Source organism: Aotus nancymaae, unplaced genomic scaffold, assembly GCF_030222135.1.
Source record: "Aotus nancymaae isolate 86718 unplaced genomic scaffold, 86718_ANA_hifiasm-v0.15.2.pri h1tg000058l, whole genome shotgun sequence".
Classification (NCBI taxonomy): Eukaryota; Metazoa; Chordata; class Mammalia; order Primates; family Aotidae; genus Aotus; species Aotus nancymaae.
Genome location: NW_026988472.1, coordinates 43877752 through 44021930, shown reverse-complemented (window position 1 = coordinate 44021930; position 144179 = coordinate 43877752). Strand labels below are relative to the sequence as shown.

Sequence of the window (144179 nt, the reverse complement as noted above, 5' to 3'; positions counted from 1 at the left end):
CAGCATATGCTGACTAGATCCGGCAGCAACTTTGGGTATAGTCCCCTTTTCTCTTGGGAGGCCAGCATTTCCCTGGCAGGCGTATGTTGTGATGGGACCCTAGTTTATCTTCTCGTTGGCTGCAGGAGATAAAAGCTTCCCATCACAGTTCTAACAATCGCAGGACTACGGTACGCCCGCTGCTATCTGACCTTTACCTCCCCCAAGTCATGGGGTGATTTCTGGCAAGCTGGCAGGTGAGCCCACTTTAGAGCGTGCTTTCTCAGACCACTGCTGGTACCAAACTTCTTAGCTACAGGAGCGCTCTTGGGAATGCCTAGAAAAGTCTGAGTAAACAGCAGAGCACAGAGAGAAGTTAACTGCAATGTCTTCACGACAATGGCCTCAGCTGAGCCCAGGTGGAGCACTCTGGAGCTGAGACGTTTCTTTCAAATGTCCTGCCTTGAAGCAAGGGGGCTGGGCTTTTATACTCCTACAGCAACTAGTCAAAGGCTGTGGCGTTCTCTGGGGAAGTCAGGTGTCATGCATCAGGCAGGTAGCTCTCTTCAGCCAAGGGTAATTTCCAAAGAGGAACTCTGCTGAGAGCTGTCAGCCAGCAGCACGCAGCAGGTGGGGGAGGGGAGGGAAGCTAGGTGCTTCAGTCCTAAATGAAAACCTGGATAATTCACAGCTGTATCTATTATAAGGGCAACGGTAAAAAGTTGAAAAAAGCCTTGCCCCAACACTTTGAATATGCTGAAAGGATTCTTTCTGACCCCCAGATGAGGGCTGTGGCATAGTGGACCCATTATCTAAAAGTGGTGGGGGTCTGACACTGCTCTTTATCATTGGTTGCCAAGAATGGAACCTGACAAATGAATGGACCTCCCCAGAAGGAAATGAAACATTTTTAGCCCCCTATTTGTGCTAATGCCTATCCTTTCAATGTCTCTTTGGCCTTCATGATAAGGGAAGGAAGCTGAGGAAAAGTGCACTTAAAAGAAAATTTTCCATGTCACCAATAAGAAAGTGAGGAGAAAAAGCCTCATAATTAGTAGGCAAGAAGCAGACTTGGGTAAGATTGTCCAAGAGGTAGCAGAATCATCTTTATTAGGCCTCCATTGATGTTGAGAAGTTCACTGCCACCTGAGAACACCATGGTATCAGCCTTGCCCTGGCTGCCACCTCCCTAGTGCCAATGTCTCCAGCTTTATGACATAACACCAGAAGAATCTGTCTAGAATCCAATAACAACATCTTTCATAGACCATGGATTTAGAGCTCAGTAAATCAAATGATGTGAAATGTCAGAATGCAAAAGCGTTCCAGTGAAGAAAATGGGTCAAAGGTAAAATGAAGACCATGACTCTGAGAAAAGTTAACTTTGTATGGCCTTAGTCACTACATGGTGAATTTATTTAGAGAAGAAGCCTCACTTAGGGTGGGAGGTCGCTTAGGGGGAGCCAGAGAAATAGACATAAAGAAGTGAGAGGGAGGAAAATCTCCATTTTCTGCATTGATTTAAGTCTTTCAACAATATCCCTGGGGATTCATTCAATTCTTGCCATCCTTATGAAAAGTCATTTAAAACATATATGAAACAAAACAACTAAAAAGAAGCACATATAAGTGAAATAAGCCAGACACAGAAAGACAACTACCCCATGATCTTGCATACATATGGAATCTTAAGTCGAACTCATATAGAGTAGAATGGTGATCGCCAGGGGATGAGGGTGCAGGTGTGGAAAAAGGAGAAACATGAGGGTGAGGGTGTTGAAAAGGGTCAAAGGGTTCAAATTTTCAGTTAGAAGGAATAAGATTTAGTGATCTAGTGCACAATATGACCAGAGTTAATGTATTGTATATTTCAAAATTACTAGCAAAGAAGACTTTAAATGTTTTCACCACAAAAAAGTAGGTAAAGTGTTGGAAATGTTAATTAGCTTGATTTAATCTTTCTCTAATGTATAAATAGATCAAAACATCACATTGTACCCCCTAAATATATAGAATTATTAGTTGTCCATTTAAATAAATAAATAAATAAATAAATAAATAGAAAAAGGCAAACCTAAATCTATAAATTAAAAATTTTTTAAGTTAATTTGTTAGCTTTTTATGAACCCAGTATAAATAACAGAAAGGAACAATGAAACAGATGTGACTTAAACAAGGGAACGGAGATTAAGGAGAAAACCAAAAGACAAGACAAAAATAGTAATAATTAACAACCCCAATTTTTAAAAATAGAAAATTAATATAAGATTATTAAACTGAGATCCAGTAAGAAAAGTAATAGAAATAGACTTGTTAAGAGAGGTATGATTAAATAAAACTTCAACCTTTTTAGGTAAAACCTGCAGTTAAAAATTAGCAAAAAGTAAAGGAGAAATCTGGCTAGACTGTGTCAGAGGAAAGTGCTAGGGCAAGTCCTGGGGCTGGAGCTGCATTCTACTCAGGCAGCTGTGGAAATGTGCCCCAGAGGGACCGAGATTCCAGGAAGCCTGTATTGGGTCCAGGCAGGAATGCAGACACCATATGAGGTATTTTAATGGAAAGGACTTAATGCAGAGAATTAATTGAACTGTTTGTTGCCAGAGAACTGAAAAGAAAAACAGAAGAAACTGAAGCAGTTACCCACTACTACATAAGAAGTTAGGGTTATTGGAACCTAAAAGTTTACAGAAGCCCTGTGGAATATGGACTCAGACCTCCAAGGAACGGGCACTGCCCAGATGGTCCTGGTACCTCTGAGGGATACAATGACGCTAGTTCTGGGAATGTGGCAATACCGGAACCAACTGCCACTATTAGGGTGAAGAACCATTGTTGTCCTGATACTGACTGACTACAGAGTGGACAGAAAGGAGCAGGTCCTTTCTCTTCCTTCCAACCTTGACATCTCTCTCTAGTGCCCCCTATAGGCAGAGCCTAACAGGGCATCAGCTGGCAAAGGTTTGCAAAGTCCCAGCCTCAGCAAGATAAAGCACACTGCTGTCCATTCTGGTTGCTACTGGCCACAGGTGGCTATTTGACTTTCAATTTATACATATGGAAATTAAATAAAATAAAAAATTTAGTTCCTCAGTTGCATTAGCCACATTTGAAGGGCTCAAGAGCCAAATGTGGCCAGTGGCTACCCTATTAGAGAGCACAGCTGTAGGGAATAGAGTGGCCCTAAATCACGTAAGAAGGAACTCAGATCAGCTTGGAAATTTTCACCTTCTACGTTGTGTCTGCAGACCCAGGGAAACCATCCCTACCCCAGCAAAGGTGATCTTTCTTCAAACAAATAACATTATGTCATTAAAAATAACTTTTCTTCAATATGATGATGGTGGTGGCAATGTTTGTTTCACTATGTACATTTAGAGTCAGGTCCTATCCTATATAAAACACTTTGATTTCATTATTTTATTTAATACCACAACACTATAAGCACAGTAGTTTTTCTTATCCCATCTTACCAATGTAAAACCTGAAACTTAGAGTGGGTAAGGAACTTGTCAAAGCCAATCAGTGGACTCTAGTGCCCTTGACTTAACTGCTGGGGTATATTGTCTCAGGCTATCAAAGGGAGCCCACACTTTTACAAGAAAGAGATTTTATTTGCTTGCCATTATTCAATAGAATGTTATTTTCTCAGAAAGAATAAATTGGAGACAGAAAGCCAACAATTAGTCCCATACAGTGGCTCACACCTGTAATCCTAGCACTTTTAGAGAGGCCAAGGCAGGAGGATTGCTTAAGACCAGGAGTTTAAGACCAGCCTGGCAACATAGCAAGACCCTATCTCTACAAAAATAATAACAATAAATTAAGGAAATAAAGCCAACAATTAATAATGACACTTAATAACATAAGAATTATAACAATGAAAGTAATTTCAGTTTAATAAAATTCACTCCCAACAGACAACCCAGCAGGGAGGAATAAGGGTTGTCTTTCTAGTTTCACGATGGGCTGTCATGCTCTCTCACACTCAGTGTTTGGAAATGGCTTGGATTGAGTTCTTCACCTTTCAGTTTATGACGTTTGCAAGATGATTGCTTATTATATGAGTGATGATTAGAGTTCCTTGTGCCCTCATTTTCTATGGCATTGACACTGCAGTTATTTATGTTATGCTAATCAGAGGCAACATAGTGAAGACATGGTAGGGTCAATCATCAGTCTTGTGATACTGGAATAGTTACTAAGTTCCTTTAGGCCTCAGTTTCCTTACATTGTAGGGATATCATGATGATTAGATTAGATCATGGCTATTTGTAAGCAATAAAACATTGTTTGACAGGTAGAATTGCGCTAGTGTTAATGCATTTTAAGTGACCATTTAACGGACGGAATAAGAGACAGAAACAATTATTTCTTATAAGAATGCATGCATTCCTCTATTCACTCAACAAATGCTTACTGAATGTTTGCTATGTGCCAGGTACTATTCTAGGTTCTTGGGATATACCAGCGAATACACCAGACAAAAATCCCTGCCATTATGGAGCTAACATTGTATGTATTTAGGACTCATACTATGAAAGACATAACACCATATGTCACAAATATAAACGGGAATCTTTCCTGTCCTTAAGAAATGTATATTCTATTACCTTAAAAGCTTGGAAAACCCCCTCTGAAAGGAACAACAAATATTTCATTGTTAACAAATGAAATATTCCTGGAAACAGAAAAGAAGTGTGTACTGGGAAAAATGCTAATTTAGATAACAGAGAATCTAGGTTCTAGCCACATCTCTGTGTTGAACTTCTTGTAATATCAATTTATACTCTCTGAGCTTCAGTTTTCTCACCTGCCAAAATGGGAGTAGAATCTCAAAGGCATTTTCAGCGATATAGTTTTCATATGTCTACTATAATCATACTAGCGAGACAGGTTAAATTTATGGAGACTAAAAAAGTTACTTTCTCATATTTTATATGATAACCTCAGGCATTACTATCATGTTGAAATGCAGCCTTATGGGGGATCGCATAGATTTCCTACTGAATTGAGGTGCAACCTTATGGAGGGAGGATCACTTAGTTTTCCTACTGAAAAACAAAGGCAGTCTGTTTGGAGTGTTGCAAAAGCTGAGTCTGAAACAAGGAAATAATTCCATAAGAATGTTGGTCAATTGTTTGAGTAGGGATCCCAAGAAGTTGTACTAAGAGAAAAGGACCAGTGAGATGGAAGAGAAAGCCAAATTTGGTATGGTTAGTGGGGTGGTTGTTGTAGCAATTAGGATTCAGTCACACCAGGACTTCTGAGAAAAGACAGAATACCTCCCAGAATTGCCCAACCAAAGGAGAGGAGGCTAGTACATTCTCTACTGGGTCCCATCCCTGATTAATTGAGGTTTACCCCCCAAAATGCAAACAACTTCACCTTCTAAGGCCAACTGGCCCCCACAACTTTAGCTTTGAGAAGACCATGAGAAAAAAAGCAAGGTGTGAATTTAAGGTATGACACAGTTATGTGTTGAAGTGTGTCTCCTCAAACTTCATATGTTGAAATCCTAATTCTGAGTATCTCAGAATGTGACCATATTTGAAAATAGGGTCTTTACAGAAGTAATATAAAATGAGGTCATTATGGTGGGTCCTAATCCAGTATGACTGGTGTCCTTATATAAGAGGAAAATTTGGATGTACTCATGCACACAAGGAGAACGTCATGTGAAGATTGGAGTTATGCTGCCACAAACCAAGAAACCAGAAATTGGGAGACAAGACTAGAACAGACCCTTCCCTAGCACCTCTGGAGGGAGTGCAGGCTGCTGACACCTTGATCTTGGACTTCCAGCTTCCGGACTGGTGATAATAAACTGCTGTTGAGTAAGTCACTCGATTTGTGGTACTTTGTTACAATAGCTCTAGCAAACTAATACAGACACTGCTGTGTAGAATCTGAGCATGGAGGAAAAGAGCAACACAGCTATGGCTGATATTACAAGCAGGTAAGGGAGGTGACACTGACACAAGCACCAAAGACATCTGCTACAGAGCTCACAGACCATGGACATACTGAGGTGACAGATTAGCCTGTTGTTTCTCAGTTCTCCCTAAAGAAAGGGAATGCAAATGGAATACAAAGTGCAATGGCTAGAACTGTAACCTACACTGTCATAGGGTTTGTTCTATATGTTCATTATATTTGAAGCAATGATAAACCCTCCTATTCTCCTCTCAATTGCTAACATACCTTTCCTTCCTAAGGCAGCCATTAAGATTCCATGTCCCTAATGCTGAAATGAGTAAAGACTTGGGGGTTAAAAAAAAAAAAAAGAAAAAAAGATTCCATGTCCCTTCTTTACATGAAGCAATTGCATTTGTTAACACATTTGAAAGGGGTACATTTTAACAGCTTGATCTCCAGAGCAGCCTCCATTCCTTTTAGGGTGAGAATGACAAAAACAAAAAGAGGGATGACAACTGTGTCACACCTTAAAATCTTACATTTATATTCATAATCTTTTATATTGGAAAAGCTTTAAAAAGTATAATGAATTCACTAAAAATGTATGATAGAACTGCCAAGAACATCCGGGAGCATTCGTTTTTGCCTGAAATTTGAGATTCTTTAACTGGGTCAGGAATATCTTGCTAAAAGCACTCTTCTCAGATACTGTCATTTTGTACTTTCCTTCCAAAAGCATCAGTCTCAAAAGAGATATGTGCACAAATTAATGAGAGGATTTTTTTTCAAGATGCTGAATAAGTTTGATCTGAAGAAGGAGCAAGGCCCTCCATTGACACCTTTCTCATGCCCTACTTTGGTTAGAACCTGACTCTCTCTCCCCACCTGGCTGAGCTGTCCCTCCTTGAAGTGAAGCAATTTTCTGGAATGAATATGATATTAAAGCCTGCTGGCCAGTTGGAACTAGAGGCTGTATTTCAAAATCAATGCACCATTAAAAAAATTCAATATATTCAATTCAAAAATTCAATATATTATCTTATTTTAAAAGGAGTCAAGAATGAAAAATACAAAAGGTAAGTTGGAAGTAACCTAGATGTTTTGTCTTAAATAATATTTTCATTTATAATACTATAAACTTAAAAAGAAAATGTTCCATATTTATATTGTAGAAGAAATATAAAGAGTTGTTTTTCTAACACACTTTCTCATTACTAAATACATTCTAAAATACATTGTAAGACCATTTTTTTCTTCCTTTTCACAAAATTTCCAAAATAGAAAGCAAACAAAGGCATTAGTTGTATTTCATGGTAGAGAAGTTAACATCACTCTTTAGAGGAGATTTTATTATGATATCTGACTTATTTCTTTATATTTTCTCCTTATCATGTTTTCAATTTATAGTTTTTTACTATCCCAAGTCAAATATAACCTAAAATAAAATAAAATTAGAGGAGTTTGTAGCTAATTCCACATTTCCAAATGAATTATTCAATTACAATTACAAGTTTCATTGGTGTTTTAGTGGGTTATGACTTAATTCATCTTCCATATTTACCAACTGGAATTTATCTTTATTTCAACAAGCCAAGCAAATGCATTTTTTAAAGGCAATAAATCAATGTATGTTTCTTAACTGGTAAAATTTCTCACTGATATGTAAAATATTTAAAAGTCTCTAAAAGTTAGATTAAAACCCCATAATATACTGAGCCATAAAAAGGGATAAAGTATTGACACATGCTATAACATGAATGAACATTGAAAACATTATGCAAAGTGAAAGAAGCCAATTAAAAAAGACCAGATATTGTACGGTTCCATTAATATGAAATGTCCAGAGTTGGCAAATGTATAGCAGATAGGCAGTTGCATAGCAGGATAAGCTAAAGGGTATAGGGCTTCTTCAGGGGCAATGAAAATGTTCTAAAAATGTTCTAAATTGTAGTAATGGCAGCACAACTCTGTGAATATACTTAAAACCATTGAAATGTATACTCTAAGTGGGTGAATTGTATGGTATGTGAATTATATCTCAATAAAGCTGTTATGGAAAAAGGATCAAATTTTCAAAATCCAATAGCAATATTAAACTTCTAAAAACTCAAACATAGCGTTTGACAGCTTAGAAAACAGGATGATTAATAAAACTATACTGTAGTTGAAACTATAGAGTTAATAAAACTCTAGAAAAAAGGACAAAAGGATACTTAAAATGTTAAATGTGGTGTGGAAGAAGGGATGAATAGGTGTAGCACAGAAGATTTTCAGGGTAGCAAAAATACTCTGTATGGTACTATAATGATAAATACACGTCATTACACATTTGTCCAACACCAAGAATGAACCCTAATGTAAACTGTGGACTTTAAGTGATTATGATATGTCAATGTAGGTTCACAGATTATAATAAATGTACCACTCTGGTGAGAGAATTTGACTGTGAGAGAGACTGGGCATATGAAGGGGCAGGGAGTGAAATCTCTGTGCTTTCTGAAATTCAATTTTGCCATGAATCAAACACTGCTTTAAAAAATAAAGTCTGTTTAAAAAAAAAAGGCAATATTTTCTGTTTCAGTGAGAAAGAAATTCAGTTAGTCTCTAACTCTGTAATGTTTGAAGCTGTTCATTCACTAGGCAGAAATCACTGAGTTAACACATGTAGGGAGAGAACAAAGATGAAACTCCCATCTTGAGTTGAACACAGAAGCCAGGCAAAGTGGAGTGTAATTTTTCTTTTTTAAAGTAGTGCTATAGAAAATATGCTTTGTAATTATGGAGGAAGACGTGGTAACTTGTATTTGAGGGAGTCAGGAGTCAGAAGAGGTTTCAGGGAGGAAGCAATATTTGAGGTGAAGAAGGAGATGGAGTGGGAAGTGCACAAGGGCAGGAGATGAGAAGAGAGCAGTTATTTATGGGTAATGAGGTTGCAAAGCTAGGTTAGGCCAGAACATAGAAGATTCATATGCTGTGCTATGTTTTTTTTCTTCGTTCGTTTGGTTGGTTGGTTGGTTGGTTTTTTTTTTGTAGGCTCTAGGACACTGTTACAAATGTGTCTTGTGTGTAAGCAGATACTTACATACTGTTTACATATAGCCAGGCAATGGTCCAGGCTGAAGAGTCAAGGAGAGCCCCAGCCAAGGCAGATGTGGGGAGGAGGAGGAGGAGAGCTTTGATTTTTAAAATATCTTAGAGGCAGAATCAACAGTTTGTTGACTGACAGATCCTAGGGATGAAGACTGAAGGAAAGAATGGCGAAAGATGGAAGATGATTTAAAAGGTTTTACACTGGGTGGCTGTGATGTTGCTATTAAACTAAAGAACACCAGAAGGAAAAGGATGAAAGGTAAAATAATGCGTTGAATCACTATGTTGAAAATGAGATGCCTCTGAGATATGCAGTTGGAGTCATGACTTTGGATCTAAAGAGAAAAGTGGAGCTATATATATTTTGGAAGTCATCATGAACATGAAAGACAATTAAACTGCCAACATAAAAAATGTTTTTCAAAATTATTTCATTTAATGCCCATGGCAACTCTGAGCTGTACATTATTTTTACTGATGAAGACCCTGAGATTCTGGGAGATCAAGTAATTTTCCAGAAGCCACATAGCTACTAAGCTGCAGAGCCAGGACTCAACTAACTCTCACTAAATGTGAAACTCATGCTTTTCCCTCCATGTCTTGCTGACCTTCTCTAAGTCACACAGTCATCGCAGTAGAAATATATATATATATATTTGAAGCTAGGAAGGCAATTCCAAGTGCATATATATATACACACAAACACACACACACACATATATAGAGAGAGAGAGAGACACACACACACATACACACAGAGAGAGAGAGATTTATTATAAGGAACTGGCTCACTCACATGATTATCGAAGCTGAGAAGTCCCAAGATTTGCAGTCAGCAAGCTGGAGATCCAGGAGACCCAATGATGTACTTCCAGTCCAAGTCTGAAGACCTGAGAACCAGGAGCGATAGTGGTGTCGATTCCAGTCCAAAAGCTGGCACCTGGAGTTCTAAGGCAGGAAAAGACCAATGTTTCACTTCAAGTAGTCAGGCAGGAGTAGTTTTGTCTTACTCAGCCTTTTTGTGTTTAAGTCTTCAGTTGATCAGATGAGGCCCACCCACATTAGGAGGGCAATCTGCTTTACTCAGTCTACTGATTCAAACGTTAATCTCATCTGAAAACACCTTCACAGATAATAATGTATGACCACACAGAGAATAATGTATGACCAAATATCTGGCCTAGTCAAGCTGATACATAAAATTAACCATCACAAAGACCTCGGCTCCTTGCTGACTGTTAGCAGGAGGCCTTAGATCTTTGCAAGGCATGATTCTCCCTAGGGTTGCTTGAGTGTCCTCATGGCATGTTGGCTGGCTTCCCCCAAAACATGTGATCTAAAAAAGAAAACCAAATAGAAGTCTCAATATGGTTTGCAACCAAGTTTTGGAAATCGCACAGTCACTATCATCATATTCTCCTGTTAGAAACAAGTCACTAGGCTGGGTGTCGTGGCTCATGTATGTAATCCCAACACTTTGGTTTGGGAGGCCGAGGTGGGTGGATCACCTGAGGTCAGGAGTTCAAGATAAGCATGACCAACATGGTGAAACCCTGTCTCTACTGAAAATACAAAAATTATCCAGGCATGGTGGTGTCCACCTGTGGTCCCAGCTACTCAGGAGGCTGAGGCAGGAGAATCTCTTGAGCCTGGGGGGCAGAGGTTGCAGTGAGTCAAGACCTCGCCACTGTACTACAGCTTGGGCAACAGAGTGAGACTCTGTCTCAAAAAAAGAAAAAGAAACAAGTCACTAAGTCCAACCCACTCTCAAGGAGGGGGGAGTTAAGTTTTGCTTCTTGAAGAAAAGCATATCAAAGAATTTGTGGATAAAGTTTAAAACCACAACATCTCGGGAGCTTTAAAAACATGCGTCTACTGGCTACCACCACTATCCTTTTTGACTTGGTATGCGATTAGTAAAAGCTCCCTAGGTAATTCTAATGGGTACCCAAGTGTTCCCTCTATCATATGCATCCACTCTTTTGTCTTTTACTAATCTAAGACCTTAGCAAGCAAGTGCACAGGCCTGTGATGGGCAATTTGTCAGCCCTAATGTTATACCATATCCTGCAAGTGGGTGTGAAAACTTCCTATGATAAAAAACGCAGTATCATTAAAGAAATTTTTTAAAATTCAGAATGCTTTTTCTATCTTAATACAAAAAAGCAGTATGTTTTCCATAGTGGTATGATACCCAAGAGTATTTAATACCCTGCATTTTCAGAATCGTATGTAGCCTAAAGCAAGGATACAAAACAAATACAAGAGACTTCTGGCTAAGTATGAAGCTGAAAACTTATAAATAAAAGCATAAATAAGGAATAGTTTGAGCCTATAAAGCATCAGATGCTTGATAATTCATGACAGAACGTGATCAAGTCTGACTTTGGGGGTGTGATGGTTAGGGTTTTTTTTTTTATCAACTTGGCTAGGCTATAGTAACCAGTTATTTAATCGAACGCCAATTTAGATACTGATGTGAAGGTATTTTATAGATGTGATTAAAAGAATAGAAAATTCCAGGCAGCAGTTTCACATGACAAAAAGGAAACTGGTAAAACAGCTGTGTAAGCTAAGGGACAATAAGATCCTACAAAATAGGATGTGGACCAAGCTGACTGGACCGACTGGACCGAATATGGCACTAGATTTGACCTAGGTTTCACCTAGAACCTCATTATGTGCTCATTAACATACTAAACCACATACCTGCCACCACCATGACTGTTCCAGGAACACTCATATTTGGTGTAAAAATGGGTGGCACCACAGTTCTGAGAAATCTTAACGTTTTTCCAGAAATCTTCATGAATATTCCACCCCTTGGTTAAAGAAACCGATAAAGATAGAAACTCCAAATACTGTTGGTGTAACTCACTCTCTCGAGTACTCTCACACTCCCCTTTCTTGAATGTGTACTTTAGCCTTGCAAAAAATCTCTGTACTTTCACTATTTTCTGACTTGTCCTTAAATTCTTTCTTACAAAGTTGTCAAGGGCCTGGACATTGGCCAGGGTTGAGGTCCCACCAGTGTTTGGGGACCTCGTCTAGCCCACTGGTATCATGAAGACATACAGATATATAGGTACAGATATAGATCTGTATGTATCCTATTAGTTCTGTTTCACTGGCAAACCATGACTGATACAGATCTTGGTACTGGGAAGTGAAGTGCTGCTGTAACAAATATCTAAAAATGTGGAAGTGGCTTTGGAATTGGGTAATGAGTAGAAGCTGAAAGAATTTTGAAGACCCTGATAGAAAAAGCCTAGATTGCCTCATTGAAGAGATGGTTGATAGTAATATAGATGTTAAAGGTGACAGGGTTCAGAGGGAAGTGAGGAGCACAGTAGAAAGAGCTTCTGTCAAATCAGAATACATATATCATCCTGAATAGAATACTAGCAGAAATATAAATGTTAAAGGTACTTCTGATAAGGTCTTGGACAGAAATGAGGAAAATGTTGTTGGACACTTGAGGAAAAGTGATCCTTATCATAAAGTGGCAGAGAACTTGGCTGAATTGTGTTCTAGTGTTTTGTGGGAAATAGAATTTGTAAGTAATGAACTTGGATATCTAACTGAGGAGATTTCCAGGCAAAGTGTCAGAAGTGTTGTCTAGTTTCTCCTTGCTGCTTATAGAAAGACTCTAGAAGAAAGAGATAAATTGAGAATTGTTATGCAAAAAGAAACCAGCACTTGATCTGGAAGATTCTCAGTCTACTCAGATAACTGCAAAACGTGAGAAAATGTGCTCTGGAAAGAACACCAAGGGTGTGACTAAACAACCATGTGGTAGAGATTATGGATCCAATCAACCATCTCAGCAGCAGCCAAGAATATTGACAGGGGTATACAGGAAGGATCTATGAAGAACACTCATATCTAATGGCTCAAAACCCTGTGAGATTCATAGAAGACTGAAAAACTGTTGAAAATTTTAGACCAGCAGAAACACTGTTAGACTAAACTGAGAGGGACAGAGAAGACAATGCCATGTGAAGACAGCAACACATAGAGAGAATGTCATGCAAAGACAGAGGCAGAGATCGAGTGATGCATCTACAAGCCAAGGGAAGCCAAAGATTGCCAACAACCACCACAGGTTAGGAAGAGACAAAGAAAAATCCTCTAGCGCTTTCAGAGAGGGAAAGAGAGAGAGAGAGTGCGCATGGCCTTACCAGTACCATGACTTTAGACTTCTAGCTTCCAGAAATGCGTGAGACTAAATTTCTATTGTTTTAAACCACCCAGTTTGTGGGACTTCATTACAGCAACCCTAGGAAACTAATATAGAAGCTATCAAAAACACATATTGACTAGCTGAAGTTTCCTCTTGTATGGAACCTACATGTATTCTGTACCTGCTTGGGGAACAGCAGATAAACATTTTAATAAACTATTGTTATTTATTTAATTAGACTACATTAATTAAATAATTTAATTGCATGATTTCATTTCAAAGTTGGTTTGAGATATTTTGAAAATTATAGTTCTTGTCATTTTGGTCTGTTTGCATCTTCCTTGATCTCTAATTTCCTTACTTCCCCTCTAGCATGATTGCAAAAATACAATTTTTTTTGTATGTGAAATCCAATGGAATAAACAACAGTATTCTTTTGACAAACATCACTGCTCATTAGTAAGTAATTTAAATTCTACTTGGGCTTTGTTTACATGCTGAGCTGATAATTGTCAGTCATTTTGATATGCACAGTGAATGACCACAGCAGTAGAAATTACCGAAGCAGAAGCACCACATTGATTAGATTGACCCTGGTTGTGGCTGCTGGAAGCATTCTCCCATGGTGATGCCATGGCATTGGCTTCCAAATCCCTGTGACCTAAGTAGCTGGGACCAAATGGTCATCAATGCTTCCAGTCTCTGAGTTCATGTTCTATTAATCAGACAACTTTTTTCAACTCTTGGAAGAGCCAGGATTTAGCTACCTTGCACTCTTCTTTCAGATCTTTAAAATGGAAGGATTCTATTCATCAGCTGATACTGATCCCAACAATCATTAATCACTCCCTCCCACAAACAGTTGTTTCTTGCTAGGGCCTCTGGGGATGTGACCCATCTTCAGCCACATGCACCTGAGTGAAAAGAAGGCTGCTTAGACAACAGGATTCCTCAAACTACAGGTCATTACTGATTGGTGAGTTGTGAAATCATCTGATGAGTTGTAAACAGATTTTTCTTAAAAAACAGAATAGGACAGATTAAACGAAATAAAAAATGTCAGAATGTGTGCCATGTAGTAAAGTATTTCATAAACTTTTTTCTATTTTTCTATTTTATCACATGTGTATCTACTGGGTCATGACAAAATCATATATCCTTCTGGGGATCATGTTTTTAAAAGTTTGAAAAATGTAGATCATGAAAAACATAATCATTATCTCAAAATTCCCTTCAGTTTAAAAATGACCCCTGCCCCCTTACACAGTTCATGTACCCACTCTTTTACTTCTTTTTATTAACACCATGCCTTCACGCCATGAGGACTGATGACTGCTAGAAACAATGAATTTCAAAGACTCCAGTTCCCAGAAAACATAAAGAAATGGGCAAAATGGACAATAAGAAGAGCTCTGCGACTTAGTCTCCTTTAAGACCTTTATGATTATCTTGAAACCTTGGTACTGTGGTCACATAATTTATCTTCCTTCTTTTGCTGTGGCAAGTTTTGATGCTAAAGATAAATGAATCATGGCTCCTTCTTGTGCTCCCAGATGGATTGTGAAGAAAGACATTACAGATAATATCTTTCAAGGCAATGCTTTATGTGGTGGTGAGGGTGGGGTTAAGGAAAACAAGGTAGGCTGCTATCAAGGATAAGATATTCTTAAAAGATAACTAGGAGTTTGCCAGTCAGACAAAGGGGAGGAAGGGCACTTCAGTAGACAAAATATATATATGTGCAGGGTACATGAAATGAATGGCAAGTCCATAAAACGTGGTAAATTATAGGATGGCATGGCATCATATGATGCAGCTGAAATGTTGGGAAACAGCAGAATTGTGGACCACAGGTAAAGAGGGAAGGCAGAGACCAAAAGAGGGATAGCCTTGGAAGTTATATTAAAGAATTCAGACATTATCCTGTAGTTGTGGGAAACCATAGAGGGGTATAAACTTGTAATAAAGTAATCAGATTTGTAATATAGAAAGGTCATTTTCTAAGGAGAGCTGACTCACTTACTGGGAGCAGGGGTGGTAAGCTGTCTGGAGGCAGGAAAATTCAATGGGTCACTATTAGTACCACAGATCGGATGAGACATGGTGAGGACCTAAGGAAAGTGCTGGGAAAGCAGAGGAAGAAATGAAAATAAGAGATTTTGAGAGAGAAAATTTTTTAAAAGTGAAAATTGGTGAAGAAGCCAAAGTCTTGGATAACCCCCTATGCTTCTTGATTGAATGGCTGTATTGGTGGTGGACAGGGTGGCAAGAGAAATAACATGAGGAGAGATGAGTTCAGTTTGGCTCAGACTGAATTAATGTAGGACGTCCAAGTGAATTAGGAGGTTAGACACTTGGATCTGGCATCCCCTTTTGTTTTGTAAGCTGAAGTACAATCAAACAATCCAAGAAATGCACAGGCCTTCAGTCAATAAATCCTTTCCTTTAAAGTCATCAGGCTGTGATTTCTACCATGTTCCTTTGAAATGAATTTCAGACAGAAAAGTGTCAATATGCATGGAATACAAGAAATTCTGAAAAAATTAGAGCACAAATGCTGGTATCTTCAGATCTTAGGTAGTGCTGAGACTTGAATAAATTCTTGTCATTCCAGTATATGACAATCAAGTTTCATCATGAGAGCCCACATGTTTGCATGGGTGGAGAAGAGTTACCCAGGTCGCACTGTGGTCCTGATCTCACAAAATTGTCTCTAACTCCAAGAAACCGACCAGTTTGTATACATAAAAAGAACTTGGTTATGAACGATCCAAGCTCAAGCTCTCCCAAAGGGAATGATTTTTATTCCCAGGGACAAGGTGTACAGATCACCCAGGGATTTCAAGACCTGTATGTTGATTAGCCACAGGCATGTACTGTGCTGGGACAAAGCAGAAATGCTACTTGGATTTCATCCATAAACTTGGTGTCAACAAATGCTATTGCAGAACAAGGCTTCAGTTTAATCTGTTATCTTAAAAAACCTCAGGAATTCTTTTGCCACCCAATATTTTTAAACGATCACCATGTGTTTCCTCACCAATGAAGAAATTACATTTCGAAATGCCTTTTGAAGGGAAATTACCTAATAACAACTCCTTGGGTGTGTATGTCTGTGTGTGGAAGGGGAGGGGTATTAAGGAGGAGAAGAAACACCTGCCAACTTTTTTCTTCCTTCTCTTTTCTTGGTTGGGGGAGGAGCATCATGTAGACATCAGAAAAGTTAAAATGAGGAAAATTAAAGTGACAGAAGTGAAAACTTAGTACCTCTTCTGTCTTTAAATGCAATTCTTGTTTTCTACCCACAGTAGACAGATAATAATAAAGATATAATTCTGTTGATATGGATTAGATTTCATACTCTTCCAAATTCATTACATGAATTCCTTCTTAGATTGTTAAAGACCTAATCTGCCTCTGCCAATTTTCACAGACTGTCTTGTACAAAGTAGAGCAAATTCGAAAAGTTAAGGCTTGCTTATCAGCTCCACACCACTTAACAGAACTAAGAAATCAAAGGCTGCAGTTTGGCAAAATGAGCTAATCTTATGTTTCCCTAATCTACACCTCCAGTCCTGATACCACCCAAGCTCCAGTCCCGATTTTTCAGTGGCTTTTGGATATATCCCCTGTATGTCATTCCATCCTCTCAAACTCTACATGCTTCAATTGTATTTATCATCTCCTCCTTCTCACCCTACTAGACACCGCCACTTCTCCCTGAGTCCATTATTCCTGACTTCTCCTTATTTCCAAAAATGTGGTGCATGAGTCTCACTCATAGACTACATGATCACTCCTAAACACCAATATTTTATCTCTTCATTCATGTTTGTGCTTTAATGACATCATGAACTTCAAGAACATTCAAAGCCAAGTGTGTTAAAGCGGTGGGTGCCAGTGTCTGAGGATCTACAGCTTGCTACTCAATATATTTAAGATGGTGTCACACTGGCACCTCAAACTAACCAAAGGAATAACTGAATCCATGGGCCTCTACATCTCCACCCCAAACTGTTCTTGCTTCCTTGCTCCCTTGTCTCAGAGAACCCACCATCATCCCCACTAAACGGCTCAAGCCAGCTTCATTCTCTTGCTGACTTAATGGTCCATCCAGCTGCCAACCCCCATCAATCCCACCTTCTTAATAACTCTCAGACCCATTAAGGATGACCCTGGTCTGCCTCAGCACAGGCATTTTGTATTTTCTTCTGGACTGAAAGTCTTATAACTATTCTCCCAGACTCCACTCTGCCCTTCTGACTGTGGTCAGCATGATCTTTCTAGAATGTAGTTTTGAGTACCATGTTCTGCATCTTTCATCTTTCTATTAACTTCCTTCTGCCCACAAGATAATTCCCAAGATCCTCCATTACATGGCCTATTCTGACCACTCTAATCCCATTCACTATAGCTCAACAATATTCCTGTTCTCACAAGCTACTCCTGCCCACAAGGATGTCTAGTCATTCTTATCCTTTTCAAATGCCTTGATACTTTATATTACTTCCTCTTTGTTCTAAAAATTGGTGAGTAGGAGTCCCATGTCTAACAATGTCATTGTGTTACAGAAAATGTTAATCTGAAAACACATGTTTCTAAAGGGTATATACCCAGAGTAGATTGAGTTAAAGACTGGGTTAGGCAAATTGTAGTACATACAAGTAAGAGTAAGGGGAATTACGAGTTTCAAAGGAGGGAAGTGAGAAGAGTTTGATAGAGAGGGAGTGGGGGCCCTGAGAAAGGAGGGAAGAGGATAAGTGAGACAAGTGTGAAAATGAAAGAGAGCTCAGTACTGTGATGAGATGCTGTGGCCTGAGAAGAGAGACATGCATTGAGAATTTCCCAGGGATAAGGATGGCCAAAAGATTGCAGAGAACTAGAGTGCCTTTGATTCCATTTTACATGGCTTATCTTCACTGTTCTGAGGTGTGAGCCTCTCTATTACTCTTAAATCTTCCATAAAATTCTGTTACAATGGCACTTTGTGTTGGTGCAGAACAGTGTTCAAGTCAGAGGTGATGCAGGTGTAATGAGAGCAGAGCTGATGTGGGAAGAAGGCAGTAGCCACCATCATCTAAGGGGTGACAGGGAAGCAGGCCACAGTGTAGACTGACCACAAGAAAGTGAGATGCATACAGCTAAACAGACATGTTAGCCAGGGTGTTAGATTTTCTACATCCTGAGGGATTGTGTCTCAGGGAAGTTTATTTAACAACAGAGGTAAAGGAAACTCAATTCCTGTAAGGCTGAAAAAATTAGGGATTTCCAGACAGCTAACTCTTTGGTTATAGTTACAGTCCATACAAGAAAGTCACGCAATTGCCATGAAGTAAATAAATACTCCTGAAAAAGTGAATATACAATGATAAATACATAAAATATAAGTTAAAATGGATATACTTATTGAAGGGTACTGGTAAATCATGTCAGACTTGAGAAGAGAATTAACTTCACAAGATGACTGATGATTATTTAAAAATTGGCATTTATTTTCCAGATCCTTAATTTACAAAAAAGGTATACTGTTTCCAATGGCTCAGATAAATAATGACATGGTTTGAATCAAACTAGAAGAAAGAGAGAGAGGGAAGTATGTGGAAGAAAGGGGAGAGGTTTATTATCATTATCCTAGAATTTTCACAAATTCTAAACTAGAAATTCAGAAACTAAATCAAATTTCCATTATATCTTACATAATAGAATTTATATAAAAGGCAGGTAAAAGTCATCAAGCTTGAGATGTCACAATTCAGGACATACTTTAATGCCGACAGAAATCACTTCAGAGAGGTGAAGGAATGTGTATGAGAAATAAGACATCAAGATTCCTAAAGCAGAAGCTACATCTCTGAAATTTGGTAGTTCAAGGATTCCAGAAGACTTGCTAATTAATTTTGATGTATTAGTCAGGATAAGTTAGGATATGCTGCAGTTATAACCTTAAAATTCTCAGTGGTGCAGTATAGCAAGATTATTTATTACTCATAAAATGTCTTCAGTGGATTTTTTTTTTATATGGCACCACAAAAGACCCAGAATAGCCAAAGCTATCCTGAATAAACAGAACAAAGCTGGAGGAATCACATTACCTGCCTTAAAATTATATACTACAGAGCTATAGTAACCAAAACATCATGGTACTCACATAAAAACAGATACATAGACTAACGAACAGAATAGAGAACACAGAAACAAATCCACACACCTACAGTGAACTCATTTTTGACATGATGCCATGAATATGCAATGGGGAAAAGGCAGTCTCTTCAATAAATGGTTCTGGGAAAACTGAATATCCATATGCAGAAGATGAAACTAGACTCTTAACTTTCATTATATACAACAATAAAATAAAAATGGATTAAAAACTTAAATGTAACACCTCAAACTCTGAAACTACTACAAGGAAACATTGGAGAAAGACATTGGTCTGGGCAAAAATTTCTTGAGCAATACCCTGCAAGCACAGGCAACCAAAGCAAAAATGTATAAATGGGATCACAACAAGTTAAAAAGCTTCTACACAGCAAAGGAAACAATCAACAAAGTGAAGAGACAACCCAGAGATTGGGTGAAAATATTTGCAAACTACACATCTGACAAGAGATTGATAATCAGAATATATAAAGAATTCTAACAACTCTATAGGGAAAAAAAATCTAATAATCCCATCAAGAAATAGACAAAATATCTGAATAGACATTTCTCAAAAGAAGGCATACAAAGATAAACAGGCATATGAAAACGTGCTCAACATCACTGATCATCAGAGAAATGCAAATCAAAACTACAATGAGAAATCATCTCACCCCAGTTAAAATGGCTTATATCCAAAGGACAGGCAATAATAAATGCTGGCAAGGATGTATGGAGAAAAGGGAACCCTTTTTCATGAGAATGTAAATTAGTATTACCACTATGTAGAATAGTTTGAAGATTCCTCAAAAAAAACTAAAACGAGAGCCACCATATGATCCAATCATCCCACTGCTGGATATGTACCCAAAAGAAAGGAAATCAGTATATCAAAGTAATAGCTGCACTCCCATGTTTGTTGCAGTACTATTCACAATAGCTAAGATTCGGAAGAGACTTAAGTGTCCATCAACAGATGAATGGATAAAGAAAATGTGTTACACATACACACAATGGAACACTATTCAGCCATAAAAAAGAATGAGACTCGATCATTTGCACCAACATGAATCGAACTGGAGCTCATTATGTTAAGTGAAATAAGCCAGGCACAGAAAGACAAACATCACATGTTCTCACTTATTTGTGGGATCTAAAAATCAAAACAATTGAACTCATGGAGATAGAGAGTAGAAGGATTATTACTGGATGCCGGGAAGGATATTAGAGGGCTTGGGAGTAACTGGGGATGGTTAAAGGGTACAAAAAAATAGAAAGAATGAATAAGACCTACAATTTGATAGTGCAACAGGATGACTATAGTCAATAATAATTGTATATTTTTAAATAACTGAAAGAGTATAATTGGATTGTTTATAAGGCAACATTCTCCATGATATGATTATTTGGTATTATATGCTTGTATCAAAACATCTCACATACTCCATAAATATATATACCTACAATGAGCCCACAAAAATTAAAAATTTAAAAAATTTTTTAAACTTTAAAAAGCATGTACACTCAAAGAAAAATTCATTTTTTTCTTTCACCTTTTTTTTGTCTTCTTTTTTTGACACAGGATCTTACTATGTTGCCCAGGCTTGTCTCAAACTCCTGGGCTCAAGTGATTCTCCCTCCTCGACCTCCAAAAGTGCTGGGATTACAGGTGTGAGCCACCATGCCTGGCTTAAGAAAAATTCATTTAGAGTTGATTTTTTTATATGGTGTGAGATATGGGTCTAATTTCATTCTTTTACTTGTGGATATCTCATTTTCCCAATACCATTTATTGAAGATTGTCCTTTCACCATTATGTGTTCTTGGCAAAGTTAAGTTATGCATTGTATATTTCAAAATAGCTAAAAGAGTACATTTTAAATGTTTTCACCATAAAAAATATGTGAATAGAGATTTAATTGGCCTAATGTAATCATTCTACATTGTAATTATATATATCAAAATATCACACTGTACCCCATAAATACATAGTTATTATTTTTCAATTAAAAATAAAATTTCACAGCCATAAAAAAAATCATATCCTTTGCAGCAACATGGATGCAGCTGGAAGCCATTATCCTAAGCAAATTAACACAGGAACAGAAAACCAAATATCGCGTGTTCTCCTTTATAAATGGGAGCTAAACATTGAGTACTCACAGACATAAAGACAGTGACAATAGAAACTGGCAACTATTAGAGTGGAGAGGGAGGGAGAGTGGCAAGGGTTCAAAAACTACCTACTGGGTACTATTCTCAGTATCTGGGTGATGAGATCATTTCATACCTCAAACCTCAGCATTACACAACATACCCTTGGAACAAACCTGCACATGTACCTTCTGAATCTAAAATAAAAACTGAAAAAAAATGTGTTTAAGATAATTGAATAAAATGTACAAACAAAACAAAATAATTTGATGAACACAGATGTAAAAATTTTCAACAAAATACTAGCAAACCAAATCCAGCAGCACATCAAAAAGATAATATACCATGATCACGTGGCTTTTATTCCAAGGATGCAAGGATAGCTCAACATGTGCAAATCAATGAATGTGATTCACCACATAAACAGAAAAACAAAAACCATATGATCATCTCAATGGATGCAGAAAAAGCACTTGATAAAATTCAGCAACGCTTCATGAAAACCCTCAACAAACTAGGCACAGAAGGAACATACATCAAAATAATAAAAGCCACATACAATAAACCCACAGCCAACATGACACTGAATGGGAAAAAGTTAAAAGCATTCCCCCTAAAAACTTGAAGAAGACAAGAATGCCCACTTTCACCACGTCTACTCAACATAGAACTAGAAGTCCTAGCCAAAGCAATCAGGCAAAAGAAAGAAAGAATAGGTATCCAATTGGAAAAGAGGAAGTCAAATTATGTTTACTTATAATATGATCTTATACCTAGAAAACCCTAAAAACTCTGCCAAAAGACTACTGGATTTGATACATTCAGTAAAGTGTCGGGATACAAAATCAACATACAAAAATCAGTAGCATTTCCTTTTTTTTTTTTTTTTTTTTGAGATGTGATCTCAGCTCACTACAAACTCCGCCTCCTGGGTTCAAACAATTCTCCTGCCTCAGCCTCCTGAGTAGCTGGGACTACAGGCACACACCACCATGCCCAGCTATTGTTTGTATTTTTAGTAGAGACGAGGTTTCACGATGTTGACCAGGATGGTTTTGATCTCTTGACCTCATGATCTGCCCGCCTCGGCCTCCCGAAGTGCTGGGATTACAGGCACGTGGCACCATGCCTGGCCAGTAGCATTGCTTATATATAGGTATGTATGTATTTTATTGCACTTTAGGTTCTGGGGTACATGTGCAAAACGTGCAGGATTATTGCACAGGCACATACATGGCAATGTGGTTTGCTGTCTCCATCCCTCCATCACCTATATCTGGCATTTCTCCCCATGTTATCCCTCCTCAACCTCCCTACCACCCTCTGTCCCTCCCCTATTCCCCCCCAACAGACCCCACTGTGTGATGCTCCCCTCCCTTTGTCCATGTGTTCTCATTGTTGAACACTGGCCTATGAGTGAGAACATGCGGTGTTTGGTTTTCTGTTCTTCTGTCAGGTTGCTAAGAATGATGGTTTCCAGGTTCATCCATGTCCTTACAAAGGACATGTACTCCTCGTTTTTTATGGCTGCATAGTATTCCATGGTGTATATGTGCCACATTTTTCATGTCCAGTCTATCATTGATGGGCATTCGGGTTGGTTCCAGGACTTTGCTATTATAAACAGTGCTGCAGTGAACATACATGGGCATGTGCCTTTATAATAGAACAATTTATAATCCTTTGGATATATACCCAGTAATGGGATTGCTGTGTCAAATGGAATTTCTGTTTCTGGTCCTTGAGGAATTGCCACACTGTCTTCCACAATGGTTGAACTAATTAACACTCCCATCAACTGTGTAAGAGTGTTCCTATTTCTCCACATCCTCTCCAGCATCTGTTGTCTCCATGTTTTTTGATAATTGCCATTCAACTAGTGTGAAATGGTAACTCAATGTGGTTTTGATTTGCATTTCTCTAATGACGAGTGATGATGAGCATTTTTTCATATATTTGTTGGCCTCATAAATGTCTTCTTTTGAAAAGTGTGTGTTCATGTCCTTCATCCACTTTTGAATGGGTTTGTTTGTTTTTTTCTCATAAATCTGTTTCAGTTCTTTGTAGATTCTGGATATTAGCCCTTTGTCAGATGGGTAGATTGCAAAAATTTTTTCCCTTTCTGTTGGTTGCTGGTTCACTCTAATGATTGGTTCTTTTGCTGTACAGAAGCTCTGTAGTTTAATTAGATCCCCATTTGTCTATCTTGGCTTTTGTTGCCAGAGCTTTTGGTGTTTTAGTCATGAAGTCCTTGCCTATGCCTATGTCCTGAATGGTTTTGCCTAGGTTTTCTTCTAGGGTTTTTAAGGTGTTAGGACTTATGTTTAAGTTTTTAATCCATCTGGAGTTAATTTTACTGTAGGTGTCAGAAAGGGGTCAAGTTTCTGCTTTCTGCACATCACTAGCCAGTTTTCCCAACACCATTTATTAAACAGGGAACCCTTTCCCCATTGCTTGTTTTTATCAGGTTTGTCAAGGATCAGATGGTTGTAGATGTGTGGCGTTGCTTCCAAGGACTCTGTTCTGTTCCATTGATCTATATCTCTGTTTTGGTACCAGTACCATGCTGTTTTGATTACTGTAGCCTTGTTGTATAGTTTGAAGTCAGGTAGCGTGATGACTCCAGTTTTGTTCTTTTTGCTTAGGATTGTCTTGGCTATGTGGGCTCTCTTTTGGTTCCATGTGAATTTTAAGGTGGTTTTTCTAGTTTTGTGAAGAGGGTCATAGGTAGCTTGATGTGGATAGCAATGAATGTATAAATTACTTTGGGTGGTATGGCCATTTTCACAATACTGATTCTTCTTAACCATGAGCATGGAATGTTATTCCATCTGTTTGTGTCCTTTCTTATTTCCTTTAGCAGTGGTTTGTAGTTCTCCTTAAAGAGGTCCTTTACATCCTTTGTTAGTTGTATTCCTAGGTATTTTATTCTCTTTGTAGCAATTGTGAATGGCAATTTGTTCTTGATTTGGCTCTCTTTAAGTCTGTTATTGGTGTATAGGAATGCTTGTGATTTTTGCACATTGATTTTGTATCCTGAGACTTTGCTGAAGTTGCTTATCAGTTTCAGGAGATTTTGGGCTGAGACGATGGGGTCTTCTAGATATACAATCATGTCATTTGCAAACAGAGATAATTTGACTTCCTCCTTTCCTAACTGAATACCCTTTATTTCTTTTTCTTGCCTGACTGCTCTGGCTAGAACTTCCAGTACTATATTGAATAGGAGTGGTGAGAGAGGGCATCCTTGTCTAGTGCCAGATTTCAAAGGGAATCCTTCCAGTTTTGGCCATTCAGTATGATATTGGCTGTGGGTTTATCGTATATAGCTTTTATTATTTTGAGACACGTTCTGTAAATACCTAGTGTATTGAGAGTTTTTAGCATAAAGCGCTGTTGAATTTTGTCAAAGGCCTTCTCTGCATCTATTGATATAATCATGTGGTTTTTGTCTTTGGTTCTGTTTCTGTGGTGAATTACGTTTACAGACTTGCGTATGTTGAACCAGTCTTGCATCCCCGGAATGAAGTCTACTGGATTGTGATGGATAAGCCTTTTGATGTGCTGTTGCAATCGGTTTGCCAGCATTTTATTGAAGATTTTTGCATCTATGTTCATCATGGGTATTGGCCTGAAGTTTTCTTTTTTTGTTGAGTATCTGCCAGGTTTTGGTATCAGGATGATGTTGGTCTCATAAAATGATTTAGGAAGGATTCCCTCTTTTTGGATTGTTTGCAATAGTTTCAGAAGGAGTGGCACCAACTACTCTTTGTATATCTGTCAGAATTTAGCTGTAAACCCATTTGTACCTGGGCTTTTTTTAGTTGGTAGGCTATTAATTGCTGCCTCAACTTCAGCCCTTGTTATTAGTCTATTCATGGTTTCAACTTCTTCCTGGTTTAGGCTTGGGAGGATGCAAGTGTCCAGGAATTTATCCATTCCTCCTAGGTTTACTGATTTGTGTGCATAGTGTTGTTTGTAATAATCTCTGATGGTAGTTTATATTTCTGCGGAATCAGTGGTGACATCCCCTTTATCGTTTTTTATTGCATCTATTTGATTCTTCTCTCTTTTCTTTTTTATTAATCTAGCTAGCAGTCTGTCTGTTTTGTTGATCTTTTCAAAAAACCAGCTCCTGGATTTATTGGTTTTTTGAAGGGTTTTTTGTGTCTCTATCTCCTTCAGTTCTGCTCTGATCTTAGTTATTTCTTGTCTTCTGCTAGCTTTTCAGTTTTTTTAATCTTGCTCCTCTATCTCTTTCAATTTTGATGATAGGGTGTCGATTTTAGATCTTTCCTTCCCATGTGGGCATTTATTGCTGTAAATTTTCCTCTAGACACTGCTTTAAATGTGTCCCAGAGATTCTGGTACATTTTGTCTTTGTTCTCGCTGGTTTCCAAGAACATCTTTATTTCTGCCTTCATTTCTTTGTTTATCCCATCAACATTCAAGAGCCAGTTGTTCAGTTTCCATGAAGTTGTGTGGTTCTGAGTTAGTTTCTTAATCCTGAGCTCTAATTTGATTGCACTGTGATCTGAGAGATTGTTAAGATTTCCATTCTTTTGCATTTGCTGAGGAGTCATTTACTTCCATTTACGTGGTCAATTTTAGAGTAGGTGCGATGTGGTGCTGAGAATAATGTATAATCTGTGGATTTGGGGTGGAGAGTTCTATAGATGTCTATTAGGTTTGCTTGGTCCAGATCTGAGTTCAAGTCCTGGATACCCTTGTTAATTTTCTGTCCCGTTGATCTGTCTAGTATTGACAATGGAGTGTTAGTCAAGTCCCCCACTATTATTGTGTGGGAGTCTACACCTCTTTGTAGGTCGTTAAGAACATGTTTTATGTATCTGGGTGCTCCTGTATTGAGTGCATATATATTTAGGATCCTTAGCTCTTCTTGTTGCATTGGTCCTTTTACCATTATGTAATGCCCTTCTTTGTCTCTTTTGAGCTTTGTTTGTTTAAAGTCTATTTTATTAGAGACTAGGATGGCAACTCCTGCTTTGTTTTGCTCTCCATTTGCTTGGTATATCTTCCTCCATCCCTTTATTTTGAGCCTATGTGTGTCCTTGCACATGAGATGGGTTTCCTGGATACAGCACACTGATGGGTTTTGACATTTTATCCAATTTGCCAGTCTGTGTCTTTTGGTTGGGGCATTTAGCCCATTTACATTTAAGGTTAATATTCTTATGTGTGAATTTGATCCTGCCATTTTGATGCTAGCTGGTTGTTTTGCCCGTTAGTTGACACAGTTTCTTCATTGTGTCGATGCTCTTTACCATTTGTTATGTTTTTGGAGTGGCTGGTACTGGTTGTTCCTTTCTATGTTTAGTGCTTCTTTCAGGAGCTCTTGTAAGGCAGGCCTGGTGCTGACGAAATCTCTCAGCAATTGCTTGTCCATAAAGGATTTTATTTCTCCTTCACTTATGAAGCTGTTTGGCTTCATATGAAACTCCAGGTTGAAAGTTCTTTTCTTTAAGGATGTTGAATATTGGCCCCCACTCTCTTCTGGCTTGTAGGGTTTCTGCCGCGAGATCCGCTGTGAGTCTGATGGACTTCCTTTGTGGGTAACCCGACCTTTCTCTCTGGCTGCCCTTAGCATTTTCTCCTTCATTTCAACCCTGAATCTGACGATTATGTGAATCTGATGATTATGTGCCTTGGGGTTGCTCTTCTTGAGGAATATCTCTCTGTATTTCCTGGACTTGAATATTGGCCTGCCTTGCTAGGTTGGGGAAGTTCTTCTGGATACTATCCTGAAGACTGTTTTCCAGGTTGGACTCATTCTCCCTATAACATTCAGGTACACCTATCCAACGTAGATTAGGTCTTTTCACATAATCCCATATTTCTTGGAGGCTTTGTTCATTTCTTTTCACTCTTTTCTCTCTAATCTTGCCTTCTTGTGTTATTTCATTGAGTTGATCTTCAATCCCTGATATCCTTTCTTTTGCTTGGTCAATTCAGCTATTGAAATGTGTGTATGCTTCATGAAGTTCTTGTATTGTGTTTTTCAGCTCCATGAAGTCATTTATATTCTTCTCTAAGCTGTTTATTATCGTTACCATTTCGTCTAACCTTTTTTCAAGGTTCTTAGTTTCTTTTCATTGAGTTAGAACATGTTCTCTTAGCTCAGAGAAGTTTGTTATTACCCACCTTCTGAAGCCTGTTTCTCTCAATTCATCAGACTCATTCTCCATCCAGCTTTGTTCCCTTGCTGGTGAGGAGTTGTGATCCCTTGGAGGAGGAGAGACATTCTGGTTTTGTGTGTTTTCATCCTTTTTGCACTGGTTTCTTCCCATCTTTGTGGATTTATCTACCTGTGGTCTTTGTAGTTGGTGACTTTTGGATGGAGTCTCTGAGTTGATGTCCTTTTTGTTGATGTTGAAGTTATTTCTTTCTGTTTTTTAATTTTCCTTCTAACAGGCCCCTCTCTTACAGGACTGCTGGAGGTCCACTGCAGACCCTGCTTGCCTGGGGATCACCTGCGGTGGCTGCAGAACAGTAAAGGTTGTTGCCAGTTTCTTTTCTGTTATCTTCGTCCCAGAAGGATACCTGCCAGATGTCAGCCTGAGCTCTCCTTTATGAGGTGTGTCTTTGGATATATGAGGGTCAGAGAGTTGCTTGAGGAGACAGTCTGTTCCTTCTAAGAGCTGAAGTGCTGAGTTGGGAGCTTGTTGTTCCATTCTGAGCTGCTGGGCAGGTACATTTAAGTCTGCTGCAGCAGAACTTATAACTGCCTTTTTTCCCAGGTGCTCTGTCCTGGAAGGTGGGGCTTTATGTATAAGTTCCTGATGTGCTGCTGCCTTTTTTCAGAGATGCCCTGCCCAGCGAGGAGGTAGCCTAGTCACAGTCTGCCATCAGAGGCATTGCTGAGCTGCTGTGGGCTCTGCCCAGCTGCTGTGTGAACTTCTTTGCTGTTTTGTTTACAGAGGTATAGTTAGAACTACCTCGGTAATGGCAGTCTGCCTCAGTAATGGTGGACTGCCTCAGTAATGGCGGACGCCCTTCCCCCCACAGAGCTGGACCATCCCGGGTCCAGCTGCAGTTGCTGCAAAACTCTCAATCCAGAGCGTTTCAGATTGCTGGTCTTTGTGGGGTTGGGACCCACCAAGCCAGATCACCTGGCTCCCTGTTTCATCCCCCTTTTCTTCAGTTGAATGGGCGGCTCTGTCTCCCAGGTGTTCCAGATGCCAGTGGAAACAGCCACCCAGATTTGTGTCGGTTTTTGTGCAGATACCCACTGTGCTGGCTGAAACAGCTGTGCTGGAAACTCATGGCACTTTTCAGCCCGGGAATCTCCTGGTCTGTGGGCCATAACAACTCGTTTGGAAATGCGGTGATCACTCACCCTCTGCATTATTCTCGCTGGGAACTGCACTCCACACTCCAGAGCTGTTCCTATTCGGCCATCTTGGATGGGACTCCAGGCCACATCTTTTACCTGGACTATTGCCGTAGCTTCCTAACCCTGCCTGTTTGGTATTGCTCCACTCAAACCCATTCCCCAAATGGTAGCCAGAGTACTCTCTCCAAACACAAATCAGACCATTTCATTTCCTTGTTTAAAACCAGGCTTCCCATTGTCCCTCAGGTAAACCCGTTAACATGGTTTTGCAAGACCTTCATGATGTGGACTTTCCTTTCTTCTCCAGCCTTACATTTCACCCTCCTCTGTCTTTCTCACCACTCTAACATACCCATCCCTCTTCCCTAGTCCTATCTTGCTGTTTGGTATTCGCTTCCTGAAAAACACTAATCTAACTCTCTTTCTCTTCTCCATCTCCCTGTCTCTATGTCTCTCTTCTTCCTCCTTCCCCTTCTCTCTCCCTGTAACTCTTACTTCCCAACCTTTCTCCTTCTTGTTGCCCTGACTGAAATAATCTATTCTTCTTTACTGGCATGCTTGCTACTTCCTTATGCTACAGTTGAAACCCATGTCATTGCTTTGGTGATCCCCCAAGACTGGGTTACAGTCATGTCTTATATACTCCTACAACTACTGAACTTTACTGTATTGTAATATCCATTGGGTTGGTATTATAATTGTCCATGTTATTTGTTCTTTTTTGTTTTACAACTAGAAGATAAGCTCATTAAGGATAAGGACTTTGTAAGAGTTTAGCTGATAGGAGATACAGAATAAAAATGGGTTACATAGGCCAGGCGAAGTGGCTCATGCCAGTAATCCCAGTATTTTGGGAGGTTGAGGCAGGTGAATCAGGAGGTCAGGAGTTCGAGACCAGGCTGGTCATTATGGTGAAACCCTGTCTCTACTAAAAATACAAAAATTAGCTGGGCATGGTGGTGCGCACCTATAATCCCAGCTACACAGGAGGCTGAGGCAGGAGAATTGCTTGAACCTGGGAGGCAGAGGTTGCAGTGAGCCGAAGATCATGCCATTGCACTCCAGCCTGGGTGACAGAGCAAGACTCCGACTTAAAAAAAAAAAAAAAAAAGAACAGGTTACATAAATAAATAAATGTAATACAATTTAATATCAAAAGTAACTCTGACTTACTAAATGCAGAGTAATGGCAATAAATAATTTTGTTAGGGCATCAACCCAATTAGACCTAAATTTTACTTTCTTAAAATTTAAATCTAAAAATGATAACTGAGAAAGATAGATAGCAATTATCTCAGTTGTCCAGATCTTTACACAAAAATGTTATTTTCATTATTAAAATGCATTTTACTATAGTTATAGATGTATTGCAATAACCATTACTTTATTGTCTTGTAATAACCAATGTAAGGAGAAACTAGGGGAACAGTATACAGGAACTCTATACTATTTTTGTAACTTGTTGAAAGCAAATCTAAAATGATCCCAAATTTAAAAGCTTTTTTAAAAATGATTTTGGATGCAGTCTCTCCTTCTTAGGTATGTAATCCCCTTCAAAAAAGGAATTTCACAAAAATGTGAGGGCAAAACATGAAAATCTGAATGTTTTCCAAAACAAATATTGATAATGGATCTCAGATACATATTCAGAATGCCTAAAATATTCTCTTCATTGCATTACTAAACATGTCATGATGAGTCTGGTCTATACAACTTAATTTTCTTGCTATAAAGATAAAAGTAAATATAGAAAATTAAGATTTTTTTTGCCATAAACTGCTTTGGTTCCCAAAAAATGTTTTGATTCTCAAAATTCCATAAGGCCTACAATGGTTAAAATACTATTCTTAGTTAAGAAACTGCCATATCAATTTATTTGAAACACACTATAATTGTATCGCAGTTCAGTAATAGGTAATGTGTCTCAATTACAGAAAAAACCCTTAAGAGAGAGAAAAATCATATGAAAAGTGAAGCCCCATGCTGAGGGTATAATATTCATAAAAGTCAGTTAGGCAGGGAATAGAGTCTATCTAATTTCATGTTTTAATTATATTTTAAAATATTTGTTCAGAAAATGCCATCCTCTAACAAATTAACCCTCATATAGCTGACAAATAATTATGACATATGACATGACATAGACCCTAACAGAGTAAGGCAAAACATTTAACGTAACTTATGACATATATAACCTAGTTATTTAAACAGATGATTATTCTGGTTCTCTTTTAGTATGGTACAAATTCACATGAGGCTTTTCTTATCATCTGGGGAGTCCTGTTAAGCCCCCGGAACTGAAGACAATGGGTGTCAAGTGTATATTCATTCCATAGGCAGGTGCTAACTTAGTGAGAGGTTGCCAGACTGGTTCAATAACCACCACCTACCTCCAATTTATTTAGGAGAGACCCAGAGAAACAGAAATACAAGGAGAGATGATTTCTCAAAGTGAGAAGAAATGAGAGCATCTTGGCATTTTGTTTTCTTCCTCATAGGGACATTCTCTCCTCCCTCAAGCCAGGTCAAGGGGACAGCAAGAAAATCCTTTGACAAGATGGGAGAAATGCTTGTCAGAAGGTAAGAAGAGCATCTCACTCTGCAGTTGGTGCTAGCTGAAATGCACATATTCACAGGTTTGCCCTGTCCCACCAGACTAGAGTGCAAGGGGGTTCTTAGGAAAACCTGATAGCAATCATAGACCTTTAAAGAAGCACCAAGACTGCACCAGACTGTCCCTTGGAGAGGTCTGAGAGCTGTCCCGACAGCTGGAAGAGAAGGAAGCAGTGCAAGCAACTGTACTTCCAAGATTTGGGGGCACAAGGGTGACAGGTTTCTCTGTATGCCAAATAGATGCTGTGGGAGGTAGCCAACTCTGCTTGATTGCCTGATCCTCAACTGATGCTGTAGGGGAAAATGGAACAGGGTTCGGGGAGCCTTCACATGTATTATCACTGTAAGGGATTAAACACTTTGAATGCTAATTTCATTTTGGCTTGTGGTCTTAATCAGCTGCTCTGACTAGCAGCTCAGCTCTTTCTAGCTTGGCTGAGCTCCTGACAGAAACTGAGACCAATGGAGGTTAAGTAACCAGCCCAATATTCCTAACTAGTAAGTCGTGGAGCCCAGATTTGAACCCTGGCCATTTTCTAAAAAGTAGTTTTTACTTTATGAGAATAATACACATGATTAGCTGAGAGTAATTAAACCCACAAGATGAGCCCTTTCAAGTAGAGGTCACAAAATGGTCAACTTTAGCAGATTTGTTACTCATTGCAAATAATACAAAAAGATTCTGGTATTAATTTTCAGTCTGGCCTCTCCTGAAGCCAGGTATGTGGCTGAGAGAAAGAACTTTCTTCTGGTTCTGCAAACCCTAGAAATTCCTATTAACTTTATTTCTAGATATGCTTCCCTCTAATGGTTCTGAAAAATGTTCTTTGTCTTTTTACCTGAAAAGAATTCTCTCACTAACCTGAACCACAGTAGTTTGTTTTTTTTTATTTGTTTTTGTGAACAGGGGGATCACATATTTGGTGTTAACTTTATATCTGGGTATATTTAGTAGTTTCAGATATGTACCCTGAAAAATGATTCTACTCTGCAGATTAATATCAATATGCTAGCTTGCTTTGGGTTAATATTTGCATGGTATATTTTTGCCTACCCTTTTATTTTTTACCCTTCTGTATCTTACTATTTAAAATGTGTCTCTTGAATGCAGCACAGACACATGAAGAAATGCACAAATAAAACCAACAAATTGTTTATTTTACCTGGAATGTTCAGTTCCTTTTCATTTAATGTAGTTACTGATATAGTTGAACTAATATGGACTATTTGTTTTCTATTTGGCCTATCTAGTTCCCTGTTTCCTCTTTACTTGCCTTCTTTTTGACTAATAATATTTTTTCTATTTTTCCTTACATTGATGTTTTGTTAATAATTATTTGTTAAGGTAAATTTACTGAAACAAAATGCACAGATTTTTAAGATATAGTTTGATAATTTTTGACAAATGTACATATTTGGGTAACTACGACCCCAATCAAGATATAGAACATTTCTATCATTCCAGAAAGTTTCCATGACCCTTTCTAGTTAACACCTCCTTAGTCACATATTAATTTTGTTTATTCTAAAACTTCATATAAATGGATGTCGTGTTGGACCCCTACAGACTCCAATAAGGATAGCACCAGGTTTGAGAGGCCAAAGAAGAAATCCAGAGCTAGCAAATGAGCCATAGAGTCTATTGAGGGAAACTTACATACAGAGTGGTTCAGTGGCAGCAGACTGTTTAGGAGAACTGCCACTGCCTGCAGAAAGCATGCAGTTTACTCATTTTCACTTATCACCCTTCCCCTAACAACCTTTGCCTGACAACCTTCATTTAATCCAAAACAAAGGGTTTCAATCCCTTGTGCACCCACGTTCCACAGGACAGGGGCTGGAGGCTCAGATGTTCCTCATAGATAAGAAATGAATCTTTGGGTTGGCCACACTGGGACCTCCAAACACACATCTAGGTTTATCTGCCATACAGAGCCGTTCTTGGGGTATGCTTAAGTTATTGCTGTCAGGCGCATCTATCATACACAGATACGTCTACCATACAATGGAATCATAAAGTATTTACTCTTTTACGGTTTTTTTACACATTATATTTATGAGATTAATCCATGTCATTGTTCTGTTTTATTTCTAACTAGTATTCCAAGGTAGGAATATAATACCACAACTTATCTATTCTGCTATTAAAGGACATTTAGGTTTTTCCTTTCAGAGGCTATTATAAATAAAACTATCACAAACATTAGTGTACGAGTGTTTCTGTGGACATACATTTTCATTTATTTTAGGTAACTACTTAGGAGTGCTAAGTCACAGAGGCTTCTGTTAACTTTTGGTGTTTGACTTAAAGATCACAAAACACATTTCTGGCTTATTACATTATAATACAAATTATTTTTTCATTTTCCTGATACTTCTAGAACTTAGTAACTTAAAATCTATTTGCTATCCTAAATTCCTTGAGTGCTGTTATGCATTTTAGTTCCACAAATAAAGTCAAGACATGGCAATTATTAGTTTGTACAAAAATTATTTATATTCACATACACATATTTTCATGTGTTGTTCATTGCCTGCTACATTTCCATGTTCTGTCCAGTAATATTTTGTTCCTACCTGAAGAAACCCTTTTAATATAGAGGAGGACTACTGGAAAGGAATTCCCTTGGTCTTTGTCTGAAAATGTCTTTATCTTTTCCTTATTTTTGAAGCATATTTTTGCTAGACATAGAATTCTAGGCTATTTTTTATAAGTAGTTTTAAAGATATTAATTCCACTGCTTTTGGGGTTTGTTTTTGACAAAACATCAGCTGTCAGTTACACTGTCACACTTTTTAAGGCAATCTTTCTTCTCTAACCACTTTAAGATCTTCTCAATGACTTCACCTTTGTTTATTAGCTGATTTTCCATGGTGTGCATTAAGTGTGGCTTCTTTCTTTTCTTACTTGTGGTTTTGTGAACCTGAGTCTCTAGGTTGGTGTCGTTCATCAGTTTTCAACAAATTATCAGTTATTACCTTTTCAAATAATGCTTTAGCCTTATTCTCTTTCTCCTTTTCCTCTGGCACTTCAATAGTGTGTATGTCTCACATGTTTGTTACATGCTAATTTTGTTCCCACTTTGTTTTCTCTCTCTATGTTTCTGTTTAAGTATTTTATATTGATCTACATCTCAGTTTACTAATTCTGGATTCTGCTATGCACCCTCTCCAGCTAAACTTATTCATTGTTTTTAATTTCAGATAATACATTTTTCAGTTCTAAACTTTGATTATTGTTTAAACATTACAAGTTTTCAATTTTCCATCCTTTCATCTTTTGTCCTTTTCCTCTATTTTGAACATATCGTTTAACATATTATACTAAAATTATCCATTAACATTAATATCTGTCATATCTGTGGATCTGCATTTTTCTCTTATCATTGCTTTCCTCTTTACATATATAGATATTATTATATTGTGTGCCAGACACTGTATATAGAAGAACCACAGATGCTCCAGATTTTATCTTCCACCATAGAGGATTTCCCTTTTACTCCATTAGGCAATGAAAGCGAGTGGTTGATAACTCAATCCAATCAGAATTCGTGCTTAATCAGAAACATCATATTGCAAGTTCAGTAAGATTCAAGCTACCTCTGGTATGTTCATCTTCCTAAATCCTGAAGGGTATACATCGCCTTAACCCTGGTAGTCAATGGAGACAGTTTTGTCCTTCAAAAGTTTTCAGCCTCCGACTTCATTCAGCCCTCCTATTTCATTCAGCTTCAAAATTTGGCAAATGTATTGAAAGGGAAGCCAGCCATGTGTTTTAAGTAGAGCTCCTCCCTGGCAGCACTGTACAATTTAAAGAAATTTCAATCTGCCTTTTAGAAGTTTTGGGGCTAGCTCTCCCATTTCTTAACCACAGAACTATGAAAATATTCCAAGGTGAAAATTGTTTGTGCATTTAAGGCGCTTCAATATACTAATTTGTCACGACAACACCATACAGCTGCTAAAAGGTTGCTGACTTCTGTCCCCAAGCAGAAGCCCTTTCCTTGGACTAAGCCTGATTCACAGCCTGTCCCTAGAGGAACAAAGAGTGTACAGTTATCAAGTTACTTTGGAATAATTCTCCCTTTTCTGTAATTTTAGCTCATCTAGACCTTATTTCTACAGCTCTCCGTTGCCTTTAAGATGATTTTTGCAATGTATCCAGTTTTGTCTAGTAGGAAAGTACACCTGTAGCAACCTATTTTATTTCACTCTTAAGTGAAAGTCATGTTTTTAATGTAATTTTAATTTCCATTTCACTTGAGTGAACTTGCACATGTTAAGAGTTCACTTGCATTTCTTTTTTTGTTAACTATTGTTAAGTTTCCTGGACCCTCTTTCTAATAACTCTTTTCCTTTATCATTTTCAAGACATTTTCTTTGTATTATGGAGATTCGTTCTCTGAGATATGAGTCACAAATAATGTTTTTCCGGTGTGTATCTTGTCTTTCGACTTATGTTGTTGTTGTTTTTTAACTGAAGATGTTTTGACTTTTTGTATGTGACTGAACTTCATGGCTTCTGAATTTTGTAACATAGATTGATGTCTTCCCTACTCCAAGTTAATAAGAAAATTATCCCTTGCTTTCATCCATTTGAAATTTTATACTATTTCAAATCGATCATGCTGATAGGCACATTCTTTCCATTCTCCCCCAGATGGCTACTTGGATTTCCTAAGATCACCTTTTCCTCACTAAAGTAGAATGTCATCATTATCATATATTAAATTCTCATGTGTATTTGATCCCATTTCTGAACTTTCTATTCTACTGTAGTAGGTGTCTATTTGCACACTAGAAACAAACTTTTACTGATATTTTATTATATATTTTAATATCCAGCACAGTGGATCTCTATTCCCCACATGCTTTTCTTTTTCAGAGTTTTCACAGCTTTTCCGGCTTGCAAATTTTTCCACAGAATTTTAAAATCAGCTTGATTTGTGCCTTAGAAGGCTTATTGGTATTTTTATCAGGAGTGGGTTAAATCTATAAACTAACATAGTGAGAACTGACAGGGACGTTTAGTTTTCCTATCCAAGAATATGGTATATAGTACTATTTTTAAAGCCATTTTTTGAAATCTTTTAGTATTATTTAAATGTTTTTTTTTCATTCAGATCTTACATATTTCTTGTGATGGCTATGTTTTAGTTGTTAATGTAATTATATTTGCTTTCTCTTATATAGTCTCATTTTGAAGACAATAGACTGGAATGAACTTTTAAATACCTTAAAATGTGATTGCTCTTTAGTACCTAAAAGTACCAAAGAAGCCATAGTGATTAACCAGAATTACTATTTGAGGGTAAAGAAAGAAGACTGCTCTCATTGAGGTCAGCCCATTTAATAAAAATTGTTTTCACAAGGTGGGATACATTTATTGAAGGAGTTCAAACTATTCTTCCAAAATCCTCTATATAATTAATCCAAAATAAAAACCTAGGAGTACTCCTTGACTACTCCTGCTCCTTCCACTGACCATCTCATGGTTTTTAATTAATGATGAGCATCAAAATAACATTTGTAGCTTTAAAAATATATTTAGCCAGGCCTTACCCTTGATGATTCTGGTTCAGATATAAAGCAAGTCTAGGAATATATAGGAATACCTCAAAGACATTTTGGGTTCAGTTCCAAACCACCATAAAAAAGCAAATATTTTAATAAAGTGAGCCACACTTTTTTGTTTCCCAGTACATATGAAAGTTACATTTAAATTATACTTTAATCTACTAAGTGTGTAATATCATTATGTCTAAAAACCATAATGAAAAAAAAACCATAATGTATATACATTAATTTAAAAATACTTTATTCCTAAAAAAGGCTAACCATCCCCTGGGCCTTCAGTGAGTTGTAATTTTTTTGCTAGTCTAGGATCTTGCCTTGATGTTGATGGCTGTTGACTGATCAGGGTGGTGGTTGCTGAATACTGAAGTGGCTGTGGTAATTTCTTAAAATAAGACAACAATGAAGTTTGCCATGTTGATTGACTCTACCTTTCATGGAAGATTTCTCTGTAGCATATAATGTCATTTCATTGCATTTTACCCACAGTAGAACTTCTTTCAAAATTGGAGTCAATCCTCTCAACCGCTGCTGCTGCTTTATCAACTAAGTTTCTGTACTAAGTCCTTTGTTGTCATTTCCATAATGTTTACAGCACCTTCACCAAGAGTAGATTCCATCTCAGGAAACTACTTTCTTTGCTTATCCATAAAAACCCCTCATCCATTCAAGGTTGATCATGACATTGTAGCAATTCAGTCACATCTTCAGGATTCACTTCTAGTGCTAGTTCTCTTGCTATTTCTACCACATCTGCAGTTACTTTTTCCACTCAAATCTGGAACCCCTTAAAGTCATCCATGAGGGAGGGAGTCAACTTTTCCCAGAGTCCTGTTAAAGTTGATTTTTTTTTTTTTTTGAGATGGTCTCTGTCACCCAGGCTGGAGTGCGATGGAGCAATCACAGCTCACTGCAACCTTGTCCTCCCAGTCTGAAGAGATCCTCCCACCTCAGCCTCCCAAGAAGCTGGCCACAGGTGTGCACCATCATACCTGCCTGATTTATTTTTATATTTTGTAGATATGGGGTCTCCCTATGTTGCCCAGGCTAGTCTCAAACTCCTGGACTGAAGGTATTCCTCCTGCCCTGGTATCCCAAACTGTTAGGATTACAGGTGTGAGCCACCATACCCAGCTGAATTTTGATATTTTGACTTCATCTCATGAATCACAAATGTTCTTAATGGCATCCAGAATGCTGAATTCTTTCCAGAAGATTTTCAATTTACTTTACCCAGATCCATCAGAGGAATCACTACCTATGGCAGCTAGAGCCTTACAAAATGTATTTGGGTATCCAGGAACATTGTCAATGAGCAGTAATATTTTGTCAGAAATCTTTTTGCTCTGAGCAGTAGGTCTCAATAGTGTGCTTACAATATTCAGTAAACCATGTGGTAAGGAGATGTGCTGTCATCCAGGCTTTGTGGTTTCATTTACAGAGCACAGGAAGAATAGATTTAGCATAATTCTTAAGGTCCTAGGATTTTCAGAATGGTAAATAAGCATTGTCTTTAAGTCATCAGCTGCAGTAGCCCCTACCAAGAGAGTCAGGCTGTCCTTTGAAGTTTTAAGGCCAGGCATTGACTTCTTTCCAGCTATGAAAGTCCTAGATAACATCTAGGGGGGACATAATTCAACCCATAAACAAATGCCTATATAAAAAACTGCAGTAGTAGTAGACAGTAAAATGTGAAGTCTCCCTCTCTATCCTTAAGCCTAAGCCAATTAATACAGGGTATTCAACTGGCCACAAATATTAGTTCAGGATTGAATGTGTGAATGAATGTGGGGCAGTAAGACATGAGGGAAGATTTTCCTTTGGAGAAGAAGGTTCCTCACTTTTCTATAACGCTGTCTTCCAGATGGAGTGGTGTGCAGACGTGTATCCTGGAAGTGTTGCAGCCCTTCCATACATGGGGGGGCAACTTTAGGAGGAAGCTGACAATCTCCTTAATGTCCTGCTAAGCTGCTGAATCAAACTGACTCAAGCTTGAATGCTTTCCACTGGTTACAACAAAGCTTATATGTCTCTCATGTGTAAATTTGCTTTGAGTTGGGTTTTCTTTCAGTGTAATTCATAATGAATAAAGGATATTAGGCATTGTACAATCATCTTCCCATTGCTTCAGTGTTCAGAGTAATTTCACATTTTAGGAATTAAAGAAAACGTATCCTTCCACAATGATTATTTACATAAGGCATGCACAATAACCTAAACGGTAAAATGTAAAAGATTAAGTTCATGTATCTTTTCATTTTCCGTTCATCACCAATGATGCTGGAACACAGAAAATGCAGGGAAATACTTTTGTACAAAATTTCTATCAATGAAAGCACAATACAAGTAAAGATGGATTACCTTGTGTTTATCCATTCAGAGAACACATCGGATGGTGAAGACGTTTTGGAATGACAACAAAACTCGATTTAAATACTTCAATTTCCCCCCAAAAACAAAAGCCTTGACTTTGATGAGGGTTACTTATTACCTTGAGTCTCAAAGTGTGGCCCATGAACCAGCAGAATCAGCATCAAAGTGTGGCCCATGAACCAGCAGAATCAGCATCAACTGTGAGCTTGTTAGAAATGCAGTCTCGGGCCGGGCGCAGTGGCTCACGCCTGTAATCCCAGCACTTTGGGAGGCCAAGACGGGTGGATCACGAGGTCAAGAGATCGAGACCATCCTGGTCAACATGGTGAAACCCCGTCTCTACTAAAAATACAAAAATTAGCTGGGCATGGTGGCGCATCCCTGTAATCCCAGCTACTCGGGAGGCTGAGGCAGGAGAATTGCCTGAACCCAGGAGGCAGAGGTTGCAGTGAGCCGAGATCGCGCCATTGCACTCCAGCCTGGGTAACAAGAGCGAAACTCCGTCTCAAAAAAAAAAAAAGAAATGCAGTCTCAGGCCACACCCTAGACTATACTGAATCACAAAGTAGATTTCAACAAGATCTCCAGGTGATAATATGTATGTTAAAGTCTGAGAAGCACTATTACATTGTTAAGACAATGATGCTACTAAAAAAGAAAAATCCATGAAGCCCTGCACCCTGAAATGGTCAAGCTGATTGTACAGCAGTGGCTTTTAACCCTGGCTGTACAATCACCAGGGGAGGATGGGTGTGTGGTTCATGCCTGTATTCCCAGCTAAAATCCCAACACTTTGGGAGGCGGAAGTGGGCAGATCGCTTCAGCCCAGGAGTTCCAGACCAGCCTGGGCAGCATGGTGAAACACCATCTCTACAAAACAAAACAAAACTATATATATATATATATATATATACACACATACATACATACACACATACACACACACACAAATTAGCAGGGCATGGTGGTGTGTACCCGTGGTCCCAGCTACTCGAGGGTGCTGAAGTGGGAGGATTGCTTGAACTTGGGAGGTGGAGGCTGCAGTGAGCCGAGATTGTGCCACTGCACTGCAGCCTGGGAAACAGTGAGACCCTGTCTCAAAAAAACAACAACAAAAAAAACCTAGGGAGTTTTTAAACTGATGCCAAGGCTCAAGGCAAAACCCCCCTAAACCATATGGATCAAAATCTTTCTTTGAGGTGGGGCTTAAGATCAGAAAAACATTTTAAGAAGCCCTTGGGTGATTCTTATATACAACCGTGGCTAAGAATCATTAGTGTGGAGCATCAGTTCTCAAACTTGAGTGTGTATCAGAATAACCTAGAGGGCTTGTTAAGATAGATTACCACGCCCAACTCTGTTTCTGATTTAACAGGTTTGGGATAGGGCCCAACAATTAGCATTTCTAATAAATTCTCAGATGTCACTGACACTATTCCTTCCAGGACCACATTTTGAGAACCACTGATGTAGAGAAAGAAAAGTGACTGAACTGGAAACTCAAAAGGCTACCCAGTATCTCTCAAAGGCAAAATAATTCATTACCTCACAACCATTAGGATGGCCAGTATCAAAACAACAGAAAATAGTAAGTGTTGGGAAGGACACAGAAATTGGAATCCTTGTACACTGTTGGTGGGAATGTAAAATAGTGTAGTCATTTTAAGGTTTCTCAAAAAATTAATAAAATTACCATATGATTTAGCAATCTCACTTCTGTGTATATATCCAAAAAAACTGAAAATAGAATCTCAAAAAGTTATTTGCACACCCATGTTTATTGCAGTATTATTCATAATAGCCAAGAAGCGGAAGCAACCTAAATGTCTATCAACAGATGAATAGATAAACAAAATGTGATATATATACACACAATGGAATACTATGCAGCTTTAAACAGAAAGAAATACTGTCACGAGCTATGATACGAATAAACCTGAAGGACACTGTGCTAAGTGAAATAAGCCAGGTCCAAAAATATAAATCCTCTATGATTCCACTCATATGAAGTATCTAAAGTAGTTAAAATCATAGAAAGTAGAAAGGTGGTTGCCAAGAGCTGGTGGAAAAGAGAGAGGGAATTAATGCTCTATGGGTATAGAGTTTCGGATTTGCAAGATCAAAAAGTTCTAGAGATCTGCTATACAATAACATGAGCATATTTAACACTACTGAACTACGTGCTTAAAAATTGTTAGGACAGTAAATGTAATGTTTTTCAACCATACTAAATAAATAAATATGGCAAAATAATTCAGGTAATCAATTCTTAAAAGTTATCTGCTTTAATGTACATGCTTATGTTATTTAAATTTTTACAACAAATTTTATTTCTAAAAAGCTTTAAATATAATCATTTTACGGTTCCCCAATATAATAAACCAATTTTTCAATCAAGAAATACTTCAAAATCATGATTTAAATATTTCAGACCCCTTTCTGCTACTCAAAGTGCTTTGATTTGAACTTTCTTTGTGTACATATTTCTGAGATTCTCTCTGAATCATGAGGTAAAACACCATTATATTAAAATACCACTTCAATCTCACAACCGCCCCCAACATGAATATCCTTAGCTTTTGTCAGAACCCCAAAGAGTCCTCTTACCAAAATTAAGGACTTCTGCTCTCAGATGGTATCCCTACTGGGTATAGTGCCCTCTAAGGGTGCTCCCATGGAACTTCAGTAAAACTTTGTATTAATTACCTCAGTGCCACCTACAACTCTGTACCATTGTCTCTTCCATTAAGACTGCAAGCTTTTTGAAAACCAAGAAGAGTCTTAAATTTACCTATCTCTGGCACCTAGATGTGCATGAGAATGTATTCAATGAAACCTCTATAGACACATGATTGAATGAAAGAAAGATCTCTATATTCCCTTCTACTTTATACACTATTGATAATTTTAAGAGGTGAAATTTCACCTCTGTTGCCAGGCGCCAGAGGTGAAATGTTTTCTATAGGCATATCACTTGAAATGATTAGAGTAGGCAAAGGGTACAAATAGAAAACAGAATTCTACTTCCTTTTCTTCTCAAGTGCTGTAGTACTCATAGAGAATAAAAACGTAAGTTTTCCTGGCTAGACACCCTGCATCTTTCCCTGGAATCCCAAGCTCTCAACTGCAGTGATCACTAGCCACTGACAAACACTTCAGCTCAGGACCTAGATGTGTCTCAAAGAGAAACTACAAAAAGGGCTATTTAGAGAACTGACACTTTCATTTAAAAAACCCCCAAAACATGAACCAGCAATGGTAATGCAGTAATTCTGGAGACTGGTGGTTCTAACAAAGAAAACTGAGAGGAAATAGGGAACAGACATACAGGTATTTAGACATAATTGGAGGGAAGTAGTCAAGAGATAACACTCAGCTGGAGCCATCAACCAATTCTAATAACTTGCTCATTACAGGATTTTGGATGACGTGGCCCACATTTTCCCTAACAATTCAATTATATTAACAGCTTTATACTTTTATAGAATTGTGCATTACGTGCAACTTTCCCTTTTTAACAATAAATAGATTTTGGTAATATAAAACTGTCAAGACATGGCAGTGTTTTATTACAAACTGACAAAGAATAGCGTGGTGGTGAAAGAGCAAAGGTTCTGTAGCTAGACTGGATGATTAGAATCCTGGCTCTGTTCCTTAGCAGCTACATGACTTTGGATATATTACTTAACCTATCTCGGTCTCAGTCTCTTTATCGATAAATAGAGATAGTTAATAGTATACATCTTATAACAGCATTGCCTAACATAACTTTCTGTGATTCTGGAAATGTTCTACTCTGCACTGACCCAATGGTAGCCACTAGCCTCATGTGGCTACTGAGCAGCTTAAATGTGACTAGGATCAACTAAGGAACTAAATGTATAACCTTATTGTATTTTAATTGATTTAAATATAAATAGTCCTATGTGACTCATAGCTACTATCCTGGGAAGCAGTTTTATAAGATTGTAAGGATCATATGGGCTATGCATTCGGATCAATATCTGGCACACAATGATCAATAAATATTCACTATTGACATTACCCAGCATGCCACGGAAAATTGGTAAGAAAGTATGGGTTATAATTTTCTTTAACACTTTCCCTAAATCTTGTGGATAATTCTTTTTCCTATTATTTATATTTACTGGCTAATTCCCCTTCTAGCTGGCACCGGCTTCAAGAAACACCTGACTAGCCTGCACACCAAGCCCTACCCACCCTTCCTGGGCCTAACACATGTGCGGCATGTTCAGTTTTTCTTAAGATTTTGCAGACTATTAAGAACACATTTGGTCCTGGTCTCCTTCAGATTCTACCACCATCACCCCCTACCCCCATCCCACCCCCAATGTACTTACTACTTTTACCAGAATCTTTCCAGTATTAAAGCATATTGATTTCCTATTGGAATGATTTGTAAGATGGTATTATTATTGCACTTGACATAACCAAATTACTTAATCATTCTAAATCTTACCCATCTCATCAGGCTCACAAAAAAACCTACTAAAATTATCATCACGTTTTTTAATGGAGGTTAGAATGAAGTTAGAAAGGGTTATCTTTCATTCCCTAGTATATACTAAAAGGCAGCCACTCATGTTTAACACATGTATGTTATCATTGAAAAGGTTATGCCAGGTGTAGTGTCTCACGCCTGTAATCCCAGCACTTTGGGAGGCTGAGGTGGGCGGATCACCTGAGATCAGGAGTTTAAGAGCAGCCTGGCCAACAAGGTGAAACCCCATCTCTACTAAAAATACAACAATTAGCCAGGCGTGGTGGTGGGCACCTGTAATGCCAGCTATTTGGGAAGCTGAGGCAGGAGAATAGATTGAACTCTCTTAAGTTCAATAAAATACGCTTGTAGATGCAAAGAGACAACTGAATCATGAAAGTGGCGACAATGCCATTTCTTCAACTTTGACTTTTCTAGTTTGTAGTAAGTTAAAAAAAATACTGGAGTACAAAATTCACTTGTAAGTTATTTGACATATCTGTATCTTTTGGTTGCACTGATAATTAAAAAATAAGCAATATGCTAATTTTTAGTATCTTAACTTCCCTACACATAAACTATTACAATTAAATCCTGTTTAGTTTGTTTTTTTCTAAGCAACCCTACTAACATGACTGTTTAGTTTTTTCATCACCTCTACTTTACAATTTACTTCCTATATTTTATATTTGGTTGTTCTTTCAGAACACATCATGGGCAGTTTCAACAGAAAGCACATGACACATTATTCTTTCCAGATTTCCACAATTAATCCTGAACTTATTCTTCCATTTCCATTTGCAGAAAGTCTGAAATATTTTCCATTGACATTTCATAGGGATAGAGCTGTAGAGTTCTATCTCAATTTGCAATGGATTACTAGAAATCCATTGGAGGTCCCCTATTACATGGACAATCATAAAAACCAAGACAAGAAACTAATAGCCTCTATTCTCTAAAACCATGTGCCTCACAAGATCATTAGGTATAAGCATTTCTAAGGCATGAGAGAATTAGCACTTCACAGCTACAAGCACAAGATGTCACTTTCTATAATCATCTTTATTTCTTTCAACTAAGATGGAAACCTGCATCTCACTTAAGGATTATAGAGCAAAAAGGATCAGGAACATTTATTTTGGCCCATATCCTTTTGTGTCTTTTTCTTTCTCCTGACGCTCTCTTATTAATCCAGAATTCTTATTTTTCAAAGAAAAGACTAGCTTGAATTTTTATCCCTTTGAAATGTATCTCACTGGACCCCTTATAAATCATTTCTTAACTGAAGTGAATTTTCATTTATTTTTAAATTTCTCAGTCCCTAAGGAGTACCATATTCTTTACGTTACTTTAATCAGAATTTTATATTTTAACTTTGCCTAGAGTTGGAATTTCAGATAGCTTAAAAGCATTTTCATTTTTTAATGTAAACAGTAGCCTGTGAGGTATACTTAGCTTTTTGAAAGAGATATGCTTTTCAGAAAAATGCCTTACAATTTTCACATTCTTATAGAAAGCTGCCCGGAAACAATTTCCAGGCAGCTTTCTATTAACATTCAAATTGACAAGGGTTTTAAAAGACTTTAATTTTAATGGTCTCACCCAATCTGCAATTTAAATTTCTGTAGGAGAAATACTGATATTTACAGAAAATTGTGGATCCTGACCACATTGTTTAATTCATCTATCTGAAGTATATTTTTACAGGCTAGGTTTTACTAAGCAGAAAACAAGAAAGAAATGAAGTTTTTAAAAGATTTAGACCAAAATACTATGAGGCCATTTCGGTCTTCCCTTAAGTAATTCTAAGACAGGATTTCTCAACCTCTGCATTACTGACATTTTGGGCTGGATAATTCGTTGTTGTGGGGGGCTGTCTTGTGCATAGTAGGATGTTTAGTAGCATCTCTGGTTTCCTCTATCTACTAGATGCCCATAGCACCCCTGCCTCACCCCTTCCTGACCCCACAACTTCTGACAACCAAAAAAAAAAAATATCTCCAAACATAGCCAAATGCCCCTTAGGGGAGGAGAGAGACCTAAAATGGCCCTAATTGAGAACCGCCTACGTTTATTTTATGCATCATCAAAACTAAAGATTCTACTACAGTAAGCCTTAGTGTTTATTTTTACAAAGGAGGCATGTAGCAAGTAGAACCAACATCTTATGTGATGCTGAAAACATATTTTAAACTATGATCAAATTGAGATTATAATTATAAATTACTCAGTTTCTGTGCAGCAAAGTCTGATTTCAATTGAACATCAGCTACTTTCAAAGTTATTTCTCTGTAAAGGGAACCACTCACTTTTAGGTTCGTTTGCAACATTTTCTTCTTTTCTCTCTGAAGTTTTTTTCTGTAGGGATGGATTTCCTCCCTTCCGTCTGATAAAGTAGCCGCGACGACACTACTCTTTCCTTTGCTCACTTCACACCTCTGTACAAAATTGCTTTCATGTTTAGCTATGGCAGAAGAAAGAGAACTAAGGGTGACTAGTTCCTTCTCCAAAGTAAATGCCATATCATTAATTAGGAAATTCTCACTTCCTGATTTTAGATTTTTGAGGGAATAGTTTATAGGAAGAATTCTGATGAGATTATGAAGGCACTGGAACATAACTGTTTGATTCCTAAAATAAAAAAAACAAACAAACATAGTATTACAAAAGTTAGGACAGCACAAAGCAGTCATTACAATATACTGCAGTAATCAATATTCATTTATAAACACCATAATGATAAACAGAACCAATTATGCACGTGAGCATTGATAAAATTCAGACTACAGCAATCAGATATATATATCCCATATCAAGTCAATCAAATTGTTTCCAATTAAAATATTTTTTTGCTGAGTAATAAGGTCAATATATTATTTTTTTAAATTTTACTGTGGAGAAGAGGTAATGGAAAATCCAAAAATAATTACTAGGTACTAAAAAAAGCCAAAAACAAACATAAAATTAAAACAGAGATCTTCAGTTTCTAAATGAAGCCAATGTGTCCATTCATGCTAGGCCATGGCTCTGACATGTTTCTCAATAATACTGAACCCCACGTGTGGATCACTGTTGAATCATACATTGATCACATGCATACGTACTAACTTCTCTGTACTGATTACAATTTAATGTGCATTACCTGGAACAGACTATTAAAATCCCTTCAAATGGTGTTCTTTGTTTCCAGGTGAAGAGTGTCCCATAGAAACTTCCTGGCCTTTTACAAAAGTACACTTCTGGAAATTCTTTGATTACTTCACATTTCATATGTTTTAAGAGCCACACTTTCACTGAATTCAGGGCATAGCCAGGTGATGTGATTTGAAAACAAGATTTGTGGAATGCTGCGAGAAGTGCAAAAAGATCTTCCATGTGCTCTACAAAAGGAGTCACAAGCTCTATAATTAAACTCTGTCCATTATCAGATAAACAGAATTCTTAAAATTTTCTAATTCAATTAAATATATAATTTTAAAATGCCAACAAAATTACCTATAGATTTCTTCTTTGGAAATGTCATTAGGTACTTCACAGTTGAAAGATCTTCTAGACTTAAAACAACTCTGCCACACACAACATAATGATTTTTAGGGCAGTTAGCACTTTCTTTCTCCATAATTTGTAGCAGTACAGTGCAAGAAAATTTGCTAAATGCTAAAAGTGGTGAAAGAGATGTTATAGCAGTAATTATCTGTACACACTCTTTCTTAGATGGGTGTTCACAAACAAAGCTTTCCTCTTTCTTGCTATCAGGGGTCAATTTGACCCTTTTTGCTTCCAATCCTATTTCACATGGCATCAAGTATGGTGCTGGGAAAGGTCTTGTACGCAACTTAATCAGTCTATTTTGACACTTAAGAAGCCGAAATCCAGAGCCATGGGCTTGATCCATTAACAGTGATAAAGTCGCATCATTCAGGGACCTGTAAAAAACCCAGATTTTGGTTTAATCTAAAAGCTCATTCTTTAAAATCAAATTGATAATTAAATGTCATATAAATAACAGTAAAAAAAAATGTTTATTCTTTCCTTTCCTAGAAAACATTATTTCAAATGTAAACTATATCAGAAAGTTAAGATTAAAAGTCAAACACATTTTTAAAGGTCCTGTGATAACACTTCTCTTTAAAAAGGCAAGCAAAAACATTGTAAATATGCTAGGTTTTAGGAAACTAAAATTTTTAAGATAGAGGAATGGCATTAGGAATGATAGTAAGAGAAATTAAAGTAAGAAAAAAACTTTTTTTAAGATAAAGGAATGGCAAAATAATGCCAGGATTTCATTTTTGAGGTAGGTCTTTTTTTTCTCCTCTTTCTAAACAAGAAAAAACCTACTCGCTATTTTTTAACAGTTTATTTAGGTAATACCTTAGAATGCAAATAGCTCTAAACTACAAATTGTATTTTATGTTCCTCTAAACGACTTGAATAAAATCTGCTTTTTCATTCAGAATATTGTTTATTCCTCAGGAATTCTTTCCATATCTAAATTTATAATAATTTACAAATGTATGCAGGCTTATCATAGTACATTCCAGCACAGTCAAAGTTTGTCAAGTAAAATGAGGTAAGAATGGTGACATGACCAAAGAAAGAACTTTAATGTAGGAATTTAATACAGAAAACTCCTTTAATACAGGAATTTGACCGTATGTCTAATGGGTTATACTAAAGATTTCAAAAGAACTCAAAAATCTTAATTTGCACTAACTGAACTATTGTTTTGTTGGTAGTGCTGTTTTACGAACACTACGTATATACTGTAGAGTAATTATGTAGTAAGTGCAACAGAGAATTGGGATTTTCTGTTTTTTTTCTTTTTGAGAATTGGGATTTTCAACAGGGGAGAAAGAAGATACATCATGATGATAAGTAAAAACCTTGAAGTTTTTACATCATGATGATAAGTAAAAACTTAAAGTCCTTAATCTGAATTGGAAGTATCGGCATGGACTTACACTATATTTTATCTCTAAATAAACCAAACCACAACAAACCAAACTAACAAAAAACCTATTTTCTACCTCTGCTTACTAAAAAGGCCTAGAAGCAACAACCCACTCAAGATAAATAAGCACCTCTTGCACTCAAATTCTGATTTCTAAATTACAAACTACATTTGAGGGTCTAACTAAATAATTGACGTGAAGTTCTTCTTCATAGAAGTATTGTAACTAATAAATAAAGAAGCAATAATAGAATTAGAATACCACCATGTTGTAAAATCTAATGAAACAATGGAACTAAGCAATGAGCATCAACAGCTGCTAACATCACAAAATAAAAATGATCACACTTTATATAACTCCCAATGGAAGAAAGCAATACTATTAAGTACTCTGTTAACAAAAATTCAGGCATTATTCTGACCCAGTCTCTAGATCTAACCATCAATTTAGAGGAAATACAGGAGACAGAGAAACACGTTAAGCAATACCACAGGATGTAATCAGAAAAATCCAGTTTATAGAACTTCACTGGGCAAACTGTCTGGCTTCTATAAAATACAGTTTGCAAGAAAAAAGAAAAGACAGAAAAAGGATACCTACAGATAACAAGGGACTTAGAGATAACAGTCAAGTCCAATTTATAGTCCTTATCTGGCTCATGATTTGAAAAAATATTTTAAAATTCAGACAAATGGGATATTTGACCATTTACTGGGGGAATAAATTTTTTAGGGTGTAATTATATATATTTTTTAAGTTCTTACATTTTAGATACATACACTGGAATAGTTACAGATGAAATAATATAATGCCTCTGAGTGCTTCAAAATAATCTGGGGGCTGGAAGGTGAGGAGTGCATGGAGGTATAAATGAAACAAGATTAGCAATTAGTCGATAATTATTGGAGCAGGGTTATGGGCAGAAGTGTTCACCACACTATTCTCTTTGTACGTTTGAAATTTTCTATATATAAAAGTATTTTTAATTCTGCTTAGTATATGAAAAAAAGACAAGATGAAAAATATAAGAATAACAATTACCAGGCAGCTCTAAAAAAGAAAGAAAAAATCTTATGACAATACAAATAATAATAAAACTTAGAAACTCAATGACTGGATTAAATAGCTGAATAGAAAGAACTGAAGATAAAATTAGTGAAAAGAATACATATAGCTCTGCTCCAAGATGGCTGAACAGAACAACTCCAGCACACAACACCCATTGAGAGAGATGCAGAAATACAGAGATCTCCTAGCTCCAACCGAGGTACCAGGTGCATTTCAACGGGTCTGGTCCAACAGTGAGCAAAGCCCAGGCAGGGCAGACCAAGTGGGGGAGGGGTGCTGCTTCACCCAGAAAGTGCATCTTGACCTGTGAGACAGAGGCTCCCACTCTGGTACTCCAGTCCAGATACAGCGCTTCTCCTAAAGCCTCAGCAATACACAGAACAGGGGATCTTTGCCAGTCAAGTGTCAGGAATTACAAGTGCAGAGTTGACTAATAATCCAGGATGGTGTCCCGGATTGACACGCAGACTAAAAAGACGCATAAGCCTAAAAGCCAGCCTGGAGAGCCTGTGGATCGAGCTATCGCCCCCTCCCCCCACCCGGAGAGAGAGGGAGCTGTAAGCAGGAGGATGGATGGATGAAGCAGCTGGGCGGGCCCCTAGAGAGGAAGCTAAAAGGGGGAGACAGCTGAGTGTGGATGGGTGGGTCCCTACCCTCCTACACAAACCCCAGAGGGCTGAAGCTCTGACTCTAGCGGGTTGCACAGCCAGTGCAACAGTCTTGAGATGAACCCTGAATGACCCAGCCCAGTGGAGGAAGGGCACAACCCACCATTAGAGGGGTGGGACTGGGCCACATGTTTTAACAAAAAACACAGGAAGCCTACTTAGCAACGAGACTGCGTTCTTGACAACCCAGCAGCTCTGCCAGGTCAGTGGAAGAGGCGGGCCTAAACCCCCAGTGGAAACAAAAAAGAACAAGAAGCTTCCCTAGTAACCTGAAGGAGTCCCTAGAAACCCAGTAGTGCCTAGACAGGCAGACAATCCACCTCATCAAGCAGGTCCCTGAGACCACAGCCAAGTAAAGCCACAAAAATGGGAAAAAAAACAGCGCAAAAAAGATGAAACCATCAAAGAGCAGAACACCTCTTCTCCTTCAAGGGATCACGACTCCTCAACAACATGGGAACACAACATGACTGAGAAAGAGTGCAACAAATTGACAGAAACAGGCTTCAGAAGGTGGATAATAAACTTTTCCGAGCTAAAGGAACACGTCCTAACTCAATACAAAGAAACCAAAAACCTTGAAAAAAGGTTAGACGAAATGCTAACTAGAATAACCAGCTTAGAGAAGAACATAAGTGACTTGATGGAGTTGAAAAACACAACACAAGAACCACGTGAAGCAAACACAAGTTTTAATAGCCAGATCGATCAAGCAGAAGAAAGGATATCAGAGATTGAAGATCAACTCAATGAAATAAAAAGAGAAGGCAAGACGAGCAAAAAGAGTGAAAAGAAATGAACAAAGCCTCCAAGAATTATGGGATTATGTGAAAAGACCTAATCTACGCTTGATCGGTGTACCTGAATATGATGGGGAGAATGAATCCAAGCTGGAAAACATGCTCCAGGATATTATCCAAGAGAACTTCCCAAGCCTAGCAAGGCAGTCCAAATTTCAAATTCAAGAAATACAGAGATCTCCACAGAGATATTCCTCAAGAAGAGCAACCCCAAGGCACGTAATCGCCAGATTCACCAGGGTTGAAATGAAGGAAAAAATGCTAAGGGTAGCCAGAGAGAAAGGTCAGGTCACCCACAGAGGGAAGCCAATCAGACTCACAGCAGATCTCTCCACAGAAACTCTACAAGCCAGAAGAGAGGTGGGGCCAATATTCAACATCCTTAAAGAAAAGAACTTTGAACCCAGAATCTCATATCCAGACAAACTAAGCTTCGTAAGTGAAGGAGAAATAAAATCCTTTACGGACAAGCAATTACTAAGAGATTTCATCACCACCAGACCTGCCCTACAAGAGCTCCTGAAAGAAACACTAAGCATGGAAAGGAACAAGTACCAGTCACTGCAAAAGCAAACCAGTTGGCAAAGACCAAAAATGCAATGAAGAAAATGAGTCAACTAACAGGAAAGAAAACCAGCCAGTAACAAAATGGCAGGATCAAATACCCATGTAACAATATTAACCTTGAATGTAAACAGCCTAAATGCCCCAATCAAAAGACACAGACTGGTAAACTCGATAAAAAGTCAAGCCCATCAGTGTGCTGTATTCGGGAAACCCATCTCACATACAAAGACACACACAGACCCAAAATAAAGGGATGGAGGAAGATTTACCAAGCAAATGGAGAACAAAAAAAAAGCAAGGGTTGCAATCCTAGTCTCTGATAAAATGGACTTCAAACCAACAAAGATCAAAAGAGACAAAGAAGGACACTACATAATGGTAAAAGGATCAATCCAACAAGAAGAGCTAACTATCCTAAATATATACACCCCCAAGACAGGAGCACCCAGATACATAAAGCAAGTTCTTAACAACCTAAAACGAGATTTAGACTCCCACACAATAATAGTGGGAGACTTCAACACTCCACTGTCAATATTAGACAGATCAATGAGACAGAAAATTAATAAGGATATCCAGGACTTGAACTCAGATCAGGAACAAGCAAACCTAATAGACATTTACAGAACTCTCCAGCCCAAATCCACAGAATATACATTTTTCTCAGCACCACATTGCACTTACTCTAAAATTGACCATGTCATTGGAAGCAAATCACTCCTCAGCAAATGCAAAAGAACAGAAATCATAACAAACAGTCTATCAGACCACAGTGCAATCAGACTAGAACTCAGGATTAAGAAACACACTCAAACCCGCACAACCACTTGGAAACTGAACAACTTGCTTCTGAGTGTCGACTGGATAAACAATGAAATGAAGGCAGAAATAAAGATGTTCTTTGAAAACAATCAGATTGAAGACACAACTTACCAGAATCTCTGGCACACCTTTAAAGCAGTGTCAAGGGGAAAATTTGTAGCAATAAATGCCCACATGAGTAGCAAGAAAAGATCTAAAAACGAAACCCTATCATCAAAATTGAAAGAGCTAGAGGAGGAAGATCAAAAAAACTCAAAAGCTAGCACAACACAATAAATAACTAAGATCAGAGCAGAACTGAAGGAGATAGAGACACAAAAAAACCCTTAAAAAATCAATAAATCCAGGAGCTGGTTTTTTGAAAAGATCAACAAAAGAGACCACTAGCCAGATTAATAAAAAAGAAAAGGGAGAAGAATCAAATAGATGCAATAAAAAACGATAAAGGGGATATCACCACTGATATCACAGAAATACAAACTACCATCACAGATTACTACAAACAGCTCTACTCACATAAACCAGTAAACCAGAAAGAAATGGATAAATTCCCAGACACTTGTACTCTACCAAGACTAAACCAGGAGTAAGTTGAAACCCTGAATAGACCAATAACAAGGGCTGAAGTTGAGGCGGCAATCAATAGTCTACCAGCCAAAAAAAGTCCAGGTCCAGATGGGTTCACAGCCGAATTCTACCAGATGTACAAAGAGGAGCTGGTTCCATTCCTTCTGAAACTGTATCAAACAATACAAGAGGAGGGAATCCTCCCTAACTCATTTTATGAGACCAATATCATCCTGATACCAAAACCAGGTAGAGACTCAACTAAAAAGGAAACCTTCAGGCCAATATCCATGATGAACATAGATGCAAAAATCTTCAATAAAATCTGTCAAACAGATTGCAACAGCACATCAAGAAGCTTATCCATCACGACCAAGTAGGCTTCATCCTGGGGATGCAGGGCTGGTTCAACATACACAAATCCATAAATGTAATCCATCGCATAAACAAAACCAAAGACAAAAACCACATGATTATCTCAATAGATGCAGAGAAGGCCTTCGACAAAATTCAACGGCCCTTCATGCTAAAAACTCTTAATAAATTAGGTATTGATGGAACATATCATAAAATGATAAAAGCTATATATGACAAACCTACAGCCAATATCATACTGAACAGGCAAAAGCTGGAAGAATCGCCTTTGAAATCAGGCACTAGACAAGGATGCCCTCTCTCACCACTCCTAATCGATATAGTATTGGAAGTTCTAGCCAGAGCAATCAGGCAAGAAAAAGAAATAAAGGGTATTCAATTAGGAAAGGAGGAAGTTGAATTGTTTCTATTTGCAGATGACATGATTGTATATCTAGAAGACCCCATCGTCTCAGCCCAAAATTTTCTCAAACTGATAAGGAACTTCAGCAAAGTCTCAGGATACAAAATCAATGTGCAAAAATCACAAGCATTCCTATATACCAATAACAGACAAACAGTCAAATCAAGAGTGAACTTCCATTCACAATTGCTACAAAGAGAATAAAATACCTAGGAATATAACTGACAAAGGATGTCAAAGACCTCTTCAAGGAGAATTACAAACCACTGCTCAACGAAATAAGAGAGGACACAAACAGATGGAGAAACACTCCATGTTCATGGTTAGGAAGAATCAATATTGTGAAAATGGCCATACTGCCCAAAGTAATTTACAGATTCAATGCTATCCCCATCAAGCTACCAATGACCTTCTTCACAGAACTGGAAAAAACCACCTTAAACTTCAAATGGAACCAAAAGAGAGCCCGCATAGCCAAGTCAATTTTAAGCAAAAAGAACAAAGCAGGAGGCATCACACTACCGGACATCAAACTACACTACAAGGCTACAGTAATCAAAACAGCATGGTACTGGTACCAAAACAGAGATATAGACCAATGGAACAGAACAGAGGCCTCGGAGGCAACACAACATATCTACAACCCTCCGATCTTTGACAAACCTGACAAAAACAAGCATGGGGAAAGGATTCCCTGTTTAATAAGTGGTGTTGGGAAAACTGGCTAGCCATATGCAGAAAGCAGAAACTGGACCCCTTTCTGACACCTTACACTAAAATTAACTCCAGATGGATCAAAGATTTAAACATCAACACCATAAAAACACTAGAAGAAAACACAGGCAAAACCATCCAGGAAATAGGCATAGCAAGGACTTCATGACTAAAACACCAAAAGCAATGGCAATAAAAGCCAGGATAGACAAATGAGATCTAATTAAACTCCAGAGCTTCTGTACAGCAAAATAAACCATCATTAGAGTGAATCAGCAACCAACAGAATGAGAAAAAATTTTTGCTATCTACCGATCTGACAAAGGGCTAATATCCAGAATCTACAAAGAACTAAAACAGATATACAAGAAAAAAGCAAACAACCCCATTCAAAAGTGGGCAAAGGATATGAACAGACACTTGTCAAAAGAGGATATATATGAGGCCAACAAACATATGAAAAAATGCTCATCATTCACTGGTCATCAGAGAAATGGAAATCCAAACCACACTGAGATATCATCTCATGCCCCTTAGAATGGCGATCATTAAAACATCTGGAGACAACAGATGCTGGAGAGGATGTGCAGAAATAGGAACACTCTTACACAGTTGGTGGGAGTGTAAATTAGTTCAACCATTGTGGAAGACAGTGTGGCAATTTCTCAAGGATCTAGAAATAGAAATTCCATTTGACCCAGCAATCCCACTAACTGGGTATATACCCAAAGAACTATAAATCATTCTACTATAAAGACACATGTACAAGTATGTTCATTGCAGCCCTATGTACAATAGCAAAGACCTGGAATCAACCCAAATGCCCATCAATGATAGACTGGACAAAGAAAATGTGGTACATATACACCATGGAATACTACACAGCCATAAAAAATGATGAGTTCGTGTCCTTTGTAGGGACATGGATGAACCTGGAAACCATCATTCTCAGCAAACTGACACAAGAATAGAAAATCAAACACCACATGTTCTCACTCATAGGTGGGTGTTGAACAATGAAAACACATGGACACAGGGAGGGGAGCATCACACACTGCGGTCTGTAGGGGGGAAATAGGGGAGGGACAGTGGGGGGTGGGGAGTTGGGGAGAGATAGCATGGGAGAAATGCCAAATAGAGGTGATGGGGAGGAAGGCAGCACATCACACTGTCATGTGTGTACCTATGCAACAGTCTTGTACATTCTTCACATGTACCCCAAAACCTAAAATGCAAAAAAAAAAAAAAAAAAAAAAAAAGTCACCTTACAAAGAAAATGCCAGATTTCTACTGCATTCCAGGAGACCAAAACCAAATATCAAAGAGCAGATAATTCCAAATTTATGCAAACTGTTCCAAAGAACAGGAAAAAAGGAAATACTCTTCAATTCATTGATAAACTAGTATAGCCTTCACATTAAAACCAGGCAAGTATCATTCAAGAAAATTTCAAGCCAATTTCACTCATGAATGTAGATGCAAATATTCTTGACCAAAGGAGAGCAAACCAAATCCAGTGACAAACTGCTTATCACAAGAATGCAAGACTGGTTTTATAATATAAAATTGATTAATATAGAGTACCACATTAAAGAAAGGAGAAGAAAAACCCAGATGATCAACCAGCCCAAAACAGCTTAGAAATTCACTGAAACAAAAGAATAAATCCGTATCTCAAATTCACTAAGTAAGTAGTCTAGCTCCCTTACTGTGTTAAGCTGCTCAAATTCACTGCCATCATCCATTACAAGGCACTACCTGGTTTCTCTCTGTTTGTATATCTGTGGCTCAAATTCAATGTAGTTACTGTAATGCCTGTATTTAGCCTGTTTTGACTAAAAAGCTGTTTGTTAGACTGCAAATACAGATGGCATGCACATTACTTCTCTATCCATAATTTTAGCAGCCCAAAAGAGAAAACTGTTTATTATCAGAGGAAGATACTTTGTTATTTAACTAAATTTTTACCTATTCACTTTGGTCAATAGTCTCTAAGTATCCCTAATACTTTTAAATGTTTTGATTAGAAAGTTCTGTATGCTATTTGATTATCTCCACCCTGAGACTGCAGCATCTTAATTTCATAAACCTCATCCTCTTCATATTACTAACTCAGTGCATTTGTGTAAAAGAGATACTTCCAGAGCTGTGCTAGCCAAGAGAGTAGCTATTAGATACATGTGGCTATTAAGCACTTAGAAATGTGGCTAGTCGGAATTGTGATGTGTTATACATATAAAATACACACCAAATTTTAAAAACTTAGTATGAAATATAAATGCAAAATATCTCATTAATAATTTTTATACTAATTACACATTAAAATGACAATCTTTTGGACTTACTGGGTTAAATAAAACATACGGGGCTAGGCGTGGTGGCTCATGCCTGTAGTCCCAGCATTTTGAGAGGCCAAGGTGGGTGGAACACTTGAGGTCAGGAGTTTGATGGCGAGACCCCATCTCTACTAAAAATGCAAAAACTAGCTGGGCATGATGGTGCGTGCCTGTAATCCCAGCTACTGGGGAGGCTGTGGCATGAGAATTGCTTGATCCCAGGAGGTGGAGGTTGCCAGTGAGCCAAGATCACGCTACTGCACTCCATCCTGGGCAACAGAGTAAGATTCTGTTTCAACAACAACAAAATAAATTAATTTCTCTTGCTTCTATTTACATTTTTAAATATGGCCTCTAGGACATTTAAAATTGCATATGTGGATTACATTAATTTCTATTGGACAGTACTGTTCTGGAGCATCAAGATAGTGTTTCCATGTTGGAATTTACTTACAGCTTCAAAGATGATGTAGTTTTCACTCCAACAACCAAGGTATCACCCATTACACGATACCATATCTTCTCTACTAGCTGTTCTGAATCTTGAAAACTGTCTGATAACTTTTCATCTAAGATATGGACAGAATTTTCTTCTTCACCACAAAAAGGAACAAGACATTCCTTATTAAAAAAAAAAAAAAGTTTAAATAACTGATTAAAAAATATGTACCACGTGTAGCAAAACTTAAATAAAAAAGTAAGTGTGCTTTTGGCCAGGCCTTACAGTCTAAACATTTAAAAATAAATCAAAACATATTATAGATTACACACAATTTACTAAAATGAAATGTATAAAATATATATAATTTCCTATCTATTTATATCAAGAAGCATGGCATGACTGGGGTATGGCAAGATAGGATATCCAACATAGAGCCAAAACGGAGGTAAACCTGGAGTCCATTTTGAAAAAAAAGTCTGATAATATGTACCCCATTTATACTGAAAATAGTCCAGTCTGTATTTTGTCAATGGCTTGCACTAAGCCTATTACTATAAACTTTTGTGTAGATAAAACTAATTAAACTAACTTTAGACTACTTAAAGCTTATTGCTAAAATTTTACTCTTAAAGTCCAAGTCATACTCATTTCCACACACATATGGATGTATAACATTAGAAACAGTAGTAATAAGAATAATAGTAATCATAACAATAATATGTATAACATCTATTGAGTGTTTACTTTATACCAGGCACTGTTCTAAATGCCATTCATGTTATCAATTCATTTAACGTACACAATAACCCTAGTACCCTAGGTCTGTATTGTTATCATCTACATTTTACAGATTAGAACAATTAGACACAGGGAAGTTAAGTAAATTGCCTAGGGTCACACAGTCAGCAAGTAGCAGAGCTGGGATTTGAACCGAAGCAGACTGGTTCCACAGCCCATGCTCTTCCTTAACTATTACCCTATACTGACTCTCTATGTGGTAATTACTGAAAAGAGATAGGGGCATTCACACAATAGGAGACTAAGTGTGTTCCTAGGAATGTGACACTTCTGCCAGTAGCTGTGAGTTCTGAAGCAGGCTATTCATCTGAAACCTGGGCTTTTTACTACCTGCCAGGTTTGCTTTTAAAACTAACAATGTAAAAGGCCAAAAATGGGGCCTTGCACATGGTGGTTTAAATATATTAATTTCTAAACACTCCTTCCCCTTTCTAAAATTGGCAAAATCATTGAGGTGAGGAAAGGAAATGGGGAAACAATCTTAACAATGACTTTCATGAGGTTTCCCAGGAAATTAGAACAGTAATATAGAAATGCAACACAATGTGTTTCTGTTATGCTTTATTACATTAACAAGATCATGTTTTGGACCCAAACCCTCATATGGCTAAGATTGAAATACAAATACAAAGCATAGGCCATGACAAGAATGCGCAATCCAGAAGGAAGTCACAGCTAGGCACTACAGTGACTGGAGGGAATAAAATGCAACATTAGTCCAGCTCTTATTGATTTACTTATAGTGCTGCTATGCTGTGTCTTTCTCTGTATGAAATTAATGTGCATAAGTCTTATTTTTATGAAGTTTCAGCAGTTTTTGCTAACTTCCTACATTAATGTACTGGTGTAAGTTACCACATAAGGGACCAGAGGAGGTTCTTATGATCGTCAGCCACAATGAAGAAGAGATTAAAATTATGAAAAGCAGATAGAAGAACTAAAAAAACCCACAGCACTGTAGGAACATTTACTCGAGGAAAAAATATCCTTAGAAAGAAACAATGCAACAGACTAAAAGAACAATCATTATATTAATAATAAAATGATGTCATCACCAATACAAAATTAAATAATACTCAGTATATTGTATTTAAGAAGTCAGGAAACCGGACACAATGGCTCACGACTGTACTCCCAGCACTTTGGGAGGCCAAGGTGGGCAGATCACAAGGTCAGGAGTTCTAGACCAGCCTGACCAACACGGTGAAACCCTGTCTCTACCAAAAATGCAAAAAAAAATTAGCCAGGAGTGGTGGTGTGCTCCTGTAACCCCAGCTACTCAGGAGGCTGAGGCAGGGGACTTGCTTGAACCAGGGAGGTGGAGGTTGCAATGAGCCGAGATCACACCACTGCACTCCAGCCTGAGCAACAAAGCGAGACTCCATCTCAAAAATAAATAAATAAAAATAAAAATAAGTCAGGAAATACATAATTCATCTATGAGTAATTTCTATCCAAACAATACAAGTAAAAAAGTTTAACAGTTAAATCTACTGTAAACAAAAGGACTTGTTCCCTAAGGTTCCTGATAACTGAAATTTTAATATGCTACAGAATTACATATAAACCAATAAAATATTGGCTCCTCAATCAAATTTTTTCAATGTTATAGAAGTCCACCATTATAACCTCTGCTACTTTTTTTCTTGATCCACTGAGCAGCATTTTCTAATGTATTCTAATATTTCAATTTAAATAACTCTTCAATAGCTTACAGATTTTCAATTCGTAAAATTATAAAAATGGTCATATGATTACTTTTACCTCCTTTGCACTTGATGTATTATCATCTTTTCCTTGAACCAGGTTTATTAAAGCTTTGTAAGATTTTGAAATAATTTTTTCCTTAAGCAAGAGATGCTGCCGTAATTCCCATAAAGAAGAAAAACCAACCTGTAAAGTAGAAAGAAAAACAGTTGCAAGAAACATGATTTCAAATGAAACCAGACATACCATTAATTCAGGAAGCACTTTCTCCAAATGTGCTTATCAATTCATTTTTCTATAGAAAGTAGAATGCTTCTCAGAGCAAAATTGTTGTGTTTATAGATTTTAAGTCTCTAAGCTCAAAAAATGTACCTTCTTTCAAAGGAAAATATGGAAAATAACTGCAACATAGAGTTTATATATCAAATTGAGAGAGTGGCAATATAATAGCATGTTTCACGAGTGAGTTATTAAGTAACTTTGAATCAATGTGAATAAAACTCAAGGCCTACCAATACACCCACCTAATATAAAATAACTGTTTTCCTTGTTGAAATAATTTCTGCTTCAAAAACAAGGCATCCACATAAGCAAAGACATCATAATGAATAGAAATTATCACTTTTAATCTGATACTATTTGAAATTTTCTGTTCATGTAACCTTTATAGCAAAATTGTAAAATAAATAAAATTAATAGCCCCCAAATTGTCATGTATATTTTTGTGTTAACAAACTCAGTGCTAGAGTCAATTCTACTGAAAACTACTGAAAAAAATAAATTTGGCTCTGAACTGGGCATACAGCAATCCATTCCTTTTATGATACCAGATAAATAGATTTCAGCACTAAGGATGAAACGTTCACAGAATATATTTTGCTACTGAAAATTTAAAGAGTCATGTCAATGAACTGATAGAAGTTGTCTCATTTCAGGTGGATATCTGAGACTGTTTAAGTATTAATCTGGCTTTTAATAAAACATATTTTTCTACATTTAAAAAACAAAATGCGTCACTTTTGGGGATTCTTTTCTTTTAAATTACATTTCAAGACAGGTAAATTCTTTTTCTTTTAATCAATGAATAGAAATTGGAGAGTAAAGATTGAATTGTTCTTATGTCTTACCTTACTGCACAAAGTATGTAAAGTGTCTAGCTCATATTTTAAAACTTTTTATGTTGACCTAGTTCTGTGGGCTGCACATAATTCTCACTCCATCACTCATTCGCTCAGTAATTTGTTATTTGCGGGGAGGCAGATGTACCCATCAAAGGTACGTAGCCACAACTGAGCTACCGGAGGGGTGAGGAGAAGAAAAAACTGTATGTCAGCAGGTTGAACTGCACTCTCAAAAATTATCAGTGTTCACTCTTCCTTCCTCCTTAACATGTCCCTTACTCCAGGACAATATAGTGATTTAGTAGAGTAGTTAAATAATCTTGGTTGTGAAGTTTTGCTATAAAGCTACAAAAATAAATAGACACGTGGTAAGAAATTTAAACAATGTGAATGTACACCTCACCTTCTCTTCCTAGATGCTCAATGCCATTTGCACAACCAATAGATTGTGTACCCTCTGAGAACTTTTCCATGTGCATCTTAAGGAATGCTATTTCCTCTGCACAAACAAAAATCCACCCAAAACCAAATACAGGAGCATATTATATTATACTGCATGACACTGAACCTTGCTTTTTTCTTCTTTATTGTGATCTCTATCATACATGCAGAAGAATGTACAGTACAAAATAACATTTTACAGACTAATAACGAGGCCGACAGCCACGTTAACTCCACCCAAATCAAAAAGTAGCACTCCAGGAGCTGCCCAGGGACCTTCCACAATCACAATTGCCCTTTCTCCCCTGGAGTCAATACTATCTTGGCCTTTTAAGATAATTCCTTGCCTGTCTTCATAATTTTACCACCTTTGCATGAATTCTTAAGGAGTACTGTAAGTTTTTTGTGTGTTTTGCTTCTGAAACTTTTATAAATGGAATTGTTCTGCACGTATCAGGTTTTAGAGTTGCCCATGTTGCCACTAGTAGCTGTAGTTCATTCCTTCCATTGCTCTACAGTATTCCACCATACAACTACCACTATTTACTTATCCATTCTCCAGTTGATGGGTATTTGGGTCATGCTCAGTTGTGCAGTGTTACAAAAAATGCTGCTATGAACATCTGTGTACATGCATACAAGTTTCTCTAAGGTCCTGGTCTCCTCATTTCCCCTTCCTGTAACGGACTGGAACACAAATTTCAGGGGAGAAAGAACAGTGAAATGGACTCTAGGTCTAGCTCTGCAAGTCACTTAACCTTTCTGGCTATTTGTTACATCATGTGCAAAATGGTGGGAAGGTAGACTTGTTCATCTCTACAAGGCCTTCCAGTGTTTAGAACTTTATTATATACATTGAAAGTTACTGTTAACATGTGGATACTTGAAACAAAATGGATATTCAACTATCTCTTATCTACCACCTCCATTTCTCCTTTCCTTCCCTTAATGTTGTTTAAAGCCTTGCATATTTTCTTTGTGCTACATTCTGGATTTTTCTCATATATTCTGGTTCACTAATTTGCTCTGTATCGCTTGCATCTTGAGTTAACTGTTAAAGTCACCTATTGGTTTTTTTTATTTCAGTGTGTTTTTGCTTGAAAGAGATGCTGTTTGGTTATTTTATGTGAATAATTACTCATGATGTCTTGTTTATTTATGTGCTTATTCTGTGGACAGCTCATTTTCTTTGAAAAATTACTTATGAGATTTATGAGGGCTAGAATGAATGTAAGTTTCCAGAGAGGATTTTCTGTTTGTTTTTGTCAGATGCCTGGGGCACCACCGATTTAAGTTTAATACACATGCTCCCAGGGCAAAAGTAACATCAGTGTTCTGCTTATCTCTCTGGGTTCCAGCTTTGAAAGTTTGATTTGATAATTTATTCTTATAGTGTCAGCTTTTTTGAAGCTTCTACGAAGGTCTTTAAAGGACACTTCATCTATCATTTTCAGTTTTAACCAGGAGAGTTGATCCTGCTTCATAAATTAAACCTTTCATAACATCATGCTTTCATAAAGTACTTTGGCATCATTTCTAAATCAGTATAAAAATACACATTATTCTTTTTGACAGCTACATAGTATTCCATGGTTCAGACATATCAGAATTTTCTTATCATACTCCTAATGATATATATTTAGATTTGTACCAATACTGTAGTTTATAAATACTACATAAACATTCTTGAACAATCATCTCCATCCTTAGAAGAGATTTCTAGAAGTGAAACTGCAAGAGTAAAAAGACGTAAGTAATTTATATTTAAATAACTATAATAACTTTTCCTCTGAGAAGGTTGGGCCACTATACATTCACAACAATGCTATATAAGAATGCACATTTATATTAAGAAAATTAATATTTTGTCATGTATTACAATTTCTTTTTTCATAATTTGTCTTTTTATTAATTTTACTTTGTTCAGGATGCAAAAATTTTGAATAGATCAAAGTCTTCTTTCATGGCTCTATATCTGTTACGACGTTTTATTTATCTACTGTTCACATTCATGTCTAATATGTGTTCAACAAGCATTTATTAAAGTGAACTCACTCTAATAATGAAATAGCTGCAAAATAATTTTAAAACAACCTGCAAAGTATAAATATTTGCCACCTGGCCCTTTCCATAAAGTTTTCCAACCCTAGCAAAAGAGGAAAAAAAAAATACAGCAAGAAGAGAGAAAAATCCAAACGAGAAGATACAATTAGCATGGCCCCCTCTTCAGTGTAATTTTTAAAAGTAGGGAGGGGAAATTATTCTAGATAAAAAGACCAATAAGAGATATAATCAAATGCAAGTGTAAACTTTGATTGACTGGATCCTGGAAAAAAACAGCTATAAAAACGATTTTGTGATAACTAAATACATTTGAATATGGACAAGATAGCAAACAAGATTAAGGGATCATTAATAATTTTCTAACATTGTTAATGGTATTATAGTTGCATAAGGAGAATATCCTTATTTTTAGAAAATTCCTGCTGAAATACCTAAGAGTGAAGTATTATAACATCTGCAACTTTTAAATGGTTCTACAAAAATGTACATACACATATACACAAACACAAACAAATGAGGCCAATAAGATTTTTTAAAGTAACAAGAGTTGAATGTATGTGGGGATACAGAGATAATCACTGTATTCTTGGAATATTTCTGTGTATTTTAAAATATTATAAACCAAAAAAAAGCTTACAAAAGAACATAAATCTTATAATCACATTTCTATGTAAATTTGCATATATTCATTTAAAAATCTTCAAAAATATACATGCCAAAGTGTTAAAACTGGTTATTTCAAAGTAGTGGAATCACAGACAATCATTAGGTTGTTTTGATTTGTTTTGACATTTCTTTGCATAGCCTTAGTATTTTATAGGGAATGTGCATTACTTTGGTACATTAAGAAAAAAAAAACAAAAAACTCTTTAAGGGAGCTTTTTATGGAAAACATGAGAGTAAACTGTTCATGTCTGGAATGTATTATGATTTATCATATTCACTGCTACTCTAAAAAAGATACTGTGGCATACTGATCCCAGAAAGAATGTGTTTTCAAAAGTGAGTTTCTTCTATTTTCCCTCATGAGACATCAAATCTATATAGTCTCACTATAAAAAGGTATCATTTTTAGATGATACATTTATAAGTAATATCATAATAGTTTATACAGAGGTACCAAAAAGATAAAGATCCTTTGAAATATGATTCTTCCCCAAGCACCAAGTTGCTTAAACTTTAAGGACCTTTCTTTCAATGTTCTTTCCTTCATTTAGAATAGCACTAATCAAAAAGCAAAAGCAAAAAGCAAATAGACACTAACTTTCAGTCCTGCTTCCAGAGGTGGAACTACCAAGTAACGATTATCTTGTTCGTCTTCAAATATGTCATCTTCATTGCAATCCGATGGTTCACTCTAATAAATAAATAAATATACTAAAACTAAAATTTTGAAATAATTGAAAATTCATAAAATTACCAAAATACAATTAAAGTATACCCAGTCAGAACAGTTTCCCATGTTACACACTATTCTATAAAAAGCAAACTATAGGCTGGATGCGGTGGCTCACATCTGTAATCCCAGCACTTTGGGAGGCCAAGGCAGGCACATCACCTGAGGTCAGGAGTTCAAGACCAGCCTGACCAACATGGTGAAATCCCATCTCTACTAAAAATACAAAAAATTAGCCAGGCGTGATGGCAGGTGCCTGTAATCCCAGCTCCTTGAGAGGCTGAGGTAGGAGAATCGCTTGAACCCAGGAGGCAGAGGTTGCAGTGAGCCAACAAATTGCGCCACTGCACTCCAGCCTGGGTGTGATAGAGTGAGACTCCATCAAAAAAAAAAAAAGGCAAACTATATATTTTCCCCATCATTTTCTTGTAACTAGACAAAAAGTATTATGATTCCTACTACTATCACCTAACATTTATGTACTGCTTTACACAGTATCAGCTGATTAGCTTTCAATTTAAAGAGTAAACATTTTCCCATTTATTTAATTAAGAGACAGTGTCTTGCTCCATCGCCCAGGTTGAAGTGCAACAAAACAACCATAGCTCACTGCAGCCTTGAATTCCTGGGTTCTCACTGGCTTTTTATAAAATCCTAAAATCCCATAACTGGAGAAAATAAAAATTATGCTCATTTTACAAATGAAAAACCTGAGGCTTAGAGAGATTTCATATTGATCTAAAAACTTCAAGGTCATAATTTCCCTTATGTCCAAGATCTCAAGATATCATGAGCTGTTACTTCCTTACTAAAGCAGTTTTCCTTTATTTTATTCCTTATTTAATCCAATATTATATTTATTGGTACAAAATGTGATTTTCAGAAGCAACAATGAAGTTAATTTACAGTATAACCGTCACTTAAGTGAGCACCAGATATACTATAATTCAAATTTATACCAAAAGCATGGTCAATTTGTATAACATTTGTTGAAAAAAGATTCAATGTATGTATTTAAAAGTTTCAATCTATGTATTTTTAAAGTTCAAAATGTTACTTTAAGTATAAAATCACCAATATTTAAATGATAGGTCAAAGCTTTTGAGCACTTAAATTTTCTAAAATGGTTCTTAAAATAACACATAAGTAAATAGAACTTACCGAATAGTTTATGTTTCCAAGATCTGTTATTTTAAATGAAGTCAGGTAATCTGAGTTCAAGGCATCCTTAAAAAGTAGGAGTACTTGTTCAGCTCCACTTCCAATAAAGTCATCTATCAATACCAAGCTAACCTTTTCCCACTTAGCAGCAATCTAAAAGAAAGGGATCATTATAGGAGGAATAGACAAGAAAAACTCAAATGTGAAATAAACAAATTAAGTCTTTTTGTTTCATGGAGTTGTAATTTGTAAAATTCAATCTTATAAATGAGTAATGAAAATAGCAAAAACTAAAATAAAATAAAGATGTTAGGGGATGAGAAAATATAAGGAGTTATAACAACTTTATAAATAGCAAGGTACTTAGATTTAAGATTTTATTCATGTTTGTCCAGGGACTATCATGTTCTTGATTTCTATATTTAAAATTTAATTGTAATCTATTTATAAATTCTAATACATTTCATGACTAAATCTTTTGGAAATTCTAACATTTATCATGTGTCAAACTTTAGTGAAGATTCTTTTGCACAGCTAATTTAAGGATGACTCTCGTTCCCATAAGTCTTAGTAACCAGACAGTACTAAAAGATACCTTAAGAGCTCTTAACACAAAATAACCTATAATAGAGTCCAGATGAGCTTAAAACGTTAAACCCTGGTGTGGGTGTGGAGGGGAATATAGCTAGTATCGGGTAAACAGGTGAGGGGTCCTAAGAGTAGGACAGTCAGAACCATCCTAGCGTCATGGAATGATTTGATCAGTTTATATCAGAACCTGAGACCTCAGATTTAAAATAGAGGACAACTTCTTAAAGGTACATATAAGTGAAAGCCTCAAGATTGGTTTCAAGGAAAACTAACACCATGAGGATCAAATCTCTCTTCTCCCTGAGACAAAAGAACTAAAACCCCCACTCAGAATTCCAGGAGCAGATACATCACCCAGATGCCCAAATATCAACCTTGCCCTATAAGGCTAATTTCCAAAGTTGATTATTCGCTTGTGCAGAGAAACAGCTTATTTGTAAAGCCATATCCTCCATTTCTCCCACAAGTATCATGGTGTATAATGGACTATGGGAAGAGACATTAGTAATAAGAATGTGTTTGGCATGCAAACAGCACAGAACTATGCATGCATGTGTGCACACACATATTTGCAATGTATAGCTGTAGAATGGTGCCATCCAATAGAATGGTAAGTGAGCCCCAAATATAAGGCATGGAATTTTAAATTTTCTGGCAGCAACGAAAAGATGAAATTTTAATATATTTAACAAAATATATCTAAAATATTGTCATTTCAATTCAATGTAATCATTTAAAAATTGAGAGATGTTACCATTTCTATTTAATCTTTGAAATTTGATGCTTGACATTTATAACACGTTTTAATTCAGACTAGCCACATTTCAAATGTTGAATAACTACATCTGGATAGCAGCTACCATATTAGACAACACAGCACCGGAACACATTAAGCTTTATCGACAACACACCAATAGCTATGCTTCAGGTATACCTGATAATGACCTCAATTTTATTGACAGATGGATTTTTTTGAGACAGGGTCCCATTCTGTCACCCAAGTTGGAGCGCAGTGGCACTATAACAGCTCACTACAGCCTTGAACTCCTGGGCCCTAACAATCCTCCCACCTCAACCTCCGAAGCAGCTGGGACTACAGGCATATGCCACATGCCCAGCTCATTTTTTAATTTTTTGTACACATGGGGGTCTCACTATGTTGCCCAGACTGCTGTCAAACTCCAGGCCTTACGCAATTCTCCTACATTGGCCTCCCAAAGCACTGAGATTACAAACGTGGGCCACCACACCCAGCCAATGACCTCAATTTTGAAATGCCTGCCACATAGATTCTTGCCGAAACTTGCAGAGAAAATTTCTACTCAAGAGAGAAAGCCTAAGAAGAAGAAAGCTAATCATGTATTCCTCTAGATTCAGCTCTGTTTCAAGTCCTATTACCACATTAAACATCACACCTTGGGCTTTTATCAAGTGTTAATCTGGGAACACACTAACCTTGATTTTCATTATTTAATTTATGCTTGTTTATAGTTTACCTATCTTTGTAAGCTGTCTAAATTCCTTCTTGGAATGAGGTAGTAAAAGGATAGATGGATGGGTAAATTCACAGCCTACCCAAAAACAGACTGGTTCTATTGCTATTTGGGGGGAAAACTGTTATCAAAGACTCAACTTATTATTTAATAAGGTATTCATCTTATTACTCAACATCTTTTACAAAATGCCACAAACAGTAAATTCTCAGAACTTAAATGTTAGAAAAAAATGTTACCTTGTAGTATGTTCCATTCAGTTGTAAAACCCACCATATTTACTTTTTTGTCTTAACTGCTAAAACTAAATGTAATTGTTCAAATGTAATTACTTCTCTTAACCTAGGGTTTTTTTGGCATAATTATTTCTACTCCCACTTTATTTCTAGATTCTTAGCTTTTATTTTTTAAATTTATTATTATTTTGAAACAGACCTCACTCTGTGGACCAAGCTGGAGTATAGTGGGGTGATCTCAGCTCACTGCAACCTCCACCTCCCAAGTTCAAGTGATTTTCATGTCTCAGCTTCCCGAGTAGCTAGGACTACAGGCGTGCACCATGTTAGTTGGCCAAGCTGGTCTTGAACTCCTGGCCTCAAGTGATCCACCTGCCTCGGCTGCCTCAGGTGCTGGGATTACAGGTGTGAGCTATCGTGCCCAGCCTTGTTTCTGTTTTTAAAGTAATTGAATACTTTACCTTAAACTATATTTCTTTTTTTTTTAAGAAGTTGAGTATAAATATAACACCAAGATAGAAGCAGGACCTAAATATGCCCAAAGTGGCAAGGTTAGAGGCAACTTCAAAGCACTTACTTGTAGATATCAGGGTGTAATTCCAGAGCTTTTAAAACAGGGCATTTGAGAGCAGGTTAGAAGCACAGAATTCCTCAAGAAGCAACTTAGGGGGTAAGTCAGTAGGGACTGAGGTAAGTAATGTGTGGAAAAGATAGTGGTACACTGTAGAGTGAGTGCCCTAGAACACAACTTCAGGTCAGGGAAGCAGCAGTTATAGGTCCACCTACAGGTAATAATGTAGTCTCCTGCCTCAGGTAACATGTTAGTGGCAGAGCTTTCCAGGGTCCAAGGAGGGGACCCACTTCAAGGGAGTGAGGACTGCAATAAATGACATATAAAGGAATTGTTTTTACCTTATCTAGGTGAACAGGGGATCCTCAGTAGGAGCAAGTAACTGATGACAGCCCTGCCCTTTGTCTAACATAGTAATAGCTACTACTTTCCGAGTTCCTCCTGTGTGCCAAGCTCTGTGCAAGATACTTTACAATGTTATTAGATTTAATTCTCCCCTCTGAGTCAGGATGATCCCAAATTTCATAAAGGAGGAAAATGGGTTCACGAGAATTACATTCCTTAAGGTAACACCAGTAAGTGGGGCTCAGTTAGGATTCAAACCCAGGTTAAGTGTGTTCTTTCTATTATATTACCTTAACCACAGTAAAAAGACTATAGGGCATACCAGATGTTTTTCCCCTACCATTTCTTTAAAGGAAAAGAGAATAGAAAGACAATTCCAAATAACTTTCAAATAAATGTATAATGTGCTTTTAAAAGACTGCCCTTCAAAATAAAATAGGATAGCTTTCAAATCATTTTCCTTTTGTGTTCTCTATGTATTATAGAGGATAAATATGTATTTTAGAGATTCAAAATAATTCCTATTAATATAAAAGTACTTGGTAAGGCAAAGACAGATTCACAATTCTAACTCGACACTCCTTCCCCCGACACATAAACCATAACGATTCACATTTAAAAACGAATTTCAAATTTTCTAAAACATTTAACAATATTGCATATAAAGCTTCTAATTAAATGGACAGGGCACACAAAATAAGGCAATATCTGCTTTTTTCTCCTAAGTAGCACAAAAACTAAAAATTGTATAGTGTACTAGTTTTGGAAGAGACATTTCTAACTAGCAATGATGATTTATCTTAATTCATAAACACTTCAAATCACATAACTGAGTACATTTTAAGCCAGGAGGATGTAACATTACCCAAAAAAACAGAATCAGAGAAATATTATTGGTAGAGACACCCAGTTACAAACCTCTAATTTCCTATTGATTTTCTGTGCCTTTTTACCTGTTAACAGTCAATACTGTGAATATTTTAGAGCAATTTCCAAACCTTACATTAAAAGTGAATACTTGCTGAAAAGTCAGTTCTGCATTTCAAAAAATAACATAATAAAAATCTCTGAGTAAGTTTTTAGAAAAAGTAATGCTTACCACTTGTCTCTGGAGAACAACTTATTTGTCTCTCCAGAAACAGTAATAGATTTCAGGAATTTTTCTATATTTCACTTTCAGAAATAAATCAGAGACAAGAAGTAAATTTAAATACATAATTATTAATGTTTAAAAAGTTGGCCGGGCATGGTGGCTCAGGCCTGTGATCCCAGCACTTTGGGAGGCCGAGGCAGGTGGATAACTTGAGGCCAGGAGTTAGAGACCAACCTGGCCAACATGGTGAAACCCCATCTCTACTAAAAATACAAAAATTAGCCAGGCGTGGTGGCACATGCCTGTAATCCCAGCTACTCGGGAGGCTGAGGCAGGTGAATCACTTGAACCTGGAAGGCAGAGGCTGCAGTGAGCTGAGATCACACCACTGCTCTCCAGCCTGGGTGACAGAGAGAGATCCTGTCTCAAATGAATGAATGAACGAACGAATGAATGTTGAAAAATTGATTTGAATTTTCCAGGAAGGCTTATCTATCTAGTCAAATCACTAATAATCTTATTCTAAGTAAAAATACACATCTACTATCATATTAATAGATATTAGAAAGTTATACCAAAAGACAAATAAATACACAATTATAGTTACATATGTATTTACATATTTCCAAACAACTCAAAGGCTTTATGACTCAAAATGGCAAGACAAAAAAAAAACACCATCATGTTATATCCAGATAACTTTAAGAAAAAAGAACAATGTAATATACATCAAGTACAGAACTGAAAATTGACTTAGATAATAAGACTCCAGAAGGAACTCTATGAAGTATAGAAATGTTTCAAACATCTGAGACCACCAACGGAATTATTATGGCAATAAGTATTATACCTGAAAGTTCTCTTTCCATACAGCACAAGCACTATTGGATCTAAAGGATACAATGAAAAAGAGGTTTCCTCCACCCGAATCCATAAGTTGAACTGCACAAGGATCTCCAAATGGAAGCTGGCACACACTTTTAGGAGTTCCATTCTGAAATGAAATCAGCTGATTCTTTCGAGTAAGGGCAATGAGAGATATTCTTAACCGGTTGTTGATGATCTCAGTTGCACAGATATGTATACAAGTCACCACACTGCTATAAGCAGGAGGAATAATGTATGTATCACTTATTACTTCTTGACTTCCAAGAGAATATACACAAAATTTGGTATTCCAAATTGCATAATCTGATTTTGAAGGCTCCTGAATACATTTTTCCCCAGATAAACAACATTCCTTTAGTCCTAATAAAACCATACCTAAATTTTCAATCTCCCCTGCCCACTGAATAGAGAAAAGGTTACCTAACACACTAATACCTTCGCTAGTTTGAGAAGAGATAAAGAGGAATGTTTTGACATGCCTCCACAAAATTAAAGGGCCATTAAGGACCCTTAGGCTGTCCTTAATCTCATAGCCTAGTTTAAAACTCAAACGCATTTCAAATTTATTGGTACTGTGAAGAATTAGTAAAAAGTATTCAAAAACATTATTCTTTTTACTGTTTTGTATCACAATGTAAGGGAGATTAATTCCAGTTCTGAAATCTGACACATAGTCGCAACACATGATTTTTAAATGAGAGTTTTCTTCCTTCATGGTAAAAAATCCAGTGGACTTCTGAACAAATACTTTTGTTCCTCTGTCAAATACCATTCTTCTGACATGTAATATGGATGTTTTTGTAGGCTCTTTATCTGCAAAATTTCCGTTAGACAACTGGAAAACAAGGACTTCCCCATTATAACACAAGAGCCTTTCTTGTTCGTTAGATGACATTGCTTGTTTGCTAGTCATTCCACAATATCAAGTCTTTGTGTTGATCTAATTTTCAAATGCAAATTGATTCCAGTTGATGTTTCTAAACCTAAAAAAGAAATGAGGAAAAACTGCCATGAAGTAGGAACAGTTGAAGAGAAAACTCATGTTTCTGTTAGAGAACTACAACATAGGTAACTATAAATTTTATTAAGTAAACATTTTAAGCTTTTTATACTACTTTGACAATATCATACTTAACATAAAGGGGTCTCTATTTCTGTAGACCCCTTTAAAAAGTTTGCTAATAATACAAATAACCATATGAAAAAACATAACTGAATGTGTTAACAGCATATATTTGAAGCATTAAATGCTCTATTAAAAGTGACTTCAGATATTCGTTCTGGCTCAGAAAATTGCTTAAGGATTGTACTTCTCGGTTTTAAATCTAACAACTCTAATGTGGTTTCCCACTCTCTGCCTTAGCCCCTTCAGAATGACAATTCCATTAGTGGTTTACTTGTCTTGCAACTCAGTCTCTCCCAATACGGTGATTTTGAATTATGCTTCTCCCACAGCCCAGGCACTTGGGCTTCTGCTTCCTAGAGATGGGAGCCTGTATAGGCTCTATGACAAAAAAGAAACCCCAGGAATAAAAATAGGAGATGCTATAACAAAGCTTTAAAAACTCTTCATAGGAGAAATACAAATAAATCTTACTTTACAAAGGCAATGCATTTGTATGACCCAAGAAAGTCACTATTCTTATTCAAATTAGGAAAAAAAATTGAGGACTAACACAACTTATTATAATGAACACAAGAATTAAATAATAGCCATCAATCATTCAAGCTTATTATATAGCAGGTACAATACATGCATTATTTAATTCTAACAACTATTCTCTTAAAATAAGTACTCTTATTATTCCACCTTTTAAGCAAGAAAGCCTTATTTTAAAGAAGGTAAGAAAATTTTCCAAGGTTAGAACAGTAATCCACAGTTAATAACAATCAGCAATGGTACTAGTTTGGAAAAGGAGCCTTCTGACTCCTGAGTCTACACTTTTAACCACCACTCTGTCCTAGCATGCATTCCCTTATTCTGAACAAACTCATTATAAGAAAGGAAACTGAGAGAATTAGTAAAATAAAGGACAAAAGAACATCCTCAATATTGAACACACGTACAAAAACTGTTGTTGATCTCTCTTTATTCAGTCTATGACGTACTGCATACAAGAAATCATAGCCAAAGCAATTAGGCAAGAGAAAGAAATAAAAGGCATCCAAATTGGAAAGGAGATGTAAAACTGTCCTTGTTTGCAGATGACATAATCTTATATAGAGAAAACCCTAAAGACTCCACCAAAAAACTGTTAGAACTAATAAATTCAGTAAAGTCACAGGATGAAAATCAATACACAAAAATCAGCAGCATTTCCATATGCTAATAAGTGAACTATCTGAAAAAGAAATCAAGAAAATAATTCCATTTGCAACAGCTACAAAAAAAAAATAAGATAACTAGAAATAAAATTAACCAAAAAGGTCAATGATCTCTACACTGAAAACTATAATATACTGATGAAAAAAATTAAGATGACACAAACTAATGGAAAGATCCCATTCTCATAGATTGGTAGAACTAATATTGTTAAAATGGCCATACTACCCAAAGCAATCTATAGACTTAGTGCAATATCTAGCAAAATACCCTATCATCCAAATTCATATGGGGCCAAGAAAGACCCCTAATAGCCAAAACAATACTGAGCAAAAAGAACAAACCTAAAAGCGTCACACCACCTGATTTCAAAACATACTACAAAGCTACAGTAACTGAGAAGGCATGGTACTGACATAAAAACAGACACATGGACTAATGGAACACAATGGAGAGACCATAAATAAATTCATGCACCTACGACCAACTAATTTTTGACAAAGGTGCCAAGAACCACACACTGGGGAAAAGACAGTCTGTTCAATAAATGGTGGTGCTGGGAAATTGGATATCCACTTGCAGAGACCAGACTCCTACCTCTCACCATACAAAAAAATTAACTCAAAATGGATTAAAGACTTCAATGTAAACCTGAAATTATTACACTACCAGAATAAAACATAGAGGAAACACTATGACATTGGACTGGGCAAGGATTTTTTAAATAAGATCTCAAAATCACAGCCAACAAAAGCAAAAAGAGGCAAATGAGATTACATCAAATTGAAAAGCTTTGCACAGCAAAAAAAAAAAAAAAGTAAAGAGATGACCTACGAAATGTAAGAAAACATTTGCAAACTATACATCTGATAGGGGCTTAATATCAGAATATATAAAGAACAGCAATATCCCAATTTTTAAAATGGACAAAATAACTTAATAGACATATTTCAAAAGAAGACACACAAATGGCCAACAGGTATAAAAAAAAAAAATGCTCAATATCACCAATCATCAGGGAGATACAAATCAAAACCACAATGAGATACCACCTAATTCCAGTTAGGATGGCTATTATTAAAAAGACAAAGGATAACAAAAGTTGACAAGCATGTGGAGAAAAAGGAACACTTATACACTGCTGGTGGGACTGTAAATCAGTATAGCCACTATGAAAAACAGTATGGAAATTCTTCAAAAAATTAAAAACAGAACTACCATATGATCCAGAAATCCCACTACTGGGCCTATATCCAAAGGAATAAAATCAATGTCAAAGAGATGTCTGCACTCCCATGTTTATTCAGCACTATTTACAATAGCCAAAATATGGAATCTACCCATGTGTCCAACAATGAATCAATGGATTAAAAAATTTGGTGTATATACCAATTTTTGATGCATAGTATGGAATACTATTAATACAGTCACAAAATTAAATGAAATCCTGTCATTTGTAACAACATGGACAGACATGGAAGACATCATGTTAAGTGAAACAAGCCAGTCACAAAAAGACAAATACTGCTTGATCTCACTAATATCTGGAATCTAAATTTTTTTTAAAAAAAGAGTTGCTATCATAGAAGCAGAGAGTAGAACAGTGGTTATCATAGACTGGGGAAGGGAGAGAGGATGGGAGAATGGGGAGGGGTCGGTCAAAGGGTATCATGTTACAATTAGATAGGAGGAATATGTTCTGGTGTCCTACTGCACAGTAGGGTAAAGATAGTTAATAGTAAGGTGTAATTTATTACTTATTACAAAATAACTAGATTATTTTTAATGTTCTTACCAGGAAGAAAGTATACATTCATGAGGGAAGGATACACTAAATACCCTGACTTGACCATTATACAATGTATGTATGTATCAAAACATCAAATTGTACTCTCTAGATATATACAATTAAAATGTGTCAATAAAAACAGATAAAGAAGAAAAAAAAAGAAGTCACTGGCTTACTGGTTTTTGTTAGGTAATTAACACAAAGATCTGGGACAACAGGTATCACAAAGTAGTTTCAGCTTCATCAGTAAAGAAGATAGGGTAGGTAAATCAAATCTGTGGCTTTTACTTATGAAACTATAATTTAGAAAAAATAAACATATTAGTCATATTCCATCAAAATGTATGAATAATGATATATTTCCCAAAGGTCCAATGTCAGGTATCCTAGATTTCCGGAAAGGAAAAGATTAAAATTACACATGCTGAGGTAAAGCTCTAAGGATTCACCATCTTTTACTACCTATTCAAAGTTTTTCAGATTTCTTAATATCAAAAACAAATAAAAATCACCTCTGTACAAATTTCATTATTTTAATGTTAAATATCACAACTAATGTTTAATCAGTACAATGCTCTGGTTCACTTACCAATAACCTAAATGTGATAGGAGTAAGGAAAACCTGATTGTAAAATGGTCAGAAATTAGGAAAATTAGGCCCTTTACATTTTGCTCTTTAAATGTCATCATCAAGTTCCCTAAGTTAGAAATATCTATCTTCCAACTTTCTGTTCCAGTTGCCACTACTATAGTTCAGGCTGTGATCTTTCAGGCTGAGATAAAAGTTTATTAGTCTTTCTTATTCTCATCTCTCTTTCCTCCAACACACACTTGATCCTGTCACTGTCCATCCCCTAATCCAAAAGCCTGCTTGCCCCTTGCCCTTCTCAATAGACCTGTGACTCTTGAATTACTACCTGGAAAAATAGATGCTAAACACTGTGCATTGAAATGTTGTAGAGAAAACAAGCTTGAGAACCATTGCTATGAAGCTTAGCATGGCATTCAAAACTCTTGTATAATCCTAATTCAACCTGCTTTCAATGTGATCTCCAGGCAAAAAGCAAACTTATTCTCATAAAATTAAACAGATCTAAAAACATAAATGACTACTGAGTGGAAAGTTTTTGCAAGACTTATTGAAATATATGTGCATACCCACTATATTTTATACTGATGCAACATGTTTTCAATCTCTTTTGTTTTTAATGTGTTTGCTATTTATTAATTAGATCTAATTAATACTCAATCATTAAAATTAAATTCATTGCTAAAATGAATTTAATTTTAACTTTTTTCTCAGCTTTATTGAAGTGTAACTGCTAATAGAGTAGATAGTAGGTATTGTTGCTGTAACATCTATTTTAAAAGTTCTTGGCATATGTTCATAAAACCTGCAGGCAACTAAGTAACTAGCATTTTTTAAAAGACAGAAACATATCTGGAAACCAATCAAACTAAGGTTCAATTTAGAGGTTATTAGTCCAATTATAAGCAAACCCTCATTATTTAAATCCTGATTATCAGGGCACCAGGTTTACTATTCTAGCCTATAGGCTATTTGAAGTTTTACTTACTAACATTATAACAGCAGCTGCAGGGCCGGGCGTGGTGGCTGATGCCTGTAATCCCAGCATTTTGGGAGGCCAAGGCTGAGGGATCATGAGGTCAAGAGATTGAGACCACCCTGGCCAACATGGTGAAACCCCGTCTCTACTAAAATACAAAAAAAATAGCCGGGGGTAGTGACGGGTGCCTGTAGTCCCAGCTATTTGGGAGGCTGAGGCAGGAGAATTGCTTGAACCCGGGAGGGGGAGGTTGCAGTGAGCCAAGATCCAGCCGAGATCGTGCCACTGCACTCCAGTGTGGGCGGTGGGGGGTGGGGTAGGCGGGCCATGGAAACCAGAAAGAAGATTATTTATAAAATACTACATAATTTGAGCTTTTCCTGTTCTATATTACCATACATCAAAGTTGACTTTATATACTTTATATACTTTGTATACTTTATATACTTTATATACAAATACTTTGTATATTTTATATACAAAGTATATACAAAGTATTTTATATATAAAATTAAAACAGATATGTATATAGTAGAAAAATGATAGTATATACAGGCATATGCTAATATAAAAATAGTAAGCTGGCAATAAAATTATCATCCTCATCTACTCTTTACTGCCCCCCTCCCCACTTAATAAACATGTTCATTATTTTTAAATGCTCATAAATTCATTTTAGCACTATAAATGTCACAATTCTTCAAACAAACTATCAATGTGCTTCCAGATTATGCTAGAAGAGCAGATGAAGTCCAAAAAGTCTAAGAAACCATGCCAATTGTGATGAAGAGAAAGTATCTTTGGGAAAAAAGTAGAATTAAGACACCCAACTAAAATGGCACCTAACATAATTTTATGAAGATAATGATAGATGTTGTTTTTCCAAGACATATGACATTGTTAACCAAACTAAATAAACTTTCCTACAAAATAGGCCAACTGTTAAAAGTTTTTTTCTCCCTACATAAGTTATTTGTTGGGGCCTACACAAAATTGATCTCACCTTTTTCAACATTATCTAATATACCCGAAATGTGAGTAAATGTGAGAGAATGGTGATCAACTAAATTAGAGAATTTGGGAAGATTAAGTTAAAGAAGATTTTTATGTCATGTTAAGGATTTCTGAATTTCTCATATAAGTAATGATATACCACCGAAAGTTTTCAAAAACAGAAATCACAGGACTGTACTTTTGAGTTATAAAGATCCTGGTGACAGTGTTAAAGATGTGAGTGAGATCAGATTGGAAAAAGAGCTAACAATTAGAAGAAAATAATGAGTACTTAATAAAAGGGAGAGATGACCCTGAAGGTAATTTGACAGTCAACTGAAATGCATATATCCAGTAGTTTTATTTGTAGATATGAACCCAGAGATATAATCCCACATATGAATGAATACATTGCTCTAGAATGCTTACTGTGCTGATATTTGCAATATAAAAAAAGTAAAAACCTCAATGAACACCAATAGCGGAATGAGTAAATATAGATGGACTATCATACAAGAGTTAAAAGGAACGAATTAGATCTATCTATACATATAAAATCATGGTTAGATTTTAAACATAAAATGAATTAAAAATTAAGTTGCAGACAAATGTATACTGCAGTATATTATTTATATAAATTGAAACAAATAAAACAGTATTATATATTTCCTGTTTACCTACAACAGCTACATTCCCTGAGTGCTTTCTCAAGAAATACTGCCAAGTACTATTTTTTTTTTCCCTGAATAAACAGTGCTAGGTACTATTCTAAGCACTTTGGATTAACTCATTTCTTCCTGGTAACGTCCTTATGCCATAGGCACTATCGCTATCCCATTTTATAGATGGAGAAACTGAGGCATGGAGTTTCAGGATCTTCTCAAAGGCTTGCAGATAAGAAGTGACAGAACCAGGATTCAAACCCAGGCAAGATGATCCAAAATAAAAAATGTAAAAACAGATTTCATGCTAAATTCTGAATGACTGTTGATTCTGGACAAGGAAGTGTCCAGGATAGGTGAGTAGAGGTAGAGGGAGAGTTTAGTTATATCTGAAATATCTTTTAAGGCTGTAAACAACGTTTGAACAATGTGTTCATTTTTTCCTATAAAATGTAAACATACTTAAAAGTCTAGGACAAAAGATGCTAATATGCCTCTGTCATGGATGACTACGGTTGATGGAAATATGGGGAACTGTTCATTCAACTTGTTTGTAGTTTTCAGCATCTTTCAACTTTAAAAAAAGGCAATATTGTATGCGCAACGATTTTCTTTCATTTGTTTTTAACTGACGCACAAAATTTGTTCCAGTCCCTTTAAATCTAAATCTCTTTCTCAACCTTGACACTATTGACATTTTGCGCTGGATAACTGTTATGACTTTTCACGGACATTGCAGGATGTTTGGCAGCGTCTCTAGTCTCTAAGCACTAGAAGACAGTAGCATTCTTTTGCCCCCCGCCCCCAGCAGTGGCAATTAAAAATGTCTCCACAACAGATGCTGGAGAGGATGTGGAAAAATAGGAACACTTTTACACTGTTGGTGGGAGTGTAAATTAGTTCAACCATCGTGGAAGACAGGGTGGCGATTCCTCAAGGACCTAGAAATAGAAATTCCATTTGACCCAGCAATCCCATTACTGGGTATATATCTAAAGGATTATAAATCGTTCTACTATAAGGACACATGCACATGAATGTTCATGGCAGCACAGTTTACAATAGCAAAGACCTGGAACCAACCCAAATGCCCATCGATGATAGACTGGACAGGGAAAATGTGGCACATATACACCATGGAATATTATGCAGCCATCAAAAACGATGAGTTCGTGTCCTTTGTAGGGACATGGATGAACCTGGAAACCATCATCCTCAGCAAACTGACACAAGAACATAAAATCAAACACCCCATGTTCTCACTCATAGGTGGGTGTTGAACAAGGAGAACATATGGACACAAGGAGGGGAGCACTACACACTGGGGTCTGTTGGGGGGAAATAGGAGAGGGACAGCAGGGGGTGGGGAGTTGGGGAGAGATAGCATGGGGAGAAATGCCAGATATAGGTGATGGGGAGGAAGGCAGCAAATCCCACTGCCACGTGTGTACCTATGCAACAATTTTGCATGTTCTTCACATGTACCCCAAAACCTAAAATACAATTAAAAAAAAGAAAAAAAACATGGATGATCTCAAAAATGATCACACGGAGTAAAAGACTTAGCCAACTAAAAAAAAAAAAAAAAAAAAAGTCTCTAGACGTTCCCAAAGTCCCCTGGGTGGTAAAACCGACCCCTTCCCCCACGCGCCCTTTGAGAACAACTACCTTAATTAATAAGCCGAAAGACGCTTTTATCATTTAACTTTATATAACTATTTGAGGTTAAAGATTTCACAGATATTTTGCTCGTTAAGCATCTCACATTCGAAGTGGGAAGGATACTGAAGGGATGAAAAAAAGTTTCAAGCAAAATAATCCCCGATTGTAGCACTTAAAATCCAATTATCATTCCAAGGAATGACAGACCCCGGTCTCAGGATGCCAGCTTCCTTCCCTCTCTCCCGCACTGCAGGGCCAAAGGGAGGAAATCCAGCCCCATCGCCCCCTCTGCGAAGTCCCAGATAGGGAAGACTCGGTGTTCCATCCTACCTCAACGCAATGGCAACATTCCGGATGCCCCACGCGGATACAGTATCTATCTGCTCCAAACCTCCCGCCAGCGAGCTGCATCCTGGGAGGCCCGGCGGAGACCGCGTCGAACGCAGAGGAGGCGGAGCCTAGAAGCCAGCCGGGAGAAGGTTGCCCAGGGAGGCTGAGGAGGCGGGGCCCTAGGGATGTTGTGAAAGCGAATAGCCGGCGAGCTCTAAAGGGCGGAGCTCCGCGGGGGAAGCGCCGGCGTTCTCGCGGCTGGCGGGGGCGGGGCCGCAGTGCGGGGGACGTCGCGGAGCGAGGCCAGATGAGAACCGAATGGGACCTAGGCTGAGGGCTTGGTCCCGCCTCCAGACCCAGGCGTCCGCATTGGATTGGGCAGTGCGGCGGCACTTCTGTCCGCCTTCCGGTGTCACGCGACCGCCTCCCTCTCCCACCCTTCTCTGTCTACCTCTGGGCGGGACTGGCGGGTGATGAGATACTCGGTCGGCGACGGTAGAACGGGCGACGGCGACAACTGCAATCACATCCACGACCGCGATCATGGCCGAGGTGAGGAGTCTATTGCACCGCCGCTGGGTGCCCGGACCCGGAAGGCGCCTCTGAGGCCCGGGGACCGAGCGCCTGGGTGCAGGTGGGCTGGGCTGAGGGTAAGTTGGTTGATGCAAGTAGTATCTAAGGTCCCGTCGTGTCTCCCATCCAGAATCACGCCCAGAATAAAGCCAAGCTCGTCTCTGAGACCCGACGCAGGTTTGAAGCTGAGTATGTGACAGGTGGGTACTTTGTTCTGGGTGTTAAGTAAGGTATGCAGTAAGCATCCCCAACTTTGCTGGAGTGTTGTGTCTTTGTGGGAGGGGTTAGGGACCTTTTCGACCCTCCAAGGATGATGCTGGGCACGTCTCAAACGTTGTCCTCTCCATGACAAGCCGTGTGCGCTGCTTCAAATGATCAAGTGTGTCACATGCTTCCTTTAAAGGGTTAATGTAAGTTGGAAATCGGTAAATTTCTAGCATGTCCTCGTGTTTATGGAACTTGCAGGATACTTGTTAGGCCCACAACACGGGTGACATTGTCCAGTCCACGGTTCCACTGCTGGCCTTTCACCAGCAACACTAGAGAAAATGTACCTGGAAACTGCCATAATACTATTGATGTGTACTTAATTGGGTGTACAAATTCCTTGGATATTTTGTTTAATTTCGCTTTCATATAACCCAGCATGCTACCCACAGAATAGGCCCTCCAATGATGGAACAACTTCTCATCATCCTAAACTGTATCTTGCAAAGTACCTATGAGTCCAGAACTGATGTATTGAACATTCTGTGTCCAGATGTCACAGATACTTGAGTTGTCAAGTACTTAACTGAATATTTAATACTTGTACAATAATTTTGTAAAACATATGGAATAACTTATTGTTAATATGGAATTGAATAAGGATTTATATGTTGCCTACCTTAAGACCAATTATAATCAAGACCCTGTCACTAAATAGCTTACTTGTCTATTCTGAGCCCATTTTCATATCTGCGAAATGCAAATAATAAAGTTAGTAGGATTAAATAAAAAATATATATATCAAACCATGTAGCATGTCTTAACATATAGTAGGTTCTCAGTGAATATTTTGCCTCAATAGTCATTTTGGTTACTATGAAAGACATTAAGCTTCTACATCTTGACTAGTACTCAGCAAAGGTTCCCTGCAACTTTAAACCGTCCTAGATTATACATCAGTTGATGACCTAGAACAAATATGGAAATCAGTTTCAAATACTGGTCAGTAAATCTTTTCATGCCTCCTTGCCAATTTTCTTCACACCCCAAACTTTGTACCAGAGAGTTGCAAAAGCACTTGATCCACTTTTCACCCAGAGTTCTCATTTCTAATAATATAGCTAGTTCCAATAAAGAGATCATTCTTCAGTTGCTTTCTACAGAAATATAACTATTATAGCTGTTTATACATGGTTTATAATATTTTAAGAAGTAACTCAGAATTAGACCCAATGAGCCAGTAACACCCCAATAGTCATGTATTTGTGCCCAAGGGACGAAGCAGAATTGACACAGAAATGAGGCAATAAACAAGATCTTAAAGGTCATCTTGGGGCAACCTTCTCATTTTTAAAATGAAGAAAGTGAGGTCTAAAAAGATTAAGAGATTTGCTCAAAATCCCTGGTGTTAATGGCTAGGCCAGGTCTAGGTGCTCATGTCTTTTGATTTTCACTACAATAATCTTTTGGCAACACCATGATGTCAAATTAGATCATGTTACTCTCCAGTTTGAAACCCTTCAGTGCCTTTCCAATTATGTTTAGAATAAAATCCCAGTTCTTTATGGTGGCCTGTAATGCAAGGCCATGTGTTATCTGGCTCTTGCCAGCCTCCCACACCCATCCTCATCTGTTATTACTCTGCTTGCTTAGTGCAGATTTGACCACCGTTCAAAGTAAGATACATGTTATATGTTGCAGCCCAGTACAAATGTGCACACTCACATAACCGCAGCAAAAGTTCATTAAAGAATACTTCTGAAAACATGTGACTCTCTGATGTGTTTTTTCTATTTGAGTTCGTTTTTAAAAATGCAATTACCCACAAAATTAACATCACAATTTAAAATGTGACCCCCAGTTTGAAAAAACACAACTAGCCACACTGCCTTGGTTGTATTCCTCAAACAGAATGAGGCTGTTCCATCTTGGACCTTTCCACTTCTCTTTGTCTGGAAAGATTTTACCCAGGTATTGAGCATGGCTTGGTCCTTTTTCCTCTTCAGTGTTTAAATATCCGACAGGCCTTCACTGATTATTGAACGTCTCCCTGTCTTGTTTATTTTCTCTGCTTTACAGCCCTTATCGTAATCTGTAATTATCTTGTTCATTGGTTTGTGTGTTTTTCATTTCCTCCAGTAGAATGTACATGGGTTCTGTAACAGCCTATAGACATTGAGAGCAAAGACCTTGTGTGTCTTATTCACCTTTGTATGCCCAGCACATTTCTCAATACGTACTCACTGAATATAGCAATATTTAAATATATACATAAGAAGATTAGTCCAATTTTAAAGATTTGCATGGAAAAACAAAATAGAAGCCTTTGAAGACTTTCTTACCTTAAGGTTTCAGTTGTTTCCTGAAATATGGTAACAGACAAAGGTAGAATTGGAAAGTGATAATAAAAGGGGTGTTTATTTTTTAATTTGCCTATATTTTCCCTTTAGAATTTGCTTTTAGAAATTAACTCAGGTGTTGAGAACATCCACTTTCCTTCTTTTTCTTTCACCCTTTCTATTGTCATTAACAATATTTCGTTTCAGAAGAGGCTTAAGGCAGACTTAAGCAAAGTTGATGTTTTTCCTAAAGGAAAGTATTTATTTTCTGCAAGTGTATCATTTCAAGCACAAACTGTATTCCAGAAATGCTTTTGGAGGTAGGTTCTTGGGAATTCCAAGCACATTTTTGTGTCCATAGAAATTAAGTTACCATTATGGATAGATTTTTGGCTGGCAAAAATAATAAAATATTAGTCCATAATTATGGTACTGTTTTCCTTATTGTTTCTGAGAAATTCCATGCGGAGTCTCAAATGAGAAACATTTCCCATTCTTTTCTTCCTCTTTCTCATGCCCAAGAAAGGAGACTAAACTCTTGTGACAGTAAGTTATTAAGTTCCTTAAGTACTCATTATATGCCTAATTCTGGGAAGCAGTGTATCAGTATTACAGAAAGAGTGGAAGAAGGATAGAGCCTGCCCCTTTTCAAACTACTACAACCTAGGAAAGGCATTAAAACAGAGATAGCTATTAAAATTAAGGCAAATTGTATTAAGAGTAATGGTGCTGAAATAGTTTTTGTAACAGTCAAAGACGGAGAAATAACATCTGGCTGGGGTAACTAGCTTAGCACAGAGTTAGAAAAAAATTCGTTAAAAAGGTAGTGTTTCTCATGAACTTTGGAAGATGGTAGAACTCAGCCAGGTAGAGAAGGTGATCCAGGCAGATTGAATAGTCTGAACTGAGGCATTGAGGTCAGAAGGTATGGGGCATGATTGGAAGCAATAGGAAGTCCACTTTGATAAACCTTAAGGAAGGTAAGCACACATGGCTAAATACTGTGGGACTATAGTGTAGAGAGCCTTGGGTACCAAAGTGATGTGTTTGCACTTCAGTTGATATGGAGAGCCATTGAGAGGTTTGTGGGTTTCGTGATTAGGTTTGTTGTCTGGCTTTACAAGTATATGAATTCATTTAAATTAATTTAGTTCATACCAAAAATGTCTGAAGAAACCCCCATGAAACTCGCCATTCAGAGATAGGTATGCTAACAGTGGATACATTGTTTACAGTCTTTTTTTCTATACACTTAAGAAAACAAAGTTACAAGACTATTCTGTATATAATTTTGTGTTACAAAATACATTTTTATTGACATAATTTTATTTCTCCATATTTATGAAGTAAGCAACATTGTATATTGCCATTTAATATTTGGTTCTATAAATAAAAGATAGTTTTCTTATCTTTTGTCTTAGGTAGTCCCTTTGTGGACATTCAGATTCTTCCCAGTTTTCATTTAATACATATTTCTTTGTGTAGTAGTTCAGATTATTTCCTTAAGATTCATGTTCAGAAATTGAATTATTGGTTTTAAGAGTGTTCATATTTTTCAGGCCTTCAATCATATGTGCTAAACTTCCTCCATGGATGTTGTACCAATATTCATTCCTGCCAGCTTGTAGGGGAGTGTTAGTCTTACCACAGCCTTACTCATATTTAGTGTTATTTCTTAACTGATGATTGTTTTAGTTTGCTGTTGTTTGCTAATAAGAGTAAATTATTTGCATGCATTTACATTCATTTGTAGTTTAAATATCTTTTTATTAGTATGACTTTTAATATTGGTCTGAGCTTTTCTTGTTTATGTCACTTTTACTTTTTTTTCAGTTTTTGAATATATCCAAAATTACCCATTCCTTTGTTGTTTCTTCTATGGCTATTAGATTAATAGGTTGGTGCAAAACTAATTGCGCTTTTTGCCATTAAAAGTGACTTTTACCATGTGTGGTAGCAGACACCTGTAATCCCATCTACTGGGGAGGCTCGGGCAGGAGAATCGCTTGAACTGGGAGGTGGAGGTTGCAGTGAGCTGAGATCATGCCACTGTGCTCCAGCCTGGGCGACATGATCAAGACTCCATCTCAATTTTTTTAAAAAAGGCAATTTTTCTAGTCTTTTAATCTTTGTTTTGTTTAGGCTTAATATTTTTGAGTTTTAGAATTCTGTTTATGTATAGAATGTACAAAACATGAATAAAACACCCATGTGCTCACTACTCAGCCAAAGAATTAGAGCCTCCCAGTATCCCCATCCCTGCTATTCAGGGAACAGTTACTTTTTCTGCATTTGGTGTTACTCATTCTCTTACTTCTCATCAGTTTTACAACCTATGATATATTCCTCACCAATATTTTATTAGGTTTTTGCCTCTTTTTGAACTTTATATTAAAGTTGAATATATTTTTTCATGATTTGCTTCTGTTGCTCAAAATTCAGTTATATTGTCAGATATGACTAATTTCTTCCTTTTTATGGCTGTGTAGTAGCTCATAGAATGAATATACCAATTAATGGGTTTGGGGTTGTTTCCAGGTTTTTGTATCATGTACAGTGCAGCCATGAACATCCTTATACATGTCTGCTGCACACATGCAAGAATTTCTCTAGGGCAGTGGTTCTCAAAATTGGTTCAAGAACTGGGGTTCCTTGAGACCATTTCAAGGAGTTTGAGAGGTCAAAACATTTTCATAATACTAAACCATCATTTTCCTTTTTCACCTTCATCCTCTCACAAGCATATGGTGGCATTTTCCAGAGGCTGGGTGGCATGTGATGATGCCATTGTTCTGATGGCTGTAGACTGTGTGCTTGTATTTTCTCATGTCTAATTCTTTTTCTCAGTTTTAATACCCAATACAATAACTACCAATAAATATAACCTATATCAACAAAGAAGCTTTTGGGGGGTCCGCAATTATTTTTAAGAGTGTAAAAGGTATCCTGAGACCAAAATGCTTGAGAACTGCTGCCCTAGGGTTTGTTTCCAACAGTAAAATGGATAGGTAGTAGAATAGGCACATTGTTTCATGTTCAACTTTAGTAGATAATGCTGAACTGATTCCCAAAGTGATTGTACCAGGTTTCATTTTAACCAGCAGTATTTGAGCATCTTTGTTTTTCTACACCCTAAAAATTGGCACTGTAACTTTAAAAAAAAATTGCCCATCTCATGGGCGTGTTGGAAGATCTCTTTATGGTTTTAATGTCTTTGAATACCAGTGAGATTGAGCATTTTTTTTTTTTTTCATATCTTTATGGGACCTTTGGTTTCTGCTTCTGTGAAAATTACTCCTTCAGGCTCTTCTTGGCCCTTACTTCTTCTATGTAAACTTTAGAATCAGCTTATCATGTTTCTGCAAAACAAAACAAAAGCCACTTTTGTTGGGATTTCAGTGGTATTGTGTTAAATCAGAAGATAATTTCATGGAAGTTGACAGTATCATGGTTGAGTCTTCTTATCCAAGAACCTGCTATATATATCTATCTGCTAAAGTCTTCCTTATTGAAAGATTTATAATTTTCTCTATAGTGGTTCACACAATCTTTTGTTATATTTCTTCCTAAATACTGTACATGTTTTATTTTTGTTGTTATTTAAATGGTATGTCTTAATATATATTTTCTCAATGATGGTTGCTGGTTTATGGGAAATATATATGACTTTTTTCCATTAATATTGAATTTACCCTTATAAAGTCTGATAACTTACTTGCGATTTCTATGTACGTAATAACCACCTTGAAATACTGACCATTTTCTTTCTAACTTTCCAACTCTTAAATCTTCCAATGCTTTTCCTTTACTACATTGGCTGGAACTTTTAGAACACTGTTGAATAGAAGCAGTGATAAAAACCTACTTGTCTTCTTCCTGATGGTAAAAAGATAGCTCTGAACATGTCAGCATTAAGTATGATCTTTGTATATACTCTTTTATCAAAGTGAAGACACTTTCTTCCATTTTGGGTTTGCTAGTTTAGGTTTTTTGTTTGTTTTGTTTAGTTTCCATCATGATTAATGACTGAGTTTTACTAAATGCAGTTTCTTCATCTGTTGCACACATTTATTGTATTTGATGACATTTTCATTTGATTTTTCTCCTTTACTGTGTTAATATGTTAGATTACATTAAGATTATTTAAATAAATTGCTAAATTCAGTTTACTAATAGTTTAAGAATTTTACATTTGTATTCTTGAATTGGCCTATAATTTTCCTTTCTAGTATTTTTCTTGTGCAATATTGACATCAAGATTATGTAAGCTTCAGAGTGAGTGTTTCCTCTTTTCTATTCCCTGTAGGATATAGTCATTGTTTAGCACTAACCTGATTCCCCAAATTTACCACTCCCCCAATTTATTATTGTTGTTTTATATGTCAGTGTTTGTTTACTTCTCATATATTTACTACTGTTTTGATTTACCATTTCTTTTTGAGTTTCAGCACTTGTATCCTACGTCATTGTTGTTTCATCTAAAATATAACCTTTAGATTTCCCCTGGTGGGATCTATTGGTAGTAAACTTTCTTGGTGTTGAAAGTATCTTTATTTTGTCCTTGTTTTTTTTTTAATTAAGCAATTAGCTTTGAGGAATGCCTTCATTTTATTAGGCTGAAGGAGACAAAGTGGTTAGAGAAGTAAGAGAACCAGGAAACTTTATTATTGTAGATGACAAAAAAAAAGGAGAATTTCAAGGAGAGGAAGACAAGCAGTAAATGGAAGGAACCCCTGTAGGGTAAAGGGAATATATAACAGGGATTGTCCTTATTGATTACTCTTCCTTGAAAGGAAGGGTGGAAGGAAAATGACATTTAAAATGTAACTATACTACTGGAGAGTTTGCCTGCGTGTCTAGACTATAAACCACGCAAGGGACCAGCTCAGGCTCCATTCATCTTTGCATCTGCACCTGGCTCTCTTTTAGGCTAGCATGTGGTGGGTGATCACAGATTAGTTCTCATAACTAATATGTTATTATTATCCCCAAGTGGAAGAGGAAGCCTTTAAAAGATAGGTTAATAAACAGACACAATTGGATTTGCTTAAATTCTGCTCCATCATTAACATTCTCAAGGTCAACCTTTTTAAAGTTCTTATCAGAAAAAGAGGAAAAGATCTTAAGAGTTTATCAGATGAATGTATAAAGAAAATGTGGTATATATACACAGTGGAATACTATTCAGCCTTTTAAAAAGAAGGAAAGCCTATCATTCATAACAATGTGGGTGAACTTGGAGGACATGTTAAGTGAAATAGCCAGGCCCAGAAAGACAAATACCACATGATCTCACATAAATGTGAAATCTAAAAACGTTAAACTCCTGCAAGTAGTGAATAGAATGGTGGTTACCAGGGGCTAGAGGGGTGAGGGTTGAGGCAGAAGATTCAAGGTATGTGAGTCAAGGGACACAAAATTTCAGTCAGACAGGAGGAATAATTTCCGGAGATACATGATACAACATGGAGACTATAGTTAATACAATGTATTGTATACTTGAAAATTGCTAAGAGTATAGATTTTAAGTGTTCTCAGTATAAAAATGATAAGTATGTGAAGTAATGCATATGTTATTTAGCTTGATTAGCTATTCCACAATATATAAACATCATGTTGTATACCATAAATATAATTTTTGGCAATTAAAAAATTATTTAAAAATGAATTACCAATTTTTGTCCTTAATACATATCTAAAAATATCAAGACTGCTTTAGAGAATATCAGATTGTAACTTCACATTGGAGACTTGAGTGATAAATTTGTGTTGGGATAGAGAATTGATAAACCTATTTATTTTTTAATCTTTCTTTTCAGTAATGACCTTTTTCAGTGCCTGGCAAATATTCTTTTTTTTACTCATCTCTTTAAGTTGTTTATACCTATTCTTCATATATCCTCATTCTGAATGGTTAGGGAAATGTTCAGCTCTGAAGAGTCTGTTACTAGAATACTGTCATTTCTAAGATGTCAGTTTGGTTTTAGTCATCATCATTTGGAAAGCTCGCATGAAAGGAGTGGTCTGTTTACAAAATCTACTGTGTGCTCTTGATAGTAGTACTCTATCATATGAATGTTTTTCATTACTGAAAATTTACTCTCTAACAAGAATTTTGGTTTGATAAGATCTCTAGGAGATGGCGTAGTGCTCACAGAAATTCCTAAAGGATTTTTTCTTCCGGCAGCCATTTTACAAGGAATAGAAGGACAAAAATTTGCTACATTTCAATCAAAACTAGTTAAGCTGAATTTGTAGTGACTATAAAGATTTCACATATATGTGTAGAATTTTCTTTGATATTAGAAGCTAGTACTTACTAGTTGGGCCATGGTTTGCAAACAATTTTCTTTTCCCATTATACTGCTATATATTCACAACTGACATAAGACATTCATAGATAATTTTAAAGTTTTTCTATAAGTGCCTCCTCTATACCCAGATCATTGAAGGAAAAACAGATAAAAATGTGTAAGGAAAAGTAGAAAGCATGAGAAACCCTATATACATTTAATCAAACTTCCAGAAGGAAAAAAATAGAGCGCTATTAGAAGAAATAATAATTGACAGTTACCCAGAATGTATGAAAGACATCTGATCCTCAGATTAAAGAATCGTAAGAAAATCTGAGCATCATAGAGAAAAAGAAATTAATCTCAAGATTTATTTTAGTGAAACCAAAAAACACCAAGGACAGAGAAAATCTAACAACCCAAAGAGAAATGACACATTAACTACAGAGAAACAAAAATCAAACTCTGACACTTGATTTCTCATCAGTAACAGTATTGCAAGGAAATAGTGAAATAATTTTCTGAAAGTGCTGATGGAAATAACTGCTCACTTAGAACATTTATTCAAAAGTCAAGGTAAAACTTTTTAGGCATGCAAATATTGACCATTGCTGCTTAAAAAAAAAAAAAAAAACCTAGTAGTCTACTTCACTAATAAGTAAATAGTACACCAAAGGAAGCAGAGGGATGCAAGAAGTAATGAAAAGCAAATAAATGGGTAGGTAAATTAGTAAATAAAAAATTTAAATGTAGATAGTAAGAAAAAATTAATAGAAATAATAATAAGAGTAGAAGAAATGGAGATAAAGTATTACAAGGAAATTTCAGAATGAGGATAGAGATACCAACTTCAGATCTTGTTGTTTTGAGTGTGAATATTTAAAATAAGGGTAACCATCGAAAGATAGAAATAAAATGTTTGACTTCCACACCAGTGGGGGAATGAAAAGGGGAATAGAGAAAAAGTCATCTCTCCAGCAAGAAGCAGAAAAGGAGAAAAAAAAGAAGGATGGTTACTAGAAAACACAGAGGAAGACAGCAGAAATTATCCCAACTTTATCAATAGTTACTACAAATATAAACTAATTTCTACATATTAGATATCAGATTAGATTTTTTAAAATCTTAACTGCATGCAGTCTTCAAGAAACTAAATAAATTAATATAGAAAAGTTGAAAATAGATGGAAAAAGATAAAACAAATATTAACCGAAAGTAATCTTGTTTTGGCAGTACTTTCATTAGGTAAAATGTTACTTAGGGTGAAAGATGTTAATACATATAAAATGGGATACTATTAGTGATAAAACGAACCCTAAAAGGGTATAACACCTAGGAACTAACAACATAAAAAACTACCTAATCATATAACCTTAAAATACTTCAAGCAAAAGCACCCAGAATCATAAGGGGAACTCAAGAAATCTACAAACATGTTGAATGACTTTAAAAACCCTCTTTCAGAAATAGAACAAGCAGGCAAGAAATTAAGATTTAGAAGATTTTAACACTACAATGAGCAAATTTGATTATAGATATATATGTTTGTGTGTGTGTATGTGTATGAATATATAGACTCTCCTACCCTTAGTAGAGAATATATACTTTTTGAATATATATTTGTACTTTCAGAGTTTTTGCAAACATTTACCACATAATAAGTCATAAAGGAAGTCTCAGAAATTTCCAAAGAAGCTACATCATACAGACCATGTTCATACATTATTAGGCAACTATATCAGAAGTCACAATAACAGATACTTAAAAATATTTCATGTAATAGGAAACTAGAATAAGACACCTCTAAATAATCCATGGATTACCAACTTCTCAGCAATGTATGTAATTCTTCTGCTAAATAACCCATGGGTTAAAGAGGACATCACAATGGAAACTCCAAAGTACATAAAGTTAAGTATATCTTCTAAAAACCTACAGCAAATGTCATGTTTAACTGGGGAACATCAGATAATTCCCATAAAGTCAGAAAAAAAAACAATTATTTCTGCTATTATTTCAATAACACTACATTATATAGGAAAACTTAGTTATGAATATGACAGGAAAATATAAGGTATAAGGTTTGCCAATCTTGTCATAGACTTATAACAACACAAAAACCTCTAAACTGTTTAACCTAACAAATAAATTTAAGGCTTTTATGGGAAGATCAAGGGGTAACTTCAGCTTAATCTGTGATATTCTAGCCCTTTTCTTAAAAAAAAAAAAAACTGAAGCAAATAACTTACTATTTGTTAATTTGAGGTCACAGCTACATAAGTATTTGTTAACATTATTTTCTATTCTATAATGTTTTAACTTTTCAAAAGGGAAAGAAAACAATTTATTGCTGAAGTTCTGGGTCCTCAATGAACTCAAGGTCTGCTGGGGGATAGACTTATACATGGCTAATCATTCAGTAACAAAGATTTAGCATGTACTTACTGTGTGTCAGGCAGAGTTAGAGGGAGCAGGGTGTGACTTTTCAAAGTCCCTGACCTCCTGGAGCTTAGTAGGGGAGACAGCATCAGTCCCACTCCCGTCATGCCATCCCCTATTTGAGGACCTCCGTTCAAAATGACTGACTCTTACTATTATCCTATTAGTTTTGATGAAACATTTTCCCATTTGACCAAAATCAGCCAAGAGAATGATTATAGATAGCGTGCTTATGCCACGACCTTGAGGCAGAGTCCATAATATGCGGGAATAGACCAAGGTCCATTATATCTAATTAACCTGGATAACTGGCTGGTGACTGATGAAGACCTGGAGAACAGCTTTGCTTGTTCAAGTGTGCTAAGGAATTCAGCTCTTAAAGGATAAGAACTGAAGCAGAAAGCACCTCCCATCTTTACAATAGACCAGAGATCAGCAACGTCCTGTTTTTGTATGACCCTTGAGCCAAGCATTTTTTTTTTGTATTTTTAAAGGGTTGTTACACACACACACACACACACGACAGAGAGAAAGATCGCGAGCAAGAGAGAGAGAGAGAGAAATCAGCAACAGGGGATGTAATATGGCCGTCAGAGTCTTAGATATTTGCCATCTGGGCCTATACAGAATAAGTTTGTCAGCTCCTGCAGTAGAACAACAGTTCTCAAAGTGTAGTCCCTGACCAGCAGCATCAGCAGTATGTAGGAACTTGTTACAAATGCCAATTGTCAGTTCCCACCCAGAGTTAGACAGTTTAGGGGTGGGGCCCAGTAATCCCAGTTTTAACAAGCCCTCCTAATCATTCTGATATGTGCTGAAGCTGCAGAATCACTGTTATAGGCCAATGGCTTAATCCCATTATAAGAGATTACCTGTCTCTCAGTCTTAACAGTTTCACAAGAAAGTGGAAATTCAGAATATGTTGTGGCCAACCAGCAGAGAATAATCTTCAATAAATATTTTGTTCTTTTGTCTTGATCACACCCATTACTGACATTTACGCAGTCCAGCCAATAGACATAGCCCATCCAATACAGATGCTCTCTTAAGGCCCTAGAAGGACTTTCAGTGGATCTGTGCTCAGAGTCATGGAGAAATAAGAGATCCTAAAATGTTTTAAAGTACTATAATGATCTAGAGTTATATGTTTGCTGCTTTAGAACATTAACTGTTCTCTAGTTTTCATTATTAGAATACTGTTGTATTTTTTCAACCTTTATCTGAAATTTAGGCACATTTATAATAACAAAATACTTCCAAGATTTTCCTTACTGGTTAACTAATAGGTAAATTTGAATTTAGTCTTCCTTTCATGGTTAGCATTCTATCATATGTTTATAGAAATTCATTTGTATAGTGTTTAAGTTTTTCAGTGTTCTTGATCTGAGACTGTAGGTAGACAGACCTTATTTCCATTTTACAGAGAAGAATATAAGGCCTAGAGTGATTTGCTTAGCTTCACTATACATAGTAGCATGGATCTTCTAAGTCCATCACTCTATCCTGAATATGGCCAGAAATTTTCTTGCATTTGTTAGCCTTAAAACACAGTTTCTGACCTGTTGGTAGCATCACTAACCAACAAATGCAAGAGAAAAAAAGAAAAGTTATAGCTGGGCATAGTGGCGCATGCCTGTAATCCCAGCTACTCAGGAGGCTGAGGCAGGAGAATTGCCTGAACCCAGGAGGCGGAGGTTGCGGTGAGCCGAGATCGCGCCATTGCACTCCAGTCTGGGTAACAAGAGCAAAACTCCGTCTCAAAAAAAAAAAAAAAAAAAAAAAGAAAAGTTAAAAATAAAGTTTGCTATTTTACAAGAACTATAGTTTCTTTATCTTACAACACAATTTTTAAAAAATATTAATGTTTTTTATTTAAAAAACTGTGTGTGAGAGAGAAACGAAGTGAGTGAGAGAGAACATACACATGCATGTGTATGGAGAGAGATGAAAAGCTGAGACAGACAGGTCATCTTTACCCCGGAACATTTAATACTGTGTGTTCCTAGAGGCATATCACCATTGCCATATACCTTTAGTTCTTTCTCTGCCAAATTATGGACTTCACAGTTTATTTGGTGGTAATACACTTGTGTAAATATAAGAACAATTTACAGAGCAAAATTCACATAAGAACAAATAAATAGTAGAAATGGCCGATGAACCATACGGTGCTGATAGTTCATTAAGAAGGTTTCTTCATGAAGGATTGGCTGAAATTAGCTATTTTAAAGAAATACAGAGATGAGGCTTTAAAATCCACCACTTGGAATTAATGTTGGTTTTTGGTGTGGTTTTCACTGGTATTATGAGACAAGGTATCATTCGTGTATGAGGACAGGTATTAGGAGAACATACATATATCTGAGTACACACACACACACACACACACACACACACACACACACACATCTTTGTATAAAACTGAACCCTTCTGATATGGTTTCACTGTGTCTCCACCCAAATCTCATCTTGAATTATAACTCCCACAATTCCCATGTGTCATAGGAGGAACCCAGTGGGAGGTGATTGAATTGTAGAGTCAGGTTTTTCTTGCATTGTTCTCATGATAGTGAGTGAGTCTCGTGAGATACAGTGGTTTTAAAAATGAGAGTTTCCCTGCACAAGCTCTCTCTTTGCTTGCCACCATCCATGTAAGACATGAATTGCTCCTTCTCCTACTTGCCTTCTGCCATGATTGTAAGGCCTCCCCAGGCATGTGTAAGTCCATTAAACCTCTTTTTCTTCCTGGTCTCAGGTATGTCTTTATCAGCAACCATTATGAAAACAGACTAATACGTAAATATATATATATATCTATCCTATTAGTTCTGTCCCTCTAGAGAACCCTGACTACACCCTTTTACCCTAATCTCTACACTTTAATTGTTGATAGGTAAAGTTTTTCAAAAAAATATCCTAGGGGTGCATGTGTGTGTGTGTGCACGCATGTGTGTTTTTATATCTTTAGATAACCTTTTGAGTGTACATCTTTAGCATCTTTCTGTAACATCTTGTCTGTCCATTTTTGTGCTGCTGTAGCAAAATACCTGAAATTTCATCAGTCTTAGTCCATTTATCTTGCTATAAAGGAATACCTGAGGCTGAGTGATTTATAAAGAACAGAACACAGTAATTTATAAAGTACGGAAATTTATTTTCTCACAGTTTTGGAGGCTGGGCAGTCTCCGATCAAGGTGCCAGTATTTGTTGTCTAGTAAGGGCCTTCTTGTTGTGTCCTCCTGTGACAGCAAGTGGAAGGCAAGAGGAGGACACTGCTTCATGAAGCTTCTTTTATAACGGCCTTAATCCTACTCATGAGGGAGGAACCCTCATGGCCTAATCACCTCCTAAAGGCCCTATCCCTTAATCCTGTCACATTGGCCACACCTGAATTTAGGAGAGGATTGCTTCAAACCATAGCACATCTGAACTTACCAAAGGACTGGTTTTCTGAAAATTTCCAATCACTTGAGGGCTCAGTTGTCTGAAGGCTGTGTGTGAAAGCAGCAAATTGTGTTGACGTAAGCACAGTTAATTATCACCCTTGGCCTTGTGGTTCCAGGCCATGTTTTCCTTACCTTCAATGCTCAGTTTATTCTCTCTCTGCCTCTTCTATCTTTACCTCCCTCACCTTTCTCTTCTTTCTCTGTCTCATTCTAGCTATCTCTCCCCATCTCTTTCCCCTCACGCCTCTCTTCTGTCCTGTTGTCCTGTGTCTTCTTCTGCCTCTACTTTTCTCCTGCCTCTCTCCGCCAACCCCCATGTGCCTAAGCTCTCAAATCTTGATCTTCTCTTTTCTATCCCCCACTCTGATTTCATTTATATTTGTCCAGGGGTAAATAGTCAACAACTAGCATTTTCTATGTAAGGAAGTCCATTTTCTATGTAAGGAAGCATTTTATATGTAAGAAAGAACATTAATACAAATAATCATTTTAATATAAATGTGGGTTTCTAATTTCAAAGATCAACATTGCTGAAAGCTAGCAAAGAGCTGTGGGCTTTAAATTTCTTAGTAATGGGCATTCATTTGTTTATGGTATCCCTAGTGATGGTACTGGCAGTGGTGGTAAAAATGATAACAATAATGTTTTATTATTCTTAATATGGCTAATATCTATGAGTTTTTGCCACTTGCCAGATATTGTTCTAAGTAATTGGTTTTTAGAATATATCTGGGGACCCTAGGGGATGCCCAAGACTTTCAGAAAGCTATGAGGTCAAAACTATTTTCGTAATAATGCTAAGATACCATTTACCTTTTTCACTTTCTTTACATTTCCACTGATTACACAGAAGCAATGGTGTGTAATCAGTACTGGCTCCTTAGCCCAAATCCAGGCTGGTAGTCATTGTAGTCATCATTGTCAGCACTCTCAGTTTAAAAAAAAAAAAAAAAGCCAATTTGATTTTAGAAAGTCCCTGATAAAACAGTAAATTGTATTAAATCTTGACACTTGAGTGTATGTCCTTTCAGTGTTCTGTGTGACAAAATGGGGTGGTATGCATAAAACACTTCTGCATGATATGTATGTTTGAGGTGCCAGGTGAATTAGTCACCTGTTTCATAGGCCACCCTTTTTATTTGAAAAAAAGAAAAAAAAGGTGCTTTAAATACAGACGAATTTCCAAATAGCAGTGCTAAACAACAATTTCTCAGATTATCTACCACAGAACCACTCATTTAATAGATTAGAAAAATACAACCAGATATTAAAAGCCATATCCAAGGCAACACTCTACAAATGCATGATTTATGGCCTCATCATATATTTTATAGTGCTTTAAATTTCCAAGTACTTTCATATATGCTTTTTCATCCCATCCTCACACAGCACTGTGAGTATATAAAACAGCTTAAACATAAGGAAATTGAGACTCAAGGAAGACAATGCTCTGGATGCACTTTATATTTTCCTGGCCTTTCAGCTATTATCTCCGAAGCCCTGAAATAAGACAGTGCAAATCAAGAAGAGATACAATCTATAAAACCTGGCAACTAGCTAGATGCAGAAGAAAAGGAAATGAAGGAGCCAGGGAATTTCCTGAAGTTGTTTTGCTTTGTTTTGTTTTGTTTTTTGTATGAACTTAGGGAGGGTATGACTGAGAAAAAAATGAGAAGGAATAGATTCCATCAACGGATGTTTGTGGAAGTCCTTTTCATTGGCACTACTGTAATCTGCTTTGGAGGATGCTTAGATGTATAGACTGTCTGTCTCTACTGTCTATTTGGAAAATATGGCTTGTATGCCAGTAACTCTGATTCAAGGTAAAAGTGGTAAGCATCTTAAGAAAAGCTTAGTTCAAGTCCCATAAAAGTAATTGGTTTTGCACCAACCTAATGCTGAACTCAGGGAAAATTTTATGGAAGAGGGAGCATTGAAAGGAGACTTGGAGAATGGTAGCATCTGGATGTGCAGAGACAAGGAAAGTTCAATTACAGAATAATAAAGCAAGGCAAGGAAGGAGGAATGTCTGCTATGCAAGTTAGTAGGAATATAGTGTGTGTGTGTGCAACTGATGAGAAATTATTTTTATTAGAAATAATTATTCCAAGAAATTATTGGAAATGTTGGTCAGAGTCTGAAAACAGTAAATACCATAATATGGCATACATGGTCAGTTTTCCATAGGTACTTAATTTTTTTTTACTGTTTGTGTTGTTGTTTGTTTTTTGTCCTTACTTTTTGTATTTAGTTAATTTTGTTTATTTTTACTTTTTTTGAGACAGTCTCACTCTGTCACCCAAGCTGGAGTGCAGTGGCACATCTCAGCTCACTGCAACCTCTACTTCCCGGGTTCAAGCAGTTCTCTTGACTCAGCCTCCCTAGTAGCTAGGACTACAGGGTGTGCCACCACGCCCAGCTAATTTTTGTATTTTTAGTAGAGATGGGGTTTCACCATGTTGGCTAGGCTGGTCTAGAACTCCTAATCTCAGGTGATCCATCCACCTCAGCCTCCCAACGTGCTGGGGTTACAGGCATGAGCCACCACACCCAGCCTAGTTAATTGTTTTCTAATGACACTTGCCAAACAAATGTCTTTTTAAAGTACAACTTAGCTATTTCTTTACATATGAAATTTCTTTATTTTTCATTGACTTAAGATTTTCAAATTCAGATAACATAATTGATCTTCCTAGATGTTGGTATATAGTTTTAGAGAAGGCTGTACCAAAAATTTTACTCTGGTATAATTTTTAACATCTGTAGTGGCTTATTTAAACCTGCAGTCTTTAGATAACTGTATTCTCCTCACACTTAGAAATTCCATCAGTCTTAGTCCATTTGTGTTGCTACAAAGGAATACCTGAAGTTAAGTGATTTATAAAGAAAAGAGGTTTTTTTGGCCCATGGTTCTGCAGGCTATACAAGAAGCCTGGTGTCAGTATCCGCTTCTGGTCAGGACCTCAGGAATCTAGTACTCATGAGGTAAGGCGAAGGAAAGCAGGCATCACATGGTGAGAGAGAGAAGGCAAGAGAGAGAGAGAGGAGGAGGTACCAGGCTCTTTTCGACACTCAGATCTAGTGGGAACTAAGAGCAAGAATTCAGTCCTTGTCATGAGAATGACACCAAACCACTCATGAGGGATCCTCCCCATGACCCAAACACCTCCCACCAGGCCCCATTGCCAACATTGGGCATTAGATTTCAAGAAGAGACTTGGCGGAACCAAACAAATCATGTCCAAACAATAGCACCTTCAGTCTTTTAAATAGCACTTTTATCTGAACTACATCCCTGAGTCTATCCTCAAATAGCTTAACTTTGTCTTCAGAGTCTTTCTTCTCCTTTGGCATTAGTGGTTATTTTTCACTGCAGAATTAATCTGACTTGGATGTTTATTACTGTTTTTTCCCTAGATAAGTCAGATAAATATGATGCACGTGATGTTGAAAGACTACAACAAGATGATAACTGGGTTGAAAGTTACTTATCTTGGAGACATAATATTGTAGATGAAACACTGAAGATGCTCGATGAGAGTTTTCAGTGGAGGAAAGAAATTTCTGTCAATGGTAAGCTGTTCAATTTAACCTTGACTATAATATCTCCTGTATAAATGGTATTGTTTTACATTTATCTAATCATATATTTGCACATATTCCTAGCAGTCATCATAAACACCAGAAAATAATTATTTATAAAGATTCAGTAATCCTTTCAAAGGAACAGCTTATGGGTCCTTTAAGTAGGATTGTTCATAAGGAAATCAGATCACCAGGAAGCAGACTCACACTCAGATTCTTTATTCACAGCAGAGTTTCCTAATCTGTGTTTAATTCAGTACCATTAAGCAATAGCAAGACAGCATGTTTGCTACTAGGCCTAGAAATAAGGAGATACTGTACATTTTTCTCAGTTGTTGCCTATGTCTTTATCTCCATAATTCCTTGTGCTAATAGGTGCTCCATATAGAATTGGTAAATGAATGACAGTCCCCAAAAAATGCAATCTTACCCCAAGGAAACCTATGACAATCTTCTCTTTGTTTTTATTTTTGTGGGTACATAGTAGGTATGTATATTTTGGGGTACCTCTACCCTTAACTTCTTAATTTCCAAGTCTGCTGATAGATTGAATTTTTTTTTTCAAAAAATGGGCGTTTCAAGTCTCGGAGTTTTATAATGGTCTTCAAGTATATGAAGACCTGTTAGTTCTCGTCTCCAAAAAATTTAACAAGAAGAAACTTGCATAACTTCTGATTTCATTTAGACATAAAGCAGAATTTTCTGTCCTTGAGGATTATAACTTCTGAAGTGACTTTAGTCTGAAGACTTAATACAAAATAGTCAACAAATAAATCTAGAGCAGATACCCTCCTCACTCTTCATGCTTACAGAAGGAATCTCTGAGAAGGGGAGTAGTAAGAAATTATGATTGGAAATTTAACAACTATAGGTAATTTCAACAGTGAAGCATTTATTAACCAAATATCTATTTAATTTGATTAATTAATAACCCATTATTAACCAAATATTGTATTTGGTTAATTAATAACCCATTATTAACCAAATAATTGTTTTATATTTCTAAATCTGATATTTCTAAACCATTTCAGTACAGAATAAATGTTTAAACTCAACAATGCTTGTTTTCTTACATAGAATTGCTCTTTTCTGGTGGAAAATAGCAGAGATATGGTAAAAGGGGATGGGGAAAGAGAAATCTTTGAAAGGTCTTAAGGAACTGCTGGTAAATGAAACAAAAGTGTTGGCATTTGCTGCTTTGCTATGTTGGTTCTTAGCCTCACCAAAAACTGGAGAGGCACTCTGTCTTTTCCTCCTGCTGAAGTTCAAGCTCTCACATTTTTTCTTTTCTTTTCTTTTCTTTCTTTATTTTTTATTTTATTTATTTTATTTAGAGACAGGGTCTTGCTCTGTCAGCCAGGCTAGAATGCAGTGCTGTGATCATTGCTCACTGTAGCCTTCAACACCTAGGCTCAGATGAGCCCCCTGTCTCAGCTTCCTGAGTAGCTAGGACAAAGGGCATGTGCCACCATGCCTGGCTAGTTTTTTTTGTTTTTTTTTTTGAGACAGAATTTCGCTCTTGTTACCCAGGCTGGAGTGCTATGGCGCGATCTTGGCTCACCGCAACCTCCGCCTCCTGGGTTCAAGCAATTCTCCTGCCTCAGCCTCCCGAGTAGCTGGGACTACAGGCGTGCACCACCATGCCCGGCTAATTTTTGTTTTTTTTTTAGTAGAGACGGGGTTACATCTTGTTGACCAGGATGGTCTCAATCTCTTGACCTCGCGATCCAGCCGCCTCGGCCTCCCAAAGTGCTGGGATTATAGGCGTGAGCCACCGCGCCCGGCCCGCCTAGCTAATTTTTATATTTTTATTTTAATTTTTGTAGAGAGGGAGTCTCGCTGTGTTGCTTAGGCTGGTCTCAAACTCCTGGCCTCAAATGATACTCCTGTGTTGGCCTCTCAAATTGCTGGGATTATAGGCATGAGTCACCATGCCTGGCCACATTTTTCTTGAAGTATTTTCCACTTTCCTAAAGGTTTTTAAATGCATTAAAATCTACTAGATACCAAACTTCTTATTAGCTTGGTGTAAAAGTAATTGCAGAATTTGCCATTATGTTTAATGGCAAATACCACAGTTACTTTTGCACCAACCTAATAGAAAAATACCATTTCACTAAAGAAACCAAAGTAATATTTTTCTACTAATTCTGAGGCTGCAATGTGGATATTTACTGGAATGTTCTCTTGAAACTCTGATAGTGATACTTGTTTTCAAGTCATTATGTGAAACAATCAAAATGTGGAAATGTATCCACATAAATAATGACATGGCAAGGGAAATGGAGTTTGCCCATTTTGGTCACGTGTGTCATTATTTAATTTGTTTCCTTGGTAGGAAACACCACTTTCTATTGCCAGAGATATTTTTTCTTGAATGTTTGAATACATTATATCATTTTTAAATATCAGAACTACTACAGAACATTATCTTTATGAGTTTTATTTTTAAATCCCTAAATTACAACTACTGATCAAAGCTTACCACTTTTTAGATCTTAATGAATCCTCCATTCCCAGATGGTTATTGGAAATTGGTGTTATTTATCTCCATGGTTATGACAAAGAAGGTAACAAATTGTGTAAGTATATTTTATTTATGTACTGGTTTTTCAAGATTTTGAGATTGACATATCTATCTCAACTGAATTAAGAACTGGCAGAACATTCTCCATCTGTAGCACTCCTCAAGTCTTCTGCAATGAAGGATTGGTAGGACCATCTTTATGGAGTGTTAAATACTTAGTAGCTGTGCATACTGTTTGTGTTATAATAAAGTAGACAATAAAGGCAAATGCTGCATCCTATGGCATAAACAGTTATTTAATTCAGAGTCATTATCTTCTTTCTAATCTGACTGTGATATTAAAATTCAACTTAGTATTTTTATGGAGAATTTTTTTGACAGTCACTAAAGGTTGCTAAATAGGCCTTTTTCAAGTCTCCCATAATCTCACTCTAGCTTTTTCTGAAATGTGTATTATAATGAAAGGAACAGTAACAATCATCTCTTTTGTTCCAGTGACTCCCTTGTTACCCCTCTCTCCCACTTGCCCCAAATCCAGCCTGGTTTTATACCAAGGATGTGGCTTGGCAGGTGTGTTCAAGCCCCATACTAAACAGATGTCCTGCACTTATCTTCACTTCTCCATAACACGGGGTCTGTTCCTGTTTCAGCAATACTCTTTTTGCATTTTCTTATGGCCACCTCCTTCTTTTCAACCTTTTTTTCTCATTTTTCTTCTTCTGCCTATCCCTTAAAGGTGTCTCCCAGGCTTTATTCTTTCTTGCTTCTTTTACTTTACAGTACAGCTGATACAGTCTCCTTGGGTGATAATCGTGAGCATCTTGGCAGCTTTAGCTACCTCCCCAACACATTATTGACCCCACACTGTCCCCAGGCCACATGCACATACCTAGCTACCCACCAACTGGCCCCACCTGACTGTCAGCGGCCTTCAGCACAACATATAACTGAATATCCATGTCCCTCCACTTGCTCACTTTCTGTATTGCCCACCTCAGTCCCACTCATTGGCTCTTCCTCTAATATACCTTCAATTTGGCCTTTTTTCCATCCTCACTAGCTACATCCTCAATTCAGTTTCTAACTACTACCCTTTTGCATCTAGTCCCTTCCCAGGTCATAGCTTGGTGGGTTTCCTTCTCTGCCTCCTCCACTCTACCCTCTGTGCTATTGCCTGAAAGGTGTTCTAAAATAGGAAAATCAAAACGCCCTAGAGTTTCATTGAGAGTCCTTAAAGTCCAGTTCTTTCCTCTTTAGCTTTTCCTCTCACCACTCATCACATTTTGTCTTAGCTGCCACCACCTGAACAGTTTTCCATGTTCCACACACATGCATGGCATTGGCTCATGCCTCCATTACCCTGTGTCAGTATCTTTCCTCTGGATGGAACATTTTTTCCAGTCCTTGACAAAACCAATGACTTTCTTTTTTGTTAAGCACAACGCAGAGCACATTTAGATTATTATCAAATAGTGTTTGTTCACCTGTACTTTCTTTTCCCTCTTACTTGCAAGTGAAGTTTGTTCATTTCCTAAGGGAAAGAAATACAGTCTATCTCTGCTACTCTAAGTCTCCCAAGTGCAACTGTTTCTCACTGAAAATAGGAAAGATGTTTTTGATCTAAGAAACAAAAAATGAATTGTAAATGAAAAATGTCAAGGGAAAGGCAATATATATGTATAATAATATAACGCCCTAAGTCTTTTTATCTTCTGTTTAAAGTCTGGATCAGGGTGAAGCATCATATAAAAGACCAGAAAACCATATTGGACAAAAAGAAGCTCATAGCATTCTGGTTGGAACGTTATGCTAAGAGGGAAAATGGGAAACCTGTAACAGTGATGTTCGACCTGTCAGAAACTGGAATAAACAGCATTGTAAGCATTTTTTGTTCATTCTAAGTCAGTGTTTATCATGGCTTCCTCCCTTTCTCCTGTCCTTGCTGCCAACCACATATTGCCGTAAAATTGAGCTAACTAACTTATATTAGGGATTTATTTTTTTGCCTTGCAATGTGAGTGTAGTCAAACATGGAATAGGGTTTGCAAAGAATTAAATGTGCTTCTGTATTTGGCATTGAAACTGTTGATTTCCTAGAAATGTTCCTTGTCTGAGACACAGGATGGAGAGGTAGGATGTTGAGGCTGGCAAGGTATGAATCGATGTGTTAACTGAACTTTTATATCAAAGCTAATATCCTATAGCACCTGCTCCAATGTGTGGCCAGAGTAATATATTCAGGAAATATCAAGTAAGGTAATATACGATCTCAAATTTGTTATATTCATTCCATGTTTTACACTTGCAAGATGGTCACATGAGTTTTGCACATATAACATTTAGTGATTTTATTGAGTGTTTTTGTTTGCTTGTTTGGATTTGTTTTCTATCTGTTTGATTTGGTTAGCTTTGAAAACCAGCTTTCTTCAGGTAATTTTGCCAAGCTTGAAAAATAAGTAAAGCCTACTGGCCTTTACTTTGGGTCTTTGTGACCTTAGTGATACCTACAAACACTTCAGCAGCAATTGAGATCACTTGGCACATTTATTCTAACTACTGTCTCTTATATTTAATCTGTAGCTGATTCTGATAGCAGTAATGTATTCGCAAACGTGTTCAGGGCAGTGTTGAAATACTTTTGGAATTCCATTTGGCAAAGTATGTTAAGAACCTTAAAGTGTTTGTATTTATATTCCTTGCCTGGTAACCAACTTCTGAAAATCTGTTTTAAAGAAAGAATGCTGAGTACAGAAAAAGCACCATACATCAAAATATTTTCTCAGTGTCATTTAAAATAATGAAAAATTAGAGAAAAATGTAAATGTTCAACATGATGAAATGACAAATTATGGTATTTCTAATTGATGGAGTATATTAAGCTATGTAAAATGGTGTTTATAAGGAATTTATAGTAATATTGGTGAGCATGCTTTTTTCTGAGATGAAAAAAGCTGTATGATTATACATACTATAATATGTATGTATACTATACCATGGCAATACATAGCCCAACAAAGGAAATCGTAGACATAACAAACAAAAAACAGGCTAGAGAGAACTGCTAACAAGAGCTTGTTTGGAGTGGTGGGACCACAAATTTTTTTTCATGTTTCTATTTCTCTTCTCTTTTTATTTTTCAAGGATCCAATGCCCTGGAGTTTTCCAACCTAGTTTCCCTAACAGTGGGTTTTAAATTAGAGAGTAAATTATTTTATATCCAAAATCAAAATCAATTTGCCTAGATAAATAAACAGTCCATAAAAATATATTATGATTCTGTTATCCTTTGAATATGATAGTTTCCCTAATTATTAACCCAGAATCATGAAGAATAAATGTTAATTTTTTTATTGCCACATAATAGGGACAGAGAATTGACTTGAACTGTTTTATTTTTTCAAGCTACTTATATGATTTCTCACCATCTTCAATTTGTAAATAAGGTGTATTTGCACTACTAAGTGTTTAAGTCATTAATGTTTAAAAATATTTGAATCTTACTGAATAATTTATTTTTATAAATGACCCTTTCATGATTCACAATGGATTTAAGTGAGCTTATAAAGATGTCTACAAAATCTCAAGGTAAAAAATAAGAAAATCATTTGTTAGAGTTGGAACACCAGTTTGATTCTAAGCTTTCAGCTACCTGCCTAAAAGAAATGCAATCATTTATTAAAATTATTCAGCGGCCATAACTTACAACCAGTGTCTTAGAAGTATATCCGTTCCTAATACTTGAACTAGAAAGTCTTTCATGGGTCCTCAAAAGGACATTTTACAAAATAATGAATAACAGCCTCAAAAACATCCTTATAGAATGCTGAGCAATAGGGTTGATGGAGCTATTTCTTGTAGTCTCCATTAATAGAATACACCAGTGGCATTTTATCAGATCCACTTGAATTAGCAGTAACTCAAGATTTTATGAAGAAGGATATTCAATTAAATAAATGATAGAAACAAGAATGTTAGACCAACACTATTTAGACAAAGTCTCTGGGGGCCATAAATTATAAACTAGGTAACCAAATTTTTATATAACTGGTTCTTTTCAGCTATTTCCTTTGACTGTTACTTAACTACCAATTATGAAAACTCCATGCACGGTGGCTATAATGATTAGTTACAAAGGTATTATTACATATTAGGATTTATCCCATAACAAATACTTAAGATAGTTAAAAGGATGCCTACTTTTAGTTTGCTGCAATTAAAGATGCTGCAACTAACATGCCAGGGATGAATTTATAGACTCTCATCTCTAGGACAACCCACCTTGACAGTAATTATGATGGATTTCAGTTTGCTTGGTTATATCTTTCATCCCACAGTCTTTATAAGATGGCCAATCAGAATTAGTGAATCAGTGTGTGGCCATGGAGTGAAATGACCCATGGAAGTAATAACCTTAATGACCTAATTTCCTGTTGCTGTGCAGTAGAACCAACCAGATAGCTACGTTTATAGTCTCCCAGAAATCAGAATCAATGAACAACACTTGAATATAAACTAAAAAACTAATTCTAGGTCTCTAAATAAAATGAAAAAAGCCAGAAATGGAGTAGATACAGCAGGCCAATATGATTAGATTAAGTATTGTGTTAAAAAAGGGTAGATAAAATTTATTGACCCTATGATGAGGTGTAAAAATTAGGATTAAAAAGCAAATATATGAGAATTTACATACATATGTATTATCATTCCAAGTAGTCAGATTATAAACTGTATACTTGTTTCAATAATTCTTTATTCAACAGATTTTTAGAATTTCTCTATGGAGATTGGTTTTAGATCCATTTTATAACCAATTGCCTTAGCAGCCTGAAGTATGTAACTAGTTTGAGGTAATGTGAATAATTTTTAAAACATCACTAAGCATCTAGTTTCTTCAAGTAATTTTAGGGCTTATTATTATAAATAGCTTAATGATCTAAAACCTTAATCCTTGGGAATATAGATATTTACATATGAGCTCATATTTTAAAGAATTTAATAATTGTCTCATTTGTATTTAATAATTTATCACCTTTAGAAATGTGCAATTTTAAGTTCTTAAATGTGGACAGTCTTAAAGATTTAATCTTTATTTTAGGACATGGACTTTGTACGCTTTATCATCAACTGCTTTAAGGTTTATTACCCTAAATACCTCTGTAAGTAACTTACTCCTTTATAAAAATATAACATATTGAAACTGTAGACAATGTCTGAGAATTGTGAAGCCTTATGTTATTATAGACTTTCATACCTAAAACTTTGTTTTCTGATGAAGAATTTTAAATATGTTCATAGATATTATTTCAGTACATACAGAGGAAAGCTTTTCATAAGTATTCATTGTTCTTCACAGTTAATTTTAGGAGTTTAAGTTCTAAACCATATAGATGGCATTCTATAACACACACACCCTCTCGCACACCTAGGTACATAAAAGCATACATTTATTTTAAGATTATCTCATTTTTACTAATATTTCAATTTAGAAATTCATTTCAAATAGTATTTATTATAAGAAACTTCTTGCATACAAGAACAGATAAGCAGTACTGATAAAGTACACTGTATGATAAGCAGTGTTGATATGTAAAATACACTGGTACCAATTGCTACTTAAAAATTGTCATTAAGAAAATGCTTGACTAGAAGTTACTACAGTTGAATCTGGTGTTTGGAGTTTGATTGTTTACAATTGTGACTATTCTATTAATTACCTGAATGAAGCACTCCTAAACCTTATATACTCTATTTTTTACTTGTTGAATTTGTATGATGGGTTCCCCCTAGGGAAGTCAAGATGCCATCTCACATAAACAGTCAAGTATATTTAACCCCAATGGTTTAAAACTGAAAACAGAAGAGAGGCAACAGGGACATCAGAAAATGGGAATTTACAGATCTGCCTGAGCATACTCCTAGTAAACAGCAAATTAGATCTTTTGGGACTTGTGACTCAGGTGACATTAAAGCATAAAATCCCTAAATTGTCTTAATTTGGCATATTCATTTTATTGTTGTTAATGTGAAGTGAGAAATAGACAGATATCATAATGGGTATCAAGAGTCAGTGCCACCCCTAGCTCTATACTCTCATCTTTTCAGAGAGAATATTCATGAATATTTTTAGGTAAAAAGAATGATCAGTAGTGTCCAGTTTGGGAAACCTATACTATCTTCGGTTCCTTATGGATTTTTCCTGTATCTAGCATGTACCCTGATTCTTTAAGGCTCCTGAACAGTGCCAGTCATTGGTCAGTAGGGAATCACTATGCCATCGTTTCAGTTTGTTGCTCTTATGGACAAAATGAAAAAAATATCCACTTAATCATTGAAATATCTAAAGGAGTTTGTGAAGAGCCACTTCTCAATAGTATAAGTATTATTATTACTTTGTAAAATACATCTGAGATTCTTTTGAGAGAACTATTAAAAAGTTAATAAATCTATATAAAGATGAATTGTAATACTATTCATCTTAATTAACTAGAGATTATATATATATATATTCTACCTACATAATGTAATTTTGCAGACATTGAACTTCATGGAATCTTAATTGATTATGCTTCAAAATCTGTCATGAAGAATAACTATCATATCTTAAAATCTTGAGTCCACATCATTTTAAGCATATCCCAGATGAAGACTGGGATACTAAGCTCCAGGGTGCCTCTTTACAGATGCCTTTTTCCTTAAATGTACTTTACCTGTTCTACATTAATACAACCACTCTAGGAGGTTCTCTGCTCAAGAGAAGAGTGAAATTACATTTTGATTCCTCTGGAATGGAAGAATGAATTGAATCTCAAACCTTTGCGGTTTCTGGTTCTTTCTCACAGTTGTTAATAGGGCTGTTATGAATACTTTGGAATTATTAGCTTCCTGGAGCTCATAATATAAAGTGAAAATAATTTTTGTTTCTTAAAACATAGTGATGTATTAAAAGGGGAGGGGGAAACTGTGAGACTAGTTTAACAATATAATCTCTAGAAAATTATAATTGAAACCATAAATTAGGCCTGGAAATGTTTTTAAAGTTCAGTGGCCTCAGCACTACTATGACATGCCAGATCCAAAGACTCCATTTATCCATTTAACTGTTTTCTTTTGTACCTCTCTACAAACAACAAAAGCAGTGAATGACAAAAGAACAGGCTGTTTACCAGAGGACAGTGACAGTGCACTATTGATTTCTCACAAGTCCCCCTCCTAGGCTGGCACCTCACCATTGTGATATGCTAGTTCAGTTCCAGCAGCACATGGAATACTATTCATGATACTATTCACTGAATTAGAGCTCAGTCAACAAGCTCAGTCTTTACTTACATTTAGGTGACTAGTTTTTCCTAGGCCAGGTTTAAGTGATATTATTATAGAGGTACAAATTCACATTCAATTAATTTTTTTTCATCTTTCAGCAAAAATAGTGATCTTTGACATGCCTTGGTTAATGAATGGTGAGTATATTATTTATGCTTTCTTAAAACAAAATGTCAGCTTTTCTTCTTTACTTTGCAATTTAGCCATATTTCTACAATTGTTTAAAAAATGTTTATATTTTTCTCTGCATGCACTCTTAAGAGACTGGAGCTAGAACACTCAAAGGCTATTCCTGAGCAAACAGGGCTAATATTCTATACCCAGTATCTGGGGGCACCCATTATTCTTCTTTTAAAACAGCCTTGTCGGGCATAGTGTTGCATACCTGCAGTCCTAGCTACTCAGGAGACTGAGGCAGGAGGATCACTTGAACCCATGAGTTTGAGGCCAGCCTAGGCAAATAATGAGACCCATCTCTTAAAAAAAATTAACAGCCTCAAAATATTCAACCGTTAAGCTAATACTGTAGTCAGAAGCCTCAATTTGTCATACACAGATATGGTATGTCACAAACGGGCCTTGTCTAGGTTTTCTCATGGGCTTCAGGTATTGAGGAAGAAAGTGGAATCAGTCTGAAACTCACCCCAAATCACTGTAGTAACATGACCCTTCTGATAGTCATGCTATATTTTTTGGTAACATTTTTTTGAAAAAGCCATTGATAAGCTGTTTTGACCAACTTTATTTGTGTTTGCAAAAGTCAGTTGTTACATAGAAAGCAATAGAGAAAATCAACAAATCCAAAACTTGGTTCTTTGAAAAATGCAGCACAATTGACAAACCTTTAGCTAATAAAGAAGAAAAGGAAAGACTCAAATTATTAAAATCTGTAATGAAAGAAGGGACCATGACTATTGACCTTATAGAAATAAAAAAGGCCTATAAGGGGATACTGTGAATAATTATATGCAAAGAAATTAGATAACCTACGTGAAGTGAACAAATTCTTAGAAAGACACAAACTACTGAAACTGATTCAAGAAGAATCAGAATAGAAGTACAAAAAAGGAAGTTGAATTAGTAATCAAAAACTTCCCACGAAGAAAAGCCCAGGCCCAGATGGCTTCACTGGTAAATTCTGTGAAATATTTAAAGAAGACTCAACATGAATCCTTCACAAATTCTTCCAAAAAAATAGAAGAGGAGGGAATACTTTCCAACTTATTTTATGAGGCAAGTATCACCATAATATATAACCATAATACCAAACATCACAGGAAAGGAAAACTACAGACTGGTATTCCTTATGAAAATAGATGCAACAGTCCTCAACTGAGTACTAGCAGATTGAATCCAGCAGCATATAAAAAGGATTATACACCATGACCAAGTGGGGTGTATCTCAGGAATGCAAAGTGGGCTCAACATGTGAAAATCAATTAATGTAACCCACCATATTAATATAATGAAGGGGAAAATGACATGATCATCTCAAGAGACACAGAAAAAGCATTTGACAAAATCTAGTACCCTCTCATGATAAAAGTACTTAACAAACTAGCAACATAAGGTGCAAAGAGTTCTAACAACTCTCAAGTTAGAGACCACAATAGTCCACAGAAGACCACCCCTATTTCTGACACAAACTGCAAGTTCAGGAGGTGTTCAAAATTGCCCTGAGGTTTGATCATTCTAGTGAAGGACTCAGAACTCACTGAAAACTATTATATTCACAATTCTGGTTTATTACAGGTCTTTCCCTGTAATTTAGATTAAGGTCAACCAAGGAAAGTAAACTATAGGGCAGAGTTCAGGGAATTACCAAATGTAGAGCACATTACTTCACTGGCATCAATTTGTGGCAATGTGCATGGAGTTTGTTAACCTGGGAAGCTCACCCAAGCCTCAGTGTTCAGAGTTTTTATTGGAACTCCATTATGTAAGCATGATTGATTACCCATGTGGTTGATCTTAGTCTTCAGTCTCCCCGAAGGTCTACTGATACCATCTAACCCAAACCTCTACCCTGAATCACATTGTTGCTCCTACCCTAAGTCATATTGTTCCAGTGTCCCTCAAGGCCCCCAGACAAACAAAGACAATCCTATCAGGCATGAAGATTGCCTCTCAGAAGCTGAGGACAAAGGCCAGACCTGTCTTTGGATAAGGCTAATCCTTCACAGAAGAGAACTTCCTCCACCTGTTTATAAAGGGTATATATGAAAAACCTGAATCTATGAAAACCCATAGCTAACAACTTACTTAGCAGGGAAAGAATGGATGCTTTCCCCCTAAGATCAGTAACTCAACAAAGCTGCCTGCTCTTACCATTTCTATTAATAAAAGAAGTTCAAGACATAGACACTGAAAATTACAAAACATCATTTTGGTAAATTCAAGACATACATAAATAAAAAGACATCTTGTTCATGGATTGGAAGACTTAATACAGTCTCTCTTCAGTATCCATGGGAGACTGGTTCCAGAAACCCTCCCCTACCACCACCAGAGACTCCAAAATCCTTGAATGCTCAAGTCCCTCAAATAAAATGGTATAGTATTTGCATGTAACTGACACACATCTTCCTGTATACCTTTTTTATTTTTTTTTGAGATGGGTCTCATTCTGTCACCTAGGCTGGAGTGCATTAGCATGATCTCGGCTCACTACATCCTCTGCCTCCCAGGTTCAAAAGAGTCTACTGCCTCAGCCTCCCAAGAAGCTGGGACTACAGGCACCTGCCACCACACCCAGCTAATTTTTGTACTTTTAGTAGAAACAGGGTTTCATCATGTTGGCCAGGCTGGTCTGGTCTTGAACTCCTGACCTCAAGTGCTCCTCCTGCCCCGGCCTCCCAAAGTGCTGGGATTAAGGCATAAGCCATCACACCTGGCCCCTCCCATATACTTTAAATCATCTTTATATTATTTATAATACCGAACACAATGTGCTATATAATTATTCTACTCTATTGTTTCTTATTTATATTTTTGTCATATTGGTTTTATTTTTTAATATTTTCAATTGCGGTTGGTCAATCAAAAATCCATGGATGTGAAACCTGCGGATATGGAGGGCCAACTGTATTGTTAAGATGGCAACACTTCCCTAATTGATACACTGATTCAGTGAAGTCCCTGTCAAAAGCCCAGCTGCCTTGTTTGCGGAAATGGATATGCTTGTCCTAAAATTCATATGAAAATGCAAGAAACCCAGAGTAGTCAAATCTTGAAACACAGAATTGGAGTACTTACACTTCCTGATTTCACAATTTACTACAAAGCTACAGCAATCAAGACATTGGGCATGTATGAGTATAAGGATAAACACATAGATCAATGAAATTGAATTGAGGGTCCAGATATAAGCCCTAATGTTTATTATGGTCAGTTGATTTTTTCCACAGTGGTACTAAAACAATTCAGTAGAGAAATACGGCTTTTTAAATAAAAGTAGCTGGGACAACTGGATATCCACATTCAAAGGAATGAAGTTGGACCCTGTCTCACATCATATATAAAAATTAAAATGGATCAGTTATCTAAATGTAAGAGCTAAATCTCTTAGAAGAAAACACAGGAGTAAATCCTTGTGCTTGGATTGGGCAATGGTTTCTTAGATATGACAACAAAAGCACAAGCAACAAAGGAAACAAACAGATAACATTGGACTGCATTAAAATTGAAAACTTGTCCCTTCAAGGACACTAACAAGTAGGTTTTTACCTTATATAAAACAATTTTAACTTATATAAAACAATTCTCAGAATGGAAGAAATCATTTACAAATAATATATTTGATGAGGGACTTATTCTAGAATATATAAAGAACTCTTACAATGCAACATTAAAAAGATAAGTGACTGGGCATCGTGACTCACACCTGTAATCCTAGCACTTTGGGAGGCCAAGGTGGGCAGATCGCCTGAGGTCAGGAGTTCGAGACCAGCCTGGCTAACATGGTAAAACCTTGTCTCTACTAAAAATACAAAATTAGCCGGGCATGGTGGCATGCACCTGTAATCCCAGCTACTCAGCAGGCTGAGGCAGGAGAATCGCTTGAACCCCAGAGACAAAGGTTGCAGTAAGTCAAGATCGCACAATTGCACTCCAGCCTAGGCAACAAGAGGGAAACTCTGTCTCAAAGAAAAAAAAAAAAAGACAACCCAATTATAAACGAGTGAAAGATTTGAATAGGTGTTTTTCTAAAGAAGATAAACAAATGGGCAATAAGCACATAAAGAGATGCTGAACATCAGTAATCATTAGAGAAATCTAAGTCAAAACCAAGTGAGATGTGATTTCACACCTACTAGGATGGCTAGAATCAAAAGGACACAATAACAGGTATTGGCAAGGATGTGGAGAAATTGGAAGCCTCATACACTACTGGTGAGAATGTTAAGATCATACAGCCACATTAGAAAACAGTTTGGTAGCTAAACATAGAATTACCATATGACCCAGAATTGCACTCCTTAGTCTACAGAAAAACCTGTACACGAATGTTCATAGAAGCATTAGTCATAATAACAAAAAGTGGAAACAGCCTAAATAGTTGCTGAATGGATAAATATTGCATATCTGTAAAATGGACAATTATTCAGTCATAAAAGGGAATTAAGTACTGATGCATGCTACATTATGAATGAACCTTGAAAACATGCCAAGTGAAGAAAGCTAGTAGAAAAAGCCACATGTTGTATGATTGCATTTATATAAAATTCCAAAATAAGCAAATCCATGAAGACAGAAAATAGATTAGTAGTTGCTAAGGACTTAGAGAAGGAGGCATAAAGAGAGATTGCCATATAAAGGTTCTTTTTGGTGTGATGAAAATGTTCTAGATTAGATTGTGTGATAGTTGCACAATTCTGTGAATATACTAAAAACCATTGACTTGTATAAAGGGGGAATTTTATGGCATGTAAATTCTCTCTCAATAAAGTCATGAAAAATTAAATTTAGCACATGAATTCAAGTAGCATAGCTTCAAACATGTCAACTCACAAACATTTTAAATTGAAATTAATGAAAATTTACAAAGAAAGAAAAACCAAAAAAAAGAAACGAAATTAATGAACATTTGAGTGTTATGTAAAAAAACTTATAGTTAGCCAAAATAAAAATGTAATTCTCTGAACTACTTAATGTTTATCATGCTGTTCTTATTTTCTGTTTTTTAATTCACAGTTTTGCAAATTTAATGTAGTATTTCTCTTTTAATTTCTTAAAAATGTACTTAGAATGTCACAGTGGAAATGAGGTTTAAAAATTAAGTATAAATAAGAAATGACATGACAGAACAAGATTGTAATTACCAAACAGCTGTGTTTGGTAACAGAACAGTACACTTCGTGCCACTGCACTCCAGCCTAGGTGACAGAGTTAGACTCTGTCTCAAAAAAAAAAAAAAAAAAAAGTTTATTTTTGAGATTCTGTAAGTTCCCCACAGTTATATAAACTGCAAGGCCTGGGAGAGAGGCAGAGAAGTTTAGGGTTAGAAAGGAAGTCTGGATCCAGCTCACACTTATAATGAGAAGGGCTGTTTCTTTCTTTCTCTTCCTGACTCGCTGTTTAAGAAGGTTTTTCAGATTGAGAGTTTATCAGAACCATAAGGTAAATTACTCTTTCCGTACTATTATGCAGTTATTTCCTGAATTATATTGCTGTTTGATTCAGTGTCTGGAAATCTAAATAGATGGGATCATTGATGGATCTGTTCAGAGGCCAAAACCCTGATAAGTTTATTAATGAACATCAGGGTAATTTAATCTTCCTGAATCCTCACAGAACATTTGAAACCTGTAAGGGAGAGCCACAGTGTAAACACCTACAGAAATTAGAGAATGTGAATTAACTACAACATCAGGTCAAGATAAATATTAACGGATTATAGCTCAAACTGATTTCAGAAGACCTGGGTTAGCACTTATGGTAAATTAATTGAGAAAGAGGAGTGAAGAGAATTTTAATGAAGTGACTGGTTTTTCTTCAGCTGCTTTCAAAATTGTGAAAAGCTGGCTTGGTCCAGAAGCAGTGAGCTTGCTGAAGTTTACAAGCAAAAATGAAGTCCAGGACTATGTCAGTGTAGAATACCTGCCTCCCCACATGGGTGGAACTGTAAGTATAATATTTGAAACTTGTTTATAAAACAATACCGGATAATGGCACATTAGGCTCTATACTTTCCTCAAGGAAAAAAAGAAAAGTAGTATCACAACACACAAAGAAATATCACAGATACCCCAAAATAGTAGGTAGTGCTACATATAATTTTAAAGTTTTAAAGTTGTTAATTTTTTATTTTTTAATAGGCAATATATTTATGTGATTCTAAACTAAAGAGTATTCAGAAGAATCATCAGAAATAAGTGTTCAGTAAAAATGTCTCCTCCTACTTCCATTTCCAACCACCATATTCCCCTCCCCAGCTGAATTTCTTGTATTAATTTGCAGGGATATATGTTACCTATATAAACAAATAGATGTAGTATATAATTCTTCCTCCCTCTCATCTCTTCTAAACAGTTTGTGTATTTATGTGCTAGTGTGCATCCTGCTTTTCTTTTCACAGCATGTCTTATCATTCCAAATCAATATGTAGCAGGCTTTCAAACTCTTGTTTATGGCTGCATAGTATTCTACTATCTAGACATAAGTTAGTGAATTTCCTCTTGATGTGTCTTTAGTGTGCTTCTAATTGCTTGCTTTTCACCGTTCGTTTTAGTTAAAAATATACTATTAAGCATATACTATCAAGATTTTTTTGAACTGATCTTTACTACTTATAAACTGTACAACTTATAGACTTGCTACACTTTGGATTAACTTGATAATATTTCACTTTTTTGATTTTTTCCAATCTATTTTGTATACTGCCTGCCTGGCAAAATTGTATTCAATCAGAACTAGCAAGAGGAATAGTTTTGGTATGTCCTTCTGTTTATTGTCTTTGATTAGAAAAGACCTGATATTTTTAATTCGAAATCTGCTTCTTTTTTATTCTGAGGCTTTATATTTCACATTTTAACCTAGAAAAACTAAATACAGTTTATATCAGGTGCTATGCTTGATTTAAAATGTGATTTTATTTGATTTAACAACTTGCTCATAAAATTGTTATATCTTAAATAATTATAATCACATAATTCATAACATTTTAAATGATGTTAATTTTATGTATAGAAAAGGTTATTTCATTTCCCCTCTGTTCTTAGTGATATGTTTCTTTAGAATTACAATCAAAATTATAGTAGCACTATTTTTTTTTTTTTTTTTGGAGACAGAGTCTCACTCTTGTCACCCAGGCTGGAGTGCAGTGACATGACCTCGGCTCACTACAACCTCCACCTCCCAGGTTCAAATGATTCTCCTGCCTCAGCCTACCGAGTAGCTGAGACTACAGGCACACACCACCACACCCAGCTAATTTTTCTAATTTTAGTAGAGACAGGGTTTCACTATATTGGTCAGGCTGGTCTCAAACTCCTGACCTCAGGTGATCCACCTGCCTCGGCCTCCCAAAGTGCTGGGATTACAGGTGTGAGCCACCGAGCCCAGCTACTATTTTTTAACATTAATTTTTAAGTATTTTTTCAAAGAGTAATACATATGCATGATTTTTTTATAAAGTAAACACAGTACCAGAAATTGAAAAGTATAACAGTATCATGAAAACTACATCTCCTTTCCCAGGTCAGTGCCCACTGCCACTCCCTAGAGATGGTCACCGCTAAGTTTTCTATCCCTCTGGAGTTATCTATTAAAGTTTTTTACACAGATGGTCACATACCATATATATTGTCCAGTTGGACTTTTTTCACATCCTTTATTTTGTAGGTTATACCATATTGATTCACAGAAGTCTATCTCATTTGTAAACCATGGCAGTATATTCCATTGTGTGGATGAATATAACATCATTTATTTAATCACTCCTCTTTTGAAGGACTGCACTGCTAGTTGTATTCTAATTTTTGCCATTACTAGTTTTGCTGCAGTGAATATCCTTATAATAACTCTTAATATATGGGTGCAGCAAAAATCAGTGAGTATAGTTTTTAATTTTGATAGCTGTTGCCAAATTTTCTCTAAAGAGATTGCATCCATTTACCAATAATGTGTGAGAATTCTTGAACCACCTCCTTGCCAGCATCACACGTTCTCATTTTTGTAAGCATTGCCAGTCTCAGGTAAATGTCATTTTAATTTGCATTTCTTATAAGTGATGTTGAAAACTTTTTTATGATTCAAAAGACAATTTTCATTCTTTTTCAATGTATTCTGTATCCATTTTTTGTATTGTTCTAGAACTATATGGTTCTTAAAAATACACACACACACACACACACACACACACACACACACACCCATATACATTTAAAGCTTTATCCATCTGAAATCCTTTCTGGTGTAGAGAGCGAGCTAGAGATCTAAGGTGATTCTGTGTAGATGGCTAGCCAATTGTCCCACACCACTTATTACTGTTTTCCTTTCTGATTTGAAATGCTTCCTTTATTTTAAATTTCATGATCTAATTAAGTCTGTTTTCTTGGCCAGATTAATGAATTGTAAATCTACTAAGATATTTATTTCTCTACCTACCATTTAGTAGGTTCATGTGAAATTATTTTCTTTTAGGATCCTTTCAAATACAGCTATCCACCACTAGTAGATGATGACTTCCAGACACCATTGTGTGAGAATGGGCCTATTACCAGTGAGGATGAAACTTCAAGTAAAGAAGACATAGAAAGTGATGGCAAGGAAACATTGGAAACAGCTTCTAATGAAGAACAAACAGCTCTTCTAAAAAAGGTAATTTTATAAATAAAATGAAACTGAATCACAAGATGCGGTCTATCCCCAGTTCTGCCACTAGCCAGCTATTTGATTTTGGGTAATTCGCTTAACCTGCTACCCTTCCACATTTTTGTGTATAAAAAGAAAGAGGAAGAATGGGATTACTGGACAAAAAGCACCACTTTAGTGTAGTTAAGGCTGATTCCAGGCCAGCCCCTGTGTCTCATACCTGTAATCCTAGCACTTTCTGAGGCTGAGGTGGAAGGATCACTTGAGCACAGGAGTTTGAGACCAGCCTGAGCAACATAGGGAGGCCCTGTCTCTATAAAAAATAAAAAATTAGCCAGGCATGATAGTGCACACCTGTTGTCCCAGGTGGGAAGATCGCTTGAGCCCAGGAGGTTGAGATTATAGCGAGTCGTGATTGTGCCACTGCACTCTGGCCTGGGTGACAGAGTGAGACTTTGTCTCGAAATAAAATAAAGGCTGATTCCATGCTTTTGTATAAAACATAGCAAAACACATCTAGAAGTAATTGTTTTATCTAACTTTTTTTGTCTAAAAGTAATTAATTTAAAACTTTGATTTAGTTCCTTTCTCTAATTTTTAAAAGAGCACTTTGTAGTTGTCACTCTTTTTACAAGTAATCAGGGACTTGATAGATGGATAAATTACAATGTTATAATTTAGAAAAAAATTAACAACTCTTAAGGGAAGGACCATGTTGTATTTTCTATAGTAACCTATGTATAGTAGGTACTAAAATAGATATGTTAATGGGCATGTTAATATATGCTAAATAGCTGTCTTTTTCCTTTTTTGTGTGCATGTGTTTAGATTAACCCAACTGAATCTACTTCCAAAGCAGAAGAAAATGAAAAAGTTGATTCAAAAACGAAAGCTTTCAAGAAACCATTGAGCGTGTTTAAAGGCCCCTTACTACACATCAGGTAATCATCAACAATTTTATTAGCTATACTTTTATAACATATCTTGATCATCTTGAGGGAGCTACAAAGTTAAGAAAACTTCTGTTTGGTTTTTGAAACTGTAGAAATATAAAACCAAGAGTTATCTGAAGACTTAACCTTGGTTTCCACACACAGTGGATATTTTTAGCTCCCTTCCTTTCTTTTACTCTGTCGAGTGTCTTTAAAGGGCTCTCATCACACATCAGATAATAAAAGTAAATATATATTAATAATAAATCTGAATGACATGTATTTTCCTCACATAACTGGTACTATTAGACTTGCCCGAGTTCAGGAATGCCAGAAATGACACTGAAGTAAGCATTTGTTGATTTGACTTTCCAAAATCCAAGGATGAACTTGAAAAATAGTTTTGTGACTAAAGCCAAATTTCAGGACATCTCTATTTTTCTGCCAGGTTATTTGATTCAAAAGATTCCAGGTTGTTTCTTTCAGCATTGTATAAAAACCTTTTTCTTTTTGGGTGTGGTGGCTCACACCTGTAATCCCAGCACTTTGGGAGGCGAAGTCAGGCAGATCCCCTGAGGTCAGGAGTTCGAGACCAACTTCACCAATATGGTGAAACCCGTCTTTACTAAAATTACAAAAATTAGCCAAGTGTGGTGGTGTGCACCTGTAGTCCCAGCTACTCGGGAGGCTGAGACAGGAGAATCGCTTGAACCCGGGAGGCAGGTTGTAGTGAGCCAAGATCACACCACTGCACTCCAGCCTGGGCGACACAGCAAGGTTCTGTCTCAAAAAGAAAAAGAAAAAGAAAAAACAAAACCTTTTTCTCACCAATAATGTTTTTGGTGTTATTTTGCCTTACGTTAAACTGCTACACCAATTTTATGGTCTCATGTAGCATTTTCTGTCCCTTTAGCTATGTTTTAGGTATGTCTGTTATGAACAATACAGCCAGACTTTTAAAAAATCTGACATTCTCTAATTGATAATATTAGTTTGTTTCCATGTATTTTCATTACTGTTAGATTTGGATTTATCTCCACCATCTATATGTATGAAAGACTGCAAGAGAAAGAGGCATAGATGCACATGGATTTTCTGTTTTTCATGATTTTATTTGCCATTTTACTCCTTTGGAGTTTATTTTGTTTGTTTGTTTACCTGTTCTCATTTTTCTCCCTACTTATTTGGAACTTACGCATTCTGTTTTCACTGGAGACCTGTCACATCATAGGTCCTTGCCTGTAATTGTAGAGGTATGACAGGAAAAGCAGACTAGGGAGAAAGCCAGACAGCTTCTCAAGGGCACATTGGGCTCTGCTCCTCCCTGCCTCCACTCCCAGTGAAGTCCCAGAGCTGCTCCTACACATACACAAGGACCTAACCAACCTCTGTCTTCGGGGCTGCTCACAGTTTTTGTGCTGGTTACTAAGAACAATGAGATCCATCACCTAGTGTTTTTCTATGACTTACTTAAGATTGGGCTCTAAAAGGAAGCCAGCAACCATGCAAATTTACCACATTGTCTAGAACTAGGCAAAGCCCTACTGGGAGAGCGCATCCTTATAAACATGTGTTAGTTAGGTTAATAAACACCCCCAAGGTACAGACATTCCTGATATGAATTTAACCTATTTAAAGATGGATATCAAAATCAAGGGCTAGCTGAAAATTCACTTTAAATTATTCATATTTTTATGTAAAACAAAAACACTATTCTTCCCATTGTTTTGAGGCACCCAATACAATTGGTCTAACGTAATTAAACTACACAAACTTTGAATGAATCTTTTAAATTTGTTTTTAGGTCATAGGCATTACAATGGAAAGTAATGGTAAAATTTCAATTTTGAAGCTCACCGATTTTACTATTTGATAAGTTCTTCCTACAGCTCCCATCCCAAATTTAATGTTTCTTTTTCTCCTTCCCTGTTACTTAGAAAAGCTGCTATATAGTAAGAAATTATTCTGTTAAATACATTCCTAATCATCTTTCTTTTTAAGTTATGCTCTTTTCTGTTGGTATATAGAAATATGCCCCATTCTCATCTATTTGTAATTAGGTAAAGTTGAAGCAGCAATATCTTCTTTGCTTTATTATCTATAACCTTTCAAATAGTTTAAATAAGTGCCCCTTAAGATAGTGCTGATTATAGGTTTAATTCAGAGCCTTTGTAATCCTCTCTTCTACTCTTCCTGGTTTGCTTTTGATCTTGGGGAAAACCATAGGACTTTTAAAATAGTATGCATTGAATCAGTAAGATTAAAATACAAAGTTGTATTAGGTAATTGTCTTATAAGTCTTTTTTGGTGAAATGTCTTATACAAATGAGCATCAGATATTAACTAAATATTTTTCTTCAAGCTAATGATTAGATTTTCATTTATTCTAAGTATTACAAATGCCTTATGTTTTTGTCACTCCCCAGCCCAGCAGAAGAACTGTATTTTGGAAGTACAGAATCTGGAGAGAAGAAAACTTTAATAGTGTTGACAAATGTAACGAAAAATATAGTGGCATTTAAGGTAAATATCTCAAAGATACAATAAATTATGTTTGACATTTTGACATGGGAAATAATTTTAGACATATTGTAATTGAAAGATCGAAAATTTTGAACTTGTACAGTGTTTTTATTTATGACCTTTTTTAGGCATGTTGTACTGCCTTTTGGTTCTAACCAAGTGGCATAGCTTATCCAAAATTTTCCCTGAGGTCTGTATCTCAGTCTTCTATGTGCAGTAATAGGTTAATGTCTAAATTAATACAAGAGTTTAATGTCTGTTGTAAATAACAACTCAAGAAAAATTACTTTTTACTATGTGAATAATTTATAATAAAAGTGAAACATAAAACTATAAAATTGATAGTGCATTTTTCTACCAGTGTGGTATATTCTGGAGTGTAGTTTATATCAGATATTAACCTGATACTGAGCATTAAGTGTAACAAGACTGAGTCCATCACTACCCCAATACTGTAGGTTTTCCTGCCTTAAATCTTGTATTTAATTTAGATGTAACCACCAGGATGTTCCTGATGTGCTTTTTAATTTCTGAACACCATTGTATTAATAACATGCAATCTAATGAGCATTCCGTTATTGTGAATTTATGTCATTAAATTCAGGCAATTAACAGGATATATTTAATAGATGAATTGTTTTATCTAAGAGGCAGTCTGAATGACAATTTGATGTATATATTAGTATCTTTTTAGATAGATTGAGATGCTGTATGCATAACCATCATTCTTTGTAAACTCTTTATTCATTAATTATTCACTGCTAATTTTTTTAAAGTCATCCTTAAGCCATTTCCACCCCCTGCAAAAAAGCATAAAGGTTGTTATGTGACTACTGTGTTTATAAACAGGTAAGAACAACAGCTCCAGAAAAATACAGAGTCAAGCCAAGCAACAGCAGCTGTGACCCGGGTGCATCAGTGGATATAGTTGTGTCTCCCCATGGGGGTGAGTTGTCACTTAGTAGCCACAGCAGGTGTTGGGTGTGGTGGGGGGAAGGGGACCTGGAGCTGGGTTGAATCAGCAGAGATGTCAGGCTAGAATCTAGAAATTAGCAGAATATCATGAGTCACCTCACCTCACTCTAGACATCTGTCCTCCCACATGTGAAATGGGATGGTCAAAGAGGTCTTCTAAAGCCCTTTGCAGCGTTAAAATGTAATTGTTTTTAACAAGTAAAATTGTTTAAACTGATACCACTTGAAATTGAATTTCACAGGAGAAATTCCTCACTTTTAGAAATTTTTCTTTTTTAAAGATACTTCCATTTTCTTCTTTTTCCTTAATGTTAAGTTTCAGAATAATGGTTAAACCACAAACATATCCAGCCCCTTTGAAGGTTCCTCTTTATATGCTGAATTACTCTTTTGGAATGCAGGTTTAACGGTCTCTGCCCAAGACCGTTTTCTGATAATGGCTGCAGAAATGGAACAGTCATCTGGCACAGGTCCAGCAGAATTAACTCAGTTTTGGAAAGAAGTTCCCAGAAACAAAGTGATGGAACATCGGTAAGCTTTTTCCTCACATTCTTCTCAAATGTAGTGGGAAGAATCAGAGAGAGAAAAGTGCCTCCATGGGCCAGGTGGCCTCCCTTTCTTCTTGCATCTGCTGGGTGCCCTGCAGGGCTCTGGGAATGCCCAGATGAATGAGACCTGGTGTTGCTCAAGGAGGTCACTAATAGCAGAAACTCACTTGCAGGCCAGCGCAAGAGTCTGGATCTGTCCAGATCACAAACACAGATCTCTTTGTCTCAGCAGTTCCCCTTGTAGGAACGCTCACCTTACATACTAGAATGTTTTTTGCAGCATTGTTTGTAATAGTGAAAAACTGGAAAGAGATATCTAAATGGTAAAGCACTAGTGAGATACATTTGAGTATAGCTACACTGAAGAGTGCTGCAACCACTCAAAAAGGCACAGCAGGTCTATTTGTTCTACCATGGAAAGCCATCTGTGATATATTATTAGAACACAAATCTAGTTAGAAAAGTTGGTTATGGACATTATCCTATTTAGGAGGGGGAAAAACTTGCATATATAGGTATATACATGTATGTACATATATATAGCTATATCAGGTTGTGACAAATTTCTTGAAAAGATATATGGAAAAGGAGAATAGAGAAGGCTGTATTGTAGTTTTATTTAAATTGGAATTATGGTTAATTGAAGTGTTCCCATTTTTCCCCCCAGGGGACATTTGTCAATGTCTGGAGACACTTTTGGTTGTCACAACTGGGGGATGGGGTACAATGGGCATCTAATGGGGACAGCATAGGGATGCTGCTAAGCCACTAGCAGTGCACAAGACAGCCCCATCCCCCCAAAATTATCTGGCCCCAAATGTCCATCGTGCCAAGGTTGAGAAATCCTGCTTTATAGGGTAGTTAAGGATGGCCACTCCAATGACATTACAGTGGGCCCTGAAGGAAATGAGAGAGCAAGCCACACAGATAACTGGGCAGAGACCTTTACAGACGGACAGAACAACAAACACAGCGAGCTTGGCCTTTGGGAGGAACAACAAGGAAGTCAGTGTCTCTTGACTCCAGTAAGGGAGGAGCACAGTGAGAAACCGGGACAGAGATAGTCAGATATCAGATTGTTGCTATGGTGAGGACTTCTGAGTGAGAGGAAAAACTGTTAGTCGGTGCTAAGCGGAGCCATGAGGTGATCCCGGCTTATTTTTTAAATGGATTCTTCTGGGGACTGTGTAGAAACTAGACAGTGGGCAGTGATATAAGTTCACACTAAAGCGGAATTTGCTGTATGCCAGCACTGTTCTAGATGCTGTAGAAGTATTGATTCATTCAGTCATGAAGACAGTCCTGTGAGGGAGGAGGGCATTTTTCCTACTTTATAGAGGAGAAGCTGGGAAACCTGGTAATGGCTATGGTTGAATGAAATCTTCAGGGCTGGGGGCAGTGGCTCACACCTGTAATCCCAAAACTTTGAGAGGCTGAGGCGGGAGGATTGCTTGAGCCCAGGAGTTCAAGACCAGCCTGGGCAACATAGGGAAACCTGCTCTCTACAAAAAATCAAAAGCTTAGCTGATAGACCATGAAAATAGATTATGAACAGTGAAATTCCTGAGAAGGCTGAAAGCGTGTGGGGGACCTAAGGCAGGGGAGATTAGCCTTAATCCAGAGGAGGGAGAATCAGATGAAGGTCAGCAGCCTGCCTTGTTTTTACATGTAATATTTAAATTTCCAAACTGTATTACAGGAGGACCTACTTTCTGTTTTTATCAAGAGTTTCTGTGGGGTTTTTTTGTGTGTTCAAAGACATGGTTATGGGAATATTTTGAAAGGGTAAGAAATACTGGTATAAAAGGTGTTGTAGATTAATTTGAAGTTCTTATGAAACAGTCCCTCAAAATGAAGGGTTAATTTTGGTTTTGTTACATTCGAGTTGCTTTGTTTTCTTTGTTTTTTGCTTAACCAATTACTGATGGCTTGCTTTTCTATAACTAACTGTGAGAGGAGATCACCGTTCTCTTGCAGAAAGGGGGAGGGAGGCTTGAGGGTGAGGTACCGAAGCTCAAGGAAAGTACCTTTCTCCTATCTAGAAAGGGTGATTTCCTTCAAATCGTAAGATATTTGGATGAATTCTACTGAATGTCATATAAAAAAAACTTTCATTTGAATTTCACTGAGTGGTATCTGCAGTATCTTGTGTTCTTTATACATGCATTAAGAAGCTGGAAGATAAATATATACAGAGCTGCTGCCTTAGGTGAAGGAAAAGGAAAGAGGACTTTCACCTGTTACATAGACTTCTGTGTTTAACTGTTTTCATTTTATATTTTACTTGTATAGGAAAATTCATTAACATTTTTAAGAAGTTATGTTACCTTTGGATTTTCATAGGTTAAGATGCCACACTGTTGAAAGCAGTAAACCAAACACTCTTACATTAAAAGACAATGCTTTTAACATATCAGATAAAACCAGTGAAGATATATGTCTACAGGTAAGTATACTTTCCTCCTAACTCAAATGAAGTTGTTCATGCTAATCAACATTAGAAATCCATTTTTTTCTCACAAACATAAGGAAAAACCTTTGGCATAGACACGACAGAAATACTCTCTTCTTTGTGAAGAGATACCAAACCAGAAATGGTAAGCAGGCCAAGCATGTGCCTTTAATCCCAGCACTTTGGGAGGCTGAGGCAGGTGGATCATTTGAGCCCAGAAGTTTGAGGCCAGCGTGAGCAACATAGTGAGACCTTGTCTCTACGAAAAAATTAAAAATTAGCCAGGTGTGGTGGCACACACCTATAGTCCCAGTTACTCAGGGCTCTGAGGCAGGAGGATTGCTTGAGCCTGGGAGGTCAAGGCTGCAGTGAGCCAAGATCATGCCACTGCACTCCAGCCTGGACAAGAGAACAAGACTGTTTCTCAATTAAAAAAACAAAAGAAATGGTAAGCACTGAGTTATTTTTGGAGGTCTACTAACCATTTGAAAGCTCTGACCATTTTTACTTAAGCACAGGTGCTTTGGGGAGTATCAGATAATTCAATCTTGTTGAAAAAAGTACCAAGTAGTGCATTTAAATTTCAAAGAAACAGAGGAGCTCCCGTTCTGAGTAGCTGAAAGGTGCTTAAGGCTTTCTGTACCTCCAGGAACTGACTGCTCTGCTCCTGCTTCAACTAGAAATTTAGACCTCCCAAAATAAGAATAAGCAGAGACGTATCTGTCCACCAAACGAATCTAATGCCTTGTTGCACTTCCACCTCCTTCCACCAGCCTTACAGAGTAGATGAGCCCCATCCTTTCAGTGTTTGGATTTCTAGTATTCCTGTTTGTCATGCTCATGATTAATGACCTTTATTGATATAAATCTTTCATTCCTTTTTCCCTCTTCAGCTCAGTCGTTTACTAGAAAGCAATAGGAAGCTCGAAGACCAAGTTCAGCGTTGTATCTGGTTCCAGCAGCTGCTGCTTGCCTTAACAATGCTCTTGCTTGCTTTTGTCATCTCTTTCTTCTATTTATTGTACAGTTAAAGAAGCGGTGCCCGGTAGGAAACACGGTTCCTTCGTCCATTAGTTGGAAAAAGTAACAGACCTAAAACTCTACCAAGCTACTAAAAGCGTTACACATCTGTGCTTCCTAAAAGGAAATATGCAGCATGTAGAGGGGAACACATACATGTCTTGAAAATAAACTGCTAAAGAAATGCTGGAGAAATTGATTATTAAGAGACTATAGCTATTTAGTAAAGTAAGTAAAGGTATATCCATTGTGTAAATTAATAGTTTAAATATAATTTATTTTTTCCTTTTGATCTGAATACTTTTTTTTTTTTTTTTTTTGAGACGGAGTTTCGCTCTTGTTACCCAGGCTGGAGTGCAATGGCGCGATCTCGGCTCACCACAACCTCCGCCTCCTGGGTTCAGGCAATTCTCCTGCCTCAGCCTCCTGAGTAGCTGGGATTACAGGCACGCGCCACCGTGCCCAGCTAATTTTTTGTATTTTTAGTAGAGACGGGGTTTCACCATGTTGACCGGGATGGTCTCGATCTCTTGACCTCGTGATCCACCCTCCTCGGCCTCCCAAAGTGCTGGGATTACAGGCGTGAGCCACCGCGCCCGGCCCGATCTGAATACTTTTAAAGCTTAAGTTTTATCATGTAAATACATTAGCTAAACTGAAAAGTATAAGTAACATGCTTTGTTGCAGCCAAAAAATGTAATCTGCTTTTTTTATGACAGAATTATCGCTGAGCTGACTTACTAGCTTTTCTATACTGTGTATATAGAAGAACATGTATATTGAGAAAGAAAACATACTTATATAGTGAATTTATGTAACCATGACTTTGTAATTTTGAGAATTCCTTCCAGGTGATGGTCAATATTCTTTTGGAATGTAAACCGATTTAATGCCAAACACCTTAACCTTTGTTTCTTAGTGTTCCTTAACAGCCTGCCTTTTATTAATCTCAGGCTTTTTTATGAACACTCTCATTTCAATAGAATTTGGAAAACTAAGTGTGGTTGGAATTTCTTTGAATTCTGTTAGTAAAGTCCAAAAGGAAAGTCTCAAGCAGTCCCCCTATCCAGTCATTTTTACGGAGCTTCATGTTGTCCACTATAGCTGGACACTGAGCCTTTTGCCTCATTTATTATAAAGGCCTGATCCTCCGTTGCCCCATCTTCATCCCCATTCCAGAGCAGAGGAGTCTCTGTGGACCTTGAATTGCACTGTCTTCATCCTCATTTCTAAATGAAAGGTGTTATTAGATATAAATTTTTTGAAAAGTTAGTTGTTTGAGTTGCTAAGCAGGATAACTAATTTACAGTTTAAATTGTTCCTTGTTAAAATCAGCCCATGACAAGGAAATTTACAAAATACTACAGTATCTAGAAGAGTGAAAAGAAAAAAATAAAACAAAAAGAAACATAGATGCCCAGGTGTCAGCTCTCCATTTAAAGAATGAAAAATGTGACTCACGACGGTCTGTGAAAACTGCAAACTAGGACCAATTGACTTACTTGATATTCAATTGATATGGTAATACCCACCCAGTATTCCTAAAATCCTAAAAAGATACATCTTGCAGTAGCAGAGGCTATGAAATTAGTTTGTTCTCTCATGAATGTGACCAGTTGGGGTCATGTTGGTTCACATGTACATCTACTTTATATGAAAGAAAAAATAGTCTGCCTATAAAATGAGTTTCGACTCAGCCATGTTTGGAGATTTCATTGCTTTGCTGAAGGGTAGTGTTGTTGGCTTTCATCTTCAAGAAGTTGATTCCAAAATTGAGTCATGAAGAATGATATAACAGAGTTCCTTCAAAATTGGCCTAGGAAATAAAACCTTAAAAGGACACTGGTGTGCTACTTTGTCTTAATTTGGGCTTTTCTGTTTCAGTTTGCCACCTCCAGCTGTGAAACGGACTGCAGTCCACCCTAAGTACTGTGCACAGTATCTCCCTGTATGTGTGCACAGTGGCTTCCCCTGACGTGGTAGATTTTTGGCCTTAATATAATCTAATCCCAAAGTAGTCATGTATGTTTTCTGTCCTTGGCAAATAAATGAGGAAATAATTAGCCAAGATTGAAAATGTATTGTCCTAACGGTGTCCCTTTAATGTTTCATATGAAAAATGATGTTCACCCACTAAAATATCTTTGCTCAATGTCTGGTCAGTTAAATTTAATAACATATCTTGTTAATGTTTGTGTGTCTATTAAATGTGACTAAGCAGGATTACTGAAAATTAACTATAAAATCAAAGGCATATAAACATTTGTACTTGTCTTGATTAATCATATATTTACACTTGATTTTATTCTGTCTTCATTTGTTTTTATTTAATCATAATTGCATGATTATTTTTGGTACTCTAATCAGTAATTTCATTTTTAATCATGTCATTATCTGTTCATGACCAAATTACCAAGATACCAACATTTAGATTTAGATATTTGTTTTCACTTAGGAATGGAAATTAATAGATTTTCCATGAAAGCATTAATGAAATATCATTACCTTGATCTGCAGATAGCCTAAAAATGCGATTGCTGGTAAACCTGGCCTCAAATTTCATACTACCATAATTGTTTTTATATATTGCCACTAATTTTGACTGGATTTAATAGCACTTTATTGTACAACTACAAAAAATATATTCCTAGAATTGTTGCCAGTGTAATTTCTCTAACGTTCTGGTGCTTTTCATATATTTTCAGTATTTTTATTACTATATTGGTATTTTATTTGTATAAATTGATTAAAAGAACATGTTTTCTATTTTAATATGTTTTAGAAAAATAATTACATTTATGAAATAAATATCATCAGGAAAAAACCTCTGGTCTCTAATTGATAAAGCATCTTAAAGAAAATCAATATATCAACCTCACTCTGACCTTTTAAAGATGATAGTGATTTCTTTTGGATCTGCTTTGCATTTTTATAAGGACAGTGCTGCAGGCCTCCAAAGATACAATTCAGTGTCAGGTTAGCCTGTCCTTTAGTGTGTCCTGTTTCTCCTCGTCCCCGTGTCGGGTCTGGCTGCTCTTCAGTGTAGTTCTTCGTTTTCCCCAGACACAGCATTGGACCCACTGTCATTGCTTAGAGCTCATTGTGGAGCCTGTTGCTGGAGCTGCAATGAGTCAGAATTGCTATGTAGTTTCCCCAATCCTAGTATCCGTGCATAGTTCTCTCTGACAGGAGCAAGCAGGAGGCAGGCTAACAAGAAGTCTGCCTGACTGCCAGACACATAGGATAGATAGCAGTGTGGCACTGATCATTCTGAAATCAGGCACATACTCAGGACCTGGGACTTGAGGGCTGTTGCAGAGGGGTAGCAGGGAAGCCCAGGATGGTGATGTTAGAGGTTCTCAGGGTTGTTGATGTCCGGTCTATCACCAATAAAATATACAACCTCCGAAATGGCAGCTACCTCTCCATAAAAATAGCATGAATGGGACAGGTCCCTCTTCTACACTGAAAAATATGTGGAGATTAACAAAATCAGGTGGGTAGAGTCCCAACTCTCTGATAAATTCAAAATAGAGCCACAAAGAATGTTAACCTGCCAACACACACCATACCCACCCGGGATGTGACAAGGTGGTCTCCATCCCTAAAGGGCACAATTTTCTAGGAGACTAGAGCTCCTGTCAGGAAAATCTCCAGCTAAGTAGGAAAGGATTGGTTACTTTGCAAGTCTTCAGCTCTTTCTCCCCTAAATTTTTACCATCAACTCTAGGTTTCCTGACATCAAAACAATATGGGCCCTCAGAAATATAGGGCTCCCCCTCTCTCCCTGGCCCAAAGAGACAGACTAGAATTCTACTTTTTCCAACTGAAACAATGGTTGTTAGGAGTGAGGGCTCTGAGGTAAGACTACCTGTATGACTCGGGAAAGTTAACCAGTTTCAGCCTGCTTCCCTAAGTGATAATCATAGTACTACTCTACAGGTTAGGTGTGAGAATGAGAGGAAATAATGCATTTAAAGCATCCATGGAGTCTAGCTTGGCTTTGCTGATATATCACCTCCACCTCCTTGTCAATTCTCTAAACTTTTTCCTGTTTTTTACTCACTCTTGCATTCTTGGCACCTCGATAAAATTATCAAATCAGTTCTTTCACACCTGCATTTTAATTTGTCCTTATATTGAATAAAAATTATCTCCCCGTAATGTCCAAAGAGTCTCATACCTTCCTTATTCCCCACTCATGTTGCCTGCCATGAAGAATAAGACCAATCTCTTCCACATGTTAAAATATTTTAAGACAGCTGGTTTAACTGACAAGAATACAGAGAAATATCTCCCTGACCCATAGGGACAAGATTTACACACATTTTCAAGTCTTCCTAGAGGGAAAATTTGAGTGGTACTTGAAACCAGCAGTTTTCCTACACTTTTTTTGAGACGGAGTTTCGTGCTTGTTACCCAGGCGGGAGTGCAATGGCGTGATCTCGGCTCACCACAACCTCCGCCTCCTGGGTTCAGGCAATTCTCCTGCCTCCGCCTCCTGAGTAGCTGGGACTACAGGCACGCGCCACCATGCCCAGCTAATTTTTGTATTTTTAGTAGAGACGGGGTTTCACCTTGTTGACCAGGATGGTCTCGATCTCTTGACCTCGTGATCCATCCGCCTCGGCCTCCCAAAATGCTGGGATTACAGGCGTGAGCCACCGCGCCCGGCTTTCCTACGCTTTTTTATCTTGAGCAGTCTCAAGACAAAACATACTTTTCATAAATGCAAATATGGTTGAGCAGCTTGAGTCAGATACCAAATCATTTTTCAGTCATGAGTGGAATACATCATAACATCTTACTTATCTTTTGTAGATAAGGAAACCAAGAGTCCAGGAAGTAATTTTTTCCCAAAGTAACATGACTAGTTGGTGTCAGAACAAAGAGTTGAATCTCCCAAGTCCAATGCTGTCATAACCACCCAGAGCTGCCACGTTTGAGTAGTCAGTTACAATGTTGAACAGATAGGTCTGAGAGCTTTACTTTCACCAACAGTATGAGAAGAAAAGAGGATGAAGATAAAATACTTGAGAAGGAAGCAGAGGTGACAAAGTAGAACAGCCACTCAGGACCCTGGAAGTTTCTTGGTATTCTAAGCGATGTATTAGTCTAGTCTCACATTGCTATAGAGAACTACCTAAGATTGGGTAATTTATAAAGGAAGGTTTAATTGGCTCACGGTTCTGCAAGCTGTACAGGAAGCATGGCTGGGGAAGCCTCAGGAAACTTATAATCATGGCAGAAGACAAAGGGAGAGCAGGTATGTCTTACATGGCCGATGCAGGAGGAAGACAGAGAAGGCGGAGGTGCTACTCACTTTTAAAAAGCCAGATCTCATGAGAACTCACTATCATGAGAACAGCAAGGGCGAAATCCACCCCCATGATCCAGTCATCTCCCACCAGGCTCCTCCTCCAACATTCCCCAATTTGACATGAGATTTGGGTGGGGATGCAAATTCAAACCATATCACAGACCTTATTTTCAAAAAGGTTTTAAACATATGGGTTAACATATATTTGCTTTGTGGAGTGGTTTGATGTGCAGCATCAACCTTCAAGGAGGTTTATTCAACTCTGTAGAAGGGCATATAGGGGTGTGTTGCCACCAGTTGGCTTGGGAGCCATAGTCTAATGGCCTGAACAGGTCTTGTATTTAATAAAATCAGAGCACATATGTTAGTTTTCTATTGCCCTATAACAAATTTCCACAAGCTTAGCAGCTTAAAACAGCACAAATTTATTATTATCTCATAGTTTCTGTGGGTGCACCGGTACAGCATGGCTGGGTTCTCTGCTCAGGGGCTCGGTAGCCTGAAATCAAGATGTCAGCTGACTGCATCCTCCCTGGAGGCTCTACTAGGTAAAGGGTCACTTTCAAGTGTCTTCAAGTTGTTGGCACAATTCATTTCCTTGTGGCTATAGGACTGAAGCTATTAATTTGCTGGCAAAAGGGACTACTCTCAGCTCCTCCAGGCCCCTCCCAGGTCTTTGTAGCTCCCCACCCCTATAGGCAGTTTACAGCATGGCTGTTGCTATCTCCATGTTACTATCTCCTTTCCTTCAGAAAGGGACCAGTTCCTTTTAAGGGCTCACCCAATTAAGTCAAGCCCACCCAGGACAGTATCCCTTGGGATTAACTCTAAGGTAGTTCATTCAGAATTCAGAACCTTAATTATATCTGCAAAATCCTTCTTAATCATGGGAGTGATACCCTATCACATTTACACGCAACACCCCACCCCTGGACTCAAGGAGAGATGCTGGGTATGTGTTGCGTGGGACCTGCAAACTCATTCAATTCGGTCCCCCAGGAAACAGAGGGTCGAAAAACTGAACTCAACCTTAAGCAGTCTGATGGACGGCTTTGAACTCACAGATGTTCCACACCTGCAAGGAAACAGACTAGAACTTCTGTGTTGGGCACCAAATGGCTATCTTAGCTGGCTTTCTCTAGTCTCGCAGCTTCAGTTCACACAAGTATTCAAACTTTTATAAGTAAATTGTTAGGGGAAAGTCTGTCACCACTATTTGAAACATTTATTCAACCATAAAAAGCACTCAAGAAAGATTCTTACAATGAGTTAATTTGCAAGGACAAAGGGTATTTCCAGTAATTGTGTTCTTTTGTAAATGAAGCTCTAGTGAAAGCAATTAGCTTTTTTAACTTTCCCTTTTCTTTCAGAATAATCCATTTGCTTCAGTTAATTTGAGTTAGTTTTCTTAGACATAAATATGCTCTGTGGATGTAACTAAATAAAAAAGTTAAAACTGTAAAAAAGAATAAAAAGAAACAAGTCTTACAGAAGCCTGCATCATGATACCCAACATTTATACTGTCCAATTTACTTTGAATTAAATTCTAGTGCCTTGAATTCTATTATTCCAGAAAGTCCTCTGCATATTTTCAGGTTGTTCCGGAGATATGTATACATGTATATGTGTTTAAAAACCTCACTGATCTCCTGGTTCATTTTGGAAACCATGTACATATCTGTGTATTCTTAATAAGTTTCTGAATGCAAGAAACTTCCAAAACTCCTAATACTATGCCTGAGCCTTTCCTTGCTGAATCTGAGACTATAACAAAACAAGAAGTGAATCACTTGTTTCTCAATCCAGTACACATTTATTTTTTTCTTTATCAAGTTTTCACTCTAATATTATATCATACCGATTCGTTCAGTAGAACTTACAAAATTTGCCCTGAACTGCCTTCACCACCCACCACCCATGCAAATATGATTGAATAACTTGAGTCAAATACCAAACAACTGTAATCAGTCGTAAACTAAATGTCAAAAATGTGTTTTGGGTACTTTTCCAATATTCTAAATTCTGTGACTCCAGCTACTTCCTTTTAGTGGGGGTGGAGAGGAAGGAAATTATTTTTAGAAACAATAACAATAGTTTGCACAGTCTAGTGGAATTTAATTTTTTAAAATGTGACTGAACTGGTAAGTTACTAAAAAGGGTTAGTGAAAGGAAATCGACGTAAAAAGCAAAGCTTCCTTGCAAATCCAGTATTTACTGCTCTGGGATTTCTTAAACTGCTTAAGAACTTAGTCATTAAAGGCGGACATCTTACAGAGGAGCTATATTCTAAAGTCACTGCTCAGGGTAGAATTGAGCATAGTTAGAATTGTTCTTTAAAAATCATTAGGAAGGTGCCACAACACAGATGGCCATAATAACGCATATCTTGGTGAATTAAACCTTCATTTTTAACACCAAGTAAAGAATTTGGTTTAATTTTTATTATTTTGGCAAGAGGAGGGGGTCATATAGTCTAATAAATATATGTACTATGTCTTTAAAACTAGAATCACTATCAGCAAGATTCTCTTGCTTTAAGAAGCACAAGAGAATTGAGAATGAATGAAAGAAAAACATTCATATTTACTATTCTACATGTGTGGAGTGGAATAGACCTTCTTAATTCTGAGTTAAGGGTCAGATATATGAGGTTGCTCACATAGTCAGGGCCAAAATCTGAGCTGAAATCTGATCTTCCTCTTAGACAAACCTCTAAAAAGGGCCCTCAGGACATTTCCACTTGCATCCCTCTCCTTGTCGTCTCACTCCATTCTAACGTTTACGCCCATCACTCTGGCAAAACAGTACAGTGTACTTGTACGGCCCAGCAACGACCTCCTTGCTGCTTCTTCCAATGGACTTGCTTCGACTTGAATTTCAAGTGAGTTCTTGCACCAGCATTTGACTATATCAACCACTAGGTTTGTGAGAGAACAAACTGCTGCTTTTTCTCCCAGTGACACTCCTCAGTTTCCTTTACCAGCTCATCTTCATTCGCCAAGTCTTTAAGATGTTAAAGTCAGAACTGGACTCTCCTCGCTCCCCTTTAGGTTAACTCCTCCATACCCATGGCTGCAATGACCATCAATAAGCCAGTAACCCTTGTATATTTCTAACCCAGACTTCCTGTTTTAAGTCTAGACACATGTACCCAGTATCAGCTCAACATATCCAGGCATCCATCACAAAATGTCAAAACGAACATATAACCTTATCTTCCATCCCCATCTCAATGGATGGTAGGCTAGGCTAGGCTCCACCCAGGAGCCAAGTACTGTATTATGCTATGCGCTGGGGACTAGATGGTGAATACTTCATGGAGTTTATCGTCTAATGGGGAGTGAGGCATTAACAAAAATTGTACAAATTTTAAAATATAAGCTGTAATGAGTGTTATAAAGAAAACATGGTGGTGTCATGAGAGCATCTAATAAAGGGACCTCCATCTATTTACACCAGCTAGAAACTGAACTCCATCCTTGACACCACAGAGCCCATCCCTTTGCAATTCTCCCTCTTCGTTGCCACCCTCACTTCAGTCCGCAGCTCTATCACTTGGACTCCTGCAACAATCTCAAGTGGTCTCTGGGCATCTTCTACAATCCTTTCTCCACACTGATTCAGGAATATTCAGGGATATTCAGGGCCTATTGAAACTGAACACCTGCTCATATCACACCCCTGATTAAAAGCTTCAAGTGGCTTTCGTGGCTTTTAAACAATGATTAAACTTCCTAAATTGTCCCACAAAGCCCTGAATGACTGACCCTTGCCTGCTTTCTGGCCTCATTCCCCTTGCTCCCTCTTCCTTGTTCAATCCCATTCTTTGCTTTGAATTCTGCATCTGCGCCTTCCACTTTTACCCCTTCGTGATTGCTCTGAGCTCATCGTTTGCTCAGAGAATGAATCCCTCACCCCAAAAATGTAGGTAGTCATGTCCCCTTATTGGATGCTTCCATGTACCACCATGTTTTCTTCATAACACTCATTACAGCTTGGATTTAAAAACGTGTACAATTTTTATTAATGCCTTACTTCCCATTAGACCGTAAACTCCATGAAGTATTCACCATCTAGTCCCCAACACATGGCACAATATAGTACTTGCCACATGGGTGGAGCCTAGCTGATGAAAATATTCCTAAAATTTTTTAAATAGCCTTTTTTTTGAGACAGAGTCATGTTCTGTCACCAGGCTAGAGTGCAGTGGCGCCATCTTGGCTCACTGCAACCTCTGCCTCCCGGTTCAAGCAATTCTCCTGCCTCAGCCTCCCAAGTAGCTGGGCCTATTTTTAAGTTCTAGACTAGCCTTTTTTTCCCCCTCATTTCTAGCTTTTTCCCTCATGTACATCAATCAACTGACATTCATCAAGCACATTTTTAGGCAAAGCATATTACTTGGTTCTGGAGGGGGAAAAGCAAGCATAAGAGACAGTGGCTGTTCTCAAAGAAGCTAGAATAGCTGGTCTGCAGCTCTAATGGGAATTATAGGTTAGTAGAGCCATTGTCACTCCAAGACTTGCAAAAACATATCTTCTGTCATGGACTCACTACAGCAGAATAGTGTTTGGACTCATCCAAATGTTTAATGAACAGGGAGCTTCCCTTGGCTTTTTTTACTTCCTACTCACATCACAGCAGAGACAACTATGCCCCATTAATATCATGCTAGAGCAGTTTTTCGGGCACTGTTTTCTAACTCTGTAGGCCTGCATTTTCTCAAGTAGGTCCCTTAGTACACTAATTCCATAGTTTACACTGGGCCAAAAACTTTCCCTTGCCACATAATTTTGAGAAACGTTGCATTAAACAAAATTAAGGTTTCCCCCCATAGAATTTCTCAGAATCTTTAGTGTACTAATGTGCATAACAAATCTCTGAGAATATTATGCATTTCCCAAATTTATAAAACCATGGAATCCTCTTTTCAAGCACTGTGTTTTGGGACTACATATCCTGAGAATACATTTTGGAGAACATTGTGTTGGGGGTTTTAACACAGAGTTGAAGGGTCCCTGTGTGCCCGTAAGCCCAACCTGCAACAGAAATGTAAATCAGAGCTGAAGGCGATGGTCAAAGTTAAAATTCCACAACACTTGTAAATAAAGGAGAGGAGATTTACTGCTAAATCCCAGGAAAGATCATTGTATTCTCATTTTCTTAATTCCATTTGTAAAATTAATTGGATGTGACAGCATGTGTATTTTAACTAAAAGCTGCATGTAATCTTGAAGACCTCTCTGTGGACTTGCATTTCTGTGTCCTGTTTTGCCTGCTACAGCAATTCATAGTTTAGTCAGGGCCATATTACACATATCTGACTCTCTCTTCATTCTTATCCCTATATGGACTCATTTTTGTCTGTCATCTTTCTGTGGATTGGTTAAATATGTGAAATATCTTTGAGACTCACTGGGATGGAAGCTCATCATGACAACCAGCCATTATTGCTCTCTGTTCGATGCTCAGCAGGACTTCAGCCAACCCACACACAGCTTGGGGTGCAAGATCCTGGCAGTTAGGCAGCTATTACCTGCAGGACACACACCTGCCTTTGGGTTTCATTAACTTAGGGGCAAATCCAAGTAGACCTCAGGGGCAATATGAGGTTTGTATGCATTTAGAGGACTTCGCTATAGATCCTAAATGTAAGTATGCGGATAATACTTGCTTAAAGCTAATGGCATTTTCTGAGTACTGGCAGACTTGGATTTAACTGCACATAATTCTCACCTCAGCCTGCCTCTCGGTGTATGTTAATGGCATTTCCTTTTTGAGTCTTCTTTTCCATATTGCTGTTTTTCTGAAACCAGAAATTCTGCTGAGTTCTTCACCTTCATTCCAGTAGTATTTTCTTCTTCACTTACATCTTTGAATTTCCATTTGTAGCACTGAGTTTTGGCTAATTGTACCCATTAACCCTTTCATTTCATGGCTTACAATCAATATACATTTTTATGAAAGGGTCCAGAAAAAAAAGGTAACTCTGAGCTTCCCATATTCAAACACATTGTATTTACCCCAGGCGCATTTTTCTGCTACTTATTGAATATAATGTTCTTGACTTGATTATAGATGAAATTTCCGAGTTCCTTTTCTTGCCTGTGGGACTCATTAGTCAATATTGTATTTTCCTGACCTCCAGTAAACAGCATGTATAATAGTATTAGGCTGTTTGCTAGGCAGTCCCAAAGCTGACATGCTTGAATCAAAGGGACTGAAAGGCCAAACTTCTATGGTTTCAGAAAAAGTAGGAATAGAAATCTGCCTTGTGCCCCCTTAGCAATAAGCTTGGAAAAGCCAATTGATTATAATGGAGATATAGAGCCATCAAAGAAATAGCACTTCTTAAGCAGGGCCAGGTAACCTTAGAGAACGATCAATAAGAAGTCCATGGACCTTTGCCAAGAGTGTTTTCGAAGGAATCATTGAAAAAGGAGCCAGAGTCTGATTTAAGAAGGGCTAGGATAGGGCTGTAGATTCTGCCTTTCTAACAAATACCTAGGTCACACTGATGCCGAAGTGCCTAGACCACACTTTGAGCCTTTAAAACTTTTAGAAAAGACATATCTCAGAACTCATCCCAGATGAATCAGAATCTGCATGTTCACAAGATGCGCATGTTCCCAAGTGATTCCTGTGCACATAAAAGTTTGAAAAACATTCATCAAAAAGACTCCTACCTATTATTCAAAAGTCTTTTTTCTCTCTCTTTTTTTGAGACAGGGTCTGTCTCACTCTCACTCCCAGGCTGGAGTACAGTGATCTTGGCTTATTGCAATCTTTACCTTCTGGGCTCAAGCCATCCTCCCGCCTCAGCCTCCCAAGTAGCTGGGACTACAGGTGTGTGATACCATGCCCAGCTAATTTTCGTATTTTTGGTAGAGATAGGGTTTTGCCATGTTGCCCAGGCTGGTCTTAAACTCCTGGGCTCAAGCGATCCTCCCACTTCAGCCTCCAAAAATGCTAAGATTACAGGCATGAGCCATTGCACCCAACCTAAAAGTCTTTTTTTTCTAAGTGCCTTCTCATTTTATTTGTCTGTTAAACATTTTCTTGGCTGCAACAGTTGTGGTTAAAAACTGCGATGATCTTTTTTTTTTTTTTGAGATGGAGGCCTCACTCTTGACACCCAGGCTGGAGTGCAATCTCAGCTCACTGCAACCTCCGCCTTCTGGGTTCAAGCAATTCTCCTGCCTTAGCCTCTCGAGTAGCTGAGACTACAAGTGCATGCCACCACGCCCAGCTAATTTTTGCATTTTTAGTAGAGATGGAGTTTTACCACATTGGCCAGGCTGGTCTCAAACTCCTGACCTCGTGATCCACCCACCTCAGCCTCCCAAAGTGCTGAGATTACAGGCGTGAGCCACTATGTCCAGTGAAACTGTTATGATCTTTTGTGGGTTTTGCTAGCCAAGGAGTTTATGGACATTTTTAAGTGGGTTATGTTATGTACACATATTCTTTAAAATGAATTAAATATTGATTGAGTCTTTTCTAGGTGCTGTGTACTGTGCTGGACATTGTGACAAAGAGGAGTAAGATGTGCTCTCTGTTCTCAGGGAATCACAGCTGTAGGGTGAAATGATCCTAGCCCAGATTTAACATAGAAGATACCTAAGTGTCACAAGGTGGGGAGGGGAGAGACATTATTTCCACAAAAGAAGCTATTTTTGTCATGAAACATCTTCCTTTTATACCATGATCACTAAAAATGACATTTTCCAGCTGGCCACGCCCCAGAAATTCACAGATTCTAGGCATGTTTACCATAAATAAGCCCAGACAAACCTGGTATATCTTGACAAAAGCATTCTATAGACAAGGACTCCCCATTCGCAAATACTATCAGGAAGTCCAATTAGAAAATCCACAAGGACATGTGACCTGATCATTTCTCTCTGGTGTGTCCCCCTGGGTGAGAAAAGCTGGATTGAAGATCAGCTGTTAACCCTTTCCTTCTCACTTGCATAGATGTGTCACGCTAGGAGGCAGCTGATGAAGTCCACTATTTAGAGGGTGGGTTGTTTGTGATGGGTGAAGAACAAGAGAAACAGATTTCTAAGAAATTTCTGTGGAAAACAGCTTACCGTAGTCTAACAAAACACACCCTGTAAATGTAGCATGAAAGAAGACAGGCATGCAATAAACATTCATCAAATACACAAAAATGCAAATCTCCTATAGGGCAAACAGCTTAGAACACTAATTGACTCACAACACACACCTGAATCATCTTGAAGACATTAATGATTAGTCCACTTTCACACTGGTGGGATTAATCCTGTTCGGGATTAATCTAGCACAGTAAAAAATGCAGGGTATGCCCTGACCTCTAATTGGCTGAGTCCAGTTGTTAGAAGTGCTAGTGTGATCACTGGTAATAAATAGCTTTATGTTTATTCTCACTTTAAAAAGCCACTTTGACATTCAGCTTTGCAAAATGAATTCAGATGTTTAATGCTCCATTGAGAATTACTGAGTTTGTTTAATGTTCAAAACCCATGAACAAAAGAGAACTTATTCTAGAAATCAATTATTCAACGTTCTGAAGCTCTCCTGAGCACATATAAAAGAGGTACCTTGGCTAAGCATGGTGGTTCATGCCTGTAAGCCCAGCATTTCTGGAGGTTGAGGCAGGTGAATTGCTTAAGCAGTCCAGGAGTTTGAGACCAGACTGGGCAACATGGTAAAACCCCGTCTCTACAAAAAATACAAAAAAATTAACCAGGCATGATGGCACATGCCTGTAGTCCCAGCTACTTGGGAGGCTGAGGTGGGAGGATCACCTGAGCTCAGGGAGGTCGAAGCTGCAGTGAGCTGTGATTGTGCTACTGCACTCCAACCTGGGCAACAAAGTGAGACCCTGTCTCAAGGAAAAAAAAAGAGAGAGATACCATTTAGAACTTTATAAGAAAATACCTGAACAGGAACTTTTTCTTTTTCTTTTTTGAGATGGAGTTTTGCTCTTGTTGCCTAGGCTGGAGTGCAATGGTGCAATCTTGGCTCACTAAAACCTCCACCACCTGGGTTCAAGCGATTCTCCTGCATCAGCCTCCTGAGTAGCTGGGATTACAGGCACCCATCACCACGCCCAGCTAATTTTTGTATTTTTAGTAGAGATGGGGTTTCGTTTTTTAAAGTAAGTATTTATTTTTTCATAGACGAGGTTTCACCATGTTGGCCAGGCTGGTCTCGAACTCCTGACCTCAGGTGATCCACCCGCCTCAGCCTCCCAAAGTGCTGGGATTACAGGCGTGAGCCGCCGCGCCCAGCTTCTGTTTACATACTACCACATAGAATGGTCCTTGGAAACAGAAAATACCACCCAAACTCTCTCCTGGCAATTACGCTTATTAAGTGAGTGTGTTTCATTTTGGTGCTAATTAAATGAATTTTGCTTCGCTGGATCTGTGAAATCAGTCAATTTCTTGTTTAGCTCCTTTAGATAAGTCACCAGGAGTGGTGGCTCCCAGCTTAGTTATGGTTTATCTAAAGGAGCTAAACACTTTGGGAGGCTGAGGTGGAGCTAAACACTTTGGGAGGCCAGCACTTTGGGAGGCCGAGGTGGGCAGATGACCTGAGGTTAGAAGTTCAAGACCAGCATGGCCAATATGGTGAAGCCCTGTCCCTACCAAAATACAAAACAAGAAAAAATTAGCTGGGCAGGGTGGCGCATGCCTGTAGTTCCAGCTACTACTTGGGAGACTTAGGCAGGAGAATCACTTGAACCCAGGAAGAGGAGGTGAGCAGAGATGGTGCCACTGCACTCCAGCCTGGGTGACAGAGCGAGACTCTTGTCTCAAAACAAACAAAAATCATACTACTACTAACTTGTCTATTTTTCTTTTTTTTAATTCTTTTTTGACATTTATTGAGATATAATTCATATACCATAAAATTCACTATTTAAAGTTTACAGTTGAGTGATTTTCAATATATTAAAGAGTTTTGCAACCATCACTGCAATCTAATTTTAGGCCAATTCAATTTCCTTCTATTAAAAAAGGATTCCCTAAACTAGGGCTAGCTACCAAAGTATTCCCAGGGTGGAAGAAACAGGCAGGGCTTCTAGATTATGATGAAGTCCAAAGAAATGTCACTGGAAGGCAGATGAGAAAAGAAAAGTTGTTTTGTTTGGTACAGCAACCCTTCCTGCCACTCACAAGGAGAGAATAAAAGGGCAAGTTTGCATCTAGAAATAGATTCTACAAATAGCCACTGAATGAAAGCAGTAACTCTCTTGGAAGAGCTTTGCTTCCAACACAAAGATTAGATCTCCAGTTCCCAAACGAGGTAAGTGTTCGGTTGTACTGGGAAAAGCCTCTTGACTCAACAAGTCCTTTGAGTAGATGGTGGGGTATCAGCATGCTGTTATGAATTTACCTCTGGAATTGGAAAACATCGGGCTTGTGAAATGCACACACACCTGTGAAAATCCAAGCACCTCTGATATCTTTAGAATGGTTTTATACCCAAAATGATGCAAACAAAGATCACATAATGAAAAAAATATGTGATAGAATTTAAGTGAAGAAAGTAATACATATAACTACTTGGTATGTATGTATGTATTTAAGACAGAGTCTTGCTCTGACACCGGGCTGGAGTGCAATGGCACAATCTCGGCTCACTGCAACCTCCTCCTCCCAGGTTCAAGCTATTCCCCTGCCTCAGTCTCCTGAGTAGCTGGGACTACAGGTGTGTGCTACTACGCCTGGCTAATTTTTTGTATTTTAGTAGAGACGGGGTTTCACCATGTTGGCCAGGCTGGTCTCGATCTCCTGACCTCATGATCCACCCGCCTCAGCCTCCCAAAGAGCTGGGATTACAGACATGAGCCACTGCGCCCGGTCAGAAAGTATAATTTAAAAGAAAATGCTTAATCTTTCCAGAAAGGAAAAAGGGGAAAAGAAAATACAGTGAATTAACAGCAATCGTATCTAATGGTAGAGGACAGATTTTTTTCCCCAATTTTTCTGTCTTATCCCATTGTATAATAAGCTTATGATACTACTATACTTTTTTATAACTAAAATTTTAATAAAAATATAAAACAAAAGCAAATTGTGAAACATTAGTGGTATAATTTTTTCTTTGATACTTTAAAAATGTTTTTTAGCCAACATCAAAAAGCAAAATTAAAAAATGAATTGTCACTGAGTACAAATAGATATGATAAATGCACTTCTAGCACTGTGTCTTACACGTCATAAACATTCCATGTTTCTGTGTCCATTTTCTTCCTCTTTAAAATGCACACTAGTCCTCTTTCAATTTTTATTCATCAAAGCTAAGAGCTCAAAACCTGAATAATTTTTTTGGTTTGGTTAATGAACTATAAGTGATCGACCTCAAGTCTCATAAGAACCCTTTCACGGAAACCTGATTTGCTAGACAGTGACCTGGACACTGCTGAGGATTTCAGAAATACTCTGCCTACTCCAGCCACAGCTCCACCCTGTTCCTCTAATCCTCCACAGTCTCAAATCACCTACACTTTCGACCTCCTCGATGTCCTGCAAGTGTCTGTTTCCTCCAACACTACTTGCTGTTTCTCTAGAGCAGGAGTTGGCAATGTTTTTCTGTAAAGGGCCAGATAGTAAATATTTTAGACTTTGCAGATCATATGGTCTCTGTTGCAACAATTCAACTCTGCTGTTGTATAGCAAAAGTGGCCATGGACAGTATGCAACTATATGGACATGACTGTATTGCAATAAAATTTTATTTACAAAAACAGGCAGTGGAATGGATTGAGTTTACAGTTTGTAGTTTGCCATTCTTGGCCCTAGAGTGTTCCACTGCCTCACTGTTGATCTGCCTGGCTCCAGTCTTCCTTCCTTACAACCTACTCTCCACACTAGTCAGAATGATATTCCTGAAATGTAAACCTAATTATGGCAGGCTTTCAGAGAGCTACAGATATCAAATACACATTCTCTCCTACTAGCTTTTTCACACAGTTCTGATTTTTTGTCACAGAATATGCAGTACATGGCAGTCCAGAAAAAAATAATAATTCACTACCTAGCCTCCTTCAC

The 144179-nt window shown here is 37.1% G+C and overlaps 2 protein-coding genes across 4 annotated transcripts; one reads left to right on the top strand and one right to left on the bottom strand.

Moving 5' to 3' along the window:
• Positions 1-45449: 45449 nt before the first annotated feature.
• On the bottom strand, positions 45450-80894 carry FANCB (FA complementation group B). The gene is made up of 9 exons (XM_012434875.2): positions 80822-80894; positions 71457-72477; positions 66278-66430; positions 64985-65077; positions 60152-60280; positions 57602-57768; positions 47371-47801; positions 47018-47255; positions 45450-46506 (listed from the first exon to the last, which is right to left on the bottom strand). Exons 2-9 carry the CDS (start codon positions 72405-72407, stop codon positions 46092-46094), a joined length of 2577 nt encoding a protein of 858 aa, XP_012290298.2. The 5' UTR covers positions 72408-72477; positions 80822-80894; the 3' UTR covers positions 45450-46091.
• Positions 80895-81230: 336 nt separating this feature from the next.
• On the top strand, positions 81231-129638 carry MOSPD2 (motile sperm domain containing 2). 3 transcript variants are annotated; one of them, XR_010338167.1, is made up of 16 exons: positions 81231-81373; positions 81525-81594; positions 99536-99691; positions 102199-102285; positions 103953-104107; positions 107326-107386; positions 109649-109687; positions 115549-115673; positions 118194-118370; positions 119193-119305; positions 121723-121819; positions 122669-122765; positions 123196-123325; positions 125686-125788; positions 126688-127042; positions 128699-129638. XR_010338167.1 is itself a non-coding variant. In XM_012434860.3 (15 exons), exons 1-15 carry the CDS (start codon positions 81365-81367, stop codon positions 128738-128740), a joined length of 1461 nt encoding a protein of 486 aa, XP_012290283.1. In that variant the 5' UTR covers positions 81231-81364; the 3' UTR covers positions 128741-129638. The 3 variants fall into 3 exon arrangements, 2 of the variants coding, with proteins under 2 accessions (XP_012290283.1, XP_064220581.1); XM_012434860.3 differs by lacking the exon at positions 126688-127042; XM_064364511.1 differs by having other exon boundaries at positions 126688-129638.
• Positions 129639-144179: the final 14541 nt, after the last annotated feature.

Excerpts from the sequence above, each read along its gene's own strand:
- MOSPD2 (XM_064364511.1), top strand. Across the intron at positions 99,692-102,198 it reads GAAAGAAATTTCTGTCAATG|ATCTTAATGAATCCTCCATT; the intron begins GTAAGCTGTTCA and ends ACCACTTTTTAG. Across the intron at positions 123,326-125,685 it reads AACAAAGTGATGGAACATCG|GTTAAGATGCCACACTGTTG; the intron begins GTAAGCTTTTTC and ends GGATTTTCATAG.
- FANCB (XM_012434875.2), bottom strand. The coding sequence starts at position 72,407 with ATGACTAGCAAACAAGCAATGTCATCTAACGAACAAGAAAGGCTCTTG. Across the intron at positions 60,281-64,984 it reads CTCTGGAAGCAGGACTGAAA|GTTGGTTTTTCTTCTTTATG; the intron begins GTTAGTGTCTAT and ends TCTACTTTACAG. Across the intron at positions 46,507-47,017 it reads ATTTTAATAGTCTGTTCCAG|GAATCAAACAGTTATGTTCC; the intron begins GTAATGCACATT and ends TTTTTATTTTAG.